Below are 144179 nucleotides of genomic sequence, written 5' to 3'. Positions count from 1 at the left end.
TCTTCCTACTGAGGAAACTGAGGTCTTTTGGAGTTCAGGGGTCACTCCTAAAGACTTTCTATGACTCTGTGGTGGCTTCAGCCATCCACTATGGAATTGTCTGCTGGTCAGGCAGCATCACCACCCGGGACAGGAAAAGACAGGAGCGCCTTGTCAAGAGGGCAAGTTCTGTCCTGGGCTGCTCGCTGGACTCTCTGGAGGACAACAGACGGACGCTAGCTAAACTAAAGGCTATGATGGACAGCCCCTCACACCCCCTCCTGCCCACCCTGACAGAACTGGGTAGCTCCTTCAGCCAGAGACTATTACACCCGCGCTGCAAGAAGGAAAGGTACCGCCGCTCGTTCCTACCGACTGCTGTCAGGCTTTGCAACTCTCAAAGATCACATGTGAAAAAACACACAAAAAACTGGACACTTGTAAATATGGGTTGATGCAATATATCAAAATGCATTTCTTATTCTTGCACTATGTACAGTTTTTTTATGGAACGGTTTTGCACATTTACATTTGCACAGTATACAGTTGACATTCTTATTTTGTTATGCTTAGAATATCTTGTTTTCTATCCTTTCACCCCCACCCCAACCCCATCCCTTCTCAATTGCTGCTGTGGACTGCAAATTTCCCCATAGTGGGACGAATAAAGGTTTTCTGATTCTGATTCTGATTAAAAGCAGCAATCAGTGCAAACAAACAAACAAACAAAAAAAAAAACACAGAAAGGGAAGTCAGGAAAAAAATGTGAAAGAATGACTTTGATTTGGTGACACCGCAACTCCAACAGAAGGAAAACAAGATGGCTAAAGTCACCAAGTTAGCAAAGATACACTTTGAAGTATGACAGAATCGAAACAATCGAAACAAAACAAAAGGGCCCGGGCAACAAACACAAAATGACTGATCGAAGGGATAGAAGCGGCCTGACATACCGAAATAGACTACAGCAGATTGGTCGCCTGGCAATCAATTACTGAGCTACCAGTCAATCAAGACAACGTCTTCAAAAAGCGCCTTGAGAGAGCAGTCAAACATGGCGTAAAGGCGCCATCTGCTGGCTCTCGATAGCTGCAAATACGTTTCCGCCCTAACCACGCCCCTTTCTTTAAAACATGTTTTTTTTACCCCCAACAATAAATACATTAATTAATTAAAAAAACGAAATAAATAAAGACATATATTTATTTATGTCTTTATTTATTTCGGTCCTCGTTCGACACCGGGGCCGATGCAGTGCTTAGTTGGCCATAACAAAAACGGGTTCCCGTAAGGTGTTCGGTCTTCAGGTAATCGTAGAGCGAGCATACGTCACTTCCTACGTCGAAGTTTATCCAAGAGCATCCATTCATAATAATAATAATAATAATAATAATAATAGCATCTGCGTCGCTCTCTGACCAAATAAAAGAAAACAACAAACAATTTGAATTTTCGATTTAAAACATGTGTCAATCAAGAAGACAAACACTGCAGACGTTTAGCATGGTTTAAAACAGTAGACCAAATAAAATGTTCAAATCACTGCTGAACACTAAAACGTTTAATTATAAGTTCCAGCAATTAATTAATTACGCAATTGATTAATTAACCGAACGTTGTCACGGACTTCCGCTGGTCGACATGAGTTGGGTTAAAAAACAAACACGTTAGTCAATGTAAGCAAAAATAAATGAGCGTCTTACCTTGAACGTGTTTCTTCGGGGTGGGGTGGGTGGGTTCCTTTAGTCCAGTTGACCCTTTTTATTAAAGAATGTTTATTGATGTTGAAAAAATACAAATACATTTGTAAAAAAAAGTTTGATAGCGTAAACTATGGCGCTGCTAGCTTCACGATAAACTGTGCTAATTTTCCTGTCACTTCAATTAGCGATATACTCGCTGCCACTCTTAACAATAATAAAATAATAATAACATAAATACATTTTATTTCTAAGCGCCTTTCAAAACTCTTAAGGACACTTTGGTCACAGGATAAATTCTGCGGGTGAGCCTCGGCAGTCAGACGTGACAGCTCCCGGAAGTAACACGCACACACACCACGAAGCGAAATATTAAATGGCCATCAGCACAATAACATTCAATGAAAGTAAAAAAAAACTATTCTTGACCGCTCACGGTGCTCACAAGAGCTTTAGGGACAATCTTGTCGCACATAAAGCGTGGATATGATTCGTATAAGAAAGTTTACGAAAACCAGGAACAATTATTTGCCAACTTTAGCCGTCAAATGTTTCAATTGGGAGTTCAAGTGGCTTCATGCAAACACACGCGTGACTTCCGTTTAAGTGCACTGGCTTTCCAAATAAAACGGATGTTCGTGCTTTTACATATACACTGTATTCTCGTCGTTCTTGGATGAATGCAATATGAAAGCGAGCCGATAGTTGGCACTAGTGTGTCACATGACTTGAGGCAGCTGGCGTCTTGTGTTTGACTTGGACAAGGACATTGGACAGCATGTGGACTTCAGACCACGGCGTGTCCACAGCGTGCCCACAATATTTGAACGTGGACGCCGTGCTGCGACAACATTGTCTTTCATTGGCTTTCCGGCGTGGTCACATGACCGTTGCCATTTCGGGGCGCTGCTCAAGTAGGTCAGGGGGCCCACCCCTGCTCCTTCGCGTGAGGTGCCAAGGTTCTCCCCATTGGCCAATCAGCCAATGAGTTTATCTTCAATGTTATCATGCACTAAAAAACTTTTACGGCCGTCTTCTCCGTTATCGGCGACCTTGTCTGTCAATCACGCGCTGATCTGAACTTGACATTGCACTTGATCCCCATGGGTGGATGCAGCATGTCTACCACTCTTCCTCCGTGGGGGAGACTTTGAACCTTGAACCTCACCTTTGAACCTTGTAGGCCCTGTCAAATGACATTTTTTTTACAACATGCAAAAAAAAATAAAAATTCCATGCCCCCCCAATCCAGATGATACATTTTCTGTGTGTGTGTGTGTTTGTGTGTGTTCACCCAGAATAAACTCTATCATGCACGGCCTGTGATGTAATATAATGTTTTATTTACATGTGATGTCTCTTTTGGAATTGGGCCCCCAAAGACAACAAAGCGTGAGGACAACTTGAGCAGCAAAAAGGCCTCAAAATATTTAATCCCATTGATTTTGTTATTTTATCTTCCCGTTGAGACTTTACGAGCTGTTCCTTTGCGCTTGATTTAGCCAGACGTGTGCAAAAAAAGTGTGTTTTTGTCATTGTCACTCAAATTCAGGGACCTACAGAATATTGAGTTTTAATAATAATACAGTTGATTTCTAAGCGTCTTTCAAAACTCTCACGGTCACTTTACAGCCACAGGATCCACTTTTCTGTGAGTGAGCAGCGGCAGCACACGCGCCAGCATTCACTGAACCCGAAATAACTCAAATAGATATAAAGTTAGCTAGCTAATAGTTAACTAATAGCTAGCTAGTTAGTCAAAGTCAAAGTCAGCTTTATTGTCAAATATGCTAATATGCATGACATACAGCACAGATGAAATTAATGTCCTCTCGGACCCAGCATGCAAGACACTAATAGTTGGCTAACGTGGCTAAAAAAGACATACAATGACAACAGACTATACATGTAATTTCTGAATGTAAAGTGAGGTAGTGTCGTATGTAAAGTGAGGTAGTGACGTATGTAAAGTGAGGTAGTGACGTATGTAAAGTGAGGTAGTGACATATATAAAGTGACGTAATGTAGTAATGCAAAAACAAACAAGAAGGGTTGAAGTGGTTGAAGTGAGGTCTTGCAGAAAAAAATGAGAAAGAACAAAAAATAGAGTTCAGGATGATAGTACAGCGTGTAGCATGTCCACAGAGTTCGGTGAGTGTGGCAGTGGGAATGGGCAGGGTGGGCAGGGCTGGGAGGGAGTTGAGTCTCCGGACTGCCTGTGGCAGAAACTGTCCTTGAGCCTGCTGGTCTTGGCTCGGAGACTCCGCAGTCTCCTACCCGATGGCAGCAGGCTGAAGAGGCTGTGGGAAGGGTGGGTGGGAGCGCCAGCGATCCTGATGGCTCTGCGGGTGAGGCTGGTGTTGTAAATGTCCTGAAGGGGGGGGGGGGGACACGATGATCTTCTCAGCTGTCCTCACGATGCGCTGCAGAGTCTTACGGCAGGACACGGTGCAGGCGCCGTACCACACAGTGATACAGCTGGTCAGGATGCTCTCGATGAGAGCTAATAGATCGTAAATATATATTTAGCTATGTCGTCTGTGTAAGCTCTCAGTCGTACAGGAGTGGTCCATCTATGAAAAGGTTTCTTCAGCCGTCATCTGTACTTCTTTGAAGGTGTCGGACGTTTCGCTTCTTATCCAAGAAACTTCGTCAGCAAACTAAAGTCTTACTGGTAGTTTAGGCCCTATATATATGATAGGTCCCTGCTCTCAGGTTGGGGGGAGCAGAGGACTACTCCCTGCAGCTGCTCCACTGATAGTTCCTATTGTTCTGACTAACGACTGGCCTGATTGCCCCACTTCGGCCGGTATCACCTCATCAGTATTACTAATCCGATATTGCCTAAGCAAGCTATTGTATGAACCTCACCCCACCAAACCGGTTTAATGAAAAATTTAGCTGTTTTATGAAAATCGCTTCTTTTACTCCTCTTTCAAACCATCTATGACATAGATGGTTTGAAAGAGGAGTAAAAAGAAAATAGATTCTGTGTTCTTTCAATAAGATTTTAACCTCATTGTCGTCAAATGAGTGTACTGCCGATTGAGGCCCACTAGTATTATCGCTGCGATGTTGATAAAGTCTTTTTTTGAGAATTTGTTTAATCTCCCCAATGTACTGCTCGTTACAATTTTCATTCTTACAATGTATTGAATAAACTACATTACTTTGTTTTTCATTTGGCAGCCTATCTTTTGGATGCACTAATCTTTGCCTTAAAGGACAACCGACGTCTCCGGACAAGTTATGTCCATAATTTGTAAAATGGCTTCAAATGACTTTTCCTGAGCGCATTTTACAAAGATTCCACCACATATAGCTATATTTTACGTTTTATTTTGCCAGCAGACAAGGGTAGGTGTACAGTGCTTCTCAACACATCGGATTACGAAGACAAAATAGGTTAATCAGTTCTGTAGCCACAAAGGGACATATGTCTTCTTGTGCTGGTCCCAAGCCCGGATAAATACAGAGGGTTGTGTCAGGAAGGGCATCCGACGTAAAAGCTTGGCCAAAACGAACATGCGTATCATACTTCTGAAGATGGAGGTTACTGATTCGCTGTGGCGACTCCTTGAAGGGAAAAGCCGAAAGGAAAAGAAGAAGAGTGATTCTTACACTTATGAGCAACTAAAAAGGGACCCTTCCAATAGATACAAGAAAGAAATGATAGACTGTCTCCAAAAGTTAGAGAAAGGAAAACATATAGACAAATAGATGTATTTTAGATTATACCTGGGAGAGGTACCTATCTATGGCCTGCCAAAAATACATAAAGAAGGGTTCCCCCTCAGACCCATTGTTTGTAGCATTGACTCCTCTACATACAATGTAGCCAAATATTTAAAAACAATCTTAGCTCCGTTGGTTGGTAACACAGAATATCACGTAGAGAACACCACAGGGTTTGTAGAGAGGATCAACGACCTCATATTGAGACCTAAGAAAACATTGGCATCTTACGATGTGACTTCTCTCTTTACATCTGTCCCAAACCCAGCAGCAGTCTCAGTGGTGAGGACGAGACTGCTGGCGGACGTTTTTCTGCATGAAAGAACCAAACTTAAACCGGACCACCTCTGCCAATTATTGGAAATCTGCCTTAGTACTACGTATTTTCAATTTAGGAAGAAATTTTACAAACAAATTCATGGTTGTGCTATGGGCTCACCAGTTTCACCCATCGTGGCTAATTATACATGGAAGAGATGGAGAAACAGGCCTTCACATTCTTCCCGGGGACAAAACCTAGACACTGGTTTAGATATGTGGACAATACTTTTGTCATAATTAAAAAACAAGAAATTCAATCCTTCACAGATTGAGTGTCTACCGAGTTGATACCGAGTTGAGGTGTCAACTCGGTAGACATCAACATTAAATTTACTCGCGAGGACATTAAAGAGAACCAACTAGCCTTTTTGGATTGTAAAGTAATTATAAAAGAGGACAGAGCGCTAAAAACAGAAGTCTTTAGGAAGGCTACGCACACTGACCAATACTTACTTTTCGATTCGAACCACCATTTACAACACAAACTAGGTGTTATCACAACCCTCCAGCATAGGGCTAAACTAATACCAACAAGCGTCGAAGGAAGAGAAAAGGAGTCAAAACATATCAGGAGAGCACTCACAAACTGTGGGTACCCTCAGTGGTCATTTAACAAATGTCAGAAAGAAAGAATAAGGAATGAAACCAAAAATTCTGAAGATACAAAAAGGAGAGGAGTAGCAGTACCTTACATTGAAGTCCTTTGGCAACACAAAATTCCTACTTATTTCAAACCGATAAACACTTTAAAGGACAACCGACGTCACTTTTTTGTTTTTTAACTGACATCAGAAAAACGTTTTATAGCATCTAAAATACCCAAAACACGCATGATATTTTTAATCAAATGCAAAACACCAATAAAAATGACTTAAAGTCTTGTTTAAAATTGCTTTCAATGTATAGTTCTATCTGCTATTTCATTATGTATCATTTTACTTATGGTTTTATTGTTATGTGCTTTGTTTTATTGTTTTTATTGTAAAGTGTCCTTGGGTGTTTTGAAAGGCGCTTGAAATAAAATGTATTATTATTATTATTATTATTATTAAAGTGTCCAAAATCTGCAAAAAATTGAGCTGCGAATTGGGCATTTTCAGAAAGTCCCACCCCCAGTTCGTGACGTCACTCCAAGACGTCTTGCATTGGTAGTGAATCAAAACAATGGCTTCAAAATCGGAGAATATGCTTTCTTGTTACACATCCAGTTATGAATATGATTCAAATAGTTCTGAAGAGGAAAGCATACATGTTTGCAATCGATTAAAGAATTTATTTGTGCCATTTTGAGGCCACATTGGGGGGAAATCTCTCACCCAAAAAAAGAGGCACAAAATGGCGACCTCCTGTGGCCACCTCCGTTTCCACAGGCTGATAAATTCCTTATATGGCGCTTGGACGCCGTCTTCTGGCCTTCTGGCGGCTTTTGGGTGCAACACGAGGTCCCCAGACCAAACAAGTACAGCAAAATACATTGATGTGATAGAAGGACCGCTACAATGCGTCTTTTTTACGGTCAGGGGCGGTCCTTTAGTGACGTCACGTACGGACTCGTCACCAACTCAAAAACAAGACTTCCTGAATATTCAGCGCGAATCTTAAAACGTAAAATATAGCTATATGCGGTGGAATCTTTGTAAAATACACTCAGTAAAAGTCATTTGAAGCCATTTTACAAATTATGGACACAACTTGTCCGGAGACGTCGGTTGTCCTTTAAGACAAAGATTAGTGCATCGAAAAGATAGGCTGCCAAATGAAAAGCAAAGTAATGTAGTTTATTCAATACATTGTAAGAATGAAAATTGTAATGAGCAGTACATTGGGGAGATTAAAAAAAATCTCAAAAAAAAGACTTTATCAACATCGCAGGGATAATACTAGTGGGCCTCAATCGGCAGTACGTATCCACCTAAAAGCTAGCAACCACTCATTTGACGACAATGAGGTTAAAATCTTAGCAAAAGAATATATGTTCTTCTTTTACTCCTCTTTTACTCCTCTTTCAAACCATGTCATAGATGGTAGATGGTTTAGCGATTTACATAAAACAACTAAATTCTTCATTAAACCGGTTTGGTGGGGTGAGGTTCAATTTGGATCGTTCATACAATAGCCTGCTTAGGCAATATCGGATTAGTCATACTGATGAGGTGATACCGGCCGAAGTGGGGCAATCAGGCCAGTCGTTAGTCAGAACAATAGGAACTATCAGTGGAGCAGCTGCAGAGAGTAGTCCACTGCTCCCCCCAACCTGAGAGCAGGGACCTATCATAGCAGAGTCCGGCACCGCCATGTCTGGACAGTAGGGATATATATAGGGCCTAAACTACCAGTAAGACTTTAGTTTGCTGACGAAGTTTCTTGGATAAGAAGCGAAACGTCCGACACCTTCAAAGAAGTACAGATGACAGCTGAAGAAACCTTTTCATCTATAGCTAGCTATGTAGATAGCAACTCGAGTCAGAGTTCACTCAAATAGATAGAAAGTTAACTAAAGTTAGTTAGCTAGCAAACTAATAGATAATTAACAGCTAGCTAGCCCGGAATAAATCAAATACAGTCAAGTCTCGTTATATCGATATTCAAGGGAGTCCGAAAAAATATCGATATAACCGGGACTATCGATATATTCGACCCTGTTTGCATGTAATTTTCTCCGTGCGTGCATAGAAATAGTATCGATATAACCGGGACTATCGATATATCCGATATCGATATAACGAGACTTTACTGTACATAGAAAGTTAACTAACGTTAGTTAGCTAGCTAACTAATACAAAATTAATAGATAGCTATCTAGATAACTAATAGATAGGACGGCATAAATATTCAATGCAGTGTAAGAAACCTTAGGCCCTCTTCTTTCATCAGGAAAAAAAGAGTTAAATTATATGGGCCTGGAGTTATCTGAGCTTGAAATTGGGGCAGATATACGAAATACAATGCAATACATACATATTGGTTTATATAGCGCTTTAATAACAGCTGAAGGTGGAACAAAGTGCTAACATGGAAAGAAGGGAAAAGAAAAAAACATTGCCAGAAACCATCACCAGCACTTTATCGGCACCCAAGCATGAAAAAAACAAAACCCGAACAAATTCGGGAATGGCCTGTACAATTCCCGAATAAATTAATGAATGGCAGTGAATGAGTTAAAATGTGGTATGTCGGCCGCACAGTGCAGAGCATTCTGGGCTACGGCGGTCCTGTGCAGTTTACGGTACAGGGTGTCCCCCGTTGATTGCTCCAAGACAGCCGGAGTCCTCAAAAGGGCTCGAGGTGACAAAGATACTAGCAAAGTCTTTTGATGTCAATCTTTAGTGCACCAATAAAAAAAAGTGAAAAAAAGTTGAGGCAAGTGAACCTGTGTTGTTTTTGGGAACATTTGGACCTGAAGTGAACTTTTCCACCCTTGCAAAGACTGCTGTCCTTATTTTGCTCCAGGCCGACGTTCCCGGCAAACTTAAACCTGCTGCTGCTGCTGTTGCCATGACATGAATTTTACAGCATGGCCGCCAATTATGGGCATTATTTTCTTGAGCTTTGGTGCATGCGCCAAAACTGCAGTGGCACATTGAGATTTGAGTGGACCAAAATGTGCAGCAACACATGTAGACAGACAATTTAGGTGTTCTTTATCCTGTGCATAGAATAATAAGAATAAGAAAGCCTTTAATATTCCCACAATGGGGAATTTCTGCAGTACATCTGCACCGAAAAGCTAGCAAATAGAGATATTTGAAAGAGGATAAAAAGAAGCGATTTTTGTAAAACAGCAAAACCCTTCACTAAATCGCCATGGTGGTTTAAGGTTTAATTTAGTTTAATTAAACGTAGGAAGTGACGTATAGTTATTTTGCTTCCAACAGACTTCTTAGGCCAACGCCACGTAGGTAAAGTCATGCTAATGACGTGAAACCAGAGCCAGGGATAGAACAAGAGAGGTAATCAGATTGGAAAGGTAATCACATTGGCTAATGAGGTGAAACCAGAGCCAGGGATAGAACAATAGAGGTAATCAGATTGGCTAATGACATGAAATCAGGGCCAGGGATAGACCAATAGAAGGCATCAGATTGGAAAGGTAATCAGACTGGCAAATGAGGTCAAACCAGAGCCAGGGATTGAGCAATAGAGGTAATCAGATTGGCTAATGAGATGAAACCAGAGCCAGGGATAGACCAATGGAGATAATCAGATTGGAGAGGTGATTTGATTGGCTAATGAGGTGAAACCAGAGCCAGGGATAGAACAATAGGGTAATCAGATTGGCTAATGAGGTGAAACCAGAGACAGGGATAGACCAATAGAGATAATCAGATTCACTAATGAGGCAAAAACAAAGCCAGGGATAGACCAATAGAGGTAATCAGATTTGAAAGGTGATCAGATTGGCAAATGAGGTGAAACCAGAGTGAGGGATAGAACAATAGAGGTAATCAGATTGGCTAATGAGGTGAAACCAGAGCCAGGGATAGACCAATAGAGGTAATCAGATTGGAGAGGTGATCAGATTCGCTAATGAGGTGAAACCAGAGCCAAGGATAGACCAATAGAGGTAATCAGATAGGCTAATGAGGTGAAACCAGAGCCAGGGATAGAACAATAGAGGTAATCAGATTGGAGAGTTGATCAGATTCGCTAATGAGGTGAAACCAGAGCCAGGGATAGACAATAGAGGAAATCAGTTTGGCTAATGATGTGAAACCACGGCCAGTGATGGACCAATAAAGGTAATCAGATTGGCTAATGAGGTGAAACCAGAGCCAGGGATAGGACAATAGCAGTAATCAGATTGGAAAGGCAAACTGACTGGATTGTGAGGTGAAACCAGAGCCAGGGATAGAACAATAGAGGTAATTAGATATGCGTCAAAGAGGTCCACTGCTCCCCCAATCTTAGAGTCGACACCTTCAAAGTACTGTTGTACAGATGATGGCTGATGAAACCTTTTCCTCAATGGACCACTCCTGTTCGACCGATAATTTACACATATGTATTGTATACACAGAAAATATTTCAGAATAAAATTGTAAAACTTCACAAAAATGTTTCTGAAAAGAACTGTACACAGTGCAAAAGTATAACATATACATACAGTTGAATTTGACGTGTATTGATTGACGCCAGCAATGTGTCAACAATGGCGGCTGCAGTTAAGTCACACAGTAGGACAATCAAGTTATGTCATCTAATCATCTCATTATTCCCCCAAGCCATTAACTCTTTGAACTCTTTGAACAGTAGCCCAAATGGAACTGTATAGTGCCACTTTGCATTTTTTTTGATGATCATACGAGTGCAACGTGTTCTACCGGAAACAAATTCCTTGTGTGTTCTACATACTTGGCAAAATGATGATTCTGATTCTGATTATACAGTTGTGGAAGATGGTCGTGGGGGAAAATACTAATATAATAGTGGGTTTACTAGTACTCCTTGGTCACTCGACTTGTTTAGCCATTCTACTTAGTTTACCGAATTGCAACATGGCCAGATTTGAACTGCTGTTTGACGTGAAAGTACACATATTGGCAACCAGAGGGCGCTCCTCCGCCGAGAGCCGTCCCGCAGAGCAAGTGGACGCGCCCCGGCGAAACTAACCCCGCCCTCCATTGGCCGGCAGGCCCGCCCACTCTACTGTCATTGGCCAACCAGCTCCCCTACCCTTCTCCTATTGGCAGGCCAGATCGCTCGCTTCCTCCTTATTGGCCGCTTGGATAAACGAGAATGGCTAGAAATCCAGCTGAGCCGGACCGGCTAGTCAGTCACGTACGTCTTGCCCCAGCGAGGTTGGAGGAGGCGGCGGCGGAGGAGCACGACGAGCGCCACCGACCAGAGACAGAAATGTTCTAGAAGAAACCGACTTTGGTTGGAGTGCTCGGATCCGAGCTTTTGTTTTTCTCATGAGTGCTGCCAGGTGAGAGAGCTTGATGTCGATCGCCCCCGCCGCCCCCCAAAAAAGCCAGTCCTCACGTCGTTTCCGTTTTGACAGGTTAACTTTTGTTTAAAAAGCCCAAAAATAAATCCATTTAAAACATCTAATGGGCAAATCAATGACACTTGACAAAAATCCTCAGCCTGAAAAAGTTAAACGAAGGCCACTTCAAGGTCTTCTTTCAACCTTTGACGTACGTCGTCAATCTTTTTTTTAACTTCTTCGGCTCACGTCAAATTGTCATGGCATTTTTTTGGCTTGAATTACAATGCCTTGATTGAAAATCAAGACAAATTGTTTGTCCTTTTTTGGTGTTCTTCCATTTTTAATGCTCGAACAAGACCCAAAGTAACAATAAAAATTCTAAACTCAAAATAGTCTCATGTTGATTTCACGCAAAAAACGAATTGAGGTAAAAATGGCTTTTTCTTCTTCGTCTGCTTACAAGTCAAGTAACTTCAAGGTTACATGAGTTGAATTTGGGGGGCGGTTCTAGGGGGGGGGGGGGGGGGGGGTCTCGCGTCCACTTTTTTTGCAGCTTGTGACTGACATTGTTAAGTGCCTGATCTGTCTTAACCTATTTGCGCCAGTAAAGATAAATTCATTTAATAAAATCAAAAAACAGTCTCAAATAGGATCAAAAACGTACTACCATAACTATCAATAATATAATTATATAGAATTAACAATAATAACTCATTCACTGCCATTCATACATTTATTCGGGAATTGAAAATATGACAGAGTGCCATTCCCGAATTTGTTCGGGTTTTGTTTTTTTTCTTTCATGCTTGGGTGCCGATAAAGCGCTGGTCAGACCTCTGGCCATGTTTTTCCCCTTTCGCAAGGGGGCAACATTTACCTAGCTTCAGTTGTAATTAAAGTGCTATATAAATCAATATTTGCTATCCATTAGCTAGCTTTCTATCTATTTGAGTTACTTAGGGGTTGAGTGAACGCTTGTGCATGTGGCTGCCGCTGCTCACCCACAGAAAACCTTTATCCTGTGACTGTAAAGTGACCTTGAGAGTTTTGAAAGGCGATTATATATGAAATTAAATAATAATAATAATAATAATAATAATAATAATAATAATAATAATAATAAATTATTATATGTATTATATTTTGTACATATGCCCCCTTTTCAAGGTCAGATAACTCCAGACCCATATAATTTAGGAATTAACACTTAAATTAACACGTTCTTCCAGCTTTAGCTGTTGTTAAAGCGCTACATAAACCAATATTGTATTGTATTTTGTACATCCGCCCTCGTTTCAAGCTCATATAACTCCAGACCCATATCATGTAGGAATTAACTCTTTTTTTCTGATGAAAGAAGTGTCTAAGGTTTCTTACGCAGCATTGAATGTTTACATCGTCCTAAAACTCAATATTGGATTGGATGTACCTTTTTGTAAATTTAAATTTCACAGCAACAAATTGATGGAAGGAAGAGGAAAGGAAGGAAAGAAAGAAGTAGAAAAACAAAATACAGGAGCTGCTGGAAAGGCAGCCATCCTGAAGTCAAAAGAACAAAAAAAAAGTCAATAAGTGTGTGCTATACAAATCAACATCATTTTTTTGTACATCCGCCCCCATTTCAAGCTCATAACTCCAGACCCATATAATTTAGGAATTAACTCTTTTTTTCTGATGAAAGAAGATAGTCTCAGGTTTCTAACGCTGCATTTGATGTTTATGTCGTCCTAAAACTGAATATTCTCCGGGTCCCTGAATTTGAGTGACAATGACAAAAACACACATTTTTTTGCACGTTGTCTGGCAATGAATTTGTCAAGAAACAAAATGAATGCATTTTAAATGAATGGGGAGCTTGTGCACCATCTTGTGCATTTTCTGGGCGCTACATTGGAGTCCAGACGGCTCAAATTGATACGGAAGGACTTCTTTAATCCATTGCAAACATTTATGCTTTCCTCTTCAGAACTATTTGAATCATATTCATAACTGGATGAGTAACAAGAAAGGATATTTTTCCGAATCTGAACTCTCTGAAGCCCTTGTTTTGATTCTGGAGCAAGGCAGTTTGTGAAGGAGTATTGTGGCGTGACGTCACGAACAAGGGGGCGGGACCTTCTGAAACGGAAACTTTCTGAGGTCATTTTGAAGTAGTTTTGGGACACTTTCATTTTTATTGGTGTTTTGCATTTGACTAAAAATATCAGCCTGCGTGTTTTGGGTATTTTAGATGCTATAAAAAGTTTTTCTGATGTCAGTTAGGAAACAAAAAAAATGTCGGTTGTCCTTTAAAAAGTGATGAGCCGGTCTAATTTCTTGTTCTGTGATGTAATAAGTGTTGGAATGAACGATTTGACTGACCGGTGTGTCCCTGTCCCGCCGCTGCGCAGCCTTCTGCCGTCCTTCAGTCCATCGGCGATGCCCGGGCCGGTCATGCCCATGGACGTGGCCATGCGCTTCTACATCAGCCACTCTCCTCCTCCTCTCAGGGGCTTCCTGAGCTCCTACGATGCTCCCCTGACCAGGAACAGGAGGCGGGCGGCGGCTGCCGCCGGGCTCCGGCCCTGCCTGAGCGGCCAGCAACGGGCATCGGAGAAGAAGAAGGTGGTGTTCGCCGACTCCAAAGGGATGTCGCTCACCGCCGTGCGCGTATTCTCCAAGAACGAGGAGGAGCGCCACGGCGACGAGCTGCAGTTCGAGATGAGCGACCTGGAGAACACCGCCATGGATTTGAAGATCAGCTCGGCGTGCGAGCTGGAGCTGGACTTTAAGCCGCCGGCGGCCGACTACCTGGACTTCCGGAACCGCCTGATCCGCAACTCGGTCTGCTTGGAGAACTGCTCGCTGCAGGAGCGCTCGCTGACGGGCACGGTGAAGGTGCGCAATGTGGGCTTTGAGAAGCGGGTGCGGGTGCGGGCCACCTTCGACTCGTGGGCCAGCTTTGCCGACGTGGACTGCAACTTTATGAACAACGTGTACGGCGCCAACGACACCGACACCTTCGCCTTCGCGCTGGACCTGCCCGCCGACATCCCACCGCACCACCGCGTGGAGTTCTGCGTCTGCTTCCAGGCGCGCGACCGTACCTTCTGGGACAACAACGACGGCAAGAACTACGCCGTCAAGCGGGCGGGCTGGAGCGCCGCCGCCTCCGCCGCCCCACCCACCGCGGAGGCGGCCGAGCAGCGCAAGGCGAGCGGCGTCAAGGTGCTGGAGGTGGACCTGGACCAGTTGGGAAGCCCCCGCATGTGCAGCGGATTCTTCCCGGGTTGGCAAAGCTGGAACCATGTGGACGCCTCCGTGCCCTACTGGTGACCCTTGACCCTTGACCTTGAGTGACGGACATTTCGTCCTTCATATTGAAGGGGAGCAAGCCAGTGCGCGGCAGAAGGGGGGACTTTTGCCTCTTGGACATGCCGAAGATGTCATGTTGATGATGTCATCAAAGGGCGACAGCAACATTATTATTTTTTTAAAGGGGGTGCTTTTGCCTCTTGGACATGCCGAAGATGTCATCAAAGGGTGACTGCATCTTTTTTTTCTAAAGGAGGGTTAGGATGGCTTTTGCCTCTTGGACATGTCAATGATGTCATCAAAGGGCGACTGCAACATGATTTTTTTTCAGGGGTGCTTTTGCCTCTTGGACATGCCAATGATGTCATCAAATGGTGACTGCATCTTATTTTTTTAGGGGGTGCTTTTGCCTCTTAAACATGCTGATGATGTAATCAAATGGGCGACTGCACCTTTAATTAATTTTTTTAAGGGGTGTGGGGGCTGCGTTTGCCTTTTGGACATGGTGAGATGTCATTAAAGGGCGACTGCATCTTTTTAGGGGTCGCTTTTGCCCCTTATATGACGATGATGTCATTAAAGGGCTACTGCATCTTTTTAGGGGTCGCTTTTGCCCCTTATATGATGATGATGTCATCAAGGGGTGACTGCATCTTTTTAAGGGAGGTCAGAAGGGTGCTTTTGCCTCTTGGCCATGCCGATGATGTCATCAAAGGGCGACTCATCCTTTTATGGGTTTTTGGTACTTGCGTTTTTCCGCATCTTATGTGATTTGCACAGTCCATCTACGTGTGCGTGTACGTGCGCGAGGCTGTCAATCAAAAATGTAATTTTCTTTTGGCAAAGGAAGTCGTGTTTGTTTTGAATAAAAGTTTATATTTGTGAATCACTGTCTCCAATTTATTGATTTGATTCAGGATTTAGCGATGGGGTTCCGCCCATCCTGTTTTTCAAGCCCCCCCCCCCCCCCCCCCCATTCAAAGAAATGCATCGTTGCTTCATTCTTTTCATAAGGCCACCCCCAATTCGCCCTCACGGCGATAGATGAAAAACAATCAGGTGGACTGGTCGTCAACCAACAGAGGGGCAGCCATCTTGTTAAGGCACGACAAGGCTGAGATATTAATTCATAATACTAATAATAATGTTTTTCATTTATAACCACCTTTCAAATCTCTCAAGGTCACTTTACAGTCACAGGATAAGTTTTTCTGTGGGTGAGCAGCGGCAGCCACACGCACCAACGTTCACTCAGCCCGGAAGTAACTCAAATAGATAGAAAGCTTGCTAGCTAGGCAATCGTTAGCCAACAGATACCTAGCTAGATAGCCACCCAGCTAGATAGTGAATAGATAGCGAGATACCTAGCCAGCCAGCCAGATACCTAGCTAGCCAGCCAGAGCTAATAGATAGCAAATAGCTAGCAAATGATAATAATAAAACTAATAACAATAAATTTCAGTTGTATGCGCCTTTCAAATCTTCACTTCATAGTCACAGGATACGTTTTTCTGTGGGTGAGTAGCGGCAGCCACACGCGCCAGCGTTCACTCAACCCGGAAGCAACTCAAATAGATAAAGCTTGCTAGCTAGGCAATCGTTAGCCAACAGATACCTAGCTAGATAGCCAGCCAGCTATATAGTGAATGGCTACCTAAATAGCTAGCTAGCTAGCCAGACAGAGTCAATACATAGCAAATAGCTATCAAATGATAATAATAATACTAATAACAATACTAAAAACAATACATTTCATTTATAAGCGCCTTTCAAAACTCTCAAGGTCACTTTACAGTCACGTGAAGTTTTTCGACTGCAATCTAATCTAATGGTGGTCCAGGGTGGTCCGACCTAAAATATTCGCCATCTGCTATTTTGTCAGAATCGGAAAATTCAATAGAAAAAAAAAATATACAATACTTTAACAACAGCATACAGTGAGACCTCAGCTTACGAACACCTTACCTTACGAACTTTTCGGTTTACGAACGTCAAATTTATGAAAATTAAACCTTGGAATGCGCACTACTTTTCACGATAAACACCCACCATGGCTGGCGGAGTGATCTTCGGATCTGGCGGAGTGATCTTCGGCGGAAGCACACGACCGAGCAGCACTCCAGCCGGCGCACCTTTCCACACCCCCTCTCTCTGAATTCACACGTCGATCGCCTCTGAGGAGCTTTTTGCAGATAATTTTATTAGTAGGAAATGAATGCAAGATGATCCCCTAATAATCACCGTCGAGGAGAAGAAGGAGATCATTGAGAAACACGAACGAGGTGTGCGTTTGTGGCGTCACATGTGCACACCGCGGCTGTCATGTGAATCTCATCCTGACACATCTCTCACGCTGTGTGTCACTTCCCTGAGAGTAACTTTCTACGACCATTCTACAAATAAAGGGCCCGGTACCGTTCACCATTGCTACCATCCTTCGCCTAAAAGCTTTACACAAAGACGTTATTTAGTCGATGGTTTCATGTGACTAATGACACCGAAATTGTCACGTGCGAGTTGACAGCTGGGGCGGGGCCGCCGCTCGCGTCCTCCGCCAGCCGAAGAAGACACTTCAATTTCATTTCATTTCAACGAGTCGCTGTCACCTCACCAGTGACATGATTCCGGTGCCTCGCTGTGTCTTGTGCTGGCAAGTCCAACAGTTTGCTTTGCCGAGGTGATTGTTAGCAGCGATGGCGTAAGTTTGGTGCTTTCCGGGATCGCGAATGTGCTGGACGGATCGCCCCGCCCGCCTTATTTTGTCGCGCTTTATTCCGCGTCCGTGGAATCATCGGACTCGCGCCTTTTGTTGTAATAAAATCTCTGACAGCACCTACGGGACTCGAAATGGATGCAGATGACATCGAGGAGCTTGTTGCGGACCATAAAGAGGTCCTCAACACAGAGGATTTGATATGCCTTCAAGAGGACAAGCACAAGCAGGCCATTCAGGAGGTGATGTGCAGGCTTTTATTGAACAGTTCCATCAAGAAAAGGCTATGAGAATCATCAACATGATGAATGATAATGTGATGCCTCAGTTTCGTAAGATCTTACAAGTCAGAAAGCAACAGGTGTCAATTAAGAGCCATCAACGACCATCACAAATGTAAATAAAGTGACTTTATTATACAGTGCAGTGTATTTCTTTCATTACAATACAATATCACATTTATTATACATAGAATAAGGTATGTTGTGTGTAGTTTTAAGGCTTATTTAGTTGAAAATTATATTTTATGGAGACCTGGGAACGGATTATTCTCATTTTAATGGTTTCATATGAATACACACTTTTCGCCTTACACACTCTGTCTGGGAACCAATTAAGTTCGTACGCCAAGGTCTCACTGTATATCTAATTTCTATTTCGGTAAGATGGGACGTCAGACATGATCCACCTTCCGTGCAACGAATCCGTGCGACCGCTCTGGGAAGGAAAGCCACTCTCCTCCATCTTGGACTCATCATCCAGAAGAATCTCCGGCAGGCAGGATCATGACTTCCTGCTGCCGCGTTCCTGACGGGCGACTCAACAGCTGCAAGCGTACACGCAAAATGTTTTAGATTGAGACATTAAAACGTTACTTTACACACACACACACAAATAAATAAGAAATACTTTGTGGACGACGTCGTAGTCACAAAATAGAAAAATGTGCACAAAATTATTGTCCCTGCGCATAACGTACAGTAAAAAAAACATCTATTTTCTTTCGCTAAGGTTTTAACCTCACTGTCGTCAAATTTATGGTTGCTAGCTTTTAGGTGCATATGTACCGCAGATTGAGGCCCACTAGTATTATCCCTGCCATGTTGATAAAGAAAATAGTTTGAAAGAGTAAAAGAAGCTATTTATATAAAACAGCAAAACTAAATCGCCATGGTGGGTCACCGCCACGTCTGGACAGTAGAAATATATAGGGCCTAAACTACCAGCAACATTTTTTAGTTTCGCTGACGAAGCCTCTTGGATAAGAAGCATCCGACACCTTCAAAGAAGTACAGATGAAGGCTGAAGAAACCTTCTCATCGATGGACCACTTGTGTACGACTGAGAGCTTACACAGATGAAATATCAGAGCACATTTACTATACATAAAACACAGTATATTTTGTGTAATTTTAAGGCTTATTTAGGAGACCCGGGAATGGATTATTGTCATTTTAATGGTTTCCTATGGGAAATTAATGCTTGGAATACACACTTTTTAAGTTACACATAACGACCGTAACTCCAATGTAACCCGCGGCAAAAAAAATGACTTTGACACCCTTATCTGCAATTTTCCATCTTGTAGTCATGACATGCGATAACAAAGAATTCAAACGCATTTCACTCCTTCACTGCCTGACGATGTCCAAAAAATATGTCTACTCCAGTGCCAGGGTTTTTGTCATGTCTGGTATTCCCTTGTTTGCCTTCTCAAGTACGTTTGTACTCACGATTTGATAGACACCCAGCATGACAATAATAATTCCTCGTCGTTAGCAAAACATGTGAAAAATCACGTGTGTGTGTGCATGTTTCAAAACATGAATAGGTCAAAAGAGTTTCTGCAAACAAACACGGACACACATGTCCGTGTGCGTGCTTGCGTAACGCGCGGGAATTTTGCGCTGAGTGGCGTTGCAGCTGACGGACGCATGGGCAGCACAGGCGCATGAACGGCGATAATAAGATTTTACAGGCACATCCAGGTAGCCCCCCCCCCCCCCCCCTGCGCTGACCTCTGAACTCCTGCCATGCCCGTCAAGTGATGGCATGACTCTATTTTGGTCATACTCAGACATGCCTTCAGGTCACACAGTCAAGTCCGAACAGGCCGACAATGGTTAGCGCAGCGCTAATGTTAGCATAGCGCAAATGGTAGCAGGTCATTTTGCGAGTATGTGCGTCAAACAAACGAACAAACTAACAAACCAACAAACAAACTAACAAAGAAACTAACTAACTTGACACGGACCTTGTTGTCTTTGTGTTGTCATATTATTATTATTATTATTATTATTATTCTCTCATCTCATCTCATCTTCCGTACCGCTTATTCCTCATTAGGGTCGCGGGAGTTGCTGGAGCCTATCTCAGCTGTCTTCGGGCACGAGGCGGGGGACACCCTGAATTGGTTGCCAGCCAATCGCAGGGCACACAAAGACATACAACAGTCACTCTCAGAGTCACACCTAGGGACAATTTGGAGTGGTCAATCTGCCTGCCATGCATGTTTTTTGGAGTGTGGGAGGAAACCGGAGGACCCGGAGAAAACCCACGCGGGTCCGGGGAGAACATGCAAACTCCACACAGGGAGGCCGGACCGGGACGCGAACCGGCGACCTCTGCACTGTGAAGCCGGTGTGCTAACCAGTGGACTACCTGGCCGCCATATTGGATTGGATTGGATTGGATTGGATATGCCTTTGTTAGTCTCACAGTGGAGAAATTTACATTTCACAGCAGCAAAGTGATGAAAGGAATGAAAGTAGAAAAACGAAATACATGAGCTGCTGGAAAGGCAGCCACTCTCGCGGCGCCGTCTTGAAGTCTAAAGAACAAAAAAAAAAACTAAATAACAAATAATATGACAGCATAGAGACAATATGACAAAACAAAGACATAGAGAGACATTCATTCTTCAGGACTTGCTGTACCCTCTATTATTATATTTATTATTATTATTATTATTATTATTATTATTATTATTATTATTATTATTATTATTATTATCTTCTTTTGACTTCAAGATGACGCTGTGAGAGTGGCTGCCTTTCCAGCAGCTCCTGTATTTTGTTTTTTTACTTCCTTTCCTTTCCTATTCCTCTTCCTTCCATCACTTTGCTGCTGTGAAATGGAAATGTATCCACTACGAGACTAATAAAGGCTAATCCAATCCAATAGAACGTGAAGTAACAAAACTAGCTTAGCGTATGCTAGCTAGGTGTGATGCTAACGACGTTCGTCCACCTGAGCTGGTTTCTTTCCCAAGATTTGCTTTCTTGGAGGAGGGGCGGAAAAAAAACTCAAGACTTAGACATTCAATTCAATCAAGCATGTCAAGTGCCATGCTCATCTATTGACCTAGCTAGCTAGCTAGCTGTATTTCTATTTAGCTAATCGGATAATCACTTCCTTTACAGGTGTCAAAATCAAGGCCCGGTGGCCAAATCTGGCTCGCCACATCATTTAATTTAGCCCGTGAAAGAAAATCAAGCATGTCAAGTGCCATGCTCATCTATCGAGCAAGCTAACGATTGAGCTAGCTAGCTCTATTTCTATTTAGCTATCTGGATAATCCCTTCGCTTCACAGGTGTCCAAGTCAAGGGCCCAAATCTGGCCCGCCACATCATTTTATTCGGCCCACGAAAGAAAATCAAGCATGTCAAGTGCCATGCTATATTTAGCTAGCCAACGATTAAGCTAGGTAGCTCTATTTACCTATCTGGATAATCCCTAGCATCACTAATGTTAAAGTCAAGGGTCAGGGGCCGAATCTGGCCTACCAAATCATTTTATTTGGCCCGCGAAAGCAAATCAAACTTGTGAAATTCCATGTTAATCTATAGAGTTAGCTAATGATTGAACTAGCTAGATCTATTTCTATTTAGCTATCTGGACAATCCCTTCTTTCACAGGTGTCAAAATCCAGAGCCTGGGGCCAAATCTGGCCCGCCACATTATTTTATTCGGTCCGCGAAAGCAAATCAAGCTTGTCAAGTGCCATGCTCATCTATTGAGCTAGATAATGATTTAAATTTCGCTCGCTGGCTAATCCCTTCCTTTGCAGGTGTCAAATTCAAGACCCGCAGGCCAAATCTGGCCCGCCACATCATTCTATTAGGTCCGCGAAAGCAAATCTAGCCTTTCAAGTGCCACGCTTATCTGTCGAGCTAGCTAATGATGTCAATTTAGCTATCTGGCTAATCCCTTCCTTTGCATTTGTCAAATTCAAGACCCACGGGCCAATTATGGCCCGCCACATCATTTTATTCGGCCCGCGAAAGAAAATCAAGCATGTCAAGTGCCATGCTCACATATCGAGCTATCTAATGATTGAACTAGCTAGATCTATTTCTATTTAGCTATCTGGATAACCACTTCTTTCACTGGTGTCAAAGTCAAGGCCCGAGGGCCAAATCTGGTCTGCCACATCATTTTATTCGGTCCGCGAAAGCAAATCAAGCATTTCAAGTGCCACGCTCATCTATCGAGCTAGCTAATGATTTCAATTTAGCTACCTGGCTAATCTCTTCCTTTGCAGGTGTCAAATTCAAGACCCGCGGGCCAAATCTGGCCTGCCACATCGCGAAAGAAAATCAAGCATGTCAAGTGCCATGCTCACCTATCGAACTATCTAATGATTTAGCTAGCTAGCTCTATTTCTATTTAGCGAGTTTGCTAATCCCTTCCTTCACATGTGTTGGCTTCGAAATCCACCCAAAATTACTACGCCGGGTTTCCCAAAGTAAAAGCAAATGTTTGCAAAAACTCTTATTCGAGTCACCACAAAAGATAAGCAGTCAGTCGTCAATATTTATTACCAAGAGGTTGAATTGCTAACAATCTGGAGCCAAACCAGCAAACGGTTTCTCCCCCAAAAAAACGGATGTGGTCCATTGGGTTTGGGGAAATCGCCGCAATTTTACTGCTAACTTCGCTCATCCAAAGTAACCCTGCACACTTGACTTCAAGACCAGATAAATGGCGATAAAAGGACCGATATAGAGCCAAAGGCGTGGAAGAGAAAACACGATAAGATAAAGACCTTTGTTTCTCTCTATGACGGCTCGGCGTCTTTATCAAGTGGGTCAACTCGGCTCTGATAAAAACTCCCACAGAGAAGACCGAAAGCCGATGGCTCTGAGATGCTAAGGTTGCCAATTTCCAGGAGCCTGTTCAGCTCTTTAAAGGACAACCGACGTCTCCGGACAAGTTGTGTCCATAATTTGTAAAATGGCTTCAAATGACTTCTACTGAGCGCATTTTAATAAGATTCCACCGCATATATATACAGTAAAGTCTCATTATATCGATATCGGATATATCGATAGTCCCGGTTATATCGATACTATTTCTATGCACGCACGGAGAAAATTACATGCAAACAGGGACGGATATATCGATAGTCCCGGTTATATCGATATTTTTTCGGACTCCCTTGAATATCGATATAACGAGACTTTACTGTATTATATATATATATATATATATATATATTATTTTACGTTTTAAGACTCGCTCTGAATATTCAGGAAGTCTTGTTTTTGAGTTGGTCACGAGTCCGTATGTGACGTCACTAAAGGAATGCCCCTAACCGAAAAAAAGACACATTGTAGCTGTCCTTCCATCACGTCAATGTATTTTGCTGTACGTTTGGTCTGAAAACCGTGTTGCACCCAAAAGCCGCCAGAAGAGGGCGTCCAAGCTCCATATAAGGAATTTATCAGCCTGTGGAAACGGAGGTGGCCACAGGAGGTCGCCATTTTGTGCCTCTTTTCTGGTGATGATTTCCCCCCCACCCGTTTGCCTCAAAATGGCATGGAATAAATTCTTTAATCGATTGCAAACATGTATGCTTTCCTCTTCAGAACTATTTGAATCATATTCATAACTGGATGTGTAACAAGAAAGCATATTATCCGAATCTGAAGCCATTGTTTTTATTCTCCAGCAATGCAAGACGTCTTGGCGTGACGTCACGAACTGGGGGCGGGACTTTCTGAAAATGCCCAATTCGCAGCTCATTTTTTTGCAGATTTTGGACACTTTAAGTCATTTTTATTGGTATTTTGCATTTGAATAAAAATATCATATTGCATGTTTTGGGTATTTTAGATGCTACAAAACGTTTTTCTGATGTCAGTTACGAAATAAAAAAGTAACGTCGGTTGTCCTTTAAGCTTTCAGAGGTCAGATTTAAACACTTAAATCGTCATTTGAGGTCCTTCCAGATCTATGGGGCCATTTTCCCTTGTCCGATGTTGCGCATAATTATTTTCAGTTCTTCCAGGTCCTTCTGTTCCAGGATCCATTTTCCTTCTACAGTGATACATTGGCTTACAAACAAATTGGTTCGCAGAGTGTATAAGGCGAAAAGTGTGTATACCAAAAATTAATTTCCCATAGGAAATCATTAAAATGAGAATAATTTGTTCCCAGCTCCCCATAAAACATAATTCTCTACTTTCTAAGCCTTAAAACTACATAAAATATACCTTATTTTACGTATAATAAATGTGCTATGGTATTACAATTACAGAAATAAACTGTACTGTATAATAAAATAGTAGCAAATTAATAAAGGTAGTTGATGGCTTGTTGGAATTGCGTGGCCGGTTTCCTCAGCATGAAACACTTGATGAGAAACGTAGCCTTCTTCTTTCACCATCTTGAGGAATGATTACTTATAGGTGATTTCTCTGCGATAATTGTACCTTGTTCCTCATCAATTGTCTTCTGTTTAGATGGGTTGATAGCGTTTTGCATTAAGTGTACAGATGGCTTGTGCGGGTTATTTGTGGAGCCTGATTGATGGGAATTTTAACCTTGCAGTTGAAAGTTGAAACTAGTGCAAATTTCACTGTTTTCTATCCATTTTGTCACTCTCTGTCGTCTGCCTGTCTCTTTAATGTTTAAACCACCTCCCCTCACTGCTGCGTTCTTGACCAATCCTGTGCCTTCACTGGGGGCGGGGAATAGAGGACAAAAATGAGTCGGCTGCCATTTTCTTGTTAGGAGAACAGGCTTGTTCGCGAACGACACAACACTCATTGTGGTGCTCCGTGTGTATCCCGAAAAATAGTTTGTATGCCAAGGTAAAATATCATAAATGTAACGTTAGTAAACCGAAAAGTTCGTAAGCCAAGGGGTTCGTAAATCAAGGTATCACTGTCGTCACATTGTCCGTTTTTTTGAAAGTCCTTCACGTCTCCTTTCTCCATTGAAGGTTACTTTCAAGCCATTCAAGGTGGGCTGCTTTATGGCCGCATGCAAGGTGAACATTCTACACGCGTGTGAGAAGGAACGTTCCCTGTGTGAGTGAGTGAGTGAGTGAGTGAGTGAGTGAGTGAGTGAGTGAGTGAGTGAGTGAGTGAGTGAGTGAGTGAGTCAGTGAGTGACAGCTGCTGTCACTGGAACTCAGTTGAACCTCACATTAGGCTGATCAGCTGTTGGCGTTCTTGATAGGAACGACATTTCACTGCTTTTGTGCAAGAATCAATTTTGCTACACTGTGTGTGTGTGTGTGTGTGTGTGTGTGTGTGTGTGTGTGCGTGTGTGTGTGTGTGGGTTTAGAATTGTATTTTGTTTAGTTTTTATTTTATTTTTATTTTAGTTAGTTTTAACTGAGTTTGCAGAAGAGGGTTATGACCACTGAAGAAGAAAAAATAAGGTTGGCAAAATTCTGACTTTAATCTCAGAATTCTGAGAATTAAAGTGAGAATTCTGACTTTAAAATCAGAAATGTGATTATAAAGTCAGAATTATCACTTGAAAGGCAGAAATGTGATGACAAAGTCAAAAACCTCAGAATTCTTACTACGTATAGTCAAAACTCTGACTTTATTCTCAGATTCTGACTTTAATCTCAGATTTATCACTTTAAAGGCCGAATTCTGAGAATAAAGTCAGAATTAAAGTCAGAATTCTGACTTTAAAGTCAGAAATGTGATAATAATGTAAGAATGCTCACTTTACAATCAGAATTCTGACTTTATTTTCAGATTTCTGATTTTAATCTCAGAATTCTCACTTTAAAGTCCGAATTCTGAGAATAATTCTGACTTTAAAGTCCGAATTCTGAGAATAAAGTAGAAATTCTGACTTTGTAGTGAGAATTCTGAGATGAAAGTGAGAATCATGCCAATTAATTATAGTATTATTTTTTTCTACGTAGGCCCTAATCCTCTTCCGTAGGTTTCAGTTCACTTTTGTTCGTTTTTATTACTTTGAGTAGACACTTCGTTTTATTTAGTCAACCAAAGTACGTGTCACAGACTTTGAATTCCCAACAGTGCAATACATAATAGCGTTTCTAAAATTAGACGCATGTTATTTGGCTAGTTGCCAATTTCTAAACTGGATTCGTGGTTTCAATTGTCTGTAGGATTTTTTTTAATACCAGTTGTACAGTGTATGAATGTTTGTGTATGGCATAAATATATAATTTTTGAAACAAACAAAAAAAGAACGCGATTTTTACCTGCGTTGCTGAGTTGACAAATTACATTCAGTTCATGTAACGGAGGGAGGTGTTCGCTGGTGTCATCCGTGTGACATCACGAACCGGGTATTTTCATTGAGTGCTGTACAAAAACGTCATTCTTATGTGACATGCGTTAAAGAACTACAACTCCCGAGCAGCCGTACGATCTTCTTTTCTGAGGGTCACAACCAAAATAAAACACAAAAAGATTCTAGATGTAATTATAGTTAGTTTAAAAAGTATATAATGTAGTCTTCGTTAGTTTTGGTTTCTGGGAATTTTCGTTTTGATTTTATTTCTGTAATTATTTGAAGTTATTTGAATATACAACCGTCACCTTGACATTGACCCTCACAACCTCCACCCACGTTCAACAGCAAAGTACGATGATGAACAGGAGTTTAGAGAGCACTGTATGATATTATTAAAATTATTAATGGATTATTACTTCTCGGATTGGTATAACCACTTTCATTTGAATTGTTATGACATCGATTACATAATTGTTACATTTTGGAACTATAGATTAGTATTATTTTTGTATCTTGTTTACAAACATTATTATTAGGATAATTATTTGGATCATTAGGAAGATTAGTATGAGCATGAGAATTATGATTATCAGATTTATTATAGTTAGGACAGTTTTTATATTAGAAATCAGGCACAGGCCCACCCTGGCACAACAACCATGCTGGGAGAAAGTCATGCCAGTGCAAATTTCCCATTGTGGGACGAATAAAGGTTTTCTGATTCTGATACCTCAGCTTACGAACTTAATTGGTTCCCAGACAGTGTGTGTCAGGCAAAAAGTGTGTCTTCCAAACATTAATTTCCCATTGGAAACGATTAAAAATGAGAATAATCCGTTTCCAGGATCCCATAAAACAGAATTTGACAAAATAAGCCTTAAAACTACACAAAATACACCTTATTTTATGTCTAATACATGTGCTATTGTATTGTAATCAAATAAATAAACTGTACTATACAATAAAGTCGTTTTATTGACCTTTGCGATGATCGGAGATGTCGTTGCTTCTTGATGATATCCGAGTGACGTTGACATGCTTTCTCGGCGATAATACCCTCACTCACTGTCCCCTGCTAGATGCTTTTCGTTATCCAAATCAACAGAAGTTTTTCAATCTCTTCTATTGCCTGAGACTGTTGCTGAGACAACACAGAAACACCCTTAGCCACACGTAGCAATGGTCGACTTAGCATACTGGTACTGGGGCGCTAAGTCACACAAACGCATACCTCGTTCGTGTTTCTCGATGATCTCCTTCTTCTGCTCGACCATAATTTTCCTCTTCGGTCTGTGGTGGTGTCTTTTTCAGTCCCATAATAGCAACAGTACTCCACTTGATAGCAAACCACGTCTGCACTCAAAGGGTGTGTGTAAAACTAGTCCGCCAGCCTTGGTTTGGTTCGTCCGCCGAAAACTTGTTCATATGCCAAGATTATATTCTCATGAATTTAATGTTTGCAAGGTGAAAAGTTGGTTAGCCAAAGCGTTCGTAAACCGAGGTATCACTGTACATATTTCCGAAGTCAGGTGATTGTCAGGAAAAGATCTTCAAGGTGCACCATATACAATCCTCTATGTGAAAATTTCAAAGTGACGTTATTGTCGGCATATAAATCACAGACACTTGCGCAAGTTGTCTGGTACTCAAATCATGGGCGGGGCACGGCAGGGCGGGGTGGTGTTGGCGGCACGAAGTCTTTAGCGTGCTTAAGCAAGCTATTCAGTCAGAATTGACAAGCACCCGCGAGGCCTCCTCATCTCGGGGCCAAACAGTAAGCAGGAGCAACTGACCTACTTTTACGATTCTGATGTATAAAATGTCAACATTGTGCCTTTTTTTTGGTCCAATCAAATACCATCTTGTCTCTGTTTCCAGGTCAAAATTAAAACAGTTTCAATGAATTTGGGAGCTCCCATGTTAAAACATAAATACAGTGATTACCTCAGCGTACAAACGCTTTAGCTCACGAACTTCTCACCTCACGAACATTAAATTCGAGAGAATATAATCTTGGCATACAAAGTAGTTTTTGGCGGATGAACCAAACCACACAGCGACACCTTGGCTGGTTGACTAGTTTTCCACACCCACTTTCTTTGAATGCAGGAGTGCTTTGTTATCGAGTGGAGTACTTTTGCCATTATGGGACCGAAAAAGACCCCACCTAGTGACCCCACCACCCTAGCTAGTGTTAAACCGAAGAGGACACAAAAGAAAATGACGGTCGAGCAGAAGAAAGAGATCATCAAAAAACACCAAACAGGTGTGTGTTTGTGTGACTTAATGTCCCATTAAGCTAAGTCGACCATTGCTACGTGTGGCTAAGGGTGTTTCTGTGTTGTCCAAGCAACGGTCTCAAGCAATAAAAGAGGTTGAACAACTCCTATTGTTTTGGATTAACAAAAAGGAGCTAGCAGGGGAAGTGTGAGTGAGGGTATTATTGTGGAGAAAGCACGGCAACTTCACTCGGATATCATAAAGAGGCAACTACATCAACGACCATCACAAAGGTCAATAAAATGACTATATTATACAGTAGTTTATTTATTTCATTACAAGACAATAACACATTTATTATACATAAAAAATGTATATTTTGTGTACTTTTAAAGCTTATTTAGTTGAAAATCACGTTTTATGGCTACCTGGGAATTGATTATTCTCATTTTTAATGGTTTCTTATGTGAAATGAATGTTTGGAAGTCACACTTTTCGCCTTACACACTTTTCTAGGAACCAATGAAGTTCGTGAGCAGAGGTATCACTGTACAAAAAAAACAATTTGGAAATGCTGATTTCATTAAAAAAAACACTACAGAGTTCAAACAGAGTTCAAGTTAAAGTTCAAACTGATCTTTTGAAAGTACAACCGACGTCACTTTTTTGTTTCTTAACTGACATCAGAAAAACGTTTTATAGCATCTAAAATACCCAAAACACGCACGTAAAAGAAGCGATATGATATTCTTAATCAAATGCAAAACACCAATAAAAATGACTTAAAGTGTCCAAAATCTGCAAAAAATTGAGCTGCGAATTGGGCATTTTCAGTAAGTCCCCCCCAGTTCGTGACGTCACGCCAAGACGTGTTGCATTGCTGGTGAATCAAAACAATGGCTTCAGATTCAGAGAATATGCTTTCTTGTTACACATCGAGTTATGAATATGATTCAAATAGTTCTGAAGAGGAAAGCATACATGTTTGCAATCGATTTTATCAAATTTATTCCATGCCATTTTGCAACATTGGGGAGAAACAATCACCAGAAAAGAGGCACAAAATGGCGACTTCCTGTGGCCACCTCCGTTTCCACAGGCTGATAAATTCCTTATATGGAGCTTGGACACCCTCTTCTGGCGGCTTTTTGGTGCAACACAAGGTTTTCAGACCAAACAATACAGCAAAATACATTGCCATGATGGAAGGACTGCTACAATGTGTCTTTTTTTTCGGTCAGGGGACGTTCCTTTAGTGACGTCACGTACGGACTCGTCACCAACTCAAAAACAAGACTTCCTGAATATTCAGCGCGAGTCTTAAAACGTAAAATATAGCTATATGCGGTGGAATCTTTTTAAAATACGCTCAGTAGAAGTCATTTGAAGGCATTTTACAAATTATGGACACAACTTGTCCGGAGACTAGTCGTAGTCCTAGATAGCTAAAAAAAACAAAAAAGCAGAACCCGAGTGATGATTCCCACTTTTAATTTCACAAAGGACAGAAATTGTTGTCGGGGGAATTGTTGCTCGATGGGAGACGGGTCTGGACAGCCCCCCCCCCGCACTCTTTGAATATGAATCCACGCTTTCGTAACACATACAGAATGTGCATTGTTGGCATTGCCCCATAGCATCACCAATAAAATGTCTCCCACCACTTGAGAAAGACTGCAAGATTCACAAGCCAGCGACAGGTCATATCTGACGAAACTTTGGATATTTCCCAAAATTCTGCATGTGTGCATTTTGCAACTATCCCAGGGAACGACTCACATCTATAGTTGGGTTACGTTATCACTTCTGAAACTGTTTTTTTTTTATGGGCAAACAAACTGTTGCATCAAAGTGAGGCCATGAATGAGGAAGTGGGAGGAGCTTAGATGAAGAAGGGGTGTGGCTAACACGGTTGTTTTGGAATCTGAGTAGGCCAAGTGTGTTTGCAAACAAGACGAGGACTTTGAATGGAGCCCCATGGGGTGGGTAGTGGGCACTATGTGTGTTGTGGGGGTGGGTTGGGAGGGGTCTCTCCAATGTGGGTTAAGTCAAAGAATGTCAACACAGCCTACCAATAAGCAATCCACGCCATGGGCCCCACACCCTGGGCCCCAAATCTGGACAGAAAACAGATCAATGAATGGAAAAAAAGGTCAGTTCAAGGTCATTGGCAAAGTAAACTGTCACGTTTGAAGGGGGTGCGCCAAATAAGCAATTGCTTCTTAGTTACTCAATGACCAAACTAGCTGTGCCCGACTTCCCTCTAGTCTACAATCTTACTGGAAATACTTAAAATACATGCAGATACATACATCTGTAAATTTCTACTGGAAGTACCGTATTTTACAGTGTATAAGGCGCACCTCCCAATGAATGGTGTATTTGGAAACTTTTTACCATATATAAGGCGCACCCCCCCAATGAATGGTGTATTCTGAAACTTGTTTCCATATATAATGCTTACCGGAGTATAAGGCGCACCCCCCAATGAATGGTGTATTTGGAAACTTTTTACCATATATAAGGCGCACTGGAGTATAAGGCGCACCCCCCAATGAATGGTGTATTCTGAAACTTGTTTCATATATAATGCTTACCGGAGTATAATGCACACCCCCCAATGAATGGTGTATTTTCCAACTTTTTCCATATATAAGGCAGGCAGCATGCAGATATATAGGTCTGCCAATTTCTCCTGGAAGTTGTATTTTACAGTGTATAAGGCACACCGGAGTATAAGCCGCAACCCCCAATGAATGGTGTATTTTGAAATGTTTTCCATATACAGTAAAGTCTCATTATATCAATAGTACTGCTTATTACGATACCATTTTCATTTCTCGTCTTTTATGCGATAATTACTTCCAGTTAGTACAATACCGAGTTATTACGATAATCTGGTTACTACGATGCCCTTGTCATTCCCCGCCAGCCAATTTGCTCTGCTTATATCGTTACAAAAGCAGCTAGAGCTGAATTGATATTTGCTTAAGGATTTCAATACAGTACCACCATTATCAAAATCTGTATTGGTAACACCGTTGGTCAGTGACCAGCTTTCGTGTCTTGCTCACATCTTTCATTACTGCTGCAATAGCATCTGAAACATACTGTAGTCTTTTTATACAGCATACAGTTGTTCGACACCAATTTCAACCATGGGGAAATGTAAGAATTGTGATATCGGAACGAAGTACAAGGCAATAGTGGCTGTGGAGGAGAATCCAACAAGAAGCAAATCCTCCATTGCGAAAGAGTTCTACGTGCCGCAGAATACTTTATCAACGTAAGTAATGTAAACGTTGGAGTTTTTGTTTTCCATACATTTATTTAATTGTGTTGTATTCAGATATTTCTTTACCGCTTGCAATAATCACTGTTTTTAATGCGTGTGTACATGCTGCCGTTCGTGGTTTCTCTCGTGTGGTGTATTCTGAAACTTTTTTTCATACATAAGGCGCACCGGAGTATAAGGGGCACCCGCCAATGAATAGTGTATTTTGAAACTTTTTCCAGGCACACCGGAGTATAAGGCGCATTCCCCAATTTTGAAATTTTTTTCCATATACAGTACAGGTAACATCCGACTTACGACCAGCTCAACTTACGACCACCCGTACTTACGACCACCACCTCCAGACCCTATTTTAAAAAAAGCGCTAGCAGGCCGGCAACGCGTACACCAATTTTGGCCAGCCAGCCAGCATCTCACTCTCAGAATCAGAATCATCTTTATTGCAAAGTATGTACAACACACAATGGATCGGTAGCGCCTGCCCGAGGGGAGTAGCTGGAAAAGGTGGTGGGCAAGGTGCGGAGGGTCCAGTAGGATTTTCCGAGCCCTAGTTTGGATTCTTGCAGTGTGCAAGTCCTCGAGAGTGGGTAGGGCGGTGCCAATGATTTTTTCCGCTGTCCTAACTGTCCGTTGAAGTCGGATTTTGTCCATTTTTGTGGCGGCCCCGAACCAAACGGTGATGGAAGAACACAGGATGGATTCGATGTTGCAGCACCTCCTGTGGCAGGCCATGCTTCTTTAGCAGCCTCAGGAAGTACATTCTCTGTTGGGCCTTTCTCAAGACAGAGTTGGTGTTGACCTCCCACTTCATGTCCTGGGAGACTGTGATTCCCAGGAACTTGAAGGTCTCAACGGTTGACACGAGGCAGCTGGATAGCGTGAGGGGTAGCTGTGGTGATGGATCGATGCATAGCAATCGACCGTGTGATGGCACTAGAGGTGGGAGTTTGTGTCATTTAGCCTCTGAGTCTCTATTCAACATTTTGAATGGATTTCTCGGTCGTAAGTCGGATGTTACCTGTACAAGGCGCCCCCCCGCCCCCAATGAATGGTGTATTTGGAAACCTTTTCCATATATAAGGCGCACCGGACTATAAGGCGTACCGTTAATGAATGAAAAGTGAAAAGTTTTCCAAAATATTAGCCACACCACAATATAGGGCGCTACAGTAGAGGCTGGGGTGACACACTACTTCTTCTCCAGAGGGAAATGGAGTCCCAATAGTAGTTGCGGCTTAATATGACTTCACATATAAGGAGCACCTGCGTATAAGGCGCAGGTTTTTTTGGGAAGAAAGTTAAGGCTTTTGGGTGCGTCTTATAGACCGTAAAATATGGTAAATTCATACAATTTATACAGTCAAACCTGTTTTTTTTTTTTTTACCATATTCCGTTCCAGAAACCTGTTTGAAAACCAAACATTTCCCATTACAATCAATGTAATCAATATCAGCTTTTTTTATGTGATTGAACAATACAAACACGGCTGCTCACAATGGAACGCTACACGAGAATAATGCGTCAATCACAATGAGACGCAACACCAGGAAGTGACGTATAAGGAAGCGGAAGGGAGTCCAGTGGTGCTTTCAAGTGCGTTCAGTTTGCTCCAGAACCCATTATCGGTTGTTAACCCAGGGATCAAAAACCGCAGAAAACTTGAACCAATACTTTTAATGTCAAACTTTCACATCAACGACGACAGCACACAGGAGGTGAACACAGGCTAGTCTCAACGCAACTATATTGTCTTTGCTAACGACAACAAATGCGCAGACGAGACATCTTCTAGTCACCAGGTCCTACCCGTCGTTTACTCGCCGTCAGGTCGTCAAGTTCTCGTAGTCAATTTCTGGCTGTTATTTATAATAATGGGCCTCAATCTGCAGTACATATGCACCTAAAAGCTAGCAACCACTCATTTGACGACAATGAGGTTAAAATCTTAGCGAAAGAAAATAGATGGTTTGAAAGAAGAGTTAAAGAAGCTATTTTCATAATACAGCAAAACCCTTCACTAAATCGCCATGGTGTGGTGAGGTTCAATTTGGATCGTTCCTACAACCGACTACTTAGGCAAAATAGACTTAGTTATGCTGATGAGGTGATACCAGATAAAATGGGGCAATCAGGCCAGTCGCAGACCGCATACTCAGGCAGGACAATAGAAGTAATAAGTCAGGACAGTAGAACTAATCAGTGTAGCCGCAGGGAGTAGCCCTCTGTTTCCCCCAACCTGCAAGCAGGGAGCAATCATAGCAGAGTCCGGCACCGCCATGTCTGGACAGTAGGGATATATATATAGGGCCAAAACTACTAGCAAATTTTCGTTCGCTGACTAAGCCTCTTGGATAAGAAGCGAAACACCTTCAAAGAAGTCCAGATAACGGCTGAAGAAACCTTCTCATCGATGGACCACTCCTGTACGACTGAGAGCTTACACAGAAATAATAATAACAATACATTTGATTTCTAAGCGCCTTTCAAAACTCTCAAGGTCACTTTACAGTTACAGGATTAGTTTTTCTGTGAGTGAGCAGCGGCAGTCACACGTGCCAGCGTTCACTCAACCCGGAAGTAACTCAGACAGAAACTAGCCAGATAGCCAATAGATAGCTAATAGACAGACAGCTAGTTAGGTAGCCGTATAACTAATAGATAGCCAGCTCCATAGCTAGCGAGCCAGCCAGATAGCTAATAGATAGTAAATAGATATCCAGCTAGGTAGTAATTATAATAACCATAATACCCATAATAATAACCATAATAACAATATACGAATAACATAATAATCTTACCTCAAATGCACACACGCACACACAAACACACAATGGTCAACGGGTTCTCGCCGCCATTTTCTGGCTCACTTGGGGATTCCTATCGCGCGAAAGAGACAAAGAAGCTTTGAGGCTCCGAGGTTTTGGGGCCCATGTTGCGACCCACATTATAAACCTTGGCTTATAGCCACCGGCACCACTTTGGGAACTGGCACAGATTACCATGGAAACCAGGGCAGCCACAGTATGAGGGGCAACTATGCCCTTCCCTGCTTTATTTTTATGCATCTTTACTGCTAAGCTAATGCTAAAGCTAACACGCGTCAATCGGGTCCTTGTGACCTTTTCGTTGTCAGGTTCTGGTCATCAGTCGGCCATTTTCGTATTCAGCTTGGAGATGCCAGGTCGTAGTCATTGTCTGCTCTTTTCACGTTGATAAAGCTAATACTAAAGCTAAAAGGCATCCGTGTTGCAGCTGTCATTTAAACAGCTGCCGATCAAAAGGCTGCGCTTGCTGTAGCGTCTAAACACACCACAATGTCAAAAATAATTAACTGGTGACATTCCACATAATGGCTGCGAACTTTCTCAGCGTGTAGCTTAGCTCGATGGACATTTTGTGACTCACCATTTCGCCTTGAGGAACATGGCGAAGCTTGCGATACGCTAGCGGCGCTAACTTGTTCAGGTACTTCAAAGTATGACCTCGATAAATAAAAGCAATCTTACAAATTGTTCCGTTTAAATAAAAGTAGCAAAACAAAGAGCACGAAGGGATGCTACAAGGGCTAGCTAGCGCCCAAACAGAGGAGGGAAGGGGAGGTAGAAGTCACTCAAGGCCGAAGCCTTCCGCGTTGGAGATGGCGATGGTGAGCTTGTGTTTGAGCTCCTTCTTGCTGCGATATGGCGGCAAGCAGATCTGATTGAAACACGTGTGCGACACGGGAAGCCTGAGGACACACAAACAGGAACACGCTTAGCAACGGCTCTTACAAAGTACACTACTTCTGCGAACAAAATGGCTGCCAATTGGGACGAGTTTGTCAGAGTTGACGACATAGCCATTTGGTAGCTATATTTAGCTGCGCGGCTAACACGTGTCCCCACAATAACGTGACTTCTTGCTAAGAGTCTCTTGGAAGGTTATAGCGCGGTCAGACACAGTGTTAAGTGTTAGCATTGTTAGCCGCAATTTACATAATTAACAGATATGTGAACACAAATGGTGTAGCAACACATTTCGAGAGATAATTGGGGTAAAATGATTTGAGATGTGTGTGTTTTGAGTTCTGAGCGTGAATTTAATTTGTATCTCAAGATCTACCCATTTTGGAAAGCTTTGGAAACATCTGGTGCCAGGTTAGCATGTTTTATGTGTTAGCATTGGTAGCGGCAATTTATACTATTAACAGATATGTGAACAGAAACTGTGGTGCAACACAATTGCAGAGATAATTTGAGATACTTGGGGTAAGATGATTTGAGATATGAGTGTTTTGAGTTCTGAGCGTGAATTTAATTTGTATCTCAAGGCACCACCATTTTTGAAAGCTTTGGAAACATCTGGCTGGAAGTTAGCATGTGTGTTAAGCCTTAGCATTGGTCGCCACAATTTATATAATTAACATATATGTGAACACAAACGGTGGAGATAATTGGAGATACTTGGGGTAAGATGATTTGAGATGTAAGTATTTTGAATTGTGAGCGTGAATTCAATTTGTATGTCAAGGCCCCACCATTTTGGAAAGCTTTGGAAACATCTGGCGGAAGGTTAGCGCATCCAAGCCAAAAACATTTGCCCAAGGTGACCTCGCCTCCTTCATGTTAGCACATGCCTTCACACACGTTAGCTTATTAAAAAAAAAAAAAATATATTTGTTTTTCTTCTCAACACTGTCATTGTAAAGTCAAGAATTTTTATTTTGCACGGTTGATTTTGCCTTGGGGGCAGGGGGGTTGTTTGCACACATGTGACAACGGCGACGAGGACGCGGCACCTCGCATGTTCACAAATGTCGTTTCGGCTCGTACCAGTCGGTGGGTGCGTCGATCTTGGAGATTTTGAAGTTGAGCTCGGCCATCCCTCCCACAGGGATTCGGTCGCTTCCGGTTGCAAAGTGCAGAAGTTTCTTTTGAAGATCCACAGGGAATGACAGCACCACCTCCCAGAAATTCCTGAACACACACACACATATGCACGCGCACACACACACACACACATTCCTGTTTCAATCGTTTTGTGAGGTCCGGATAGCTCCAGATAAGGGGTGAGGACCACCGTTGCTGATAAGTTTAGAGAACAACTAGTGTTACATTTGAAGACTAAATGTCACGACATTTCCCAATTCAACTTCTTTAAAAAAAGGAAGAAAAAGTGGACTTGAAACTGAAATAACAGCAGGAGTGAGGTTTCTGAATGGGTACATTCAAAGTCCTCACCCCTGTAGTGAATTTGGTTAAAATATCATTTTACTTTTTGTGGTATGAACCTTTTCCTCTCATTAACCACGCACACACACACACATAAACACACACAGTGAGTAAAAAGTGTGTGTATCCACATGAAATGAAAATACACACCAAAAAATAATTTTGGATGCATTTGTGAGGACCTCTCTGAAACTTTAACAGATACATATATAGCCCCTCTAGAAGCCTTTAGAATGAAAAACTTGTGAGGACTGGCCAAAATGTCCTCACTTGTCGAAAAATGTCCTCACTATGTATGGTATAAAATGTTATAAAATGTCCTGACAAGACTAGTCATACAAACACACACACAAAAACTCGATTTTTAATCCACTGAGGACGTGCAGATCTTCACAAAGCGGTGAAGACGCCATGGATAATATAATCTTGCATAATAATAACAATATTAATAATAATACATTTCATTTATAAGCGCCTTTCAAAACTCTCAAGGACACTTTACAGTCACACAATAATAATAAAAAATATAAATAAAATCAAAGCAAAGTATCAAATAGGTTCAAATGGAGTATAGAATTAACAATAACATAATTATATAAACATAAGCTCTCTATTTGCTAGCTGGCTAGCTACTGTATCTAGCTAGCTAGCTAGCTCTCTATTTGCTATCTAGCTGGCTAGCTATCTATCAAGCAAGCTTGCTCTCTATTTGCTATCTATCTAGCTAGCTATTAGCTATCTATTAGCCAGCGAGCTAGCTTTCTATCTACAGTAAAGTCTCGTTATATCGATATCGGATATATCGATAGTCCCGGTTATATCGATACTATTTCTATGCATGCACGGAGAAAATTACATGCAAACAGGGTCGGATATATCGATAGTCCCGGTTATATCGATATTTTTTCGGACTCCCTTGAATATCGATATAACGAGACTTTACTGTATTTAATAATAATATAATAATACATTTCATTTATAAGCGCCTTTCAAAACTCTCAAGGACACTTTACACAGGATATTTTTCTGCGGGTGAGCAGCGGCAGCCAAACACGCCGGCGTTCACTCAACCCGGAAGTAACGTAAAGTAAATAAAAATAAAAATATGACAGAGCGCCATTCCCGAATTTGTTTGGGTTTTGTTCTTCTATTGTTTGGGTGCCGATAAAACACTGGCCATGGCCTCTGCCAATGTTTTTCCCTTCCACGAGGGGGCAGTATTTCCTTTTTCCCATGTTAGAGCTTTGTTCCAGCTTCAGCTGTTGTTCGAGCGCTATATAAACCAATATGTATGTATTGCATTGTATTTTGGACAGCCACCCTCATTTCAAGCTCAGATAACTCCAGATCCATATCATTTAGGAATTAACCTTTTTTTCTGATGAAAGAAGAGATTGTACGGTTTCTTATGCTGCATTGAATGTTCATGTAGTCCCAAAACTCAATATTCAGTGGGTCCTGGCATTCAAGTGACAATGACAAAAAACCTGGCACTGCAGTAGACATATTTTTGCACATGTCTGGCAGTGAATGAGTTAATACAATTTGCATAAAAAGATCCATGAGGCGGCTTGTTTTCACTTTGAGATGACTCCGCTGTGCGAGTGTATGTCGATTTGTTTGGTTTCATGTACTTTGTGTTACTTGGCGAGTTAAAGGACAACCGACGTCTTGTGACAACGGTTGTGTCCATAATTTGTAAAATGGCTTCAAATGACTTCTGCAGAGCGTATTTTACAAAGATTCCACCGCATATAGCTATATTTTACGTTTTAAGACTCGCGCTGAATATTCCGGAAGTCTTGTTTTTGAGTTGGTGACGAGTCCTCACCCTACGTCACCGAAGGAACGCCCCTCAGCGACAAAGGACATACCTTGCATCACCTCAATGCATTTTGCAATACTTTGATTGGTCCGAAAACTTCGTGTTGATCCGGGTTGATGGCGAAATTAGAAGGAGAACACATAAGTGCACTGCGCTTGTGGGAGGGCATTTATGAACTCATTCCCTGCCATTCCTGAATTTATTCAGGAATTGAAAAGTGTGACGTGGAGCACCATTCCCAAATTTGCACTCATTTCCCATATAACCCATAGAATTTAGGAATTCACTCTTTTTTTTCTGATGAAAGAAGAGAGTCCACGGATTCTTATGCTGAATTCAATGTATATGTAGTCCTAAAATTCAATATTTTGTGGGTCCTGCAATTGGAGTGAAAATAACAAAAACCCTGGTACTGGAGTGGACAATTTTTTAAACATCGTCTGGCAGTAAAGGGGTTAAAATGTGTACGTCATGGATTCTTCTGCCATTTTGTTGTTCGCTCGACGGTGCAGGACCGCTTTTCAAAAATACAATTTCGCGTCAATTACCTGATGGTGGCGTCATTCTTGCTGTATCCTTCATAATGCGCGGCTTTCTGCAGGGCGGTCATATCCAGCTGAGGACTGCCGCACACCAACATCTCCACTTCTTCGGGACGAAGCAGCTGCCGTGAGAGCGGGGGAAGCGCATCAATTGTTATTGCGGTTCGGTTAGAAATTTTGGTTCGGACTTTAGCTAGCATCATGGAACTTGACATGCTTGATTTGCTTTCATGGCCCGAATAAAATAATGTGGCAGGGGAGATTTGGCCCCCGGGCCTTGACTTGGACACTTGTACGCCTTTGATGCGTATTTTTTTTGTGGGTCAGCGTGACGTCATCGAGTAAAAAGTTAGCGGAGTGGGAAATCAAAAGCAGGAAGTTGACATGCCGACATTGTACCAACTTCCTGTTGAAGAAGACTTACAAGGCGCCGCCAAACCACAAACGTGTGTGACGTGCATGAGAACGGCCTATGCGTAACCTGCAACCTATTGCGTGCGTATCGTGTGTGTAATGTCGCACGTGTGAATTCAGGAGGGAGGGGGGGGGGCGTATTGAGTCGGTGAGCTACAAGCTAGTATGGCACGGGTGTCAAAGTCAAGGCCCATGGGCCAAATCTGGCCCGTCACCTCATTTTATTCGGTCCGCTAAAGCAAATCAAGCTGGTGAAATTCATAGTCATCTATAGAGCTAGCTAGCTAGCTAGTGATTGAGCAAGCTCACGATCGAGCTAGCAAGCGATTGAGCTAGCTGGCGATCGAGCTAGAAAGCAATCGAGCTAGCTAGCGATCGAGCTAGCTAGCTAACTATCAAGCCAGCTAGTGATCAAGCTAGTGAGCGATTGAGCTAGCTAGTGATCAAGCTAGCGATCGAGAAAGCTAGTGATCGAGCTAGCTAGCGATCGAGCTAGCTAGTGATCGAGATAGCTGGCGATCGAGCTAGCAAGCGATCAAGCTAGCTAGCAATCGATCTAGCTAGCGATCGAGCTAGCTAGCAATCGAGCTAGCTAACTATCAAACTAGCTAGTGATTGAGCTAGCTCACTATCAAGCTAGCTAGTGATCAAGCTAGCGAGTGATCAAAATAGCTGGCGATCGAGCAAGCAGGCGACCGAGCAAGCAGGCGATCGAGCTAGCAGGCGATCGAGCTAGCAGGCGATCGAGCTTGCTAGCTTTCTTTCTCATCAGTTCGCTGGCTAATCCTTCACATCATATGTGTTAAAGTCAAGGCCCGGGGGCAAAATCTGGCCCGCCACATCATTTTATTCGGCCCGCTGAGGCAAATTTAACTTGTGAGATTCCATGATGCAAGCTAAAATCCGAACCAAAGTGTCAAATTGTTGAATATAAACCACAATAAATCACTATTTATGACTTCAAAATTTAAAAACTAGTTATTCATTAATTTGTTGTTAAACATTTTAAGTGCTTCCTCAAATTCATCGCGTTGTTTGCATATTGCAAATGTACGCATCACGCGTATAAAGTAAGAACGCATCACCCGACTGACCATGAGGGCATCGGAGGCGCAGACGCTGTGGAAGCCGTGGTAGAAGGCGGCAAACTGCTTGGAGATGGATTTATTCAGCAGGAAGTCTACGTACAGCTGAACGTACTCTGATGGAGGGGTGAGAGACAAACACAATAACAACAACACACATTAAAGGACAACCGACACCTCCGTACAAGTTGCGTCCATAATTTGTAAAATCAATTCAAATGACTTCTACTGAGCGCATTTTAGAAAGATTCCAGCGCATATAGCTATATTGTACGTTTTAAGACCCGCGCTGAATATTCATGAAGTCTTGTTTTTGAGTTGATGACGATGCCCTAAGTGACGACCCTGACCGAGAAAGTGACACACAATGCATTTTGGGTACTTTTTTTCATCTGAAAACACAGTGTTGATGGCAAAATTACAAGGTAAACTACATAAATAACGCGATGGGGAATCATCGTGTGTCACAGCCAATTGCGGTAACACGCATAAAGAAGGTGTAAGTTGACACAAATTCCCAGCGGACAAATCAGCCCATTTCCAATGGAGCTTGTGCGCCATCTTGTGCATTTTCTGGGCGCTACATTGGAGTCCAGACGGCTCAAATTGATACGCAAGGACTTCTTTAATCAATTGCAAACATTTATCCTTTCCTCTTCAGAACTATTTGAATCATATTCATAACTGGATGAGTATAGAAGAAAGCATCTTCTCCGAATCTGAACTCTCTGAAGCCATTGTTTTGATTCGCCGATGTGATTTTTGAGAAGCCGATGTTTTGACATTGACTTGAAGTCATTTTTATTGGTGTTTTGCATTTGACTAAAAATATCAGCCTGCGTGTTTTGGGTATTTTAGATGCTATAAAATGTTTTTCTGATGTCATTAAGGAAACAAAAAAAATTGTGACGGTTGTCTTTTACGCGCATATGAAAGACACAAATATTGTGTCAAATATTGATAGCAACAAACTGAGCATACCCTTCCGGTTATGTTTGGTGACAGCAATTTTATCTCCTCCTGGCTTCAGGTTGTACATTTTGACCACTCCGAGTTCCTCCTGTGACACCTGCGAACACAAAATTATCATTTTTGTAAACACGTTTATGAATAATAATGTTTTTTGTTAGATGTTAGCATATTCATGAGACAACTTATTAGCATGTTTGCTAACATGTTCAGTAGGGTGTTTGTGAGCATGGCTAAGAATCGTCAAAATGTACTTTATGTGTATATTCGTTGATGAACCTGTTCAATAGCCTGTACATAGCGTGTAGCATATTAATTCGCACGGTCATTAGCTTACTGGTTAGCATGGCTATCATCTCATGATCAAGTGCTGAGATGTTTGTTTATCGGCATTGTAAGAAGGGATAACAATCACATACTATCTAAATAAGCATGCTAAGCTATAAGCAAGTCTGTCACCATGTTTGCTAGAATGTTTATTAGCACTTGTAATATTTCGAGTGTAAATTGAAAGCCCTAGCACGTCTCGTTAGCAACTCGACTGGTTGTTTTGTTAGCATGTTTGTCAGAGTGCTTGCTATTAACTAATTCACTGACATTCCCGAATTTATTTGAGAATTGAAAAGTGTGACGCCGAACTTGTTTGGGTTTTGCTTTTTCTTGCGGGGGGTGCCGATAAAGCGCTGGTCAGACCTCTGTTTTTTCCCTTCCATACAGCATTTGCTTTTTGTCCATGTTAGCGATTTGTTACAGCTTCAGTTCTTATTAAAGCGCTATATAAACCAATATGTATTGTATTGTATTTTGTACAGCCACCCCCATTTCAAGGTCAGATAACTCCAGACCCATAACATATAGAAATAAATTCTTTTTTTCTGTTGTAAGAAGAGAGTCTAGGGTTTCTAACGCTGAATTGAATGTTTATGTTGTCCTAAAACTCAATATTCTGTGGGTCCTGCAATTGGAGTGAAAATGACAAAAACCTTGGCACAGGAGTGTAGACATTTTTGCACAAAAATGTATACACTCCTGTACATTTTTTTGGCAGTGAATGAGTTAAAATGGTTTGGATTCTTCTTTGTTAGTATGTCATGACTAGAAAATGGAAAATTGCAGATTATGTCCGAATACAATCCCATAAAACATGGGTGTCAAACTTTAGCAAGCATCATGTCACTTGACATGCTTGAATTGCTGCCATGGGCCGAATGAAATGACGTGGCAGACCAGATTTGGCCCCAGGCCTTGACTTTGACACCTGTGCCAAAAGCGATTAAAAAAAATGAACACAAACAGCCATTTCAAATCAGGCACCTCATTTTCTACAGGTATCTGCCATATTGGGCTACAATCATGCTATGAATAGGAACTCGATAGTGGTACAGTATGATAAGCAACATGTGTGTAGTGTACTATGGAGGACAAAGTGCAAGGGACTGATATATTTATATATATTTTTTTTTTTTACAGTTTATATGTACACCAGGGCAACACATGATCACAGACAAGGTTCGACGTACGTGCTACCTAGAGAAGACACACTTTAGAGCCGCTTTTAGGTTGATTTTGGATTTAATCCATTAGCGAGCTGGCTAGCTATTAGCTGTCTAGCTGACTGGGTCATAGCTATCTGGCTATCTATTAGCTAGCCATTGGTTAGTTGGCTAGCTACTAGCTATCTAGCTGGCTGGCTGTAAACTGTCTAGCTGTTGGCTATATATTTGCTATCCATTAGCTAGCTAGCTAGCTTTCTATCTATTAGAGTTACTTCGGGGTTGAGCGCATGTGGCTGCCGCTGCTCACCCACATAAAAACTTTATCCTGTGACTGTAAAGTTGACCTTGAGTTTTGAAAGGCGCTTATCTACTAGCTGGCTGACTGGCATTCTCTCTAATTAGCTTTCTATTGGCTATATGGCTACCTAGGTGGCTATTAATCTGGCTATCTATTATTTATTTATTATTATTATTTTATTTTGTTATGCTCAGAATATCTTGTTTTCTATCCTTTCACCCCCACCCCATCCCCTTTCAATTGCTGATGTGGACTGCAAATTTCCCCATTGTGGGACGAATAAAGGTTTTCTGATTCTGATTAGCTATCTACTAGCTGGCTAGCTAGCTTTCTCTCTATTTAGCTTTCTATTGGCTATCTGGCGAGCTATCTGTTGGCTATTAGCTATCTACTGGCTGGCTAGCTAGCTGACTATCTATTTACTTCCGGGTTGAGCAAACGCTGGCGCGTGAGGCTGCCGCTGCTCACCCACAGAAAAACTTCTTCTATGACTGTAAAGTGACCTTGAGAGTTTTGAAAGGTGCTTAGAAATAAAATGTATTATTGTTATTATAAATGAAATTTATTGTTATTATTAAAACTTGAACGTACAAATGGACATGAACTCCATTCCCTTACCTTGTCGGAAACTCGACGCTATCAAAAAGCTCTGACTATCATTTTGGAGCTTTTCTTGATAAAACAAAAGTCAGTCAATGTCACGTCAATCGAGCGAAACGGTCTGGAGTGACTTCCTACTAGCCGGTAGCCACATTCCACAGGTAGCTTGCCCGTGCACGCACCCTCCCCCCGCTATGGCTTTCTACGTAATATTTGGCTCCTCTTTGATGTGGCTTACTTTTAGAAGTCAGCTGCTGCTTTCACTTCAGGAGGAAGAAGAACACCAATGTGCGTGCGTGCCCTTTGAATTCGTGGATGACATTCCGTCCACGGACATGATATTTCATGTAGTCACTCAACAACGTACAGAGAATTGATGCAGAGGCTTTTTGTAAAGGCTCATTTGGAAGGTGATCGTCATGAACAAGACAGTCACGAGTTGTCGTTGGTGGTAGCAGACCGTCGTAAATAGTAACAGACGAAACGAGCTATTTTGGTGACACCGATTATCTGCTTCACTTAAAGGACAACCGACACTATTTTTTTATTTCCCAACTGACATCAGAAAAACGTTTTATAGCATCTAAAATAGCCAAAACACACAGGCTGATATTTTTAGTCAAATGCAAAACACCAATAAAATGAGTTCAAGTGTCCCAAAACTGCCACAAAATGAGCTCAGAATTGGGGAGATTCAGAAAGTCCCACCCCCTCGTTCGTGACGTCACGCCAGGATACTCCTTCACAAACTGCCTTGCTCCAGAATCAAAACAAGGGCTTCAGTGTGTTCAGATTTGGAAAAGATGCTTTTTTGTCACTCAATGTAAATTTTTCCACTGTGAGACTAATAAAGGTAAATTCAATTCAATTCAATCCAGTTATGAATATGATTCAAATAGTACTGAAGAGGAAAGCATAAATGTTTGCAATCGATTCAAGAAGTCCTTCCGTATCAATTCGAGCCGCCTGGACTCCAATGTCGCGCCCAGAAAATGCACAACATGGCGCCCAAGCTCCATGGGAAATGGGCTGATTTGTCCGCTGGCAATTTGTGTCAACTTACACCTTCTTTATGCGTGTTACCACAATTGGCTGCGACACAAAACAATTCATCATCGCGTTATTTATGTAGTTTTCCTTCTAATTTCGGCATCAACACAGTGTTTTCAGACGAAAAAAAGTACCCAAACTGCATTATGTGTCACTTTCTCGGTCAGGGGCATTCCCTCACTTAGGGCATCGTCATCAACTCAAAAACAAGACTTCATGAATATTCAGCACGAGTCTTAAAACGTAAAATATACCTATATGCGGTGGAATCTTTGTAAAATGCGCTCAGTAGAAGTCGTTTGAAGTGATTTTACAAATTATGGACGCAACTTGTCGGTTGGCCTTTAAAATAACGGGAAGTCATCCTGTCACCTGGAGATATTGCGCAATCTTGTGTGATCATTCGGGAAAGCAGACTGATTGTTTTTCCAAGACAAATAATGGCTTTTACTTTGGAATTATTGTTTTTTTTTTGATGGAGCCAAACGCAACAGATACGGATTCTTTTTCAGCATTTTTGGCTATGACGTTCATGAAGGCGGATACTGTGCAGAGCGGTTGCGACTTTTCCGCAGCACGAATATGCCAGCATTGTTTTTGATTTGGGAAGAATGTCGGTGCCATTTGACTGTCATCGCTGGACAGCTTTGGGGTCATTGTGCTTTTTTGCGCCTGTCATGGGCAGCATTTTCACAGCCCCGCTTTGTTCATCGGAAAGCTCGGTGCTGTTGGACATTCTGTGGCGTATGTGAAACTGCCGCGGATTGGAATTGAAACGGATTTACATTACGTGGGAGAGGAGATGTGAGACGATCTCTTTTTGTCAATGGGTGCTACAGCTTCGTGTTTGCTTTCAACATTTAGCTTGTAGCAAACGTGCACATTCCACCATGACGTCACTGATCCACTGGTGAAAATGACGCTTTGATCCTGTCCTCTTTCATCTAGAACTGCTTAATGCAACAAAGAGGGTGCAGATAGTGCTTAAAATTGAAGAAATGTTTGTGTTTTTGTGTCGTGTCACATTATTATTATTATTTTGCTTCAAAATGGTGCCGCGAGAGTGGCTGCCTTTACAGCAGCTCCTGTGTTTTGTTTTTCTAATTCTTCCTTTCCTTTCCTCTTACTTTCATCACTTTGTTGCTATGAAATGTACATTTCTGCACTGCAAAGCTAACAAAGCTAATAAAGGCTAATGTACAAGGCTATACAATCCAAAACCAGTAAGCGAACTATCAGCTGTTTACTCTTTTTTTTTTTGCACAGTAAATTTGGAATCTCCTCTTTTTGGGTGAAGAGACCAAAGTTAAAATTCATCCATGTTTTCAAAAATATATTTTTTTAAATTAAAGAACGACAGAGTCACCCATGATGAAAATAATCCCTTGTGGCAGCCAAAAATGCGAATTTTCCCTCAGTTGAACTGCACGACTTTGAAATTTGCGCATGACAACCTGGAAAGTGAGGCACACGTCGTCCTCCACGTTCCCGTCGAAATTCAGCAGCTCCTGCAAACCGTGAGCCAGCTCCTGTCCACACACACACACACGGACACACACACACACACACACACACACACTCACACACACACACACACACACACACACACACACACACACACACACACGCACACACACACACGAGGTGATATGATTTATTTGGATACTCAGTCAAGGTAACAGGCTGCTCTTTTTGCGCACCTGTTACACAACTACTGGCTCGCTTTTAGCACACAAGCCTGTCTTCGCTGTGTGTGTGTGTGTGTGTGTGTGTGTGCGTGCGTGTGTGTGTGTGTGTGTGTGTGTGTGTGTGTGTGTGTGTGTGTGTGTGTGTGTGTGTGTGTGTGTGTGTGTGTGTGTGTGTGTGTGTGTGTGTGCGTGTGTGCGTGTTTCTGTGACCTTTTGGAAGGGTTGTGCTCTGTTCTTTGCCTCTTGCTAACTTTAACAGAAAGACACATACACACACCGACAAAATAAGTGCGCAGTTAAACTCGACAAAGGAGTCAGTGTGTCGAGTCAATAGTTTAACTTTGGCTCCATAGGGTGGTCATAGCGGGAAGTGCAACGGAAACAGGCAATTTCATCGACCAAGAATGTCAAACTCATTTCGGCCGTGATGACAGTGAAACAAAATGTTTAATCGTCTCATCACACAATAAATTCATAGATTACTTATTTGGAAATCACTCAATTAAACTGTAAGATTCACGGTATATATTATTTGGGTATTTACAAGTTGAGATGTACTTAGTGTTTTCAAACAGTTATTGAGGGCAGCCAAATGCTAATAAACTCAAATCAGCTTGTTCTACTTGACTGCTGATGTTGTTAAATAAGCTAGTAAATTCAAATGTCTAACATTTTTTGAAAGTGGAGTTCCATTTTCAAATTCTATATTATAAATTCAATATTTTGGCAATTGTTAAGGAATTTCTTCGATGGAAAAAGAATTTAGCTGTAATGTTAGCATATGTAAGCGATTGTCATTTTTCTACTTGACTGCTAATGTTGTGAAATAAGCTTGTAAAGTAGCTTTCTATCTATTTGATAATCTTCTTCTTTTCCTTTCGGCTTTTCCCCTCAGGGGTCGCCACAGCGAATCAATGTCCTCCATCTATCCCGGTTTTGTGCATCCTCTTCTCTCACACCAGCTACCTTCATATCCTCTTTGACCATATCCATAAACCTCCTCTTTGGTCTTCCTCTCAGTTTCCTGCCTGGCAGTTCAAGGCTCAGCATCCTTCTCCCGATATAGTCGCTCTCTCTCCTCTGGACATGTCCAAACCATCTCAGTCTGGCCTCTCTGACTTTCTCTCCAAAGCCTCTAATATGAGTTGTCCCTCTAATGTACTCATTCCTGATCCTATCCAACCTGGTCACTCCCAAAGAAAACCTCAACATCTTCAGCTCTGCTACCTCCAGCTCTGCTTCCTGTCTTTTCTTCAGTGGCACTGTCTCCAGTCCAAACATCATGGCTGGTCTGACCACGGTTTTATATACTTTTCCTTTCATCCTAGCTGAAACCCTCCTATCACACATCACACCTGACATTTTTCTCCAGCCGCTCCAGCCTGCCTGGACACGCTTCTTAACCTCTTTTCCACACTCTCCATTGCTCTGGACAGTTGACCCCAAGTACTTAAAATCCTCCACCTTCTTTACCTCTTCCCCCTGTAGCATCACTCTTGCACTTGGATCCCTCTCATTCACACACATATATTCCGTCTTGCTGCGACTGATCTTCATTCCTCTCCTTTCCAGGGCATATCTCCACATCTCTAGTTTCTCCGCCACCTGTTCCCAGTCCTCGCTACAGAGCACAATGTCATCTGCAAACATCATGGTCCAAGCAGATTCTTGTCTAACATCGTCTGTCAGCCTGTCCATGACCATACCAAACAAGAAGGGGCTCAGAGCTGACCCCTGGTGGAGTCCCACCTCCACCTTGAATTCCTCAGTCATACCGACAGCGCACCTCACAACTGTCTTACAGTCATGATACATGTCTTGCACCGCTCTGACATACTTTTCCGTCACTCCAGACTTCCTCATGCAATGCCACAGCTCTTCTCTGGGCACCCTGTCATACGCTTTCTCCAGATCTACAAAGACACAATGCAATTCCTTCTGACCTTCTCTGTACTTCTCTATCAGCATTCTTAAAGCAAACACTGCATCTGTTGTACTCTTTTTTGGCATGAAGCCATGCTGCTCACAAATGTTCACTTCTGCTCTTATTCTAGCTTCAACTACTCTTTCCCAGAGTTTCATTGTATGGCTCATCAACTTTATTCCTCTGTAATTAGTACAACTCTGCACATCTCCTTTGTTCTTAAAAATGGGCACGAGTACACTTCGTCTCCATTCTTCAGGCATCTGTTCACCATCTAAGATCTTGTTGAATAAGCCAGTCAGGAACACCACCGCCACCTCTCCAAGACACTTCCATACCTCGATTGGTAAATCCGAGTGCCTTTCCGCCCTTCATCCTCTTCAGCGCCCTCCTCACTTCATCCTTGCTAATGCTTGCTACGTCTTGGTCCACAACAGTCACGTCTTCTACTCTTTGTTCCTTCTCATTTTCCTCATTCATCAATTCTTCAAAGTACTCTTTCCATCTTGCCATCACACTACTGGCACCTGTTAATACATTGCTATATATGTCCTTAATTACCTGAACCTGCTGCAGGTCCTTACCATCTTTGTCTCTCTGTCTCGCCAGCCTGTAAAGATCAGTCTCACCTTCCTTGCTGTCCAGCCGAGCATATAAGTCATCATAGGCCTCTTGTTTGGCCTTTGCCACCTTTACTTTAACCGTGCGCTGCATCTCCTTGTACTGCTGTCTACTCTCGTCCGTCCTCTCAGTGTCCCACTTCTTCTTTGCTAACCTCTTTCTCTGTATACACTCCTGCACCTCCCCATTCCACCACCAAGTCTACCGTTCTTCCACTCCATACACCAAGTACTTTCCGACCTGTGTCTCTGATTATGTTCGCTGTAGTTTGCCAGTCATCTGGAAGGACCTCTTGCCCACCCAGTGCTTGTCTTACCTCCTTCCTAAATGTCATGCAACACTCTTCCATTTTGTCCTCACTTCAGCCTTTGGTTTCTTCATCTTCCTCACTGCCAGCGTCATCCTATGCTGTCTGGCTACACTCTCACCAACCACTACTTTGCAGTCACTGATTTCCTTTATTTAGATGGCGCCGTTGACACAAAATGTAGTCTACCTGTGTACTTCTGCCTCCACTCTTATAGGTCACCCTATGTTCCTGTCTCTTCTGAAAGAAAGTATTCACAATAGCCATTTGCATTCTCTTAGCAAAGTCAACCACCATCTGTCCTTCAGCGTTCCTCATCTGGAGTCCAAACCTGCCCATCACCTCCTCATCATCTTTGTTTCCTGCGCCAACATGTCCGTTGAAGTCTCCACCAATTACAACCCTCTCACTTCTCGGCATTTTCTGTATGACTTCATCAAAGTCCAACCAAAATTTCTCCTCCGCCAGCTCACATCCTACTTGTGGGGCATACCCACAAACAACATTGAACATCACGCCTTCAATTTCTAGCTTCAGACTCATCATTCTATCTGATACTCTTTTTACTTCTAAGACATTCCTAACAAACTCCTCTTTTAAGATAACCCCAACTCCATTTCTCTTTCTGTCTTCACCATGATAGAACAACTTAAACCCTGACCCTAAGCTTCTAGCCTTGCTCCCTTTCCACCTGGTTTCCTGGACACACAGTATGTCTACCTTCCTTCTCTGCATCATGTCAACCAGCTCTCTACCTTTACCTGTCATTGTTCCTACATTCAAAGTTCCTACTCTTAGTTCTATACTCTTGGCGTTCCATTTCTCTCTTTTCCTCCAGGCACACCTCCCTCCTCTCCTTCTTCGACCAACAGTAGTCCATTTTCCACTGGCACCCTGAGGGTCAACAGTACCAGTGGCGGCCGTTGTTAACCCGGGCCTCGACCGATCCGGTATGGGATTCATAGGTTTGATTCGCATATTTGTTTTGGCAATTTTTTTTACGTCGGATGCCCTTCCTGACACAACCCTCTGTATTTATCCGGGCTTGGGACCGGCACAATAAGACACTGGCTTGTGCCCCCTTGTGGCTACATTTGATAATATAATAATACATTTCATTTCTAAGCGCCATTCAAAACTCTCAAGGTCACTTTACAGTCACAGGATACGTTTGCCTGTGGGTGAGCAGCGGCAGCCACATGCGCCAGCGTTCACTGAACCCGGAATAACTCAAAAAGATAGAAAGCTAGCTAGTTAGCAAGCTAATATAATGCTAGGTAGCTAATAGATAGCTAGCGAACTAGATAGCTAATATGCTTCCTTTTACTTTCGGGTTGAGTGAACGCTGGTGCGTGTGGCTGTCGCTGCTCACACACAAAAATTTATCCTGTGACTGTAAAGTGACCTTGAGAGTTTTGAAAGGTGCTTATAAATGAAATGTATTATTATTATTATTATTATTAACTCTTTTTTCAGATGAAAGAAGAGAGTCTCAGGTTTCTTGCGCTGAATTCAATGTTTATATAGTCGGAAAACTCAATATTCTGCGGGTCCGGGAATTCGAGGAACAATGACAAAAACCCTGGCATTGGATTCGACACATTTTCACACATCGCCTGGCAGTCAATGAGTTAATTATTGTGAAATATTTCCATCTTTTAATTTACATTTAATTTAATTCTTGCACTTTGTGAGCATTTTTGGTTAGCCTTGGCGTCATCTTTTTTAATTTGTCCATCTTCAAAGTCAAAGTCAAAGTCAGCTTTATTGTCAAATATGCTAATATGCATGACATACAGCACAGATGAAATTAATGTCCTCTCGGACCCAGCGTGCAAGGCACTTATAACGTGGCTAAAAAAGACATACAATTGACAACAGACAATACATGTAATTTCTGTATGTAAAGTGAGGTAGTGTCGTATGGAAAGTGAGGTAGTGACGTATGTAAATATCTTTGATATTTTTATATGAATAAAGTGCTTTTGGTCACATTTTTATCGGAGTCCATGTTTGGAAAGTCATTTTTTACCGGATCACTTTGGATGATGATGATGATGACCAATCAAGTTTCTACCGTCGAGGTTAATCGATGGCGTTCGTTCGCTCAGTCAAAAAGAATAACAATGCGGACATTTCACCACAAAGTGACTTTTTCTCCCTTTAAGAATGTCAACGGGCGTACCGGCATGATCTGCTGCAGGTCATCTAAGGTGGCGGTCGCCATGCCGACGGGGGCATTGGGGTCGCAGGGTGCGGTGGGCGGAGTTAACAGCTTCCTGTTAAAAAGACAATGGCAGCTAAATGTCAACACTCACGATGATTCATTTGCATTTCTTACAAAGGACTTAATAAGGACTTAATAGACTCAGAATCATCTATGACAGCCCAAGGGAGAAGAAAAATGTTTTCGGTCCGTTACAAATGATTTTGTATTAGCTATACATTAGCTAGCTAGCCGTTAGCTGGCTAGCTGTTAGCTGGCTAGCTGTTGGCTAGCTATTAGCTGTCTAGCTGGCGGCTATCTAGCTATTACCTATTTATTGGCTAACGATTAGCTAGGTAGCTGGCTTTCTATCTATTTGAGTTACAAAATCTATAATCTTTACATAATAAATAATCTTTATTGGCCAAGTATTTAGATCTAGCTATCTATCTGGCTAGATAGCCATCTATTGACAATCAATTAGATATCTAGCTGGCTATATTTTAGCTATCTAGCTGGCTAGCTAGCTGTATATTAGCTAGCTATTAGATATCTAGTTAGGTTTCTTTCTATTTGAGTTACTTCCGGTTTGAGTGAACGCTGGGGCGTGTGGCTATCGCTGCTCACCCACAGAAAAACTTTATCCTGTGACTGTAAAGTGACCTTGAGAGTTTTGAAAGGCGCTTAGAAATGAAATGTATTATTTTTGTGTGTATTTTGTGTATTTATGTGAAAAAAAATCTTTTATTCAGGGCATTCACATTTTTGCTCAAAGAAGGCACACGCTGACCTGTAGCAGTAAAGTGGAAAGTGGATATCCAGAGCGATACTGTTGTAAACTGCCAATCCCATTAGCTGAGTACACGTTAAGGACAACACACACACTCTGACAACCAACAAATTCGTCTCCATGTATGTAACAGTGCAAAAGGGGTCAATATTAAACAGTTCAAACATCCACCAACCCTCCTCCCTCCCCCCAGTGCCCTGTTTATACTTTGTCACGGCTTACTGTCGCCATGGCGACCAGACAGCACTTCCCAACATCGACAAGCCTTTGGCTCAAGAGGGACACATACACATTTCCCACAATGGCTTCATTCCTTCCGCACACATTCACACATTCCTGTTTCAATGGTTTTGTGAGGTCCGGATAACTCCAGATAAGGAGTGAGGACCACCGTTGCTGATAAGTTTAGAGAATAACTAGTGTTACATTGGAACGCTAAATGTCACTCCATTTCCCACAAAAAGTGGGCTTGAAACTGAAATAACAGCAGGACTGAGGTTTCTGAATGAGTATATTCGAAGTCCTCACCCCTGTTGTGAATTTGGTTAAAATATCGTTTTACTTTTTGTGGTATGAACTTTTTCCTCTCACACATAAACACACACAGTGAGCAAAACGTGTGTGTACCCAAGTGAAATGAAAATACACACCAAAAATCATTTTGGGTGAATTTGTGAGGACCTTTCTGAAACTTTAACAGATGCATATCTAGACCCTCTAGAAGCCTTTAGAATGAAAAACTTGTGAGGACCAGCCAACAGGTCCTCACTTGTCAAAAATGTCCTCACTACATATGGTATAAAATGTTAGTGGTCCTCATAAGAGTCATAAAAGTCATAAAAACACACACACACACACACACACACACACACACACACACACACACACACACACACACACACACACACACACACACACACACACACACACACACACACACACACACGCACACACACACACACACACACACACACACACACACACAGGAAAAGCCACCTATTAGGTTATGTAACCTTTGACGTCTACCAGATGGCGAACGCCGACAAATGCTTTTAAGGCACAGTTGTGCGCGTGTGTTTGTGTGAGCTAAGTGAGGGTGAAGTGAGGAAGATGACAAAATGAAGATGAAGGATACGGTTCCAATGAGTTGAAACTCGGAGTAGTTGTCACACTTCCAGCTGCTGAACCAATGACAGCGAGATTCCTTCACGTAGCTGAACATTCCTGAGAGGCACACAGTAATACATCGTCGTTATGATAAGAGTGAAGCGGGGTGGGGCGGGGGGGTGAGTAGTACGGAAAGAAAAAGTTAACTCATTCGCGGCCACTTGTCGCTAAGGAAATAGGTTGAATTAAGGGGAGGAGCTTCCATGGCTACGTTGCCAAAAGGTGTCGAAGCGGCCATTTGCTTTTAACTCATTCGCTGCCATTCCTGAAATGTATTCAGAAATTGAAAAGTGTGACGTGGAGCGCCATTTCCAAATTTGTTTGGGTTTTGGTTTTTCTTGCGGGGGTGCTGAAAAGCGCTGGTCAGAACTCTGGCAGTGTTCCACTAGGGGGCTGCATTTGCCTTTTGTCCATGTTAGTGCTCTGTTACAGCTTCGGCTATTGTTAAAGCGCTATATATGTATTGTATTTTGTATAGCTGCCCCCAATTCAAGATCAGAAAACTTCAGACCCATATAATTTAGGAATTAACTCTTTTTTTCCTGATGAAAGAAGAGAGTCTACGGTTTCTTACACTGAATTCAATGTTTATGACGTTCTAAAACTCAATATTCTGTAGGTCCTGCATTTTGAGTGAAAACGACAAAAACCCTGGCACTGGAGTATCCACATTTTTGCCCTTCGTCTGCCAGTTAAATGGGTTTGGATTCTTTGTTATCGCATGTCATGACTACAAGAAAATTGCAGATTATGTCCGAATACAACAATGTATTATATCGTATTTTGTACATCCGCCCCCATTTCAAGCTCAGATAACTCCAGACCCAGACATGGGAATTAACTATTTTTTTCTGATGAAATAAGAGAGTCTAAGGTTTCTAACGTTGCATTGAATGTTTCTGTAGTCCTAAAACTCAATATTCTGCGGGTCCTGCAATTTCAGTGACAATGACAAAAACCCTGGCACAGGAGTGGACACATTTTTGCACATGATCTGGCAGTGAATGAGTTAAAAACATGCAAAGACATCAAGAAGAGAAGAACATAAAGAGCGAGCCAAAAAGAAAAAAAAACATTAAATAAGGGAATGGCGCACGGACCGTAATCGTCATGGAAGATCCGTCGGACGAGCAGCAGGAACCACTCCTTGGTCAGGCCGCCCATATCCAGACCCGCCTCCCCGACAAAGGTCACACGCAGTTTCTTCTTCAGGTCGCAGCGCTTCCTGCTTAACTAAAGACACACATATAGCGTCAAGTCGGGTTGCCGGGCTGTTGGCGCCATTGATGCTACTTGGAATTGATTTAAAAAATAACATGGAAATGGAAGCACAGCTGTCATTCTATGGCGCGCCACTAGAGGTGCTCTTGCTCCGTGAGTGATTTCTGGGACTGTCCATTTTAAAGGACAACCGACAACCCCAGACAAGTTGCGTCTATAATTTGTAAAATCACTTCAAATGACTTCTACTGAGCGCAATTGACAAAGATTCCACCGCATATAGCTATATTTTACTTTTTAAGACTCGCGCTGAATATTCATGAAGTCTTGTTTTCGAGTTGATGTTGACGCAAAAGTGATGTCACATCAGGAACGCTCGTGAACGAGAAAGCAACACAGTGCATTTTGGGTACTTTTTTTTTCATCTGAAAACACCGTCTTGATCGTGATATTAGAAGGAAAACTACATAAATAACGCAATGGTGAATCGTTGTGTGTCGCAGCCAATTGCGGTAACACGCATAAAGAAGGTGTAAGTTGACACAAATTCCCAGCGGAAAAATCAGCCCATTTTGCGCGCCATCTTGTGTATTTTCTGGGCGCTACATTGGAGTCCAGATGGCTCGAATTGATACGGAAGGACTTCTTCAATCGATTGCAAACATTTATGCTTTCCTCTTCAGAACTATTTGAATCATATTCATAACTGGATGAGTAACAAGAATGCATCTTCTCCGAATCTGAACTCTCTGAAGCCATTGTTTTGATTCTGGAGCAAGGCAGTGTGTGACCAATAGTGATGTCACAAACAAGGGGGCAGGATTTTCTGAATCTCCCCAGTTTCGAGTTCATTAGTGGCAGTTTTGGGACACTTAAAGTCATTTTTATTGGTGTTTTGCATTTGACTAAAAATATCAGCCTGCATGTTTTGGGTATTTTAGATGCTATAAAACGTTTTTCTGATGTCAGTTAGGAAACAAAAAAAATTGTGTCAGTTGTCCTTTAAATTCAAGGTGAGAGAAAGCAAGTTGAAAAACAGAAGATATTCACAGAACACGCCAGGGTGAACCAAGCAACCACGTAAAAAATATAAATACAAATAAAATTGTCACGGTTTGCAAGGTGGTTATGGTGGTGGATCCCAAAATAAGCAGGCAGGAGGGAGCAGCAGGTTGTATTTGACAACTTGTACGAAAATAAAGTCAGCAGGAACAAAATCGAAAACATCAAAGTCATCTGAACAGAAAAGTGCAAAGTATCAAAGAAAACCAAGAGTAAAAGTCTGCCAAGATGAAACAAACCTGACAAGGTGCAGCAAACACATACACAGTACAATGACCCGACACGTAATGGTCGTATGGTCGACCATGGTCGACAATGGTCAACCAACACCTGTGCAACTGAGGGCGGGGCCGTCAGCGCTATCCATTGGTCGCCAACCAGAACGTGACAGTCTGCCACGGATTGGAACGACCAACACCTGTGCAGGTGCCGGCGGGGCCGACAGCGCCACCCGTTGGTCGCCACCCAAATCGTGACAAAAATAAACAACAAAATAAATAAATGAATAAATAAATAAAGATAAATGCTGCTGTGAAATGTAAATTTCTCCACTGCGAGACTAATAAAGGCAAATCCAATCCAATCCAATCCAATCCAAATAAATAAATAGTGCACTGACCTCATCCAGCGAGTCGGCGAGGAGTTGCGCCCGTCGCACTTTGATGTTGAGGAAGAGGAGGTTCATGTCCACGCGTTGCCGTCGCGACACTTTGTTCACCAGGCTTTGCTGTTGCACAACCGAGCGGCAAAAAGTGCTCAGCAGGATGAATGGTGAGGGGGGAAAAGGGTCAAGGAGGTGCGCTCACCCTGGCCTGGTTGATCATCTGCTGCTCCGAGTCCTTCTGGATGATGGCCTTTTTCACCGTTGTGGACAGGATGAAGGGAAACTGGCAGAAAGAGAACCTAAAGAAGACATTTTTATGTGTGAGAGGCCGATTCCCCCCCCCCCCCCCCCCCCCAAAAAAAAAAAAAAAAAAAAAAAAAAAAAAAAAAAACAAAAAAACAAAAAACAACATAATCTTTCACTTTGTGTTCGCCACTGCAGCCATTTTGGAAAAGTCGGTGACTTTACCAAGATGGCCGTTAGCTTTTGTGTTAAAGCCAATGCACATATTTGTTCATTGACATCTAACCTTCCCTTTAAGAAGAAGAAACTTTTATGTTTGAGAGGCCGAAGTCCCCGAAAAAAAAACACTGTCTTTTGTCTTTGTGTTCGCCGCTGCGGCCATCTTGCGACTTTACCAAGATGGCCGTTAAACATTTGTGTTAATGCCAATGCACATAGTTGTTTATCCACGTGTAACCTTCCCTTAAAGAAGAAACGTTTACGTTTCAGAGGCTGACGTCCCTAAAAAAATTGTGTCTTTTGACTTTGTGTTGGCAGCTGCGGCCATCTTGGTAAAGTCGGTGACTTTACCAAGATGGCCGTTAGCTTTCGGGTTAAAGCCAATGCACATATTTGTTCATCTTTAAGAAGAAAGTCTTACGTTTGAGAGGCCAACGTCCTCGCAGAAAAAAAATACATGTCTTTTGACTTTGTTTTCACCATTGCAGCCATCTTGGTAAAGTCAGCGACTTTACCAAGATGGCCGTTAAGCTTTTGTGTCATCGCTGGTGGGCATATTTGTTCATCTTTGTGTAACCATGACACTGTAAAGTGTCCTTGAGAGCTTTGAAAGGCGCTTGAAAATAAAATGTATTATTACTATTCTTGTTATTATTAACCTCCCCCTTTTATTTGGGCCGCTAGGCTAAGCTAGCCGATGTGAGGGTGTTTTTGTTTGCCGTAAAGAATGGAACTCGCAAAGGCGATTGCTTATGTGTACGTAGACTAACATCCAGGACGCCATTGGGCACCATCGACCGACCTGCTTGAGTTTCCGTAGCTCTGCCAGGTTCTGTACTCCTCCATGAAGTCGATGTGCTCCAGCGTGATGTTGTAAAAGTCGGTGAAAGGCATGATGGGAGGAGACGACACGCTGTTGGCTGCGTCTGAACGCCACAAGAAACAGATGAAAGCAACTTTGACGCAAGTCATCAATTATAACTTGAAAATTAGCCATTTTCTCAGAATTTCAGACTATCGAGCACACAGATTCTGCCATTTTCGTTATCCTCCATGAAAAAAGAAAGAATACACTTCCCAACAAATTTGGACTCATTTTCAACACGCAGATTTTTGTTTTTTTGTCTCTAAAATATTATAGGTTGAAAATGATAATGTATGGTGAATCTGCATTGCGACAGTTTTTATTAAAAAAATATACATACAATTAAAATCAGCCATCATCTGTACTTGTTTGAAGGTGTCGGATGTTTCGCTTCTTATCCAAGAGGCTTCGTCAGCGAGCTAATTTTTTTTGGTGGTAGTATTGGCCCTATATATATATATATATATATATATATATATATATATATATATATATATATATATATATATATATATATATATACGCACAGTAAAGTCTCGTTATATCGATATTCAAGGGAGTCCGAAAAAATATCGATATAACCGGGACTATCGATATATCCGATATCGATATAACGAGACTTTACTGTGTGTGTGTGTATATATATATATATATATATATATTCCTACACCCGACTTCTTAAGCAACATAGGCTTAGTTATGGTGATGAGGTGATACCAGGGCAAATGGTGCAATCAGGCCAGTCGTAAACCCCATACTCAGCCAGGACAATAAAAGTAATCAGTCAGGACAATAGAAGTAATCAGTGTAGCCGCAGAGAGTAGTCCTCTGCTCCCCCCAACCTGACCGCAGGGACCAATCATAGCAGTCTGGCACCGCCACGTCTAGACAGTAGGGATATATATATACAGTGAGACCTCAACTTACAAACACATTATCTTACAAACCTTTCGTCTAAAGAACCTCTAATTTATGAAAATTAAAGCTTATAATAAGCACTATTTTCATAATACACACCCACTACGGCTGGCAGAGTGATCTTCGGCGGAAGCACATGACCGAACAGCGCTCCAGCCGGCGCTACTTTGCACACCCCCTCTCATTGAATGCACACGTCGATCGCCTACTTGGAGCTTTTTGCTGATAATTTTACTATGATGGGTCCGAAAAAAAAAAACCACCACAGGCTCGTGTTCAGCCCAGGAAGACACAAAACAAAATCACCTTCGCTGAGAAGGAGATAATTGAAAAACACGAACAAGGTGTGCGTTGTGATTTAGTGGCCGAGCACGGCTATGCTAAGTCAACCATTGCTCCCATTCTCCGGAACACAGAAGCCATCAAAGGTGCGTCTGTTGCAAAAGGTGTTTCCGTGCTCTCAAAGCGACGGTCTCTGGCAATCGAAGAAGTTGAAAAAAAACTATTTTACAGCACAGTTTATTTCTTTAATTACAGTCCTCATGTAATGTGCCTCTCTTTGTGACTTTATGATAATGCAGTGTATTTCTTTCATTACAACACAATAGCACATTTATTATACATAGAATAAGGTATGTTGTGTGTAGTTTTAAGGCTTATTTAGTTAAAAACTATATTTCATGGAAACCCAGGAACGGATTATTCCCATTTTAATGGTTTCCTATCGGATTTTTTTTTTTGAGATACACACTTTTCGCCTTACACACTCTGTCTGGGAACTAATTAAGTTCGTAAGTTGAGGTCTCACTATCGGGCCAAAACTACCAGCTAAAAATTTTAGTTCACTGACGAAGCCTCTTAGATAAGAAGCAAAACGTCCGACACCTTCAAAAAAGTACAGATGACGACCGAAGAAACCTTCTCATCTATGGACCACTCCTGTACGACTGAGAGCTTACACAGACAAAAAATTAAAATAAAAAAAAAACATTGTTTTTGGTTTGCAGAGTTAAAATGTCCCCCGCTGTTAATTTCAATTACAGTGATACCTTACGAACTCCATTGGCTCCCAGACAGAATGTGTAAGGCGAAAAGTGTGTATCCCAAAAATTGATTACCCATAGGAAACTATTAAAATGAGAATAATCCGTTCCCAGGTCCCCATAAAACATAATTTCCTACTTTCTAATTTTCTAAGCCTTAAAACTACACAAAATACCTTATTCTATGTATAATAAATGTGCTATGGTATTATAATTAAATAAATAAACTGTACTTTATAATAAAGTCATTTTTTATTTACCTTTGTGATGATCGTTGATGGCTTGATGGAATGGAGTGGCCGGTTTCATCAGCATTAAACATTTGATGAGGAACGTAGCCTTCTTCTTTCACCATCTTGAGGAATGATCCTTTGTAGGTGCTTTCTCTGCAATAATTTTACCTAGTTCCTCAAAAATTGTGTTCTGTTTAGCTGGGTTGATAGCTTTTTGCATCCAGTGTACAGATGGCTTGTACGGGTTATTTGTGGAGCCTGATGGGATATTTTAACCTTGCAGTCTACACTCTGCCTTTGAACTACCAAAGTTGAAACGAGTCAAAATTTCACTGATTTCTATCAATTTTCTCACTCTCGTCATCTGCCTGTCTCTTTAATGTTTAACCCCCCCCCCCCCTCACTGCTGCGTTCTTGACCAATCACGTGGCTTTAACCGAAGACTGGGGGCGGGGAATTGAGGACAAAAAAAAAGTCGGCTGCCATTTTCTTTTTTTTGGAGAATGGCCTCACTCTCTCTCTCTCTCTCTCTCTCTCTCCCCCCTCTGTAACCCCCCCCCCTCCCCCCACACTGCTGCATTCTTGATCAATCACGTGGCTTTAACCGACAACTGGGGGCGGGGAATAGAGGACAAAATTGAGTTGGCTGCCATTTTCTTGTTAGGAGAACGGGCTCGTTCGCGAACGACACATCACTCATTGTGGTAGCTCCGTGTGTATCCCAAAAAATAGTTTGGATGCCAAGGTAAATTTTTTATAAATTTAACGCTCATAAACCGAAACGTTCGTAAGCCAAGGGGTTCGTAAACCAAGGTATCACTGTACCATAATTCCCGCATTATAAGGCCCACCAAAAAAAAAAGAATTAGACACGGACTCACTGAACAGAGCGAGCACTTTAGTGGCTGACGGGATCCACCAGGCGCACTTGGAGGCAGGCGGGAGCTCGTCGGGCTCGGCGGGAAAAAGCCGAGTGGAGATGAACTGCAAGAGGCGCTCCACCGGCTGCCGAAATCGCCGGCCAGACAACCTGTGACGCACACGCGCTAGCTTCAACGTCACGTCATCCGGATCGCCGTCGTCACACTGTCAGTATCGTCCATTTACTTTTTCAGCCAGTGAACCAGGAAGTGATGATCGGCTTCGGATAGGGAGGCCATCTGCCTCAAGAGGTGAGCGAAGATCACATAAGTGCTGGTGCTGGAATACTGTGGGTTCTGCAAACGGAAAGTCAAAAGAGAAGCAAAATTCACAGGTGTCAAAGACAAGGCCCGAGTACGCCCAGTAGAAGTCATTTGAAGCCATTTTACAAATTATGGACACAACTTGTCCGGAGACGTTGGTTGTCCTTTAAGAATTAAAAATTTTTTCTGATGAAAGAAGTCTGAGGTTTCTTACCCTGAATTGAATGTTTTGTAGTCCTAAAACTCAATATTCTGTAGGTCCTGCAATTTGAGTGAAAATGACAAAAACCCTGGCACAGGTGTGTAATAATAATAATAATAATAATAATAATCAATTTCATTTCGAAGCGCCTTTCAAAACTCAAGGTCACTTTACAGTCACAGGATACATTTTTCTGTGGGTGAGCAATGGCAGCCACACGCGCCAGCATTCACTCAACCCAGAAGTAACTCAAATAGGTAGAAAGCTAGCTAATATATAGCTAATAGCTAGCCAGATAGATAGCTAATAGCTAACTAGATACACATTTTTGCACATCGTCTGGCATTGAATGAGTTAAAAGGATTCCCAGAATGACCATCCAGGATTGGGTCATTGTTTGTTTCACCCCGCCAGGTTTGTTTCGTCTTGTTAGGTTTGCAATGTTGACCATTCGTGTTTTAGTCATGGTTTTGTTTGTTACTTTGGACCTTTTTTTTTTTTTTTTCCTGTTAACTCTATTTCATACAATTTGTCAAATACTACACCCCCTCCTCCCTCCTGCCTGCCTGCTTTTTTGGGGAGGTCCATCACCACCTTGAAAATCGATAAACATCAATACCCGCATTCACCCAGTCACAAATTGGGAAAACTCAAAAAAAAAATTCTGCGGGTCCTGGAAGTCAAGTGGCAATGACGAAAACCCTGCCACTGGAGTGGACACATTTTTTGCATATGTCTGGCAATGAATGAGTGAATTTGTTGAGCGTTTTATATGTAATATGTGGACAGTATTAAACATTCGTATGGCTTCCCCAAATTCACAACGGCTCTCGAGAAGAAACCACTACAACGTGGCCCGCAGCAAAAAAAAAAAACAAAACAACACTTCGACAACCTTGACCTTGGTAACATCGCACCAAAATAAGATAAACATTACCATGACATCATCGGCTCACCTGTACCAGGATGAAGTACGCCCGCAGGTCGTCTTTAGTCCGAGGCCTGAACATACACATTCAAAACAACAGCAAAGACCAAATTTTTAAACTTAAAATACTTTTTACGTGCAATGTGCATGCCAGGCCACTAGTTGGCGATGTTGCCTTTGTGCACTGATAATAATAATAATACATTTCATTTCTAAGCGCCTTTCAAAACTCTCAAGGCCACTTTACAGTCACAAAATCGTTTTTTCAGCGGGTGAGCAGTGGCAGCCACATGCGCTAGCGTTCACTCAACCCGGTAGTAACTCAAATGGATAGAACGCTAGCCAGCTAACAGATAGCTAATAGATAGCCAGATAGACAGTTGGCTAACTTGCTATACATCCATATAGCAAATGGATAAATAGCCAGCTACATAGCTAGCTAGCTAGACAGATAGCAAATAGATAGCAAATGGATAAATAGTCAGCTACATAGCTAGCCAGCGAGACAGATAGCAAATAGATAGCCAATGGATAGCCAGCTACATAGCTAGCTAGCTAGACAGATAGCAAATAGATAGCAAATGGATAAATGGCCACTGATAACCTTATCGAGGTCCTCTCACCCTTTCCACTGCCTCAGAAGACTGTTGATGATTCCCTTCAGCACCGACTTTTGGATATCCTCAGGCTGCACAGACACAAGGACGTATGGATCACTCGTAAATAAATTTAAAGGATAACCGACGTCCCCGGACAACTTGTGTCCATAATTTGTAAAATGGCTTCAAATGGCTTCTACTGAGCGTATTTTACAAAGATTCCACCGCATATAGCTATATTTTACGTTTTAAGACTCGCGCTGAATATTCAGGAAGTCTTGTTTTTGAGTTGGTGACGACTCCATACGTGATGTCACTAAAAGACCCCCCTTGTTGTAGCGGTCCTTACATCACGTCAATGTATTTTGCTGTACTTGTTTGGTCTGGGGACCTCATGTTGCACCCAAAAGCCACCAGAAAGCCAGAAGAGGGCGTCCAAGCGTCATATAAGGAATTTATCAGCCTGTGGCCACAGGATGTCGGCATTTTGTTCCTCTTATTTTGGGTGAGAGATTTTCCCCAATGTTGCCTCAAAATTGCACAAATAAATTCTTTAATCGATTGCAAACATGTATGCTTTCCTCTTCAGAACTATTTGAATCATATTCATAACTGGATGTGGAACAAGAAAGCATATTCTCCGAATCTGAAGCCATTGTTTTGATTCACTAGCAATACAAGACGTCTTGGCGTGACGTCACGAACTGGGGGCGGGACTTTCTGAAAATGCCCAATTCGCAGATCAATTTTTTGCAGATTTTGGACACTTTCAGTCATTTTTATTGATGTTTTGCATTTGACTAAAAATGTCATACTGCGTGTTTTGGGTATTTTAGATGCTATAAAACGTTTTTCTGGTGTCAGTTAAAAAACAAAAAAAGTGACGTTGGTTGTCCTTTAATATACATGATGACAAATGACAGGAAATGACGGGCGCGAGATGACTGACGGTTTGAAGTAGCGAGTCGTAGACGGCGTTGATGAACTTGGCGTTGACTCCCGAGTCTTCGATGGTGTCAAAGGAGGCGTTGGCTTCCCGCTAAAAAGGGGGAGGGGCTTGAAGGTGAGTAAACAGGAAGTAATTGTGTGTGTTTGTGGTGCGAGGGGGCGGAGTTACCTTGAAGGCTGCGTTCAGTTCAATGAAAGAGTCAAAGGTCGTCAGGTAGAAATCTCGAAGCTCACGCCAGTCGCCCGATAGGGTGGCATGCTCTGTTTCCTCGCTGATGACACACACACAAACACACACGTCAATTAAGCTCACAATAACGTTGGTGTGTGTGTGTGTGTGTGTGTGTGTGTGTGTGTGTGTGTGTGTGTGTGTATATATAACTAGTCTTGTGAGGACCACTAACATTTTATACCAGGGGTCGGGAACCTATGGCTTTTGATGATTGCATATGGCTCGCCGATAAATCTAAATACATATTCTCGCTTTTTTTCTGTTCATTTTCTATTGGGGCTGCAGTTGGCGGAAAGCACAAATTTGATTGGATGACACTGACCTAGGTTGGCGGAAAGCGCAATCTTTATTGGATGATACTGACCGTCAGTTGAAATAGGTAAATGGCCCTTTAAATTAGGCTAACGAGTAAAAACTAAGTACACTTCAGCTTCAATGCACCGGAGGATTCGCCGTTGTGGAGAGAAAAGGTTCTGATTCAAATTTGCAATGAAACAATACCATCGATGAAACAGTCGAATGTCAGTGACATTTTAACAAGCCCCATGTTAATGTTTAGCATCAACATACTTCTGTGAGAAGTATGTTGCATAGCAAGTGTGGAAGCTAATGAGCCGTGCGCAGGCTAGCTAGCAGTAACTTCGCCTATGGACCCTGGCAATTTGACTTTCATTTCAATCGTTTGGCTGGATTTTTACCAATCATGAGGAACGGAAAACCATTCATGTTAACGGTGAGTACTATCACAAAGTTATTTTAAATAATACATTCTGACTTTGTGTTGAAAAGTAGCCGCGCGTGAGTGTGTGTGCCCGCGTGAGCGTGTGTGCCCGCGCGCGCGAACGTGTTGTGGCTCTCACTGAAAAACATTTCTAAATATTTTACTTTTATGGCTCTCTTCGTCAAAAAGGTTCCCGATCCCTGTTTTATACCATACGTAGTGAGGACATTTTTGACAAGTGAGGACCTTCTGGCTGGTCCTCACAAGTTTTTCCATTCTAAAGGCTTCTACAGGGTCTATATTTAGAAAGGTGCTCACAAATTCACCCACAATTATTTTTTGGTGTGTAATTTCATTTCACTTGGATACACACACTTTTTACTCACTGTGTGTGTGTGTGTGGTTAATGAGAGGAAAGAGTGCAGACCACAAAAAGTAAAACAATATTTTAACCAAATTCACCTCACCCCTGCTGTTATTTCAGTTTCAAGCCCACTTTTTATTTCTGTGTTTTTAAAGAAGTTGAAATGGGAAATGGGGTGACATTTAGTCTTCAAATGTAACACTAGTTATCTAAACTTATCAGCAACGGTGGTCCTCACTCCTTATCTGGAGTTATCCAGAGCTCACAAAACCATTGAAACAGAATCAGAATCATCTTTATTGCCAAGTATGTAGAACACACAAGGAATTTGTTTCCGGTCGAACACGCTGCACTAGTAATCATCAAAAAATTGCAAAGAGGCTCTATACAGTTCAATTTGGGCTACTGTTCAAAGAGTTAATGGCTTGGGGGAAAGAAGCTGTTTAAATGTCTGCTGGATTTGGTGCGCATGGATGGGTAGCGCCTGCCTGAGGGGAGTAGCTGGAAAAGGTGGTGGGCAGGGTGCGGAGGGTCCAGTATGATTTTCCACACCCTAGTTTGGATTCTTGCAGTGTGCAAGTCCTCGAGAGTGGGTAGGGTGGTACCAATGATTTTTTCCGCCGTCCTAACTGTCCGTTGAAGTCGGATTTTGTCCATTTTTGTGGCGGCCCCGAACCAAACGGTGATGGAAGAACACAGGATGGATTCGATGACAGCCATGTAGAAATGTTGCAGCACCTCCTGTGGCAGGCAATGCTTCTTTAGCAGCCTCAGGAAGTAAATTCTCTGTTGGGCCTTTTTCAGGATAGAGTTGGTGCTGACCTCCCACTTCATGTCCTGGGAGACTGTGATTCCCAGGAACTTGAAGGTCTCAACGGTTGACACAAGGCAGTTGGATAGTGTGAGGGGTAGCTGTGGTGACGGATGTTTCCTGAAGTCCACGATCATCTCTACTGTCTTGAGTGTGTTCAACTCCATGTTGTGACGGCTGCACCAGAGCTCCAGCTGCTCCACTTGTCGGTACGCAGACTCGTCGCCGTCTTTGATGAGACCGATGACCGTGGTGTCGTCTGCGAACTTTATGAATTTGACAGCTGGGTGCGTTGAGGTGCAGTCGTTTGTGTAGAGAGAGAAGAGCAATGGAGAGAGGACGCATCCCTGCGGGGCTCCAGTGCTCGTGGTTCGTGTTGTGGATGATATATTTCCCAGTCTGACCTGTTGTGTCCGTCCTGTCAGGAAGCTGAGGGTCCACTGGCAGATGGTGGGGGACACACCAAGCTGGAGAAGTTTGGGGATGAGGAGTTCTGGGATGATGGTATTGAACGCAGAGCTGTAGTCCACAAACAGGATCCTTGCGTAGGTTCCTGTGTTGTCGAGGTGGTGGTGCAGTCCGATGTTGACTGCATCCTCCACAGACCTGTTTGCCCGGTAGGCAAACTGAAGAGGATCTAGCAGAGGTCCGGTGATGTTCTTCAGGTGGTTCAGCACGAGGCGTTCAAAGGACTTCATGACCACAGACGTCAGAGCAACAGGTCTGTAGTCGTTCAATCCCGAGAGTGCTGGTTTCTTTGGAACTGGGACGATAGTAGACTGTTTGAAGCAGGATGGGACTTCACACTGCTCCAAGGATCTGTGTGAAGACCGGAGCCAGCTGGTCAGCGCAGACTTTCAGGCAGGAGGGGGACACTCTGTCAGGTCCCGCAGCTTTCTTGATCCTCTGCTGCTTGAAGAGCCGTCTCACATCCAGGTCATGGATCTGTAGGGCAGAGGGCGGAGATATGGTAGTTTCTGGTAATGGTGGGCATATGAGGGAAATGGGGGTTCCCTTTTCAAATCGGCAAAAGAATGTATTGACCATCAGCCAGACCATTGTCGTACACTGCTTGGGGTGATGGTAAACGATAATTTGTTATTGCTTTTAGGCCATTCCACACCGATGCAGAGTCGTGAGCGGAGAACTGTTTTTAACAAACTCCGCATAACTTTTCTTTGCGATGTTAATTTCCTTTGTCAATCTGTTTCGGGCGAGTTTGTAAAGCGCTCGATCGCTACTTCTAAATACGGACTTTCTCTTTCCTAAGCTGCCTGAGTTTGGGAGTGAACCATGGCTTGTTGTTGTTGAATGAGCGGAATGACTTTGTTGGTACACACATGTCCTCACAGAAACTAATGTATGATGTTACAGTGTCTGTGTATTCATCCAATGTGCCCGTTGAAGTTTCAAAGACGCTCCAATCAGTGCAGTCTAAGCATTCTTGTAGCGCTAACTTTGCTTCATCTGTCCATTTTTTAACTGTCTTGACTACCGGTTTTACAAATTTGAGTTTCTGTCTGTATGTGGGAATTAGGTGGATTAAATAGTGGTCAGAAAGACCCAATGCTGCATGCGCAACAGACCAGTATGCGCCTTTGAGTGCTGTGTAACAGTGATCTAGAATGTTTCCTTCTCTGGTGAAACAGTCAATATGCTGCTTATATTTGGGAAGTTCACGGTTTAGACGTGTTTGATTAAAATCGCCCAAAATGATCAGGGGTGACTCTGGATATTTTAGTTCGAGTTGGTTTACATGGTCCGCTAGCGTTTGTATACACGCGTTAGCATTAGCTTGTGGCGCGATGTACACGGCGACGAGAATAAAGGAAGCGAACTCACGTGGCGAGTAGAATGGCTTGCAGTTGAGAGAGTGATTCCAAGCCAGGGCTGCAGTGTGCGTCGAGCATCGTGATATCGGTGCACCATTCTTCGTTGATGTAGAAGCATATTCCACCACCTTTGGATTTCCCAGATTGCTCCGTGTCACGGTCGGCTCTTAGGAGACGGAATCCGGGTAGGTGTAGCGCGGGATCCGGGTGGCGGTCACTGAGCCAGGTCTCAGTGAAGCACAGCGCAGCAGAGCGTGCAAATGTTTTATTGGTCTTTGTGAGAAGAAGAAGCTACGCTGCCGTAGCTTGACGAGCACGCCGGCTCTCTTCCCCCTCTTACGCCGGCGTCTCAAAGCTCCGTACAGAGCTGCTACGCCGCTCGCGAGCAGCCCTGAAAAACCTTGTAGATTTTGGTGTGTCGGTAAAAATAGTCCACGAGTGGATTCTCCAATGCTCAGTAACTCTTCCCTCGTGTAATTGAGTCGCAAAAAACAAATGAAAATGACAAAACCAGGAACAATACTAGGGAGCGTGTGACCGAGGCTGCCATTTGCGGCTCCATCTTGGATCATTCCAGGAGTGTGTGGGTGTATGTGTGTGTGTGTGCATGTGTGCGTGTGTGTGTGTGTGTGTGTGTGTGTGTGTGTGTGTGTGTGTGTGTGTGTGTGTGTGTGTGTGTGTGTGTGTGTGTGTGTGTGTGTGTGTGTGTGTGAGTCATCTCACAGAAAGTCTTTGGTGGTCTTAGTGCGCAGCGGGATGACCGGGTCACACGGGAATGGCGCTTTGACCTCTGGGGGCAGAGTATCGATGGACGCCCGCTGCTTCAGACGGGCGAAGGTGCCGATAGGTGGTAGCTCGCACACTGAAGCGCACCGACGCAAACACCCGCACACCCACAAAACAGCAGAAGACATCTTTGTTAAATATATTTGGGAGGTGAAATTATAAATTATATCAACTTGATCAATACAATATTGATTTATATCGCGATCAATATCAATTTATTTGATTGCTTCAACAGTGCACACGCACACACGCACTGTCCGTTTTATAATTAGGCCCTTTGTTTGTGTTGTTATGGTAACGCTCCAGGTGCATTACAGGCCGCTGGAGAGCAAAAGACAAACGGCGAACATTCTCCAGCGCATTTCTGGGGAGTGGGAAAGTTGGGGCGGGGGTTAAAAAAATAAAGCCACTTCTGATGTGGGACTTTGTTTATGATTTTTTAATAATAATAATAATACATTTTATTTCAAGCGCCTTTCAAAACACCCAAGGACACTTTACAATAAAAACAATAAAACAAAGCACATAACAATAAAACCATAAGTAAAATGATACATAATAATAATAATAATAATAATAATAATAATAATAATAATAATAATAATAATGATTAATGAATGATTAATGAATGATTAATGAATGATTAATGAATTTGTGAATGGATTTTGTTGGTCATTTAAATCCGACGCTTGACGGTTGGGTTGTTGTCGCGCGACGGGCCCCAGGAGGCGATCGAGCCGGTGCTGAAGTCAGCTGACAGTGACATCTATCGCCATGGCAACCCTTGAACAAATAGTCAGCTTCACACAGCACAGCTGTCGTCGCCTTCGTTTAGTTTGACTCCTTTTCAGACTCAGAGTCAGATTCAGACTTATTGGCTAAGTATGGATCAAAGTCAGATTCAGTCAGAGTTAGATTCAGATTCAGATTTATTGGCCAAATATGAATCAGAGTCTGAGTCAGATTCAGAATTAGAGTCAGATTCAGATTTCTTGGCCAAGTACAAATCAGAGTCAGATTTTGAATCAGATTTATTGGCCCAGTATGAATCAGAGTCAGATTCACATTCAGAACCAGATTCAAAGTCAGAGTCACAGTTAGATTCAGATTTATTGGCCAAGTATGAATCAGTCAGATTCACAGTCAGAATCAGATTCAAAGTCAGAGTCAGATTCAGATTTATTGGCCAAGTATGAATCAGAGTCTGAGTCAGAATCAGAGTCAGAGTTAATTCAGATTTATTGGCCAAGTATGAATCAGAATAAGATTCAGAATCAGAGTCAGATTCAGATTTATTGGCCAAGTATGTAGAACACACAAATAATTTCTCTGCAGTATTTTAACTGTTCTTTCTTTCTGTTATTAACGTATCATTTGTTATTGTCTGGATTATTGTTCCTCCATTTTGTGGTTATGTCAGAAATTTTGTTGTGCTCATTGTTATTCAATCGCTTCATTCGCCACTTGCGACCTCATCCCCTCGTCCTCCTCAGCGGCCATCTTTGATGTTTTCGCTTTCAGCGCTTTGATGCCTCGCCGAGTTGATGCGTCATCTGTTGCCGCGACGACGGTCTCCCCGGCGACAGATGATGATTACGCTAACTTTGCGATTTGCATGAAACAAACACTGACCGTGCTTGAAGCCTCGCGGCGCGGCGGCCATGTTGCCGTCCCTGAACCGAGCCCTTCTGTGGTTCAGAGTGTTGATGAGGCTCCCCAGAGATGGCAGCGGAGGCTTGGATTTGCGTGCCGGGACCTGCCGCAAAATGACATCATCAATATCATGATATATGACATCTTCCTCCTCCTCATCAGTGTTGTATGTTTGCATTAATGAGCTGCCACATTCTTGTCTTGACTTTTTTTGCTTCGTTAGTCAAAATTTGAATTAGCGGCAATCTTCATCCGCTCACGTGCTATCTCAGAAGAGCTAGCGCCGACAGCGGACGCGCTACACTCACTGTAAAACATCTGGAACCTTCTTCAGAGGGGTTCCATCCTCCCCAACGAGATGCACGTACGACGGCCGTATGACATTTCCAGACGGAGAAAAACGCTCACGTGGGTTTGTGCATGTGTCATGCGCGCATTCCCAAGTGTTGACACAAGTGCCGTGACATCATCGCATATGCCCGCCACCCCAGCTGGTGACATCATCCCACTGCCCCAAGTTATGCAAGTTGCGTCTCTTATGTAAGCGTCTTTTGGGGCCTTTCTTGAACACGCCATCGGCCGCGTGGCTAACTACAACAACAATAACTGACAAAAGCGCTAGATGTCAATCACATTTCAAAATAAGCAGGCCTGCTTGCTTCATCAATTGCGAAAAGGATTTGAAAATTGCGCGACGCGCACAATAGCCAAGAATTATAATAATAATAATAATAATAATAAATTTCATTTCTAAGCACCTTTCAAAACTCTCCAGGTCACTTTACAGTCACAGGATAAGTTTTTCTGTGGGTGAGCAGCGGCACCCACACGCGCTAGCATTCACTCAACCCGCAAGTATCTCAAATAGGTAGAAAGCTAGCTAATATATAGCTAATAGCTAGCCAGCTAGCCAGATAGATAGCTAATAGCTAAATAGATACACATTTTTGCACATTGTCTGGCATTGAATGAGTTAAAAGGATTCCCAGAAGTAATTCAGAGAGAAAGCTAGCTAGCAATTCGATAGCTAAGTAACTCGGCTAGAAAGCTAGATAGCTAATAGATAGCTAACAGATAGCTAGCGAGGTCTTCACTCAACCCGGAAGTAACTCATATAGAAAGCTAGCAAGCTAATAGACAGCGAATAGATAGCTAAGTAACTCGGATAGAAAGCTAGCTAGCTAATAGATAGCTAACAGATAGCTAGTCAGGCCTTCCCTCAACCCGGAAGTAACTCAGAAAGCTAGCCAGCAATTCGATAGCTAAGTAACTCGGATAGAAAGCTAGCTAGGCTAATAGACAGCTAGCAGATAGCTAGCTAGGCTTTCATTCAACATGTTGTGATGTAATGTCGGAAAAGATGCACATCTGCTAAGCTAAATGTTGAAAACAAACACAAAACTGCAGCATCCATTGACGAAAAAACATTAGCATAGACCGACATTTAAAGGACAACCGACGTCTCCGGACAAGTTGTGTCCATAATTTGTAAAATGGCTTCAAATGACTTCTACCGGGCGTATTTTAAAAAGATTCCATCGCATATAGCTATATTTTACGTTTTAACACTCGCTCTGAACATTCAGGAAGTCTTGTTTTTGAGTTGGTGACGAGTCCTCACATGACGTCAGAAAAGGACCGCCTCCTGACCGAAAAAAGACGCATTGTAGCGTCTTTCCATCACGTCAATGTATTTTGCTGTACTTTTTTTTTTTGAAAACCGTGTGTTACATCCAAAAGCCGCCAGCAGAGGGAGTCCAAGCTCCATGGAACGAATTTATCAGCCTGTGGAAATGGGCTGATTCATTCCTCACAGCTCGGTGGCCATTTTCTTGCCTCTTTTTGGGTGAGACATTCCCCCCCGCCCGTTTGCCTCAAAATGACACGGAATAAATTATTTAATCGATTGCAAACATGTATGTTTTCCTCTTCAGAACTATTTGAATCATATTCATAACTGGATGTGTAACAAGAAAGCATATTATCCGAATCTGAAGCCATTGTTTTGATTCTCCAGCAAGCTCAATTTTTTTGCAGATTTTGGACACTTTAAGTCATTTTTATTGGTGTTTTGCATTTGAATAAAAATATCATACTGCGTGTTTTGGGTATTTTAGATGCTATAAAACGTTTTTCTCATGTCAGTTAAAAAACAAAAAAGTGACGTCGGTTGCCCTTTAACTTTTAATTTATGAAACTTTTTTTATGAAAAACTTTTATTTATTCTTAACTTTTTTATGAAAAAAACAAAAAAACACACAAAACAGGATCCAGCAATAAGTCAACTTAACGACTCCGAGTTAAAATCACTTCCACACTCGTTCTTGCTAAAATATTAGCGTACCTTCTATTTTGGCCTCTCGAGGACTTGCACACTGCAAGAATCCAAACTAGGGCGCAGAAAATTCTACTGGACCCTCCGCACCCTGCCCACCACCTTTTCCAGCTACCGATCCATGCGCACCAAATCCAGCAGACATTTAAACAGCTTCTTCCCCCAAGCCATTAACTCTTTGAACTCTTTGAACTCTTTCAACAGTAGCCAAAATGGAACTGTATAGTGCCACTTAGCAGTTTTTTTGACGATGATACTAGTGCAGCGTGTTCTACCGGAAACAAATTCCTTGTGTGTTCTACATACTTGGCAATAAAGATGATTCTGATTCTGATTAACTTATTCACTGCAATTGGAATTCATTCAGGAATTGAAAATATGACATAGAGCGCCATTCCCGAATTTGTTCAGGTTTTGTTTTTTTCATGCCTGGGTGCCGATAAAGCGCTGGCCCTGGCCTCTCCAATATTTTTTTGGTACAGCATTTCCCCTCCATGTAAGCGCTTTGTTCCAGCTTCAGCTGGTGTTAAACCACTATATAAACTAATATGTATTTATTGCATTGTATTTTGGACAGTGGTTGATTTCAAGCTCAGATAACTCCTGACCCCTATCATTTCGGAATTAACTTTTTTTTCTGCTGAAAAGAAGAGAGTCTAAGATTTTTTTACGCTGCATTGAATGTTTATGTCATTCTAACACTCAATATTCTGTGGGTCCTATAATTCAAGTGACAATGACAAAAATCCTGGCACTGGAGTGGACACATTTTTGCACATGTCTGGCAGCGAATGAGTTAAATGGAAAAAATGAGATAATGAAATCATAACTGAACCACACCAACTGAATGGCTGTGGTGCAGCTGCTCTGTATGGCCACAGGAGGCAGTAGAAGACTGACAGACTTGTTGATATAACTCAGCTCCTCTCAGCTCATCAGTACAGCACTCATTTAATTATTCACCGATGATAAAGAATAGATTAAATGCATGTCACAATTTTCACTAACAAGTAAAAAAAAGGATATCAAGCTTGTCCTCCAAAATAAAAGCAGTTTTTTTTTGCTTTTTTGGGGTGTGTGTGTGTGTGTTTGAAAATAATCAAACTGCTTTCACAGAGGCGGATTTAAATGTGAGAGGTTTTCTGCTGAGGCACAAATGTGTACAAATATATGATAAACAAGATCTCGAAATGATTAATGTAGGTACGCTACAGTGACCTATAATCCACCGCGATTGTTTCTGTCCAGTGTACCGAGCGCACTATATACTCGCAGTCGTATATCATTGCATTTTCGTGAAGAATGTAATTGTTTTTCGTGGGATTTTCCAAGCTATGCAATTCATGATGACATATTACACGTTTCCCTCCATGCTGGTTCTTGAAATTTCCGAATACGACGAAAAATGGCGGAAAAATATGATTGAAGTTTACGCTCTTTTTGCCAACACTACAGTTCATAAAGGTGAGTAAGTTGTATTTTAATAACTCATAAAAGTGGTAGAATATGTTTTTCTCCATAACTGCCAGGTTTCAAGCAAAAATAAGCATTAGCATATATATTTCTAGAGCTCAAAACTTTCTTTCCTAGTATTCAGTGACAGCCATTCGCTTATATTTCCCTTTAGGCATCAATTATTGAAGAATCCAGATGATGTAATATAAATACAGTAAAGTCTCGTGATATCGATATCGGTTATATCGATAGTACTGCTTATTACGATACTATTTCTATGAACGCAAGGAGAAAATTTACATGCCACAGGATCGGATATATAGATAGTCCGGTTATATTGATATTTTTTCCGACTCCCGAGAATATCGATATAACGAGACTTTACTGTACATCTAAATGATCGCTAAATCATTCCAATTAATAACTTAAATAACTAAAATAGTGACCGTGTTCAGATGTTCGGTCACAGATTTTCATTGTTTTAACTGTGTAATTACAGGCAGAAAATCCCCTCATATTTCGAAAATAATGTAAAGGTTTTCTGAAAAATGAAAAAAACAATTATTTCCTTATAATTTGTCATAGAACAATAATCTAAATACATCATTTGAAAGCTATTTAAATGCACTTTAAGATGGAATTACAAAATGTGTGATTAATTATTATTGAAAAATCTCTCACATCCCGAATTAATGGCCTGCCAACGTTCGCGATGACAAACACGATTTTTTTTGTCCCGAGGGAACCAGTAGTTGAACGTTCTCGTTTGGCAGCAACACAAATCAAGACAATCCACCAGGGAGGTTGGAAACGACGATCTGAAGTCGCGGGTAATTTTTCAATAAAATATTACGCTTTGGTTTGCTTAGTTGATCGCTTTGAGAAGAACTGAGGTGCATATTAGCAGCAGCAGCAGCGGTTTTGGTGGTGAGCGCGTTTTCTTACGCTGGAAATGGGGGGCAGCCTGTCTCGCTCTCTACTCTTCAATCCGTCCATCCTTCGTCAATTGTCGCCCCGCTGTCGCTGGCGTCCAAAAGTCTCCTAAAGTGTTGGTAAAGTGGCCCGAGTGCTCATTGTTGTCTTCTCTCCGCCGATGTCGCCGACACCGCCGCGTCGTAGTTGTCGCGCGCGCGTCCACGCGTGCGCGCGCACAGACAATACGGAAGCTTCTTCATGTCCGGTCAGAAACAAAAAAAAAACGAAGTCAAAGTAAAGAAAACAGCGACAGGAAGACACATAAACGAGTCTTTTGTTGGTTACACGCCATTAGTAAGCAGAGTAACCAAAAGACGGCTGTGGATGGCTGCCGCCATGTCGAGGAAATGGGAGGAGCCTAAAGTTGGATTTGAGGGAGGACTCTAGTTGCGGTGGTGGCGCTTCACGTGACCAACCAAACTCCTTAACTCCTTCAAAAATCTATTCAGATTGAAATTAAAATTGTCCAAATAAAATAAATTATAATACATGCACATTCAACATGTATTTTTTAATCATCTATTTTTTTAAAAAAGATATTCATTGCAAATAATGTAATCTGGAAATAGGAGATGCCAGCGATCGGCCGCGAGCTTCCGGTCGGCAGAATGCCTACCAACACAACAGTTGTTAGCGAGGGCTATCATTGTTTTGTAAGCTTATGTGTTTCATTTACGGTTTACATTATCAAAGTCCTCCATTTTAGTACAACAGTGATATCGTGTGTGGTTGTATAAAACTTCAGCCATGTTACCTCCTGATAATTCAAAGAAAAGGTATTAGCAAGCACAGCATCGGGAAGATGACGGGCAGACGTCAGCAAGGATCCTTGTGCCTCAGTTTGACAATATTATGACAATATGCTGTCTTTTTCTTCTTTTCCTTTCGGCTTTTCCCCTCAGGGGTCGCCACATTGAGTCAATGTCCTCCATCTATCCCAGTTTTGTGCATCCTCTTCTCTCACACCAGCTACCTTCATGTCCTCTTTGACCACATCCATAAACCTCCTCTTCGGTCTTCCTCTCAGTTTCCTGCCAGGCAGTTCAAGGCTCAGCATCCTTCTCCCGATATAGTCACTCTCTCTCCTCTGGACATGTCCAAACCATCTCAGTCTGGCCTCTCTGACTTTCTCTCCAAAGCCTCTAATGTGAGTTGTCCCTCTAATGTACTCATTCCTGATCCTATCCAATCTGGTCACTCCTAAAGAAAACCTCAACATCTTCAGCTCTGCTACCTCCAGCTCTGCTTCCTGTCTTTTCTTCAGTGGCACTGTCTCCAGTCCAAACGTCATGGCTGGTCTCACCACTGTTTTATACACTTTCCCTTTCATCCTAAACCCTTCCATCACACATCACACCTGACATTTTTCTCCAGTCGCTCCAGCCTGCCTGGACACGCTTCTTCACCTCTTTTCCACACTCTCCATTGCTCTGGACACTTGACCCCAAGTACTCAAAATCCTCCACCTTCTTTATCTCTTCTCCCTGTAGCATCACTCTTGCACTTGGATCCCTCTCATTAACACACATATATTCCGTCTTGCTGCGACTGATCTTCATTCCTCTCCTTTCCAGGGCATATCTCCACATCTCTAATTTCTCCGCCACCTGTTCCCTGTTCTCGCTACAGATCACAATGTCATCTGCAAACATCATGGTCCAAGGAGATTCTTGTCTAACATCGTCTATCAGCCTGTCACCCACCATAGCAAACAAGAAGGGGCTCAGAGCTGACCCCTGGTGGAGTCCCACCTCCACCTTGAATTCCTCAGTCATACCGACAGCACACCTCACACCTCACCTCTTACAGTCATGATGCATGTCTTGCACCGCTCTGACATACTTTTCCGTCACTCCAGACTTCCTCATGCAATGCCACAGCTCTTCTCTGGGCACCCTGTCATACGCTTTCTCCAGATCTACAAAGACACAATGCAATTCCTTCTGACCTTCTCTGTACTTCTCTATCAGCATTCTTAAAGCAAACACTGCATCTGTCGTACTCTTTTTTTGGCATGAAGCCATACTGCTACTCAGAAATATTCACTTCTGCTCTTAGTCTAGCTTCAACTACTTGTTCCCAGAGTTTCATTGTAAGGCTCATCAACTTTATTCCTCTGTAGTTAGTACAACTCTGCACATCTCCTTTCTTCTTAAAAATGGGCACGAGTACACTTCGTCTCGATTCTTCAGGCATCTGTTCACCATCTAAGATCTTGTTGAATAACCCAGTGAGGAACACCACCGCCACCTCTCCAAGACACTTCCATATCTCGATTGGTAAATCATCAGGCCCGAGTACCTTTCCCCCCTTCATCCTCTTCAGCGCCCTCCTCACTTCATCCTTGCTATTGCTTGCTACGTCTTGGTCCACAACAGTCACGTCTTCTACTCTTTGTTGCTTCTCATTTTCCTCATTCATTAATTCTTCAAAGTACTCTTCGCATCTTGCCATCACACTACTGGCACCTGTTAATACATTGCCATCTCTATCCTTAATCACCCGAACCTGCTGCAGGTCCTTACCATCTTTGTCTCTCTGTCTCGCCAGCCTGTAAAGATCAGTCTCACCTTCCTTGCTGTCCAGCCGAGCATATAAGTCATCATAGGCCTCTTGTTTGGCCTTTGCCACCTTTACTTTAACCATGCGCTGCATCTCCTTGTACTGCTGTCTACTCTCGTCCGTCCTCTCACTGTCCCACTTCTTCTTTGCTAACCTCTTTCTCTGTATACACTCCTGCACCTCCCCATTCCACCACCAAGTCTCCTTATCTATCTTTCTTCCACTCGATACACCAAGTACTTTCCGACCTGTGTCTCTGATTATGTTCACTGTAGTTTGCCAGTCATCTGGAACGACCTCCTACCCACCCAGTGCTTGTTTTACCTCCTTCCTAAATGTCATGCAACACTCTTCCTTTTTCAACTTCCACCATTTTGTCATCGCTTCAGCCTTTGGTTTCTTCATCTTCCTCACTGCCAGCATCATCCTACACACCACCAACCTATGCTGTCTGGCTACACTCTCACCAACCACTACTTTGCAGTCACTGATTTCCTTTAGATGGCACCGTTGACACAAAATGTAGTCTACCTGTGTACTTCTGCCTCTACTCTTATAGGTCACCCTATGTTCCTGTCTCTTCTGAAAGAAAGTATTCACAATAGCCATTTCCATTCTCTTAGCAAAGTCAACCACTATCTGTCCTTCAGCGTTCCTCATCTGGAGTCCAAACCTGCCCATCACCTCCTCATCATCTTTGTGTCCTGCGCCAACATGTCCATTGAAGTCTCCACCAATTACAACCCTCTCACTTCTCTGGATGTTCTGTATGACTTCATCAAAGTCCAACCAAAAATTCTCCTTCTCCGCCAGCTCACATCCTACTTGTGGGGCATACCCACAAACAACATTGAACATCACACCTTCAATTTCTAGCTTCAGACCGATCATTCTATCTGATACTCTTTTTACTTCTAAGACATTCCTAACAAACTCCTCTTTTAAGATAACCCCAACTCCATTTCTCTTTCTGTCTTCACCATGATAGAACAACTTAAACCCTAAGCTTCTAGCCTTACTCCCTTTCCACCTGGTCTCCTGGACACACAGTATGTCTACCTTCCTTCTCTGCAACATGTCAACCAGCTCTCGACCTTTACCTGTCATTGTTCCTACATTCAAAGTTCCTACTCTTAGTTCTATACTCTTGGCGTACCATTTCTCTCTTTTCCTCCGGGCACACCTCTGTCCTCTCCTCTCCTTCTTCGACCAACAGTAGTCAATTTTCCTCTGGCACCCTGAATGAAGGTCAACAGTACCAATGGCGGCCGTTGTTAAGCCGGGCCTCGACCGATCCGGTATGGGATTCAGAGGTTTGATTCGCATATTTGTTTTGGTAATCTATTTTACGTCGGATGCCCTTCCTGACACAACCCTCTGTATTTATCCGGCTTGGGACCGGCACAATAAGACACTGGCTTGTGCCCCCTTGTAGCTACATTATTATGACAATATGCTGTGCTCTTTCAAATTTGCATCCCAAGTTGGTTTAATTACTTAACACAACTGACATAGTATGTTCTGTTACAAATGTTCTAATGATTAAATATGATTCAGAATGTCAACAGACACTACAACTGTCTCCAAAAAACAATACGGCGACTGTTCAACATTGTAATAAAACTGGATACACGTGTCATCTTTCTACGTATTCATAAGCTTTGAGGGACTAATATGCCTTCAAACTATCGTGAGTGAATTGTCCGGGAGTATCGACGAGGTAAAAATAAATATATCAGTGAAAGTAATGTGGATCGAATGATGTGAAATGTGAAACAATGATGGATCGTCAACCCATCCATTCTTCAAATTGAAAGGATCCAGCAATTTACAAGTACCGTCACAATATCTCAGCTTCTCAAAGTATCGCCCTCAGACTTCTAACGGTAGCTTTCGCACATAATCGGAGTATTGTTCAGATTTCATGCTACAGTAATTCGCTTTGTCCATACTCTCCATTGTTGTTTTTGCCTACCAGCGAGAAAAATCATGTGATTCGTGACGTCACCCCCGTAAACAACTGGCATCTCTTATTAGGGGGGAAATGTTGTACATCTAATTTATCACGTATTTCCGTATAGTATTTGATAATATTTTATCGGCATATTTTTGGAGAGCAATCAAAATATTCAAAATCAGAAAACCTTTATTCGTCCACAATGGGGAAATTTGCAGTCCACAGCAGCAATTTGAAAGGGGATGGGGAAATGTTTGTCTTGGATTGGATTGGATTGGATATGCCTTTATTAGTCTCACAGTGGAGAAATTGCAGCAAAGTGATGAAAGGAATGAAAGTAGAAAAACGAAATACATGAGCTTGTCTCGCGGCGCCGTCTTGAAGTCAAAAGAACAAAAAAAAAACTAAATAACAAATAATATGACAGCATAGAACACTATTTCTGGAATCTTTGTGATGACATGAAACAGTTCTAGATGAAAGAGGAGAGAATCAAAGCGTCTTTCCACCAGTGGATCAGGGACATCATGGTGGAATGTGCATGTCAACTACAAGCTTCTTGTCTTCTTGTTAATGCAGTAAACAATTTCTGAATACATTCATTGGAAAACTAAAAATCAATGAACGCTGTTTATTCATACAGTACGCTTAATTTTGATTGACATATGACACGATCACTAAAACAGTGAAAGAGAAATATTAGAAAGTCATTATTTGACATATTTGTTCATTTAAGTTATATTGACACAAAGAAATAATTGACACAAAGAAATAATTGGTTAATTTATTTATTTTGGGTAGGCTGGCACCTGTCTGCCATTTAAAAAAGTGTACACGACACTCCGATGTATAAAAAAAGTCCATCCAAAAGTAAATAATTATCCTAATAATATCATGATTTGTATATGTGAATTAAAAAAAATCACAATCAACGAATCAATTACCATTATTAATGGAAAATAATATTGAAGCTTTTGTCTTAATCCTGGACCCTTTTTAATTTGAAAGCCCTGATGGAAAGTGACGTCATGGTAGTAGCTAATGTCATTGACTCGTCATACTTCGTTACGTCTTCGGTATCGTTTCCTTGGAGTTACAGCACACACACATTAACATATGTGCACACATATAAAATACAAAAAATAAAATACACAAGTTGATGTCACATTTTTAAAAAATGAAAATTTTGACGTTTGTAAGACGAAATATTGTTTCCAATTAACGTCATTCTTATGCAACGCTGATGACGTGTAAATTTGAGGCGCGTGTATGGCGACAGTGGAGGGCGCCATTTCGCCATTATTAACTCCCATCTGAGCTTGTGTATGCAAAACCTTAGTTTTTCGGTGTCTGATGAAAAGTTGCTGCCTTATGTATGGAAATGACCCAGAACAGGTCCTTCCCAGTTCCAGTCTTTGTGACTTGTTTGGATGAGTTTACGTCAAGGGGTGATCAAATTAGGTAAACATCAGGAAGTCACCCGGTAGCTTCGCGATAAAGTGCAAGTTGCGCAACAGATGACTTTTCCGCCATCTGTGGACATAAGTGGCATTCAGGCGTTCGCTGGAGTGATGTGTCGTTCGCGAACGAGCCGGTTCTTACAGCTGGATCTCTGAAGTGAACGAATAGAGATCCCTAACAAGGAGCCGGAAACAGGAGCCGACTTTTTTTTCTTTTTGGAGCCATTTGAGCAGGTCACTGGAGATCAGTGTAGACAGGTACAGTGGACAAATATCACATTATGCTGTTATTATTCAATTATTATCAATTTTACTAGTTGGGATTATAGCATTATTAATATGAAACGCAAATAAGTGACAGCTGATCATCAGACCAGAGTAACTACAGGGAAAGTAAAAGTTAGCATCCACTAACTCTGTGCATAAATAAATAAAGCAATATAACTACAAATATTTGATATGGTGTATTTTTTTAGTAATTCGCTTTTCACATAATTTTACATGATTTTTGGTAGTTAATTAATTTAAGCAACAACAAAAAAACCTGGAAAAAAACTGAGGGGCCATTTGGGAGCCAAAAGAGCCTTATCTCTTTAGTGTGCCGAGCCAAAAGAACCGACTCTCTTAAAAGAGCCGGAATTCCCATCACTAGTTCGCTGCTATGGACACGTGTGGCACGTGACCTGCGTCAGAATCTGACAGATTTCACAATGTCAGAATATATATATAAAGACAAACTACGGACAGGTTGCCAGTCACTGACATTAATAATCCATTTCATTTCAAGTGCCTTTCAAAACTCTCAAGGTCACTTTATAGTCACAGGGTCAGCTTTTCTGTGGGTGAGCAGCGGCAGCCACACGCGCCAGCGTTCACTCAACCCGGAAGTAACTCAAATAGAGAGAAAGCTAGCTAGCTAATATACAGCTAATAGCTAGCTATCCATTTAGCTAGACAGCTAATAGATAGCGAGCTAGATAGCCAGCTAATTAGATAGTGAATACATAGCAAATACATAACAATAATAAATAATATATTTCATTTCTAAGAACCTTTCAAAACTATAAAATATAGCTAATAGCTAGCCAGATAGATAGCTAATAGCCAACTAGATAGCTAATATATAGCCAGCTAGATAGCCATATAGTGAATACAATACAATGGATCCTACTTTAGCGCTTTAACAACAGCTGCAGCTGTAACAAAACGCTTCACATAATTGTCAACGCAAAGGAAAATAATAAACACAACACGAAGATAAAAACATGGACAGTTGTGCATGATTTAGAAAAAAAAATAGGACTGAATTTTGGTAGGGTTTGGAACGGATTAGGCCATTTACATGGAAAACACGTCTTGACGTACAACTTTTCGAGTTGTACATATACATATATAGGTAACATTTTAACTCATTCACTACTGACCTGCTGCTGTTTGCAAAGAAGCCGGGAAGGACGGTGGACATTATGTATTTACGGTGGACATTATGTATTTACTTATGTGTTTATGATGAGATGAGGTTCCTACTCACATTGCCCCTCCCAATGACCCAATTCACAAATTATTAGTCTTGAACCGAACATGCTAAGACGTTTATAACGAGCCAGGAACACGCCAACTCCACGCAGTGAGGCAAAAACCTCAGAACACAGAAGCAGACACGGCAACCACGTGGCCGCCTGACACAAGCGCTTGATACCCAAAGTGACAAACAAATGTCCTCAAATGGACTTAACCCCAGTTAGCATGTCATCGCTAAATGAGCTATAGCGCAGGACACCGGTGATTGATGAGCAGCCGTTCGGAAAAAGAGACGCTTAGTTCACGTTACCCCGCCGGGTGTCAACGCCGTGAAGTCAAGGCGCCCAGGCCGCATTTATCTTGTGAAGTGACAAGTCGCCTGAGGGTTACGATTGCGGCTTTTATTTGGAAGTCGTTTTATTGAGTACAGATCACATGGCCTGATATTACTTTGGACTTTTTAATGTTTTTTATTGGTGACAATGACCATTCCTAACCTTTACTTATTATAGCAAGTGCTTACATATCACAGTAATTATTTATTTCAAATAGGTGTCAAAGTCAAGGCCAAAACTGGCCCACCACATCATTTCATTCGGCCCGCAAAAGCAAATCACGCATGTCAAGTGCCATGATCATTCATCAAGCTAGCCAGCTAGCTAGCTCTCTTTCTATTAAGCTAGATGGCCAATCCCTTATATCACAGGTGTCAAAGTCAAGGCCCGGGGGCGAAACCGGGCCCACCCCGTCATTTTATTTGGCCCGCGAAAGCAAATCAAGCATGTCAAGTGCCATGCTCATCTATTGAGCTAGCTAGTTAGCTCGCTCTTTATATTCAGCAAGATGGCGAATCTCTTACATCACAGGTGTCAAAGTCAAGGCCCGGGGGCCAAATCTGGCCCGCCACATCATTTAATTCAGCCCGCGAAAGCAAATCAAGCATGTCAAGTGCCTTGTTCATCTATCGAGCTAGCTAGCTAGCTCTCTTTCTATTCAGCAAGATGGCTAATCCTTTACATCACAAGTTTCAAAGTAAAGGCCCGGGGGCCAAATCTAACCCACCCTGTATTTTATTCGGCCCGTGAGGGCAAATCAAGCATTTCAAATGCCATGCTCATCTATTGAGCTAGCTAGCTTTCTTTCTATTCAGCAATATGGCTAATCCCTTACATCATAAGCAACATAGTCCAGGCACGGGAGCCAAATCTGGCCCGCCACGTCATTTTATTCGGCCTGCGAAAGCAAATCGAGCATGTCAAATGCCATGCTTATTCGTCGAGCTAGCTAGCTAGTTCTCTTTCTATTTAGCGAGCTGGCTAATCCCTTACATAAGAGGTTTCAAAGTTAAGGCCCGGGGGCCAAATCTGGCCCGCCACGTCATTTTATTCGGCCTGCGAAAGCAAATCGAGCATGTCAAATGCCATGCTTATTCGTCGAGCTAGCTAGCTAGTTCTCTTTCTATTTAGCGAGCTGGCTAATCCCTTACATAAGAGGTTTCAAAGTTAAGGCCCTGGGGCCAAATCTGGCCTGCCACGTCATTTTATTGGGCCCGCGAAAGTAAATCCAACTTGTGAAATTTTATGCTTGCTAAAATCCGAACCACATTTTCAAATTGTCCCATGAAATTGGACGATGCTTGCTGAAGTTTGAACCAAAATTTCAACTTGTCGTATGAAAACCACAATAGTCATTATTTTTGATTTCAGATTTGAAAATGACTTGTTGCATTTACTGTACTCACATGTTTCGTTGCTCAATGCCTCCCATGAGGTAAATATAATGTGAAAAATACTCGCTCAATTCTTGAGACATTTGACAGGTGGCCATAGTGCGGTCTGCATGATTTTGGCAGCACGCCAGGCACCTGCCACCATGATGTCACCAAGCTCAGCTCACCAAGCTGACGTTCTCGTCTCCAATAACCGTTGTCATCTCCTGGAATGTAAAGCACAGCACGCGCACAGCCACGGAATGACCTTTTGACCTGCAGACAAGTCATATGGCATGTTCACATGTCAGCGACGCCGAGCTACCGGTTTTACTGCTTGACATTCTCGACAGGTTCCTCGAATGCGCCCGATGGAATTCTTTCACACGCACAGTGTGACGCTTGAGAGGTCTACTCGAGGTCACAAGACCACAAGAATCCACAGGCAAAGAGATGATCAATAAGGTTCTCGTCATGCAAGATGGCCGCAGGTGGTTTGACTTTTCCCGATCACAAGTAAACGGCCATTCATATCGAAATAACCTCTGACCAACTATGCTCTGGTTTTCAAACGACTGCAATAACAGATGATTAAAGAAAGGAGCGTCAGCGCAGAATCCCGATCCTTGTGTGGAACGGCCGCGGCTTGGAATTGAAGCGGATTTACATCTTTTCAACAGTAGCCAAAATGGAACTGTATAGTGCCACTTACCAGTTTTTTTTTTTTTTTTGACGACGATACTAGTGCAGCGTGTTCTACCGGAAACAAATTCCTTGTGTGTTCTACATACTTGGCAATAAAGATGATTCTGATTCTGATTTTCAACAACGGATGCTACAGTTTCGTGTTTGCTTTCAACATTTAGCTTGTAGCAGACATGCACATTCCACCGTGATGGGTCTGATCCACCGGTGAAAATGCAGCTTCGATTGTCTCATCTAGGACTGCTTCATACAACAAAGCGGGTGCAGAAATTGCTTAAAACTAAATGATTGTGTTATTTGATATTTAGCTTTTTGTTGTTCTTGTTTTTGACTTCAAGATGGCGCCGCAAGTGTGGCTGCCTTTACAGCAGCTCCTCTATTTTGTTTTTCTACTTCTTCCTTTCCTTTCCTCTTCCTATCATCACTTTGCTACTGTGAAATGTAAATTTCTCTAATCAAGGCTAATCCTCCTTTTGATCTCCAAACAGGAAATGCTAATTTTCCTCACCAAATCTTCTTCGTACATTTACCAAGAGATTTTCAAAATCGTAAAACATAAAAGAAATCCACAGGCAACACAATTTCCTCTCAAGAAACAATCTGTACGTATTTATTCGATGACATCGTGATTGATGCCATGTCATGTGACCAATCAAGCCACTGTAAAAACATTTAATATGTAAAGTGAAGTTTGAGGCACATACAGTACATGTACGTACACACGTCTTCATATATTAGTCCTCTTGAATATTATTTCTATCAAGCATTAAAAATACTTCGACATGGTTACGCGCTACAAAAATAGCTTAATTACACCCTGCAAGTGTGTGTGTGTGTGTATGCGTGTGTGTATGCGTGTGTGTATGCGTGCGTGTGTGCGTCTGTGTGTGCATGCAGGCGCATGTCATCCAAAATCGATGCGCGGTCGGTACTCCAGGACCATGGGATACGTCTATGAGGCAAGAAGGCCAAAAAGATTACATTAAAAAATTTGCAATGTATAACAAGTCACAACATGACATCATTAAAAAAATGTATTGGATTTTAAAATGTATATTCTGTATCTACGAGCTAGCTAACGATCAACTCTATTTCTATAACCTAGCTAGCTAGCGAATCTCTCTATCTAGCTAGCTACTTAGCTAGCTATCGATTCTGTCCATCTACCAGCTAGCTAACGATGAACTCTATTTCTATCAGCTAGCTAGCGAGCGAATCTCTCTATCATCTACCTATCAAATCTATATCAGCTTGCTCGCTACTTAGATAGCTATCGATTCCGTATCTACCAGCTACCTAACGTTGAACTCTATTTCTATCAGCGAGCTAGCGAATCTCTCTATCATCTACCTATCAAATCTATCAGCTAGCTAGCTACTTAGATAGCTATCAATTCTGTATCTACCAGCTAGCTAATGATCAACTCTATTTCTATAAGATAGCTAGCTAGCGAATCTCTCTCTCTTTATTATCCATCTATCAAATCTATATGAGCTGGCTAGCTACTTAGATTGCTATCGATTCTGAATCTACCAGCTAGCAACAATAAAGTATATTTATTATTAGCTACATAGCGAATCTCTCTCTCTATCATCTACCTATCATATCTATATCAGATTGCTCGCTACTTAGATAGCTATCGATTCTGTATCTACCAGCTACCTAACGTTGAACTCTATTTCTATCAGCTAGCTAGCGAATCTCTATCATATATCTATCAAATCTATATCAGCTAGCTAAGCTACCTAGCTAGCGAATCTCTCTCTCTCTCTCTCTCATCTACCTTTCAAACCTATATCTGCTAGCTAGCTACTTAGCTAGCTATCAATTCTGTCTATTATATCTTATATAACAATATATATGACAACAACATACATCATAAAACACGACACCATAAACCATGAGAGCAAACTATGAAATAAAAAAAAGATGGCAGATTATGACATAAAAAAGACAAAACAAAACACAACATCACAAAATGAATTGTCATAAATGAAAGTCCTCATATATCATCAAAAAAAATGAAATCATAAAAGACAAAATGATAACTAAATAGCCAATGTCTGTAAACTAATACAGTAAAGTCTCGTTATATCGATATCGGATATATCGATAGTCCCGGTTATATCGATACTATTTCTATGCACGCACAGAGAAAATTACATGCAAACAGGGTCGGATATATCGATAGTCCCGGTTATATCGATATTTTTTCGGACTCCCTTGAATATCGATATAACGAGACTTTACTGTATCACATGATCAAATGTATGACCTAATAACATGACTTAAAACACGATGTAAAAAAAAAGGGGCCTCAAAAAATGAATATTCGAAAATATATGTTGCAGGCGGCGGTCTCCTTACGTTATCGGCCTGTAACCTCCACCTGGTCATGTAGATGAACTCCAAAGTATGATCTCGGCCCATGATCTCGCCGTTGCACAACACGTCCAGCTGGGACGTCAAACACAAACACATGTTAGCATGGTGAGCATCGCGGCCCATGCTAATGGTAACGCTAATGACCTCGTAGGAGCTGGGCAGTTTGAGTTTGAGGCTGAGAAACTTCTTGATGGTTCCCACCGTCACGCGACTGGAACAGCGAATGAATTTTTTCATCAGATCCTGATGGAGAAACACAAAAACAATTAAGTGGCGACCGGAGAGCGCGTCACCCTTGCAAGTATGAAGCCAGCCATTACTTATGCCTATTCTTTTTTTCTTTTTTCACTCTTTGGCTCAACTTTCTTTCATCCCATTTCACTTTTTTGTCTTTACTCTTATTTCTTTTTCCTATCTCCACTTCTTTTCATTTATCTAGCTATCCATCCATCAATCTATCTAGCCAACCATCCATCCATCTATCTATCCATCAATGCATCCATCCATCCATTTAGCTATCTAGCTATCTATCCATCCATCCGGTTGACTAGCTAGCTGACTAGCTAGCTATCTATTTGCAATCTATTTGCTATCCATTTGCTACTTATTAGCTATCTAGCTGGCTGGCTATCTATCTGGACAGCTAGCTATTAGCTAACTAGCTGGCTGGCTAGCTATCTATTTGGCTAGCTACCTAGGAAGCTAGCTATTTGCTATTTACCATAAGAGTTTTGACAGGCGCTTAGAAATGAAATGTATTATTTTTATTATTTGCAATCTATTTGCTATGTATTAGCTATCTTGCTGGCAATCTATGAGCTATCTTGTTGGCTATCTATTAGCTTAATGGTTATCTGGCTATCTAGCTAGCTATTTGGCTGACTATTTGCTGAATAGCTACATAGCAATCTAGATAGCTAAGTATTAGCTATCTATTAGCAAGCTAGCCCGCTTTCTATCTATTTTAGTTACTTCCGAGTTGAGTGAACGCTGGCGCATGTGTGGCTGCCGCTGCTCACCCAAAGAAAAACTTATCCTGTGACTGTAAAGTGACCATGAGAGTTTTGAAAGGCGCTTGGAAATCAAATGTATTATTATTATTATTATTACCGTGACGCTAGTCTCGCTGGCCTGGCCTGTGTTGCGTAAACAATCCAGACAGATGGCGATCTGAGGGTCACTCCTGTGATAGTCGTCATCGCCGGCAGCGGCGCCAATCATATCAGGAAGCCCCGCCCCCATTATGTCATCTACGGTCCAAGAAACAAACATCAACACTATTCTACTTCCTGTTTCTATGACATGACAAGTGGTTAGATCGTTAGCATGCGTTGTTGTGGTCACCTGGGAGCTTCTCATTGCGTTGGTTTTTCCTCCAGAATTGCAGCTCTCGTTCTTCCTCCTCTGGACAACAGAATGATGTCAGCGTCAACATTAACGTCACCATAAAGCCGACATTAAATGCGGCACTTACGCTCTCGAAGGCCAGGAACCAACTTGAAGATGATCTCCTCCAGAGTGTTGTCCAACCTGGAAGCAGATGACACTTAAGAAGGGCAACTGAGAGGAAAAGAAAAGGATGTTAAACAGTAAAAAGTAGTGAGAGGAGTACAAACAGGAAGTACACGTAGAAAACAGGAAGTGAGGTGAAAAGTCAGGAAATACGACAGGGTTAAAAACAAAGCTGCGTCCGATGGAAAAAGACGTCTGGTGAGACAGACAGGAAGTAAAAAACGGAAATACAGTGATACCTCAGTTTACGAACGCCTTAGCTAACAAAGTTTTCACCTTACGAACGTTAAATTCGCAGGAATATAATCTTGGCATACGAACTATTTTTCGGGAAACACACGGAGCGCCACAATGAGTGATGTGTCATTTGCAAACGAGCCAGTTCTTGGAGCTGGATCTCCGAAGTGAACAAAGCTGAAAATGGCAGCCGGCTTTTTTTCCTCTATTCCCCGCCCCCAGTCATCGGTTAAAGTCGCACGTGATTGGTCAAGATCTGTGGTAGACGGGGGAGGGGACACACGCAGCATTAAGTGGGGAGAGGGGTTACAGAAACAGAAACACACACACGAAAGGGAGACAACAGAGCTCGAAACAAAAAAAAACAAAGGTGAAAAAAAAAACAAAAGTGAAATGGTCAGAAAACATAGTGAAATTTGGACTCGTTTCAACTTTTTTGATAGGTGACTGCAAGGTTAAAATATCCCATCAATCAGGCTCCACAAATAACCCACACAAGCCATCAACAAGCATCACAAAGGTAAATAAAACGACTTTATTACATAGTACAGTTTATTTATTTAATTATAATACCATAACACATTTATTATACATAAAATAAGGTACGTCTGTGTCAGCTCTCAGTCGTACAGGAGTGGTCCATCGATGAGAAGGTTTCTTCAGCCGTCATCTGTACAAAAGTGAAGGTTTCGGACGTTTCGCCTCCTATCCAAGAGACTTCGTCAGCGAACTAAAGTCTGACTGGTCGTATCGGCCCCATTTATATATCCCTAATGTCCAGACCTAGTGGCGCCGGACACAGCTATGATAGGTCCCTACTCTCAGGTTGGGGGGGGCGCGGGACCCCCCCCCCCCTGTGGCCCCACTGATTGTTCCTACATTCCTGACTAACGATTGGCCTATTACCCCCACTCCCGCCGGTATCACCTCATCAGCATAACGACCCTCATCAGCATTGCGAAAGTTGCCTAACCTGTTTTGCCTGAGCAGGCTATTGTATGAACGATCCAAATTGAACCTCACACCACCAGACCGGTTTAATGAAGGATTTTGTTGTTTTATAAGAATCGCCTCTTTTACCCCCCTTTCAAACCATCTATGTTCTTTCGCTAAGATTTTAACCTCATTGTCGTCAAATGAGTGGTTAGTAGCTTTTAGGTGCAAATGTACTGCCGATTGAGGCCCACTAGTATTATCCCTGCGATGTTGATAAAGTCTTTTTTTGAGAATTTGTTGAGTCTCCCCAATGTACTGCTCTTTACAATTTTCATTCTTACAATGTATGGAATAAACTACATTACTTTGTTTTTCATTTGGTAGCCTATCTTTTGGATGCACTAATTTTTGCCTTAACGTGTTTATCGGTTTGAAATAAGTAGGAATTTTATGTTGCCAAAGGACTCTTTGTAATTTTTCAGAAACTCCTGCAATGTACGGTACTGCTACTCCTCTCCTTTTAGAATCTTGAGAATTATTGGTTTCGTTCGCTATTCTTTCTTTCTGACATTTGTTGAATGACCACTGAGGGTACCCACAGTTAGTGAGTGCTCTCCTGATATGTTTTGACTCCTTTTCTCTACCTTCAGTGCTAGTTGGTATTAGTTTAGCCCTATGCTGGAGGGTTCTGATAACTCCTAGTTTATGTTGTAAAGGGTGGTTAGAGTCAAAAAGTAAGTATTGGTCAGTGTGCGTAGCCTTCCTAAAGACTTCTGTTTTTAGCGCTCTGTCCTCTTTTATAATTACTTTACAATCCAAGAAGGCTAGTTGGTTCTCTTGAATGTCCTCACGAGTAAATTTAATGTTGAAGTCTACAGAGTTGAGATGATCTGTGAAGGATTGAATTTCTTGTTTCTTAATTATGACAAAAGTATCGTCCACATATCTAAACCAGTGTCTAGGTTTTGTCCCTGGGAAGGATGTGAGGGCCTGTTTCTCCATCTCTTCCATGTAAAGATTAGCCACTATGGGTGAGACTGGTGAGCCCATAGCACAACCATGGATTTGTTTATAAAATTTTTCCCGAAATTGAAAATACGTAGTATTAAGGCAGATTTCTAATAATCTCAATCGGCAGTACATTTGCACCTAAAAGCTACTAACCACTCATTTGACGACAATGAGGTTAAAATCTTAGCGAAAGAACATAGATGGTTTGAAAGGGGGGTAAAAGAGGCGATTCTTATAAAACAACAAAATCCTTCATTAAACCGGTCTGGTGGTGTGAGGTTCAATTTGGATCGTTCATACAATAGCCTGCTCAGGCAAAACAGGTTAGGCAACTTTCGCAATGCTGATGAGGGTCGTTATGCTGATGAGGTGATACCGGCGGGAGTGGGGGTAATAGGCCAATCGTTAGTCAGGAATGTAGGAACAATCAGTGGGGCCACAGGGGGGGGTCCCGCGCCCCCCCCAACCTGAGAGTAGGGACCTATCATAGCTGTGTCCGGCGCCACTAGGTCTGGACATTAGGGATATATAAATGGGGCCGATACGCCCAGTCAGACTTTAGTTCGCTGACGAAGTCTCTTGGATAGGAGGCGAAACGTCCGAAACCTTCACTTTTGTACAGATGACGGCTGAAGAAACCTTCTCATCGATAAAATAAGGTATATTTTGTGTAGTTTTAAGGCTTATTTAGTTGAAAATTATGTTTTACGGGGACATGGGAACAGATTATTCTCATTTTATTGGTTTCCTACGGGAAATGAATGTTTGGAATACACACTTTTCGCCTTACACACAATTTCTGGGAAGCAATTAAGTTTGTAAGCCAAGGTATCACTGTCAGATGAAAAAATAGGAAGTCGATGAGAAAAATCAGGATGTACGGCGAGGTCTGACCTTAGCATCTCCAGGGGGTTTGTCTCATGGACCTGGATGCCACATTTGGGACAGTCGTTGCTCTCCTCAAAATGCTGCACGATGCAACTCTTACAGACTGAGGACACACAAACGCAAAAGCTCAAATGTCATGCCAAGCTGGGCTCAAGGAACGCGTGTGGACTTACAGGTGTGCAGGCACTCGGTGACGGTGGTGGGCTTGATGAGGTAACCTCCGCAAAGGTAGCAGGTGATGAAATGGTTGAAGTCTCGCACTCGATGAGTCCTTCCGCTGGCGGCCATGTTGGAAAGGGGTTTTCTGGCACGGCTTCAGTGGTTGATGTTAGTGAAGTCAAAGGGAGACTGGGTGAAGTCCTGCTCCATGTTAGCGAGTCACCACTGCATTAAACGTTCTCGCGCAGCCTCTGGAAAATTCCGATAGAAACTCTGACAAAAGCGTCCGACGCCTGGTCTTGTTTTTATCCCCTGAGCGTTCGCAAGTCGCATGGTCACTCCATGAAGGGGCGACTGCTCCTTCTTCATCACACAATCCACTGCGATCGCACCAGACACACAAACACAAAAACACAATGAATGAACTGTACCCCTTAGTACTAGTTAAAGTACATAAAAATGTTTTGGAACATTCCTGGAGCAATACTTTAATAATAATAAAAATCATCATCACCATCATCATAATAATAATAATACATTTTATTTCTAAGCGCCTTTCAAAACTGTCAAGGACACTTTACAGCACGGGTGTCAAGTCAAGGCCCGCGCCACATCATTTTTTTCGGCCCGCGAAAGCAAATCAAACTTGTTAAATTCCATGATGATTGCTAAAATCTGAGCCAAAATTTCATATTTTTTGGATGTCAACCACAATAAAAGTCATTATTCTTGATTTCAGATTTGAAAACGAGTTATTCATTAATTTGCTGTGTGCTCTATATGTGATATTTGAAGGGATTTAAACATACGTTCCCCAAATTCATAACGGCCCTCGAGAGGAAACCATAACTACAATGTGGCCCGCGGCAAAAAATGACTTTGACACCCCTGCTTTACAGTCACAGGATATTTTTTCTGGGGGTGAGCAGCGGCAGCCACACGTGCCAGTGTTCACTCAACCCAGAAGTAACTCAAATAGATAGAAAGCTAGCTCGCTATTAGATAGCAAGTAACATAAAGTAAAAATAAAATAAAAATAAATAAATAAATAAATAACAACTCAACCCGGAAGTAACATAAAGTAAAAAAAACAGAATTATTTTATTTTTAAGTTAGTTTAGTTTATTAATCATTATACAGTACAGTTAATTTTTTTAATTACAATACAATAGCACATTTATTATACATAAAATAAGGTCTATTTTGTGTAGTTTTAAGTCTTATTTAGGAGCAAATTATGTTTTATGGGGATCTGGGAAGGGATTGTTCTCATTTTTAATGGTTTCCTATGGTAAATTAATGTTTGGAAGACAGACTTTTCACCTTACACACACTTTCTGAGAACCAATTAAGGTCCTAAATTGAGGTATCACTGTATAAACATGTGAAGAAAAGATCACAGAAAACGGAGATCAAAAATCATTTTTTTTGTGGCTTTATAAATGCAATAATTGAGCAGAATACATGACAGGGAATGCTGATTTTATTTGCGTAGCATTGTTAAAAGATCACGACAGACAACTACTCGATCTCTACTTCGATATCAACGGGTTTGCAATTTTTGGAATTATGTCTTGGTCGTCGCCAGGTTCCTGTTCTTGGAAAAGTGTACATTTTATTCTAAAATATTGCATCAAGCAGATGAAAGCTAAACATGCTTGTCTTGAATGTAACACATTAGTTCTTTCTCTCACGTTAGCCCCGCCCCTCAAATCTGAAACCGGAAGTCATCCACCTGCCAAGTGAGGAATTTCGAAGACGTCATTGATAAGCGCTCCAGCCTCACACGCGCGCGTCCCATCACGATGTCGGTGTGTGTGTGTGTGTGTGTGTGTGTGTGTGTGTGTGTGTGTGTGTGTGTGTGTGTGTGTGTGTTTGTGTATGTAAGCGCGCACCTGTGTCTCTCACCTTCCCCCTTACGTCATCATGTGCACGGAGGCGTGCGGGTGTGTCGAGATAACGTCGACAAATAAGGGCATCGCGCGCGCACGCCACGATCACGCGCTTGTATCCAAGCTCCGTCCGACCACGACGCGACCTTACCGAAAAAGTTGGCAGCTGTGACGTCACGAACGAAGCATCGAACGGACGGAGAAAGGGGGGAGGGAGCGTGAGACCGAAAATGACAAGAAAGGCTGTGTGGCGGTGGAGGACGTCAAGTTAAGTCCGGAAGCGAGGAGAAGTGAAGGAAAATAAATAAATAAATCACCTCTCCGAACGTCAAGCTGGCTTTCTCGCCGCTTCCTGCCTCAAACCGGATGCTCGCTTGCGTCGCTCCCGCCGTCGTCGTCGCGCTCTGGCTGGGACACAAAACACGGAATTTGGAGGCTCCACTCGACTCCAGTCGGTCCACTCGGCTCGTCAAATGTAGAGCCAAGAGTCGATGTGGGCGGGAAAAGCCACCAGGATGCGGAAGTTGATTTTTCCCCACACGTAAACGTTTGCGCACCCTAACATACGCGCACAATAAAAGAAAAATTATAAATAATTATGATAAAATATAAAAAATTATTATTTGTATTATTATTAATTCAGCTCTATATTTTCAAATGTTTTATTTTTAGGTTTGTTTGTTTATGTGTCTATTTAATCAGAGATTGTTAGAGACCGAAATAACGTCAGTGAAAAAAAACAAATCTAAATTTAAAAAAATGCAAACATTTTTAATGTTATTGTTTTAGTTCTCCTGGCGGCGCTGTCACAGCTCACGTGACTCAACAGTCAAACTGAGATGCAGCTTCTAATCAGGGTGCCAATGATTGGGGCAAAGACATCTTGTCTGTTTATTACTGGGCGGCAAAGTTCTGCGAGTGTTGGCTTACTATTTAAAGGACAACCGACACATTTTTTTGAAAGTGGATGGGGTATAACTAATAGATAGCCAGCTACATAGCTAGCAAGCCAGATAGCTAATAAATAGCAAATGGATTGCAAATCAATAGCCAGCTAGGTAGCTAGATAATAGATATCAAATGGATAGTAAATAGATGGATAGCTAGGTAGCTAGCTAATAGATAGCAAGTAGATTGCAAATAGATAGCCAGCGAGGTAGCTAGCTAGATAGTACATCTTGTGCAGGTGTGCCTCGGGTTTACTTCCGGGCCTACTTAACAGGAATATGAACTTTAATATAACTAAGAGTTGAATATTGAACATTGAGAAAAACCAAAAGGAAAAAAAGCAGATCGCTAACAGATAGCAAATGGATAACAAATAGATAGCCTGCTAGGTAGCAACCTAATAGATAGCAAATAGATGGCAAATAGATACCTAGCTAGTTAGCTAAATAGATAGCAAATGGATAGCAAATAGCTAACCAGCTAGCTAGCTAGCTAATAGATAGCAAAGAGATAGCAAATAAATATCCAGCTAGGTAGCTAGCTAATAGACAGCAAATAGACAGCTAGCTAGTTAGATAGCTCGATAGCAAATAGATAACAAATGGATAGCAAATAGCTAGCCAGCTAGGTAGCTAGCTAATAGATAGCAAAGACATAGAAAATGGATACCAAATGGATAGCAAATAGATAGCCAGCTAGGTAGCTAGCTAGATAGCACATCTTGTGCAGGTGTGCCTCGGGTTCACTTCCGGGCCTACTTAGCATGATTCTGAACTCTAATATAACTAAGAGTTGAATATTGAACATAGAGAAAAACAAAAGAAAAAATCTGGATCTTGCGTGGCCATCAGGTACACATTGTTGGGCGGCCTCTACTCGGGAGCCTACACCGACGTCATCCAGCTGCTACTCATCTTCTTCAGCCTGGTTGCTAACACGCCATCATCATCCCCCTTAAAGGACAACCAACACCATTTTTTGTGTTTCCTAACTGACATTAGAAAAACGTTTTATAGCATCGAAAATGCCCAAAAAACACAGGCTGATATTTGTAGTCAAATGCACAACACCAATAAAAATGAGTTAAAGGGTCCCAAAACTACTTCAAAATGACCTCGGAGATGCCGAGTTTCAGAAGGTCCCGCCCCCTTGTTCGTGACATCACGCCAGGACGTCTTACCATGCTCTAGAATCAAAACAATGGCTTCAGATTCGGAGAAGATGCTTTCTTGTTACTCATCCAGTTAAGAATATGATTCAAATAGTTCTGAAGAGGAAAGCATAAATGTTTGCACTCAATTATATAAGTCCTCCCGTATCAATTCCAGCCATCAGGACTCCAATACAGCGTCCCAGAATGTGAACAAGATGACGCCCAAGCTTCGTTGGAAATGGGGTGATTTGTCTGCTGGGAATTTGTGTCAACTAGTATCAAATAGTAGTCTTGATGCAACACACAACGATTCACCATTGCGTTATTTATGTCTTTTCCTTCTAATTTTGCCATCAACACGGATCAACACGAAGATTTCAGACCAAACATCCATCCATCCATTTTCCATACCGCTTCTTCCCATTAGGCTCGCGGGGGGTGCTGGAGCAAATCCCAGCTGTCTTCGGGCACGAGGCGGGGGACACCCTGAATTGGTTGCCAGCCAATCGCAGGGCACACAAGGACAAACAACAGTCACTCTCACATCTCGGGACAATTTGGAGTGGCCAATCTGCCTGCCATGCATGTTTTTGGAGTGTGGGAGGAAACCGGAGGACCCGGAGAAAACCCACGCGGGCTTGGGGAGAACATACAAACTCCACACAGGGAGGCTGGGGTGGGACGCGAACCGGCGACCTCTGCACTGTGAAGCCAGTGGTGTGCTAACCACTTGACTACCGCCGCTCAGACCAAACAAAGTACCCAAAATGCATTGTGTGTCGCTTTCTCGCACAGGGCCGTTCCAGACGTGACGTCACGTCAGGCATCGTCATCAACTCGAAAACAAGACTTCCTGAATATTCAGCGCGAGTTTTAAAACGTAAAATATAGCTATATGCAGTGGAATCTTTGTAAAATACGCTCAGTAGAAGTCATTTGAAGTGATTTTACAAATTATGGACACAACTTGTCCGGAGGCCTCGGTTGTCCTTTAAATGAAAACGAAACAAAAACGTTGCAAAGATGAATCCAGACATCGATGAGAAGGTTTCTTCAGCCGTCATCTGTACAATTTTGAAGGTTTCGGACGTTTCGCCTCCTATCCAAGAGACTTCGTCAGCGAACTAAAGTCTGACTGGTCGTATCGGCCCTATTTATATATCCCTAATGTCCAGGCATGGCGGCGCCGGACACAGTTATGATAGGTCACTACTCTCAGGTTGGAGGGGGAGCAGAGGACCCCTCCCTGTTGCCCCACTGATTGTTCCTACATTCCTAACTAACGACTGACCCCACTCCCACCGGTATCACCTCATCAGCATAACGAATGTTGCCTAACCTGTTTTGCTTAAGCAGGATATTGTATGAACGATCCAAATTGAACCTCACCCCACCAGACCGGTTTAATGAAGCATTTAGTTGTTTTATGAGAAGCTTCTTTTACCCCCCTTTCAAACCATCTATGTTCTTTTGCTAAGATTTTAACCTCATTGTCGTCAAATGAGTGGTTGCTAGCTTTTAGGTGCAAATGTACTGCCGATTGAGGCCCACTTGAGGCCCACTTGTATTATCCCTAAATTTTCCCAAAATCCTAAAAATTTCCCTAATCCCTCAGAATTGTACAGACAACGGCTGAAGAAACCTTCTCATCGATGGACCACTCCTGTACGACTGAGAGCTTACACAGACATGAATCCAGACAGTTTTGGGCACATTCTCATATAATACTACTACTACTACTCCTACAACTACTACTACTACTACTACTACTACTACTAATAATAATAATAATAATAATAATAATAATAATAATAATAATAATAATAATAATAATAAACCATTTCCATTCTAACGGGAACACACATATTGTGTAAATTTACACAAATTCCCAGCGGACAAATCAGTTCATTTCCAACGGAGCTTTTGGGCCATCTTGTGTATTTTCTGGGCGCTACATTGGAGTCCAGATGGCTCGAATTGATACGGAAGGACTGCTTTCGTCGATTGCAAACATTTATACTTTCCTCTTCAGAACTACGTATTTGAATCATATTCATAACTGGATGAGTAACAAGAAAACAGCTACAGACCAGTGGCGCTGACGTCTTGCCTGATGAAGACGCTGGAGAGACTCATCCTCACCCACCTGCGACCGCTGGCAAGCTCATCGCTGGACCTGCTATAGTTTCCCTACCAGCCCAGCATCGGTGTGGAGGATGCCATTATCTACCTCCTCCACTCGCCGTTGCTTCAGCTGGAGAATGATGGGAGCACGGTGAGGATCGCCTTCTTCGATTTCTCCAGTGCCTTCAACACCACCCAGCCAAACCTACTGGGGGACAAGCCGCGGCATGCCGGAGTCGACCATCATCTCACATTCTAGATTACAGATTACCTCACAAACAGGCCACTGTACCGTGAGGGTAAAGAACTGTGAGTCGGACAGGCTTCTCTGCAGCACCGGAGCGCCGCAGGGGCAGTCCTGGCTCCATTCCTGTTCACCCTCTACACCTCAGACTTCAACTACGACACCCCAAACTGCCACCTTCAGAAGTTCTCTGACGACTTAGCTATTGTCGGCCTCATTACAGAGGGAGACGATAGGGAGTACAGGGGACTGACAGAGGACTTTCTGGACTGGTGCCATCAGAATCACCTCCAGATCAACACTGGCAAAACCAAGGAGCTGGATGTGGATTTCTGCAGGAAACAATCCTCACCTACACCGTTGAACATCCAGGGTACGGATATTGAGAGGGTGACCTCCTATAAGTACCTGGGTGTTTCTCTCAACAATAAACTGGACTGGACTACAAACACGGATGCCCTGATCAAAAAGGGACAGAGTCGCCTCTTCCGTCTCAGGAAACTGAGGTCTTTTGGAGTTCAGGGGTTACTCCTAAAGACTGCGTTATCTATGACTCTGCTTCAGCCATCCACTATGGAATTGTCTGCGAGTCAGGCAGCATCACCACCCAGGACAGGAAAAGACTGGAGTGTCTTGTCAAGAGGGCCAGTTCTGTCCTGGGCTGCTCGCTGGACTCTCTGGAGCAGGTGGACAACAGACGGATGCTAGCTAAACAAAAAACTATGATGGACAGCCCCTCCCACCCCCTCCTGCTCACCCTGACAGCCAGAGACTATTACACCCACTCTGCAAGAAGGAGAGGTACCGCCGCTCGTTCCTACCTGTCACGCTTTGTGAGGTGGTGATGGCGGGTGCGGATCCCAAAAAGCAGGCAGGAGGGAGCAGGAGGTTGTTTGAAAAATTGTATTAAAATAAAGGTCAGCAGGAACAAAATGTAAAACATCAAAATCATCTGAACATAAAAAAATACAAAGTATCAAAAGAAAACCAAGTGTAAAAGCCCGCCAAGGTTAAACAAACACATGCACAATACAATGCATGCAATTGCAGACAAAGCATGCAACAAACATGCAGCAAACAATGAACCGACACCGGATGGTCGTGCCGGGTGTCCTTTTAAGTGTCAGTGATTAAAACGACCAGAACCTGCGAGGCTGCAGGCAGGGCTGACGTCGCTACCCGTTGGTCGCCAATCTGATCGGGATGACCAGCAGGTGCAGGCGGGGCTGACAGCGCCCCCCCCCCACGTTGGTCGCCAACCAGATCATGACACTACCGACTGCTGTCAGGCTTTGCAATTCTCAATGATTACATGTGAAAAAAACTGGACACTTGTAAAAATGGGTTAATGCAGTATATCAATATGCCTTTCTTGATACTTGCACTATGTACAGTTTTTTTATGAAACGGTTTTGCACATTTACATTTGCACAGTATACAGTTGACATTTTTTTTGTTATGCTTACAATATCTTGTTTTCTATCCTTTCACCCCCCACCCCCACCCTCACCCCATCCCCTTTCAAATTGCTGCTGTGGACTGCAAATTTCTCCATTGTGGGACGAATGAAGGTTTTGTGATTTCTGATTGGATTGGATTGGATTTGCCTTTATTAGTCTCGCAGTGTAGAAATTTACATTTCACAGCAGCAAAGTTATGAAAGAAATGAAAGTAGAAAAAGCAAAACACAGGAGCTGCTGGAAAGGCAGCCACTCTCGTGGCGCCATCTTGAAGTTAAAAGAACAAAAAAAAACTAAATAACAAATAACATGACAACACAAAAACACAGTCATTCATTCTTAAGCACTTTCTGTACCCTCTTTGTTACATAAAGCAGTTCCAGATGAAAGAGGAGAGGATCAAAGCGTCTCTTCACCAGTGGATCAGGGACATCATGGTGGAATGTGCACGTCGACTACAAGCTAAATGTTGAAAGCAAACACGCAGCTGTAGCATCCATTGACGAAAAGAGATTGTCTCACATCTCCTGTCCCACATAAAACAGCTTCAATTCCATCCCGCGACAGTTCCATATACGCATCGGCGCTCTGCGCTGACGCTCCATCCTTCTTATCGCGGGCTCCTCAAGCCATGTATCCATCCAGCCGCAGACTGTCCAACAGCACCGACCTTCCACTGAACAAAGCGGGGCTGTGAAGATACTGCCCATTACAGGCGCAAAAAAAGCACAATCGCCCCTTTGGTGTCCAGTGATTCCTCCCATTCAAAAACAGTACTGGCATATACATGCTGCCGAAAAGGCGCAACCGCTCAGCACAGTCTCCTCCTTGATGAATGTCGTGGTCAAAAATGCTGAAAAACAATCCGTATCCGATTTCATCTTCTCTGAATCTGAACTCTCTGAAGCCATTGTTTTGATTCTGGAGCAAGGCAGTTTGTTAAGGAGTATCCTGGTGTGATGTCACGAACAAGGGGCGGGACTTTCTGAATCTGCCCAGTTCCGAGTTCATTTTGTGGCAGTTTTTGGACACTTGAAGTCATTTTTATTGTTGTTTTGCATTTGACTAATAATATCAGCCTGCGTGTTTTGGGTATTTTAGATGCTATAAAACATTTTTCTGATGTCAGTTGGGAAACAAAAAATGGTGTTGGTTGTCCTTTAAATCGACTGATGTCTTAAAATTGATCCAAATACATACAGTGTTACCTCGGTTTACGAGCCCCGTGGCTTACGAACGTTTTGGTTCATGAACGTTAAATTTATGAACATTTTACCTTGGCATACGAACTTTTTTTCGGGATACACACAGAGCGCCACAATGAGTGATGTGTTGTTCGTGAACAAGCCCATCCTCCTAACAACAAAATGGCAGCCGACTCTTTTTGTCCTCTATTCGGTTAAAGCCACATGATTGGTCAAGAACGCAGCCGTGGGGGGGGGGGGGGGGGTTACAGCCAGAGAGAGACAGAAAGAGACTGAGGCTGTTAAACCTTAAAGAGACAGGCAGACGACAGAGAGAGAATGAGCAAATGGATAGAAAATAGTAAAGACGGCGCCGCGAGAGTAGCTGCCTTTCCAGCAGCTCATGTATTTTGTTTTTCTACTTTCATTCCTTTCATCACTTTGCTGCTGTGAAATGTAAATTTCTCCACTGTGAGACTAATAAAGGCATATCCAATCCAATCCAATCCAATCCAATCCAAAATTTGGACTCATTTCGACTTTGATAGTTCAAAGGCATCGTGTAGACTGCAAGGTTAAAATATCCCATCAATCATGCTCCACGAATAACCCGCACAAGCCACCTGTACACCTGATGCAAAAAGCTATCAACCCAGCTAAACAGAACACAATTGATGAGGAACTAGGTAAAATTATCAGAGAAAGCATCTACAAGGGATCATTCGTCAAGATGGTGAGAGAAGAAGGCTATGTTCCTCATCAAGTGTTTAATGCTGATGAAACCGGCCACTCCATTCCATCAAGCCATCAACGACATCACAAAAGTAAATAAAACGACTTTATTATACAGTACAGTTTATTTCTTTAATTATAATACCATAACACATTTATTATACATAAAATGAGTTATATTTTGTGTAGTTTTAAGGCTTAGAAAATTAAATACGTAGAAAATTATGTTTCATGGGGACCTGGGAACGGATTATCCTCATTTTAATGGTTTCCTATGGGAAATATATGTTTGGGATGCACACTTTTCGCCTTACACACTCTGTCTGGGAACCGATTAAGTTCGTAAGCCAAGGTATCACTGTATATTGACAAGCCTGACATTTAACAGGAGATTATATGAATTGGACTAATACAAAGTAATAAAATAAAACCCATGCCAGTGAGCATGCTAGGCTACTCAACACAGCGCATGTTGTCCATGTCCGTGAGTTGTGTTGAAATTTGCCGTGGATGTCAGCAGCTGTCGCGCTTGTCGTCATGATGTGGGAATGTGGTTGGAATGTGGGAGCCGTGATGTTTTTTTTCCTCCACCCTTCCGCCCTACATGTTGTAATCCTTCCCTTCTTGATAGGACTAACCTTGCCAAATTTGGACTAATATCTACTTATAACTAGCGTACTGTATGTGTGGTGTCATATACTGCGTTTAGAGTATTTGGTGGTACACTGTGACAAAGACTGTGCAGACGCGCTACCGCGGTTATGAGAAGTGAGAATGTCTCTTTCCATTGGTTGACCATGAAGACATCTGCAAATTGCAACGCCATTTGAGCTCTCTGCTCCTCCTCTGCAGGCAAAATATGAGTTTGTAGAATTTCATCTAGTGATATCACAACTCTATTTTGGAAAAATGTAACCTTATTCTTGTGCTATTATACTTTTTTTTTATTGTGATAAAAAGTATCATAGTTTCAGAAGAGCTTTTTATGTTGTTTGTACGACGGTGGTGGGGGACTTTTTTTGTCTTTGTGTGTAGATGGGTCGGTTTGTATTGCTATTTTTGTGAAGACCACTATGATTTTAGACCATACGTAGTGAGGACATCTTTGCCAATTGTGTGTGTGTGTGTGTGTGTGTGTGTGTGTGTGTGTGTGTGTGTGTGTGTGCGTGCGTGCGTGTGTGTGTGTGTGTGTGTGTGTGTGTGTGTGTGTGTGTGTGTGTGTGTGTGTGTGTGATGTGTGTGTTTTTTGTTTGTATGTGTATGTGTGTGAGTTTGTATGGCTGTTTTTGTGAGGACCACAATTATTTTATCCCATAAATAGTGAATACATTTTTGACAATTGTGTATGTGTTTTTGTGTGTATGTTTGTGGATTTGTGTTTGTGTGTCTGTGTTTTCTGTCTGTGTGTACGTGAGTGAGTTTGTATGGCTGTTTTTGTGAAAACCACGATGATTTTATACCATACATAGTGAGGACATTGACAATTGTGTGTGTATGTGTATGTGTGTGCGCGTGTGCGTGTGTGTGTGTGTGTGTGTGTGAGAGAGAGAGAGAAAGAGAGAGGATTTCATATGTGTGTTAGTGTGTACATGTGTGTGAATATGGGATTGTGTGAGTGTTTCTGTGTCTGTGTGTGTGTTTTCTGTTTATGTGTGTATGCATGTGAGTTTATATGGCTGTTTTTGTGAGAACTACTATGATTTTATACCATACGTAGTAAGGACATTTTGGACAATTGTGTCTGTGTGTGTTTGTGTGTCTGTTTTCTATTTGTGTGTGTCTGTTTGTGTGTATACGTGTGTGAGTTTGTATGGCTATTTTTGTGAGGACTACTGTGATTTAATAATATAAGTAGTGAGGACATTTTTGACAATTTTGTGTGTGTGCGTGTGCGTGTGTGTGTGCATGATCGTGTGTGTGCATGTTTTGTTGATAGCATAAATCTGCCAAGGTCTAAAAACAGTCAGCGGGAGTATATTTTGCTCCAACAGGAAGTGATGATGTACATGTTTATTTTGGGCGTGCATGTGAGGTGGCTTGGAAGAGGAGGATGAGCAAGTTGAATGACAGACAGGCTGCAACATTGACGGTGACCTCATTCTAGTTAGCGCCAATAATAATTCAAATCAGAATAAGAAGTGTGATTAGCTAGCTATCTATTTGCTATCTATTAGCTGTCTAACTAGCTAGCTAGCGATCTTTTAGTTATCTATTCGCTAGCTAGCTAACTTGATCTATTTGAGTTATTCCCGGTTGAACGGGGTCATTGTTGGTGGCTACCTAGCTAGCTATCTATTAGCTGTCTAGCTAGGTAGCTAGCTATCTATTAGTTATCTATTAACTAGCTAGCTAAGTTGATCTATTTGAGTTATTCCTGGTTGAACTGGGTCACCGTTGCTGGCTACCTAGCTTGGTATCTATTTGCTATCTATTAGCTGTCTAACTAGCTAACTAGCTCGCTATCTATTAGTTATATATTAGCTAGCTAGCTAACTTGATCCATTTGAGTTATTCCCGGTTGAACGGGATTATTTATCTATTAGCTAGCTAGCTAACTTGATTTATTTGAGTTATTCCCGGTTGAGTGAACGCTGGCGCATGTGGCTGCCGCTGCTACCCGCAGAAAAACTGATCCTGTGACTGTAAAGTGACCTTGAGAGTTTGAAAGGCGCTTAGAAATAAAATGTATTATCGGGTAAGAAAAGTGGATCATGGTCAAGCACAACAAAATAAGGACCTAGTTTAGGATTCAGGTCAGAAGATGACGAATGGCCATTAACTCAATTTTAGTTTGATGGGCGGAGTTATAATATGTGGTCATCCGATGCAAGAGGGAGGACATAGTCCCATTTGATTGGTCTATATTTAGAACAAAAAAAGATAAAACTCAACACTCAACATACACTGAAAGTGAATATGGCCTCCGAAAAAGTAAAGGACCTTTGAACACCCTACTCAGAATCAGAATCAGAATCAGAATCAGAATCATCTTTATTGGCCAAGTATGTAGATCTAGCTGGCTAGATAGGTATCTATTGTCTATCAATCAGCTATCTAGCTAGCTAGTCTGCTTCATCCTCACGCAGGAGTACGTGGGCGAGTCCTACTGGGCCGTTACCGGTACGCACACTTCCTTGTTGTCAATCAAACCCGATCTGCTATCTCAAAAGCTATCTATTAGCTAGCTAGATAGCTAGTTTTCTATCTATTTCAGTTATTTCCGGGTTGAGTAAACGCTGGCTCATGTTGCTTTTAGCTATCTAGGTAGCTAGCTATTTGCTATCTATTAGCTCTCTAGCTAGCTATTAGTTATCTATTAGCTAACTAGCTAACTTTCTATCTATTTGAGTTACTTCCGGGTTGAGTGAATGCTGGCTCATGTTGCTATCTATTAGCTATCTAGCTAGTTAGCTTTGTATTTGCTATCTTTTAGCTGTCTAGCTAGCTATTAGTTATCTATTAGCTAGCTAACTTTCTATCTATTTGAGTTACTTCTGGGTTGAGTGAAAGCTGGCTCGTGTTGCTATATATTAGCTATCTAGCTAGCTATCTATATATTTGCTATACATTAGCGGTCTAGCTAGCTATTAGTTATATATTAGCTAGCTAGCTAACTTTCTATCTATTTGAGTTAATGCTGGTTGAATGAACACTGGCGCATGTGGCTGCCGCTGCTCACACACAGAAAAACCTATCCCGTGACTGTAAAGTGACCTTGAGAGTTTTGAAAGGCGCTTATAAATTAAATGTACTATTATTATATTATATATTTTAGCTATCTAGCTGGCTAGCTACCTATATATTAGCTAGCTATTAGATATCTTGTTAGCTTTCTCTCTATTTGAGTTACTTCCGGATTGAGTGAACCCACACAAAAACTTATCTTGTGACTCTAAAGTGACCTTGAGAGTTTTGAAAGGCGCTGAAAAATGAAATATATTCTTATTATGACCTTGAGAGTTGGCTATTTGCTATCTAGCTGGCTACCTAGCTAGCTATCTATTTGCTACCTGTCTAGCTGGCTATATATTAGCTATCTAGTTAGCTATTAGCTATCTATCTGGCTAGCTATCAAGCTGACTGGCTATTAGCTATATATTAGCTAGCTTTCTATCTATTTGAGTTACTTACGGGTTGAGTGATCGTTGGCGCATGTGGCTGCCGCTTCTCACCTGCAGAAAAACCGTGACTGTAAAGTGACCTTGAGAGTTTTGAAAGGTGCTTAAAAATGAAATGTATTATTATTATTATTATTATTATTATTATTATTATTATTATAACATACAAGGCATCTGTCTCCGGTATAACATGCTGCACTAGTATCATCATAAAAAGATAGGTATGGAGGAAGCTGATAATGGCTCATCTAATTGAATCTAATTTCTGCTCGAAAAGGTGGTGACCAGGGTGCGGAGGGTCCAGTCGTATTTTCCGCACCATTGTTTTTATTCTTATAGCGTGCAAGTCCTCGAGAGTGAGCAGGGAGGTGCCAATTATTTTTTTTCCCCCGCCGTCCTAACTGTCCGTGAACTCATCTTGGACGTCGTTGGACACAAAGAAATGGCTCCGAGCATCCCACCTTCCAAGATGGAGTGCGGAATGAGATCATCGCCTGTTGAAGCGATGCCACAGAACGGCCTGCGCTGGTGGCGCTGGGGTGAAGGATTATCGCGACTAATATTAGTGTTAGGGCGGGATTGGAAAGGGGTGCGGGGGAGGAGGTTCAGGGGAAGAATCCCGCCGCCGACCCTTTCCAAGGTGGCCGAATACAAAAATGGAGTCATGGTAGACGAGCAGTCATCTCACGTGACACACGTTGCGCGCCGGCTTTCGGTTTCATGAGCTGTACAGCTGACCTCAGACTTAGATGCCTTCAATGGGGGGATGGGGGGGGGGGGCTTTGGGGTACAGTGGCATGCTTATTAGCATGTTGCTGACATTCACAACATGTCACCTGCACATATCAAGCTCATGAAAGTCAGTCACATCCCTTTTCACGGCTTCCGTCTCGCTATTTGTTACTTGAAAGTCACCTTGAGAGTTTTCAAAGGCGCTTAAAAATGAAATTTATTATCATTATTTATGAGCAGGCTAGCTAGCTATATAGCTGGCTCGCTAGCTATCGAGCTGGCTATTTATCTGGCTGGCTAGCTGGCTTTCTAGCTGGCTAGCTATATAAGCAAGCTACCTACCTTTTAGCTATCTATTGGCTAGCTAGCTCGCTAGCTATTTGCTATCTATTTGCTATTTGTGACTGTAAAGTGACCTTGAGAGTTTTGAAAGGCGCTTATAAATGACATTTATTATTATTTATATGGCTGGCTCGCTAGCTATCTGGCTGGCTGTCTAGATGGCTGGGTAGCCACATTTCTAGCTGGCTAGCAAGATATCTATCTGTATATCTAGTAGCTATGTAGCTGGCTAGTTTTCTATCTATTTGAGTAACTTCTGGGGTGAGTGAACACTGGCGCACGTGTGGCTGCCGCTGCTCACCCACAGCCAAAAACTTATCATGTGACTGTAAATGAAATTTACAGTATAAATGAAATTTATTATTATTATTATTATTATTATTATTATTATTATTATTATTATTACTATTATTATTATTATTATTATTATTATTATGCACATCGCGGAATCGTGGCCGGGCTAGTTCAGTTTTTCCACATGTACACACCTGTGAAGGCGCCGGAGACTTTCATCTTCTATTTGCATCCGAAGGTTGCAGCTGCTCGGCGCGCGGGTGTCAATGGTGGGTGAATGCTGTCCGCACTTTCCAAAACGGAAGAGAGGATTTGTCGTCGGTCACTTTCAACTCTGGGACGCATCGTTCTCGTGGCCGCCTCCACTTGCCGTCCAATCGCTGACTTGACCGTCACGCAATGTTCGGCTGAAGTCATGCTTAGGTCACGATTAAATTCAGAGCAGTGGATGACAAAGCCAACGTGTGAAGGACATATATACTATACTATACTATACTATACTATACTATACTATACTATACTATACTATACTATACTATACTATACTATACTATACTATCTCTGAAGATGGAGGTTACTGATTCGCTGTGGCGACCCCTTGAAGGGAAAAGCCGAAAGGAAAAGAAGATGAAGACTATACTATACTATACTATACTATACTATATTATACTATACTATACTATACTATACTATACTATACTATACTATACTATACTATATATACTACACTATACTACACTACACTACACTACACTACACTACACTACAATAAAATACAATACAATACAATATAATATCTTATTATTATTTTATTATCTGTTAGCTGACTGTTATTTAGCTATCTATCTAGCGATCTATTTGCTGTCTCTTAGCTATTTAGCTAACTAGCTGGTTATCGAGCTAGCTATTACCTATTTATCAGAATCAGAATCAGAATCATCTTTATTGCCAAGTATGTAGAACACACAAGGAATTTAGCTAGCTGGCTATTAGCTGGCTGTAATCTGGCTATCTGGCTGGCTATCTATTAACTAGCTATTGGCTAGCTAGCTTTCAATCGATTTGAATTATTCCGGGTTGAGTGAACGTTGGCGCGTGTGGCTGCCACTGCTCACCCCCAGGGAAACTTATCCCGTGACTGTAAAGTGACCTCGAGAGTTTTGAAAGCCGCTTAGAAATTAAATGTATGATGATGATGATGACATACGATGAGATGTCTTATGGCCTGGGAGGAGGATTTCCTTACAGAGTGAGACCTCAGGGCGCTATGGGCTGGGTGTGTCTGTTTGGTGGGGGGTGGGTGGGACGATGGACGACGAGCTGGGTGACAGCTATAAGAGAGAGACCCGAGGCCACGCCGACACATCACACCAACCACGTACCGTCGGGCACATCTTGAGGCTGCACAGCGTCCAGGAAATGGTCAGTGTGTTCACAAGTGTGTGTGTGTGTGTGTGTGTGTGTGTGTGTGTGTGTGTGTGTGTGTGTGTGTGTGTGTGTGTGTGTGTGTGTGTGTGTGTGTGTGTGTGTGTGTGTGTGTGTGTGTGTGTGTGTGTGTGTGTGTGTGTGTGATGTGTGCGTGTCTATGTGTGAGAGAGAGATAAAAAGAGATAGACATCGAGAGAAAGAGAGAGAAACATTAGTACATTGATACCTTGGTTTACGAACTTAATTGGTTCCCAGACAGAGTGTGTAAGGCAAAAGTGTGTATCCCAAAAATTAATTTCCTATAGGAAACCATTAAAATGAGAATAATCCGTTCCCAGGTCCCCATAAAACATAATTTTCTAAGCCTTAAAACTACACACGATATACCCGATTTTATGTATAATAAATGTGCTATGGTATTATAATTAATTAATTATAATTATAATTAAAAAGAAATAAACTGTACTGTATAATGAAGTCGTTTTATTGACCTTTGTGATGGTCGTTGATGGCTTGATGTTGAGGAACGTAGCCTTTTTCTTTCACAATCTTGAGGAATGATCCCTTGTATGTGCTTTCTCTGCGATAATTTTACCTTGTTCCTCATTAATTGTGTTCTGTTTAGCTGGGTTGATAGCTTTTTGCATCAGGTGTACAGGTGGCTTGTGCGGGTTATTCGTGGAGCCTGATTGATGGGATATTTTAACCTTGCAGTCTACACTCTGCCTTTGAACTAACAAAGTTGAAACGATCCCAAATTGCACTGTTTTCTATCCATTTTTTCACTCTCTCTCTGCTGTCTGCCTGTCTCTTTAATATTTAACCCCCCGCCCCTCACTGCTGTGTTCTTGACCAATCATTTGGCTTTAACCAAAGACTGGGGACGGGGAATAGAGGACAAAAAAGTCAGCCTCACTCGCTCTCTGTCTGTAACTAGATATTAGCTAGCTAGCTCTGGGTTCGTCAACCGAGGTATCACTGTAACTCTTTTCTTCCAAATTCCAGGTGAGTGGCAAAAGGTCACAGGTCAGCGAGGGCCGCGTCTGCGATGACGACTCCGAAAACAAAACGGGAGTCATTCGGCAGCAGCCGGTCGATGGATGCGACCGCCGCTCATCCTGCCAGCTGCTATCCAGCGACTCGTCGGAAGACGACAGCGGCGGCGAGCACGACGAGGTCAGCGTGGTGGCCCTCAACGTGAGTACTCCAAACGCACCGTTTGACGATGCACCGTTTTTGATGACCGGTCTGCTGTTCATCTTTCAATCTGTTGTGTTTTTCTTCTACGAGTGATGATATTGAGTCGTAAATAGCTGGCTATCTATTAACTAGCTATTAGTTAGCTATCTATCTATCTATCTATCTATCTATCTATCTATCTATCTATCTATCTATCTATTAGCTAGGTATCTAGCTAGGTATCTAGCTGGCTAGCTATTACCTAGCTAACTTTCTATCGATTTGAGTTATCCCGGGTTGAGTGAACGCTGGCGCGTGTGGCTGCCGCTGCTCACCCACAGAAAAACGTATCCAGTGACTGTAAAGTGACCTTGAGAGTTTTGAAAGGCGCTTAGAAATGAAATGTATGATGATGATGATGATGATGATGACGACAGAGGATTTTAATCGCTTTTGAGTGGCCATATTGTTTGATGTTGTTTTGGCGCCAGCTTCAGGCTCATTGCAGTACTTCATGTGACCGCCGCATATCGCCACATCTTATTTTTTTTTTCAAATAATCTGATAAAATCATCTAATGTTGCTCTTTGTATGCTACAATATTCTTTTAAAATCAATACATTTTATGCCATTGTTTGACTCTTACAAATTATGCAAATTCTAATGCGAGTGTGAATGTCATGCTGAATCAAATGTAATCATACTATCTGTTAATGGTATGTATTAATTTTTATATGCTAATGATTGATAACCCGACATTGGTGATGCAATGTCTAATCTTGATATGATATATGAACTCATGTCAATCCAATATTATGCTAATGCTAACACTGGGCTAGCATTGTGCTTACCTAGAAAAAAAAAAAACTAACAAAAAAGCGATGCTAATCTCGATTTGAAATATGAACTAATTTCAATCCAATATTATGCTACTGCTAATTTTGGGCTAGCATTGTGCTTACCCAGATAAAAACTAACAAAAAAGCAGCGAAAAATTCTGGCTGTAAAAAAATATTGTGCTAATGCTAACATTGGGCTAGCCTTGTGCTTACCCAGATAAAACCTAACAAAAAAGTGTCAAAAATTTCTGCCTGTGCACAAAAAAATATGATGCTAATGATAACATTGGGCTAGCATTGTGCTTACCCAGATAAAACCAAACAAAAAAAGCATCAAAAATTTCTGGCTGTGGAAAAAAAATATTATGCTCATGCTAACATTGGGCTAGCATTGTGCTTACCCAGATAAAACATAACAAAAAAAGCATAAACAATTCTGGCTGTGGAAAAAAATATTATGCTAGTGCTAACAATGGACAAGCATTGTGCTTATTCTGGCAGTGAAAAACCTATGCTAATGCTAACATTGGGCTAGCATTGTGCTTACCCAGATAAAACCTAACCAAAAAAATTCTGGCTGTGGAAAACATATTATACTAGTGCTGACAATGGCCTAGCATTGTGCTTACCCAGATAAAACCTAACAAAAAAAAGCGACAACTAATGATGGCTGTGGAAAAAAATGCTAATGCTAACATTGAGCTAGCATTGCGCTTAACCAGATAAAACCTCACAAAAAGTGTCAAAAAATTCTGGCTGGGGAAAAATAATATTGTGCTAAGGCTAACATTGGGGTAGCGTTATGCTTACCTAGATAAAACCTAACAAAATGCCAAAAAAGGGTGAAAAAAAGTCTGGCTGTGGAAAAAAATATTATGCTCATGCTAACATTGGGCTAGTATTGTGCTAACCCAGATAAAACCTCACAAAAAGTGTCAAAAAATTCTGGCTGGGGAAAATAATATTGTGCTAAGGCTAATATTGGGGTAGCGTTATGCTTACCTAGATAAAACCTCACAAAAAAAGCGATGCTAATCTTGATATGAACTAATTTCAATCCATTATGCTAATGCTAACATTGGGCTAGCATTGTGCTAACCAGATAAAACCTAACAAAAAAAGATATGCTAATCTTGATATGAAATATGAACTCATTTCAATCCAATATTATGCTAATGCTAACATTGGGCTAGCATTGTGTTAACCAGATAAAACCTACCAAATAAACCATGAAAAAATTCTGCCTGTTTAAAAAAAACGTGACACTGTGTTGCAGTTGGACAAGTGCGGACGTCTGCGTTTGGAGACGGTGGATGACCTCTTCAACATCCTGCAGCTGAGGAAGAAGAGGCGGCAGAGGAAGGCATCCATCTTTAAAAAGAAGTCAGCGCCATCCACTGAAACGCTGGTGAGGCAAAGTTGGCCCCCCTGGAAAGTGAAGAGAACAATGGCGATCCGCCGCCACCGCGGGCGTACGTGCATGATGCCATTTTGACATACAGTAAAGTCTCGTTATATCGATATCGGATATATCGATAGTCCCAGTTATATCGACACTATTTCTATGCACGCACGGAGAAAATTACATGCAAACAGGGTCGGATATATCGATAGTCCCGGTTATATCGATATTTTTTCAGACTCCCTTGAATATCGATATAACGAGACTTTACTGTATTTTCAGCCTGACACGGTAGAAGTGCCGCTTTTCTTCGCCGCCGCTGTGGAAAACAAAATGGCCGTCGTGGAGAAGTACCTGAACGAGGGAGGAAACCCAGATGCCGTCGACCATGTGAGTTTTGCCACTTTGAAATCCTAATTTAGCATTAGCATTTAACTCATTCACTGCCAATTGAAAATGTGTCCACTCCAGTGCCAGGGTTTTTGTCATTTTCACTCAAATTCAAGGACCCAAAGAATATTGAGTTTCAGGACTACATAAACCTTAGATTCTCTTTTTCACCAGAACAAAAATAGTTAATTCCGAAGTTATATTGGTCTGGAGTTATCTCAGCTTGAAATGAGGGCAGCTGTCCAAAATACAATACATATTGATTTATATAGCGCTTGAACAACAGCTGAAGCTGTAGCAAAGCGCTAACATGGACGAAAGGCAAATGCTGCCCCCTTGGTGGAAGAGAAAACATTGCCAGAGGTCTGACCAGCGCTTTATCAGCACCCCGTGAGAAAAAAAAAACAAAGAAATTTGGGGATTGCGCTCCACGTTACGCTTTTCAATTCCCGAATAAATTTGTCTGTGCTCAGTTCCAGAGGACCGGCCTGCACATGGCGTCGTTCAAAGGTCACGTGGAGGTCATGGCTGCACTGCTGGACGCCGGCGCCGCCATTGAAAGGAAAGACAAAGTGAGACTGTGATAACTAGACGATATCAAGGGAAGGAAATGCTGATGATTTACGGGGTTGTATGTGTGCGTTTGGGTGGTTGTTTGCATTTGTGTGTGACGTGCTACGCGTACGCTAGCTGGAGTCGACAGCGGTTCACTGGGCCTGCAGAGGCGGAAGCCTTCCCGCCCTTCAGCTCCTCCTTCAGCGCGGCGCCAAGATCTGTGCCAGAGACAAGGTGGACATTTGCAAAATTTGCTTCGCCGCACTTTCGAGCTAGCCGTAGCTAGCAAATGCTAAAAACATAGCCTCTGAAATATAATAATAATAATAAGAAGAATAAATTTCATTTATAAGTGCCTTTCCAAGCTCTCAAGATCACTTTTACAGTCACAGGATCAGTTTTTCTGTGTGTGAGCAGCGGCAGCCACACGCGCCAGCGTTCACTCAACCTGGAATAACTGAAACTACAGATAGCTAGCTAGGCCTTCACGGAACCCGGAAGGAACTCACATAGAAAGCTAGCTAACAGATAGCTAGCTAGGCTTTCACTCAACCCGGAAGTAACTCAGATAGAAAGCTAGATAGCTAACAGCTAGCTAGCTAGGCCTTCACTCAAACTGGAAGTAACTCAGATAGAAAGCTAGATAGCCGATAGACAGCTAATTCGACAAATAAGTAACTCGGATAGAAAGCTGGCTAATAGATAGCTACAGATAGCTAGCTCGGCCTTCACTCAATCCTGAAGTAACTCAGATGGAAAGCTAGCTAGCTAATAGACAGCTAATTCGATAACTAAGTAACCCGGCTGGGAAGCTAGCTAATAGATAGCGACCAGATAGCGCTTTCACAACAGCTGAAGCTGTAACAAAGCACTGAATATGGTCATATACAGGAAATAAAGCAGTCACAAAGATAGTAGAAAGCCCCTGGGAGTAAAACCAAGATCAAATCGGAATCATGTTTTACTAAAACACAGTTTGAGTTTCTATTCATTTTTAAAATGGTGCTTTACTGTTGTTGGTTTCTTGTTGTTGTCTTCCGTTGTCGTGGGAAACTTGTAGTGAAAGTGTCTTTTACTCCATATTTTGCGCAGTTACACAGTTGCCCCCTGCATGTGGCTGTCAGGACTGGACACATCCAGTGTGCCGAGTACCTCATCCACTGCGGCGCAGACCTCAACGCTAAAGACAGGGTGAGTAATAATAAAAATAATAATAATAATAATCCATTTCATTTCTAAGCTCCTTTCAAAACTCTCAAGGTCACTTTACAATCACAGGATATGTTTTTTCTGTGGGTGAGCAGTGGCAGCCACATGCCCCAGCGTTCACTCAACCCGGAAGTAACTCAAATAGATAGAAAGCTAGCTAATATAGCAAACAGATATCTAGCTAGGTAGCCAGCTAAATAGCAAATAGCTAGCTAGGTAGCTAGCAAATAGCTATCTACGTAGCTAGCTAGATAGCAAAAAGCTAGCCAGCTAGTTAGCTAGCCAGCTAGCTATATAGACAACTGGATAGCCAGAGTAGACGACCAGCTCGTCCCCAAAAGACACTAGTCTATGGTCCAAAGAAAAGAACCAAATCCCAATTTAGATTCCAAAATAATCTAGTCCAAAGAAGACAGAATCAGAATGTATATATTATTATTAATAACAACAACAACAATAATAATAATAATAATAATAATAATAATAATAATAATAAATAATAATAATAATCTTTCTAGCTAGCTAGCTATTAGCTATCTATTAGCTAACGAGCTAGCTTTCTATCTTCAGTGATACCTTGGCTTACAAACTTAATTGGTTCCCAGACAGAGTGTGTAAGGCGAAAAGTGTGTATCCATAAAATGAATTTCCCATAAGACTCAGATTTACTCAGATAAATCCTTTGATCCTCTCCTCTTTCATCTGGAACTGCTTCGTGTAACAAAGAGGGTACAGAAAGTACTTCAGAATGAATGACGATCTGTGTCTTTGTGTTGTCATGTTATTTGTTTTTTTTTTTTTTTTGTTCTTTTGACTTCAAGACGGCGCCACACGAGTGGCTGCCTTTCCAGCAGCTCCTGTACTTGTTTTTCTACTTTCATTCCTTTCATAACTGTGTTTGCTGCTGTGAAATGTAAATTTCTGCACTGCGAGACAAATGAAGACAAATCCAATCCAATCCAATAAAACCTAACAAAAAGCGTAAAAAAATCCTCGCTGTGGAAAAAAAATGCTAATGCTAATGCTAACATTAGGCAAGCATTGTGCTTACCCAGATAAAACATAACAAAAAAAGCATAAAAAAAATTCTGGCTGTGGAAAAAAACGTGCAACTCTGTTGCAGTTGGACAGTTTTTTGTCACTGTTGTTAAAACGCTACATAAATCAATATGTATTGTAGTATTGTGTTGTATAAGAAAAAGGTCATCCCATGTAAAAGTTCTTATCCCGAGTGAATGTACATTTTTGTTTTGTGTTAGGACGGCGACACTTGCATGCACGACGCTGTGAGGATCAACCGCTTCAAGATGATCAAGCTGCTCATGATATACGGCGCCAGTCTCAACGTCAAGAACTGCGTCAGTATAATTGCGCATCTCACGCACAGACGCACGTCCGACACGCACGTCACCTCTCACACGCGTCTTCCGCAACGCGACAGGATGGGAAGACGCCGATGGAGACTCTGTACTCTTGGCAGAACGGCGCCAAGAGCCTCCTGTTTAACTTCAGCGAGGAGAGGGCGGAGCTTAACGAGAAGATGATGTGACGTCGGCGATTAGTCGTCACGTGTTTTTTGATGTCTCCTCCCCCCGTGGATGCTCGGTGACGTTGATATTGTGAAACAGCCACACGATAGTGCAAATGTCGCTGGACGACATTGGCGTGTTTTTTTTCCTTCACGTCCATTTTGTTTTCTTTTTTTCCTTATCTATCTCTGATTGATGATAGATGACCAGTGATAGCGTGTTTTATTGATGTTTTAATCAACTTGTAACGACCCTGTTTCCCATGAAGTGGCTTTTCATACCTTTGCTAGCCATCTATTAGCTGTCTGGCTCGCTGGATAGCAATCTAGCTGACTAGCTTCCAAACCGTTGTTTATTTAAAGTACTTTCATCACAGCCACACTGCCATTGGCATTAGAAGAACACAAGTGAGCTAGCTCAATGCTAACATACAATTGGAAATGCCAGCGATGAGCTATTGGAAATTAGCACTGTTATTGCGGCAATTTTAAACCATCAAACAACTGTGACTTTCAGCCAAATATGATAAAACATGCAAATACAACCCGGCAGCGTTACTAGCGGGCATTGTCTTTTCTCCAAGAAAACAACAACTGCTAAACTTTTTCTTCAACATTAGTTTACTGAGTACATGTATCTCTTTTTCATCAATCAATCTTATGCCTATCTAGTTATCTATTTGCTATCTATTGTCTGTCTGACTGGCAATATATTAACTATCTAGCTAGCTAGCTAGTGTCTATCTATCTGGCTAGCTATCCCGCTGGCTAGTTATTAGCTGTATATTAGCTAGCTTTCTATCTATTTGAGTTACTTCCGGGTTGAGTGAACGCTGGCGTGTGTGGGTGCCGCTGCTCACCCACAGAAAAACTGATCCAGACTTTGGACACCCCTGCTGTAAAGTGACCCTGAGAGTTTTGAAAGGCGCTTATAAATGGAATGTATTAGTATTATTGTGACATAACAAGCGGACATCTTAGATAGCAGCGTTAGCATGTTTTCTTTCCTGTTTTTCTATTATTGAAAGTTTTGAAAGGCGCTTAGAAATAAAATGTATTATTATTATTCATCTGATGAAAATGATGCTTTAAGAGTACGTATGGAGAGAACGCGGCGTGGTATCCAGTGCAGACACGATAAATGACCAGTGAGGTCCTGAAGAAATGTTTTGGAAATGTTTTTGGACAGGCAATGTTTGGGGCGCCTATTTATTTATTTATTTTTGTCATTTGTCAAAGTAAATAAGTGTTTTGTTTATTGAAAAAAATAAAGAGGGTCTAAATTGATAAACGACCAGTGAGGTCCTGTAGAAATGTTTTGGAAATGTTATTATTGTCATGAGCCAGTTGACAGCGGGGCGGGGCCTCCGTTCCCGCCGCTCGCCAGCTGCTGTCAATTCCCTCCTCATTAACTGTGGACATTTAAACCCGACGCTGGCATCCACCCAGCGTCGGAAGATACTTCGCCTTATGCCAAGCTAGTACGTGGAACTTGTTACCAGTACATTATTTGCTTCGCCCGAGGAATGATTTTAGCCACGAACGCGTTTGTTGTTTGCACCGCGTCGTAGGTTGTTTTGCACCCCCGTGTGCCACTTTATTTTCTTGGTTAGTGTGGTTGGGTGGATTGCCGCCACTCACCCACTAACATTGTCAGTTGTCATTTTGAGTTTGTTTCACGAGTTTTTACCGGGTCCGCGTATTTTCGGACCCGCGCTTTATGTTAATAAATCCTTTGCCGGTACCCACGCCTCTGTCCTGCTCTACGATCCACCGCCTATACCACACGTTCCTGCTCGCCAGCTGCCACTGTCGCCGCCGGAACGTGACAGAATCTTCCGACCAACATGGATCCTGCGGACAGTAACCGAATCTTCTCCGTCCTCGCTCAGCAGGCGGAGCAGCTCGGCCAAGTGGTGCCCGCCATCGCGGAGATCCGCCGCGACATCACCCGGTTAGCCCAACGGGTAGATAGACTTGAGGCCAGCGGCGCCTTCGTCGCGGGGGCCGTCCCTCCCCAAACTTTGAGCCGCGAACCCAACATTCCACATCCCACCCGTTACGGAGGGGAGCCCGGGCGCTGCGCGCAATTCCTGCTGCAGTGCTCCATAGTTTTCGACCAGCAACCCTCCGTATACACCACGGACGCGGCCAAAGTGGCTTACGTCACCAGCCTGCTTGCCGGACCCGCAGCCGCTTGGGCGTTGGCCGTCTGGGAATCTCGGCCGGAGCTCCGAGCCTCCTTCCCGGACTTCGTCGCCGAGTTACGGCAGGTTTTCCATCTCCCGGTGAGTGGGCAGGCAGCGGAGTCCCAGCTGTGGATCTGCCAGCAGGGTAGCCGATCGGCGGCGGAGTATTCCGTCGCCTTCCGCGTCCTGGCTGCCGCCAGCGGGTACGACGACCGTGCGCTGCGAGGGATGTTTCGGCGCGGGCTCAGCGCGGCGTTGAAAGACGAGCTGGCTACCCGCGACGAGTGCTCCAGCCTTCGCGAGCTGATCTCCCTCACGCTGCAGCTGGACAACCGGATGCGAGACAGGGCCCGGGAGCGGGCTGCCCAGGCTAATCTTGAGCCGCCAGCAGGGACCCGAGGGGGTGCCCGGACCTTTCCGCGTGGGGGGCACGCGGCCGTGGAGCCGATGGAGATGGGGGTCGAAAGGGCCGTTGAGCGGGCGCCGGAGCGACGCAACACCGGCCCGGCATGCCAGCTCTGCGGCAAGTTGGGTCATCGAGCCCCGGACTGTCCCAGTTGGGGGCTTCCCGGAAAGACCCCCAGTGACTGTAAGTTGCCCCGTCCACACAAGCAACGGGTTCCCTTAAGGTCCGCGGGGGGGTTCACGTCGCGGAGACTGGAGCTGGATGCCGTTATACACGGTCCCACCAGGACAATGTCCGTTCGGGCCTTAGTGGACTCGGGGGCCGACGGCTGTTTTATAGACCCGCGCGTCGTGTCGGCGTTGGGGTGTCGGGTTGTTCAGCTGGGGGCGAGTCGGAGCATACTCGATCTCGACGGTCGGTTACTCGCCGAGGTTACGCAAGAAACCGTGCCGCTTCGACTCGTACTCTCGGGCAATCACGTGGAAAACCGGCGGTTTTTCGTGATGCGTTCACGCTCGGTTCCCATCGTGCTCGGGTTACCTTGGCTGGGGACCCACAATCCGGCCATTTCGTGGGACGGACCTACCATTCAGGGGTGGAGCCCCCTCTGCTACGCTCACTGCCTCCGGTCGGCCGCGGGTGGGCCGGCACCATCTCACAGCTACCCTAGGGAGGAGATTAGCCTAGAGGGGGTGCCGCCCTGTTACCACGACTTACGACAGGCGTTCAGCAAGGACCGCGCCCTGTCGTTACCACCGCACCGTCCCTATGATTGCGCCATTGACATTCAGCCCAACGCTCCGTTTCCCAGTTCTCGTCTGTACAACGTTTCCCAACCCGAACAACAGGCTCTCCGGGACTACATTGACTCTTCGCTCGCGGCCGGGCTCATTCGGCCATCACGGTCACCTCTGGGAGCGGGGTTCTTTTTTATCACTAAAAAGGATAAATCGTTGCGTCCGTGCGTGGACTATCGGGGACTCAACGAAATAACTATAAAGAACAAATACCCGCTCCCACTGATTGACTCCGCCTTCGCGTCCCTCCAGGCCGCGACCATCTTCACTAGACTGGACCTCCGGAGCGCTTATCATCTTGTTCGGGTCAAAGAGGGGGATGAATGGAAGACCGCATTTAAGACACCTCTGGGACACTTCGAGTACTTGGTGATGCCGTTTGGTCTCACCAATGCACCCGCTGTGTTCCAGAACCTTATTAATGATGTCTTGAGGGATTTTCTGAATATTTTCTGTTTTGTGTATTTGGACGACATTTTAATTTTTTCAGAGTCCCTTGAGGCACATCGCCAGCACGTCCGGCTAGTTCTGCAGCGGCTGCTGCAGAATCGACTATATGTCAAAGCCGAGAAGTGTGAATTCCACACCTCCTCCTTATCCTTCCTGGGCTTCATCGTGGAGCGGGGGCAGATCCGGGCTGACCCAGCCAAGACCGAAGCGGTAGTAGAATGGCCCACACCCACCTCTCGCAAGCAGTTACAACGCTTCCTGGGGTTCGCCAACTTCTACCGCCGCTTCATCCGGGACTACAGCCGGAAAGCCCTCCCCCTCACCCAACTCACCTCCACTAAGACCCCGTTCAGGTGGACGAGAGAAGCGGACGCCGCGTTCCGGCTGCTGAGAGAGGCTTTCTCTCACCCCCCAGTTCTCCGCCATCCAGACCCCAACGGCGCGTTCATTGTGGAGGTAGACGCCTCGGACTCAGGCGTTGGGGCAGTACTCTCCCAACGCTCCTCAGTCGACCAGCAGCTCCACCCCTGCGCCTTCTTCTCCCGCCGCCTCAGCTCCGCCGAAGCCAACTACGACGTGGGCAACAGGGAGCTGCTCGCCGTCGTATTGGCTCTTCAGGAGTGGAGGCACTGGCTCGAAGGGGCGAAGGAGCCGTTCACCGTGCTTACGGACCATAAGAACTTGGCGGTCATCCGGGCCGCCAAGAGGCTGAACGCACGCCAGGCACGGTGGGCGCTCTTCTTAACACGCTTCTCCTTCACCCTAACCTACTGTCCAGGAACAAAGAACACCAAGCCCGACGCCCTCTCGCGGATCCACGAGCCAGCAGACAAGGAAGACCTTGCGGAACCCATCCTGCCCGGCCGCCAGATCATGGGGGCGCTCCAGTGGGAGGTCGAACGGAGGGTCATGGAATCATTAAAAGGTACCCCGACTCCCGATAAGTGTCCCACAGGCAGACTGTTCGTTCCCCAGTCGCTGCGCTCGGAGGTGCTCCAGTGGGGGCACGCATCCAAGGTGGCGTGTCACCCAGGGGTGAGCCGCACCGAGCACCTCGTCTCCCAGCGATTCTGGTGGCCGCGGCTCCGCGACGACGTGGCGGACTTTGTTAAGGCCTGCCCGGAGTGCGCCTGTGGCAAGGTCTCCCATCAGCCTCCGGCAGGACTGCTCCGCCCCCTACCTGTTCCCCCGCGCCCTTGGTCCCACATATCAGTGGATTTTATCACCGGCCTCCCCCCATCCCGTGGTAAGACGGTCATTCTCACAATAGTGGACCGGTTTTCTAAGTCGGCACACTTCGTGCCGTTGACCAAGTTACCGTCCGCCATTGAGACGGCGACACTATTGGTCAAACACGTCGTCCGTCTCCACGGGATCCCCACTGACATCGTGTCGGACCGAGGGCCCCAGTTCGTATCCCGGGTCTGGAAGCGTTTCTGCAGGTCCATGGGGGCGTCGGCCAGCCTGTCCTCCGGTTACCATCCACAGTCCAACGGCCAGACCGAGCGGAAGAACCAGGACCTGGAGGCGGCCCTGCGCTGCGTATGCCTTCATCGTCCCTCGGCCTGGTCCATCCATCTCCCGTGGGTGGAATATGCCCACAACACCCTGGTCTCCTCAGCCACAGGTCGGTCACCGTTTATGTCGGCTTATGGCTACCAGCCGCCGCTCTTTCCCACACAGGAAGGGGAGGTGGAGGTCCCGTCGATACAACACCATCTTCGGCGGGCCCATCGGGTATGGAGGGAGACCAGGGCAGCCCTATCACGCACGGCAGTCCGGAACCAAAGGGTCGCGGATCGCCGTCGCCGTTCCGCGCCAGCCTACCAGGTGGGCCAGAAGGTCTGGTTGTCCACAAGGGACCTACGGCTGGCCGGGACAACCCCCAAATTGGGTCCGCGTTTCGCGGGCCCCTTCACTGTGGAGGCCATCATTAACCCGGTCGCGGTCCGACTTCGGCTGCCCGCCTCCATGAAGATCCACCCGGTTTTCCATGTATCTCTCATCAAACCGGTGGAGTCCAGCCCCTTGGCCCCTCCTCTTGCCCAACCCCCCCCCCCCGCGGATGGTGGATGGAGGACCGGCATACGCAGTGCGGGAGATCCTGGATTCACGCCGCAGGGGAAAGGGCATCCAGTACCTGGTCGACTGGGAGGGCTACGGACCGGAGGACCGTCAATGGGTTCCGCGAACCTGGATTCTGGACCCGTCGCTCCTGAGAGACTTCCACGAGGCTCACCCGTCGAAACCAGGCGGGCCGCCAGGAGGCGTCCGTTGAGGGGGGGGTACTGTCATGAGCCAGTTGACAGCGGGGCGGGGCCTCCGTTCCCGCCGCTCGCCAGCTGCTGTCAATTCCCTCCTCATTAACTGTGGACATTTAAACCCGACGCTGGCATCCACCCAGCGTCGGAAGATACTTCGCCTTATGCCAAGCTAGTACGTGGAACTTGTTACCAGTACATTATTTGCTTCGCCCGAGGAATGATTTTAGCCACGAACGCGTTTGTTGTTTGCACCGCGTCGTAGGTTGTTTTGCACCCCCGTGTGCCACTTTATTTTCTTGGTTAGTGTGGTTGGGTGGATTGCCGCCACTCACCCACTAACATTGTCAGTTGTCATTTTGAGTTTGTTTCACGAGTTTTTACCGGGTCCGCGTATTTTCGGACCCGCGCTTTATGTTAATAAATCCTTTGCCGGTACCCACGCCTCTGTCCTGCTCTACGATCCACCGCCTATACCACACGTTCCTGCTCGCCAGCTGCCACTGTCGCCGCCGGAACGTGACAATTATTATGACAGGCAATGTATGGGCCGCCTATTTATTTATTTATTTTCATCATTTGTCAAAGTAAATACGTGGTTTGTTTATTTAACAAAATAAAGACGATCTAAATTGTTTGCTTGCACTCGGTTGAACGCTTTAATTTGCGAACCGAAACCAAAATAATATTGAATGATTATCTTATTATTTAAATATCCAATTTCACATCTTTTACTGTCATGTCAAAAGAGAAAGCAAATTTTAAACGTGGCAAAAACTGCCTCCTGCTTAGTTCTTATACGCAATCATTGCTGATTTAATTTTATTTAAAAATGACACAAATTTCAAGTCGGCATTTTAACAGAGAAAGAAAAAATGGAAAGGAAAAAAATATATGACACAAAAGTTTGCCCAGCCCTGAACAGGTAACATTCGACTTACAACTGAGTTCCATTCCGACCAATCAGTCGTAAGTCAAAATGGTCGTAAATCGAAATCCATTCAAAATGTTGAATAGAAACTCAGCGGCTAAATGACTCGCAAACTCCCCCCTTCTGGTGCCATCACACGGTCGATTGTAGTGCGAGAGTGAGATGCTGGCTGGTTGGCCAAAATTGTCGTACACGTTGCCGGCCTGCTAGCGCATTGCGGTGCCAGGCGTAGAATTAAAATGTTAAAAATAGGGTCCGGAGGTCGTGGTCGTAAGTACGGGTGGTCGTAAATCGAGCTGGTTGTAAGTCAGACTTTACCTGTATATGGACAGCATCCGTTTCATGATGATAACATCACAGCCTGTTACTTAGAAAGTTTAGCATTTTTTTTTTACATTTGATCTCTGATTGACAGCTGCATGTAAGACGTCGTGAGAGTTGCAAAGACGCAACTGTGTGTATTCATGAATTTTAATAATAATAATAATAATAATAATAATTTGATTTCTAAGCGGCTTTCAAAAGTCTCAATGTCACTTTCCAGTCACAGGATAAGTTTTTCTGTGGGTTAGCAGCGGCAGCCACACGCGCTAGCCTTCACTCAACCCGTAACTCATATAGACAAAAAGCTAGCTAGCTACAAAGGTAATAGTTAGCTAATAATCATAATAAATTTCATTTATAAGCGCCTTTCAAACTCTCAAGGTCACTTTACAGTCAGGATAAGTAATATATAGATAATAGATAGTTATTGAGATAGCTAGCTAGCTACGCTGCTAATATCTAGCTATCTATCTAGCTATACAGGTAAGAGACAGTTAATAATAATAATACATTTCATTCATACAGGATAAGTAATAGATAGCTATCGAGAAAGCTAGCTAGCTATAGATGAAAGCTATAGGTAATAGATAGCTAATAATAATAATAATAATAATAATAATAATAATAATAATAATAATAATAATACATTTCATTTATAAGCACCTTTCAAACTCTCAAGGTCACCTTACAGTCACCGGATAAGTAATAGATAGCTATCGAGATAGCGAGCTAGCTATACAGCTAATACAGCTAATAAATAAATAAAATGGGCGAATGACGTAGGGAGCACCTGTGGATGCTCGCGCGTTTGAAAGACAGCGAGCAAGGGTGTGGCCAAGCTCCAAAGAGGCGAGTAACCCGAAAAGGCCTGTGAGAATGGAGCAGCAACGCGGCTAACAGCTAACAGCTAGCAGCTAGTTCGCTTGCACGTGCCAGGTCGCTTTTTGTCAATAAAGGTGATTGAAATGCAAGTATTTCCTGTTTATTGACTCATCAATTGGTTTGCATCAATGGGAGCGAGTTGTGTGTGAAAGTGAATTTAATTTGGAGCGTTTGTTGTCTTCTGCCTCAGCAGCCAGTGGTCATCATGGGCCCATCGGCCTCGGGGGTGGTCTTCGCGCCGGCGGGGTCACAGGTAACCGTGGGGGTGGGTTTCTGGAAAACTTGCCAAACATCCCAGGCAGCAGGAAGCAGGCGACGGCGAAAGAGGAAGGAAGCCAGGAAGGAGAAAAACAAAATGGAAGCCAGGGAGCAAAGCATGGCAAAGGTTTTGACGGGGAAATACTGCACGTAGACACCAGCACGGTGGTCCCAAATGCCCGCCGGGAAGTGAATCACGGGGGGCAAGGCCAGCAGGGGCTCGCCGCTCAACGTGCGCACGGCCAAACCCGTCACGCCGCCCAGCACGGCGCCGTACATGTTGGTGACGGGGAAGAAAATGGCGCAGAGCAGCTGGGGGAAAACCACGTTGTAGGAAATCTCGGCCCCTGCGAACCAGAAGAGGATCACGCTGGTCTTCAGGCGCGTCAGCGCCGTTCCCACCACGCCCACCGCCACCACCGTCGCCCGGATGGCCAACTGCAGCTCCCGTTCCGACGCCTGACAGACCATAAATTCACTTAGTATTAGTGACAGTTAACTCATTCATTGTACTCATTCAACTACCCACTCTCGAGGACTTGCACACTGCAAGAATCCAAACTAGGGCGCGGAAAATCCTACTGGACCCTCCGCACCCTGCCCACCACCAAGCCATTAACTCTTTGAACTCTTTGAACTCTTTCAACAGTAGCCAAAATGGAACTGTATAGTGCCACTTAGCAGTTTTTTTGTTTTTTCTTTGACGACGATACTAGTGCAGCGTGTTCTACCGGAAACAAATTCCTTGTGTGTTCTACATACTTGGCAATAAAGATGATTCTGATTCTGATTCTGATTCTGATTCTGATTCACAAATGTATTGGGGAATTGAAAATATGACGTAGAACGCCGTTAGCTATGTAGCTAGCTATCAAGCTGGCTATCTATTAGCTGGCTGGCTATTAGATATGTGACTGTAAAGTGACCTTGAGAGTTTTAAAAGGAGCTTATAAATGAAATATATTATTATTATTATTATTATTATTATTATTATTATTATTATTATTATTATTATTATTATTATTATTATTATTAATAATAATATTATTATTATTGTATCTATTAGCTCACTAGCGAGCTTTAAAGTTACTCGCCACTTTGGGGCTTGGCCACACCCTTGCTAGCTGTCTTTCGAACGCGCTAGCATCCACGGGTGCTCCCTACATCATTCGCCCATATTTTATTTATTTATTAGCTGTATAGCTAGTTAGCTATCTCGATAGCTATCTATTACTTATCCGGTGACTGGAAAGTGACCTTGAGAGTTTGAAGGGTGCTTATAAATGATGTGTATTATTATTATTATTCCTGAATATTTGTCTTGTTTGGGTGCCGATAAAGCATTGGCCATGGCCTCTGGCAATGTTTTGCCCTTTCCCCAAGGGGGCAGCATTTCCCCTTTTTCATTTTTTTGTTCCAGCTTCAGCTATTGTTAAAGCGCTAAAAAAATCTATTTGCTAGCTATTAGCTAGCGAATAGATAGCTATTCGCTAGCGAATAGATATCTATTCGTACGTGAAACGTGAAACAAAATGGCGGACCAAACAATGAACGATGAAAGATCGTGTAAATCAGTGGCGGTCCGTGCATTTCACACCCAGGCCTTCAGTGAAGTCCTACTTAGTCTAACAAATATCCCTCGTAATACCATAATTTATGACACTACGGCTGGAGATATCATTTACAAAAGCACACGCATGCAGTACTGGGCGTGGCATTACCTTAATCGTCTACAACACAGGCTATTTTCCGGAGCAATTACACATCAATAAATCTGCATCAGCAATTAGAACTTGTCACTATATGTGATACTGCAAACACTTACAAATAAAAGGACATTTAAAATCATTTGTCCACAAAGTTTTATGAAGTCCACCAAGAATATGCAATCTTTAACAAGATTTTACGCTAAATTACAAAATGTCAGTTTAATATAAGAAAAACAACAAGACGTTCACAAAACGAACTATTTGTTGCAAATAAAAGTAAACAAATCTTTTTCATTTGTTCTTGAGAATAGACCTACATGCGACAGCGAGTTGTCCTCTCCTTCAGCCATTGTGGGTTAAAAAAGCAAGTAGATATACTTGGTTTTTCTGCTAAAGTTTCCGGGTCTGATCTGTTGTAGCTTGGTTGATTTGCATTACTTGCTTGCTTACATGGTCTAATTTATTATGCTGTTTTATTATTTATTGCTTTATGCATGATTTTACTGTTTTGTGTGTTGTCTTTGTTGTAAAGTGTCCTTGAGTGTTCAGAAAGGCGCTTGTAAATTAAATGTATTATTATTATTATTATTATTATTATTATTTGCATAGCGCTGCCTCCGCTGAGGGCTGAGGTAAAGTCAGTATCCAATAACAGGACGCGTACATGTCATGTTCAACGCGAGGCCCTCTAGCTGGCCTTACTGTGCCAACTCGTGATCTGATTGGCTATTGCAACTATATATCAACTACATGTGCCCGTTCATGTACAGCGCACAGACGCCCTCACTGTTGATTCTGAAGGCATCGGTCAGATTTCATACAGCCTGGCGACACAAGCTAGCTGAATTCTGATTGGATTAAAAACTCTGACCTAAAACTACAACACTGAAAGGAGCATAACCAAATGGATATAACATCAAGAAAACAGTATGTAGAATAATTATATATATATTTAGAAAAAATACTTTTTTAATGAAATTTACTTTTATTATAATTATGATAATGATGTCTGATTATGTTAGGCCGGCAGAGAAGGCCTTGCTGGCTCTGACGGCCCACCACTGGTGTAAATGAAACAAACACCAGAAGCACCCCCCTAAAAATACAAATAAAATATTTTTTAAAAAGCGCTTTGTTACTGCTTCAACTCTTGATAAAGCGCTATCTATTTGTTATCTATTAGCTACATAGCTAACTTTCTATCTATTTGAATTATTCCGGGTTTAATGAACGCTGGCGCGTGTGGTTGCCGCTGCTCACCCACAGAAAAACTGACCCTGTGACTGTAAAGTGATCTTAAGAGTTTTGAAAGGAGCCTATAAATGAAATGTATTATTATTATTATTATTATTATTATTATTATTATTATTATTATTATTATTATTATTATTAACAGTAGCCAAAATGGAACTGTATAGTGCCACTTAGCAGTTTTTTTGACGACGATACTAGTGCAGCGTGTTCTACCGGAAACAAATTCCTTGTGTGTTCTACATACTTGGCAATAAAGATGATTCTGATTCTGATTCTGATTATATAAATCAATATGTATGTATTGTATTTTGCACAGCCACCCCCATTTAAAGCTCACATAACTACAGACTCATATAATTTAGGAATTAACTCATTATATCTAATGAAACAAGAGAGTGTAACGTTTCTAATGCTGTATTGAATATTTATGTAGTACTATAATTCAATATTCTGTGGGTCCTGGAATTCGAGTGACAATGACAAAAACCCTGGCACTGGAGTGGACACATTTTTGTGCATCATCTGGCAGTGAATGAGTTGAAAGGATTCCCAGAATGACCGTTCAGAATCGGGTCATATTTTGTTTAACCCTCTCAGGTTTGTTTCGTTTTATCATGTATTATTCATGGTTTTGTTTGTTACTTTGGACCTTTTTGTTCTATTGACTTGTGTTGTTTTTGATTTAGTTCCTGTTTCCACTTCAGTATTCTCCACTCCAAACCCCTTTCTCAGAGGCTTTTTACGACTTTGGCACCTGCGGCCTGAAGATGTTGTTGTAGAGGTTGGCGGTGAAGACGGATGCGGCGGACAGGAGGGCGGAGTCTGCCGACGACATGACGGCGGCGGCGATGCAGCCGATGCCCATGATGGAGACGTACGACGGCGTCAGGGTCTGAAGCACCAGGGGGAGAACCAACGCCCCCTCGTCACGCTCGTACGGGGATGGAGAACCGTATGATGTCCTGTTCCAGTCTAGATACACAAAATATATATGGGCTTGTCAAATGGCAAAGCCTTTTCAACTCCTGTCCATCACTGCCATTCCCAAATTTATTCGGGAATTGAATATATTGAAAATATGACGTAGAGCGCCACTAGACCCATATATCGCTGGTCAGACCTCTTGTAATGTTGTTTCCCTTCCACGTGAGGGCAGCATTTGCCTTTTGTACAGCTGCCCCCATTTTGAGCTCAGATAACTCCAGACCCATATAACTTTGGACTTAACTGTTTTTTTTCTCATTAAAGAAGAGAGACGAAGGTTTCTTACGCAGAATTAAATCTTTATGTAGTCCTAAAACTCAATATTCTGTGGGTCCTGCAATTGGAGTGAAAATGACAAAAACCCTGGCACTGTAGTGGACACGTTTGCCTTTTGTACAGCTACCCCCTTTTCAAATTCATATAACTCCAGACCCTAATAACTTATGAATGAAAAGTATTATGATTATTATTATTGTTTCCGATTTTTTTTCTTGTTTGGGTGCCGATAAAGCACTGGCCATGGCCTCTGGCAATGTTTTGTCCTTTCCACAAGGGGGCAGATTTTCCCCTTTTCCATGTTAGCGCTTTGTTCCAGCTTCAGCTGTTGTTAAAGCGCTAAAAATCAATATAATAATAATAATAATAATAATAATAATAATAATAATAATAATACATTTCATTTAGAAGCGCCTTTCAAAACTCTCAATGTCACTTTACAGTTACAGGATACATTTTTCTGTGCAGCGGCAGCCACACGCGCCAGCGTTCACTCAACCTGGAAGAAAATCGAATAGATAGCAAGCTAGCTATCTAGCAAATAGCTAGCTAATAGCTAGCTATTTGCTTGTGAATAAATAGCTATAAGCTAGCTATTTGCTCGTGAATAGATAGCTAATAGCTCGCAAATAGATAGCTATTAGCTAGCGAATAAATAGCTATTAGCTAGCGAATAGATAGCTTTTAGTACTTGAGACGTGAAACAAAACGGCGGACCAAACAATGAACACCCCTAAAGATCGTGTAAACCAGGGGTGGTCACACTTTTTCAGCATACGAGCTACTTACAAAAACTACCAAGTCAAAATGATGTACCCACGACAAAAATGCAAAACATAATTATTTTCAAATGTTTTAAGGATTCTTTGTATGTACAATGCATGTTGATGTACCTTGCATAACTGAATAAGCCAATATTGCACAACACACATAATAACTACATATACATAACATAATAAATAACTATTAACATTTTTTTGTAATTGCCTGAGTTTACTTTGATGACTTGCACTGAATTGAATCAGCCAGGGATGCATAGTCCGGACAGTAGCTGCTGACAGCCAGCCTCAAGCACATTTCCAAATGTTCATCATTCATGGTGGAACGGTATTTGGACTTTATGATCTTTATGTAGGAAAAGGCTGAGTCACATAAATAAGTGGAGCCGAATAATGCAGTCAAGGAGGTAGCACATTTCCTCAAGTTGGGGTACTTTTCCTGTGTGACTAAGTTACAGAACTGTCCAAGTCTCTGAACAAGGAGTCCACTGCTTCAACGAATGCTTCTTTTACCATCTCTCCGTCTTGGAGGGACTTATTGTTTTTAACGATGGCGTGACTCACCCGGAACGTGCTTCGGTGGCGACTTTCGCTTTTGAAGTGTGTTGAGTGAAAAATGACTGCTGTCCGGACAACTGGGATTTTAGTTCGTCCACCGTTCTCTTTCTCAGCTGGCTTTTCGGCGTGAAGTCAATGTCGTATTTTCCATGAACAGTCTGAAAATGGCGCTCCACATTTTCCCATTCCGTATGAAAGTAATATGTTTTGTAATATGTTTTTGTAATATGTCCCGCTTTCTCACTCATTTTGATTACCATATTAAAATCTGAGGTAATTCGCTGACTAGCTTGTAAATTGTACTACGTTTAGCGCCGTTGTTTACGCATGCACGGCGACCTAAAGGTAAAAATTCAGTTGTCATCTGAATGGTTGCCCTGTATGTCAATCAAGTGACGGGACGTTTGATAGGCTGACAAAGGTTTTTTTTACTGTCACACTGCGATCAACCAGTACTACCTCCGCGATCGACCAGTAGATCGCGATCGACGTAATGAGCACCCCTGGTGTAAACGAAACAAACACCAGAAGCACCCACAAAAAATAAAAATAAAAAATATTTTAAAAATGCATGTATTGCATTGTATTTGGACGGCTGCCCTCATTTCAAGCTCACATAAGTCCAGACCCATATAATTTAGGAATTAACTCTTTTTTTCTGCTAAAAGAAGATTGTCTAAGGTTTCTTCCGCTACATTTAATATTTATATAGTCCTAAAACTCAATATTCTGTTGGTCCTGCAATTCAGGTGACAATGACAAAAACCCTGGCACTAGAGTGGACTGATTTTTGCACATCGTCTGGCAGTGAATGAGTCAAAAGGATTCCCCGAACAACCTTTCAGGGCCGGGTCATTGTTTATGTCACCCTGTCAGGTTTGTTTCGTCTTGCTATTAATGAAATGGTTTTGTTTGTTACTTTGGACATTTTTGTTCTGATGACTTTGTTGTTGTTTTTTTATTTAGTTACTGTTAACTCTATTTCATACAATTTGTCAAATACTACATCCCTCTCCTACCTCTTGCCTGCGTGTTTTTTTTTTTTTTTTTTTTTTGGGGGGGGGGGGGTTCACCACCACCTTGCAAATTGATAAACATCAATACCCGCATTTACTCAGTCACAAAATCGGAAGTGGGAACCAATCCCACGCTGAATGTAATCCCACGCTGAATAAGGCAAATGGACTGCTGCATTACACAAACATATACTTTTCATACTATGCTTGAATGCCCCAATCCGTCTATGCATCATAAGGATTCAAGGCCCTCTCACCCGTTGATGCCCCCACGGCCCCCAGCAGGACCGGTGGGATGCCGAAGATGATGATGATGGCGGCCGAGATGAAGCAAATGCGCTTGGCGGTGGACGGGGACGATGCGGACAGCGTCCTTTGGTGGAAGGACTGATATCCTAGACTGCCCAAGGCCTGTGGAGGGTTTTTTTGGGAGGTGGGGGAGGGGGGGTGAGTGAGGCGTTAGACGCCACTCATTTGTGTGTATGTGTGTGTATGTGTGTGTGTGTCCAGGTGTGTGTTTGTCCACTCTCTCACCACAAAGAAGTAGTTGTCGATTAGAATCCATATGTTGCTGACGTTCCATTGGCCGATCCAGGGTGCGTGTAGCGTGTTGTTCATCATGGTAGAACCAATGGACGCCACGTGAGGGTTGGATACCGCGAATGGAATGCACGCCCACTATATGCACATCCACACATACATGAGCGGTCAGTCTACGTAGGCGTTAAAGGACAACTGACACAAATTGCATCCACAATTTGTAAAATCACTTCAAATGACTTGGACTGAGCGCATTTTAGAAAGATTCCAGCGCATATAGCTTTATTTTACGTTTTAAGACTCACGCTGAATACTCATGAAGTCTTGTTTTTGAGTTGATGACGATGCCCTAAGTGACGTCACGGAGCGAACGCCCCTGACCGAGAATGCGACACACAATGCATTTTGGCTACTTTTTTTGTCTGAACACACAGTGTTGATGGCGAAATTAGAAGGAAAACTACATAAATAACGCAATGGTGAATCGTTGTGTGTCGCAGCCAATTGCGGTAACACACATAGAGAAGGTGTAAGTTGACACGAATTCCCAGCAGACAAATTAGCCCACTTCCAACAGAGCTTGTGCACCATCTTGTGCATTTTCTGGGCGCTACTTTGGATTCCAGACGGCTCAAATTTAACGGAAGGACTTCTTTAATCGATTGCAAACATTTATACTTTCCTCTTCAGAACTATTTGAATCATATTCATAACTGGATAAGTAACAAGAAAGCATCTTTTTTGAATATGAACTGTCTAAGCCATTGTTTTGATTCTGGAGCACAGCTGTTTGTGAAGGAGTAACCTGGTGTGATGTCACGAACAAGGAGGCGGGACTTTCTGAATTGCCCCAGTTCCGAGCTCCTTTTGTGGCAGTTTTGGGACACTTTAAGTCATATTTATTGGAGTTTTTCATTTGATTAAAAATATCAGCCTGCGTGTTTTGGGTATTTTAGTTGCTATAAAACGTTTTTCTGATGTCAGTTAGGAAACAAAAAATGGTGTCGATTGTCCTTTAAGGGGGATGATGATGGCGTGTTAGCAACCAGACTGAAGAAGATGAGCAGCAGCTGGATGACGTCGGTGTAGGCCACCGAGTAGAGGCCGCCCAACAGGGTGTACGTGATGGCCACGCAAGCCGAGATCCAGATGCACACGCTAAACGACATGTCCAGGACCACGCTCATGGTCACGCCTGAAAGTCAGCATACGAGTAATGTAAATACTCCCTTCAAACTCTGACAGTTGCTTTTTTTTTCTTTTGTTTTTCTCAATGTTCAATATTCAACTCTTAGTTATATTAAAGTTCAGAATCATGATAAGTAGGCCCGGAAGTAAACCCTGCATAGCACACCTGCACAAGATGTGCTATGTAGCTAGCTACCTAGCTGGCTAGCTAATTGCTATCCATTTGGTATCTATTTGCTATCTAGCTAGCTAACTAGCTAGCTATCTATTTGCTATCGATTTGCTATCTATTAGATAGCTACCTAGCTGGCTATCTATTTGCTATCCATTTGCTATCTATTAGCTATCTGCTCTTTTTCATTTTTTTTTTTTTTCAATGTTCAATATTCAACGCTTTGTTATAGTTATTGTAAGTTTTGTAAGTTATATTTAAGTTCAGAATCATGTTAAGTAGGCCCGGAAGTAAACCCACGGCACACCTGCACAAGATGTGCTATCTAGCTAGCTACTTCGCTGGCTATCTATTTGCTATCAATTTACTATCTATTTGCTATATATTAGCTTGCTACCTAGCTGGCTAGCTATTTGCTATCCATTTGATATCTATTTGCTATCTAGCGAGCTAACTAGCTATCAATCTTTTTACTATCCATTTGCCATCTATTATCTAGCGACCTAGCTGGCGATAGATTTGCTATCCATTTGCTATATATTAGCTATCTGGCTAGATAGCTATGTATCTGGCTATCTATTAGCTGTACCCCAACCCCTTTCAAATTGCTGCTGTGGACTGCAAATTTCCCCATTATGGGACGAATAATGGTTTTCTGATTCTGATTCTCATATGTCTATCTAGCTTGTTAGCTAATTGTCTAGCTGTCTATCTATTGGCTATCTGTTAGCTAGCTAGCTAGCTTTCTATCTATTTGAGTTACTTCTGGGTTGAGGGAACACTGGCGCATGTGCCTGCCACTGCTAACCCGCAGAAAAACTGATCCTGTGACTGTATAGTGACCTTGAGAGTTTTGAAAGACGCTTATAAATGAAATTATTATTATTATTATTATTATTATTATTATTATTATTATTATTATTATTATTATTATTATTATTATTATACTGGGGACATGATGTGTGTGGCGATGTGGAATTTTGTGAGTGGGTATGGCGTCACCCAGGCTGGTGAGGGTGGAAGGCACCCAGAAGATGTCGAGCAAGAGCGAAGTGCAGCTTAAGACGGCCGCCAGCCCTTTGCCGTACTTGCGCTGGAAAGGATCCATCATGGTGACGCATCGGGTTGCGCGCAGTGGCCCGGCGAACACCAGCCCGCCTGTTGGAGACCCAACATCATCTTGGCAATCAGCGCTGGCCAAGTGTCGGATGTTAAGTACACACACACACACACATATCGTATCTCGCGTGGCCTTTTTTAAATTAATTAATTACTTTACAAATTAATCATGTAATTTATGTATGTATGTATTCATTTATCTATTTATGTACAGCCATACTACCCTGAGAACGCCCGATCTCGTCTGATCTCGGAAGCTAATCAAGGCCTGGTTAGTACTTGGATGGGAGACCGCCTGGGAATACCAGGTACTGTACATTGGCAGTGGGTAGGTCCTATAGACCTACACGGGTGTAAAGACGACCCCGCCATCCACGAGTCTCCGGAGCCTCTAAGGCGGTCTGGTGGCGAGATTCGCCACCTTTCCGGTAGCTCCTATGGGAGTAAACCCGAAATCAATCCGGTAATGGCGCACCGCAGGCGGTCTGGGGGCGAACTCCGCTACCTTTCCGGCAGCTCCTGCGATCATACTGACCCCAAATTGTATCAGCTCCGCTGTTCCTTTGGTCCAGTCAGCGTGGTGGAGAGGGGGAGCAAGCTGCATAGGCGACAACCTGCTCTCCATAATACACCGCCCAGGCACACCGTCCACCGGGGCAGTTATCCATGGTCAGCCATGACCGATGGAGGCCGACTGACTGATCTATTTATTTATTGTGTTTTTTCATTTACAGTAAAGTCTCGTTATATCGATATTCTCGGAAGTCGGAAAAAAAATTCGATATAACCGTACTTTCTGCCAATTTATGTATTTATTCGTTTATTTATTTATGTGTTTGTTTGTTTATTTATTTAGTTGTTTGTTTATCTGTCTGTCTATGTATTTATTTAGTTATTTCTTCATTTGTTTATTTAGCTATTTTTTGTATTTCTGTCTTTCTATGTATTTATAGACAGACACATATATTTATTTATTTCACTGTTATACTTTTATCTGTCTGTGTATGGATGTACAGTATTTAGGTGCCTCGACTGGGATCACCACCTTATCGTGGTGAGGCACTTTGCGTGTCTCCATGACCCCGAGAGCTATGTCGGCTGGACTGGCAGGGTCACCCAAGCCGAACAGGTCAGAGGGTAGAGGCCAGACAAAGAGTGATCCCAAATCCGCACCCGGGGGTAGGCGGGGTAGGGCCATGCGTGGGGTTGAATGCTGGACTGATCATCGACTGATCAAGTCCAGGCTCAAGCTGAGAATTCGACCTCCTCATAAGAAACAGCAACCCCAAAGGCGTCTTAACTCCAGGGCCCTGGAGTACCCAGAATGTGCAGCCAACTACCGCAACAAGTGGGCAGAGGGCCTTGCCAGCCTGGACAAGGACACCAGTAACGATGACCTTGATGTTGTAAGCAGGTGGAAAAAATTGAGGACAACAATTCATCAAGCTGCCGCTGTGACCATCGGCTTTACTCAGAAACATCACCAAGACTGGTTCGATAACAGCTCAGCTGCCATACAGGATGGTCTGGAAGCCAAGCGCAAAGCCCATACCACACTTCTCTCCAACCCTCACTCTCCACTTCTCCTCTCTCACTACAAGGCCATCCGTGGTGAAACACAGAAACAGCTGAGGATTATGGAAAACAAGTGGTGGCTCAGCAAGGCCCAAGAAATCCAGAGCCATGCAGACAACAACAACACACATGCCTTCTATGATGCTGAAAAATCCCTGCAGGGCCCACAAAGACAACACATTGTTCCAGTTAGATCTGTAGACGGTTCTGTACTACTGAAGGACAAACAGCTAATACTTGAGCGCTGGGCAGAGCACTTTGACTCCCTGCTCAACCACGTTAACCCTTCAGACCCATCTGTCCTTGACTCCCTCCCAGAGCTTCCATCAGTTCTCTCCCTTGATGAACCTCCTCAGTTCACAGAGGTCCTCTCTGCAATATGGAGCCTCAAAAACAACAAAAGCCCTGGCCCTGATGGCCTTCCAGCTGAGGTTTTCAAGAGCGGCGGTTACTTCTGACACGGCAACTTTACCACCTCATCTGCAACATCTGGCAAAACGGGACACTTCCTCAGGAATGGAAAGACAGCAACATTGTCACCATTTATAAAAGGAAGGGGGACAAGTCAGTCTGTGGCAACAGCCGTGGCATCTCCCTGCTTTCTGTTGCTGGCAAGATTCTTGCAAAAGTAATGCTGTTCCGTCTTACATCGCACATTACCGAAGACATCCTCCCAGAGACACATTGCAGTTTCAGAATGGATCGAAGCACTCTGGACATGATCTTTGCTGCGCGCCAAGTTCAAGAGAAATGCAGGGAACGAAACACGGACCTCTATATCCCCTTCATCGACCTTACCAAGGCATTTGACACAGTTAACCGTGACATTCTCTGGACCCTACTGCAGAAAATTGGCGTCCCCTCCAAATTTCTCGGCATCCTTAAACAGTTCCACAGCGGCATGCAAGCAACTGTGCTTGTTGGTGGCCAGAAATCTTCCCCTTTCCCTGTGGAAGTTGGGGTGAAGCAGGGCTGTGTACTTGCCCTTGGCTATATTCAACCTGTTCCTGATGGCAGCTACGCTCCTCTTCCATAAGTCCATCCAGGAAGGTGGCGGCGTACAAATCCAATTCCGCCTGGATGGTAGCCTGTTTAACATCAGACGCCTACAGGCCAAGACCAAGACCCTGATCAGCGGTATCCACGAGTTACAGTATGCAGATGATTGTGCTCTTCTGGCCCACAGCCCAGCTGCCATGCAACATGCCCTTGATACCATGTCCTCCATCTACCGATCACTCGGTCTCGTGATCAATGTAATCAAAATGGAGGTCATGGCAGAAAAGAGTTCTCCACCCCCAGTGCTCACCCTCAGTGGCACACCCCTCAAGGTTGTCCAAAAATTCAGTTACTTTGGCAGCATTCTAACACCCTCCTGTCTAATTGATGATGACGTCGAGGCCCGCATCAATCAAGCCTCCAAAGCTTTTGGCAGATTGCGTACTCCGAAAACAACCTTTGAAAACAACCACTTAAGAACTCCAACAAAAGTTGCAGTCTACCAAGCAGTGTGTGTGTCCACGCTGCTATATGGCGCAGAAGCCTGGACCATCTATCGACGTCATGTGAGACGCCTTGATGCATTCCACATCAGGTGCCTCCAACGGATGCTTGGCATCACCTGGCAGGATCGTGTCCCACACACTGACATCCTACAACGCACCGCCTCCACTAGTATCGAGGCTATACTAGCAAAGAGGCAACGCCGGTGGGTTGGACATGTCATCCGGATGCCTAGCTGCCGCTTGCCTCGACAGGTGCTTTATGGACAACTCTTGTCAGTGAATAGGAAGAATGGTGGTCCTAAGCTGCGATACAAAGACCAGCTTAAACAGACTCTAAAGAAATGCAACATAAGGCCCAGCGATCTGGAGTCTGCTTCAGCTAACAGGCCACGCTGGCGTTCCTTATGCCACGAAGGGGTGACACAACTTGAAGACAATTGCACCCAAAGGAGGATCGTGCGGCACCAGCAAAGACGCCTTTGTGCTGCTCCAGTACCGCTCCGGCAGCCCGGTCCGGGCCTCACATGTCCTGAATGTAGCAGGACTTGTGGCTCCAGAATCAGGCTTCATAGTCACCTACAGTGGCATCGCCGCCAGCGACAATAACCACTGTCCAATAGAATGGAAGCTATATATGTCATCTTCGATTGACTTCGATGGACTGCCAGACAGACAGTATTTAGATATTTATTCGTCTATTTTTTTATTTATTTATTTATTTATTTATTTATTTATTTATTTATTTATTTATTTATTTATTTATTTTTCTGTCTTTAGACTGTCTGTTCTGTCTTTATTTAGTTATTTCTTCATATATTTATTTATGTATTTATTTATTATTTAATTAATTTATTTATTCAAGTATTTATTCTTTTATCTGTCTGTGTATGTATGTAATGTATTTAGTTATTTCTTCGTCTATTTATTTATTTATTTATTTATTTATTTATTTGGTTTTCTCTCTATGTATTTATTTAGTTATTTCTTCATATATGCATTTATTTAACCATTTATTCTTTTATCTGTCTGTGTATGTAATTTATTTATTTATTTATTTATTTATTTATCTGTCTATGCATTTATTTAGTTATTTCTTTATGTATTTAGTTATTTATCTATTTATTCATTTATGTATTTATTTATTTGTCTGTCTGTCTATTTATTTATTTGTCAATTTATTTACTTATTTATATATTTGTTTATTTATGTATTTATGTATGTTATTTACATTGTGTTTATTAATTATTATTATTATTATTATTATTATTATTATTATTATTATTATTATTATTATTATTATTATTATTATTATTATCTTACCAATCAGAAAGGATGTGCTGTATCCCAACGTGATTGCAGTGGACCAGGCCGCACCCATGGAGGGTGTGTACACCATCTCAGCCAGACCCACGATAAAGCCACCTCCGACCCATGTGGCTTTGGCAAAGAAGAACAATCACACTGACTCCATCAGGGACCCCCCTCACTCCCCCACACACACCCAAAAACCACAAGATACTCACCTGTCATGGTGAAGACCCCCACCAGCAGGCTGATGCTTCGGTTGCCTAGTAATGACATCTCCAAGATACCGGTCACCTGCTTGCGGTTCTCCCTCCTGGACTTGAATGATGCCCAGATCCCAATGCCGAGGACCAATGCGTAGAAGAAGACCATGGAAATGACGCCCGGGATGTTGGCGGCCATCTCGGACTGAAAGACACCCCTTTAAAATAAAAAAAACATTGACGTGGACATTTCTTCTCATCATTAAAACTTTTTCTGCCACCAACTGTCACGTTATGCAAGGTGGTGATGGTGGGTGCGGATCCCAAAAAGCAGGCAGGAGGGAGGAGGAGGTTGTTTGACAAATTGTATTAAAATAAAGGTAGCAGGAACAACATGTAAAACATCAAAATGATCTCAACAGAAAAAAGTATCAAAAGAAAACCAAGTGTAAAAGTCCGCCAAGGTTAAACAAACACACGCACAGCATACAATGCATGCGATTGCAGACAAAGCATGCAACAAACATGCAGCAAACAATGAACCGACACCGGATGGTCGTGCCGGGTGTCCTTTTAAGTGTCAGTGATTAAAACGACCACCGCCTGCGAGGCTGCAGGGAGGGCTGACGTCGCTACCCGTTGGTTGCCAATCTGATTCGGACGACCAGCACCTGTGCAGGTGCAGGCGGGGCCGACAACGCCCCCCGTTGGTCGCCAACCAGATCATGACACCAACAAATATATTCTTAAAGGACAACCGACGCCTCAGGACAAGTTGTGTCCATAATTTGTAAAATCACTTCAAATGACTTCTACTGAACGTATTTTACAAGGATTCCACCGCATATAGCTATATTTTACGTTTTAAGACTCGCGCTGAATATTCAGGAAGTCTTGTTTTTAAGTTGGTGACGATTCCTGACGTCATGTCATGGAGGGAACACCCCTGACCGAGAAAGCGACACACAATGCATTTTGCGTACTTTGTTTGGTCTGAAAACTTCGTGTTGATCCGTGTTGATGGCGAAATTAGAAGGAAAACACATAAATCACGCAATGGTGAATCGTTGTATGGTGCATCAAGACTACAATTTGATTCTAGTTGACACAAATTCCCAGCAGACAAATCAGCCCATTTCCAACGGAGCTTTGCCACCATCTTATGCATTTTCTGGGACACTACATTTCATCCAGATGCCTCAAAATGACACGGAATTACTTAGTAAAGTCTCGTTATATCGATATTCAAGGGAGTCCGAAAAAATATCGATATAACCGGGACTATCGATATATCCGACCCTGTTTGCATGTAATTTTCTCAGTGCGTGCATAGAAATAGTATCGATATAACCGGGACTATCGATATATCCAATATCGATATAACGAGACTTTACTGTATTTAATCAATTGCAAATATTTTTGCTTTTCTCTTCAGAACTATTTGAATCGTATTCATAACTGGATGAGTAACAAGAAAGCATCTTGTCCGAATCTGAAGCCCTTGTTTTGATTCTCGAGCAAGGCAAGACGTCTTGGCCTGACGTCACGAACAAGTGGGCGGGACCTTCTGAAACTGAAACTTTCTCAGATCATTTTGAAGTAGTTTGGGAGACTTTAAATCATTTTTATTGGTGTTTTTCATTTGACTAAAAATATCAGCCTGCGTTTTGGGTATTTTAGATGCTATAAAATGTTTTGTGACGTCAGTTAGGAAACAAAAACCTGGTGTCGGTTGTCCTTGAAGTCCTTTTTTTCCTATGAGGGGTGTGGAAGAGGGTGTCGGGATAGGTAAATTCCACTCGTTTGATTGTTCTGATGGTGCCTTTCAAGTTATCTCCACTAGAGGTCAGAAACGTCAATCACAGCGAACCAATCAGAGTAAAAGAAGAAAATCTTTGTTGTGATTGGCTCTTTTCAAACTGGGGGCGCCATTTCATTTCCTCGATTAGTGTTGTCATGTATGGATGTGTTCGAACGCTCTTGTGTGACGTTTGATTCATCTTGCGGACTTTTCTTCCACATTTCTCTTCGGATATATTGTTTTGCCTTCTAATGTGTCAAAACGATGTACCAGGTGAGTGTGAAAACCTGTGAGAGGCTGTCGTTTTTTTGCCTCATAAAATGGCTGAAATATTAAGTTAGCTTTTTCGCCGTTTCTAGTTTGCTAATGACGTTACGTTCGTGAGTTTCACCAAGTTGTCAAGCTTGTGGCAAAAAAAAAGAATTGTTGCCGCCGAGCAAGATATAAAATGTTTATTTTATTAAACCTACGTTTTGTTTGTTCAGAAAACCATCATGTAAGTTTTGCTCGATGTTAACGATTAAAGGGTAGGTATTTTTATAAGAACAAGTCATGTCGAAATGTAGGGATGGGACAAAAAAATTCAGTAATAATTCATCACACATTTTGTAATACAATATTAAAGTGCATTTAAATAGCTTTCAAATTATGTACAGATTATCGTTCTATGACAAATAATAAGGAAATAATGGAATTTTTAATTTTCGAAATATGAGGAGATTTTCTGCCTGTAATTACACAGTCAAAGGACAACCGACACCATTTTTTGTTTCCTAACTGACATCAGAAAAACGTTTTAGAGCGTCTAAAATACCCAAAACACTCAGGCTGATATTTTTAGTCAAATGCAAAACACCAATAAAAATGAGTTAGTGTCCCAAAAATACTTCAAAATGACCTCGGAAATGGCGAGTTTCAGAAGGTTCCACCCACATTCAAATCACTTTCATCACTTTGCTGCTGTGAAATGTAAATGGCATGGAATAAATTCTTTAATCAATTGCAAACATGTATGCTTTCCTCTTCAGAACTATTTGAATCATATTTATAACTGGATGTGTAACAAGAAAGCATATTCTCCGAATCTGAAGCCATTGTTTAGATTCTCGAGCAATGCAAGACGTCTTGGCGTGGCGTCACGAACTAGGGGGCGGGACTTCTGAAACTGGCCACTTCCGGTTTCAAATTTAAAGTTTAAACTGAAGGCTATCAGCTACGCCGAGGAACATGGGAATCGAGCCGCCGTGACATAATACGCGGACATAAGGCAAGATGGCCGGAGTTGGAGGAAAGATTCGAGCAATGGATCGGCGAGCGAGCGGAAGGAGCGTTTCGACTGTCACCATCCCACTCAGAGCAGTCACGCTAGCGAAAGAAATGAAAATTGAACATTTGCAAGGAGGTCCGTCTTGGTGTTGGCGTTTTATGAAACTGTGCCATTTTTCCATCCGGACCAGGACTACGGTAGCGCAGCAACGACCGGCGAATTATTCTGAAAAGCTCCCGAAAAGGCTTCGTTTCCTGTTTTGGTTGGCTGCCATGCTAACGGAGAGAAACTCCAGATTGTGATTTTTTTAAAAGAAAGACTTTGCCTAAAGAGACATTTCCACAAGGCGTCATTATTAAGGCAAACGAAAAGGGCTGGATGTTATGCCACATTTTGCTAATGGATTGTCGATGCTTGAGCTAACGTGTCTGCTGGCACGGTGGTTCGAGCTTTCGGAAAACTCGGTACCGGTAACGTACTCTTTTTTTTACCATGTCGACGCCTATTGAGTGATGATTCCAAAATGCTATTACTTTAATTAATAAATAAAGCACGACCAAACTCAGTTTTGCTCCCGATCAATGTTCCCTCTAATTTTTCATGTGTCTGAGCAGACACACAAGCACCCTGAGCACATTGAGGACCACTGTGAGCAACATCAGATGTGTACGAGTGATGTGTCGTTCGCAAACGAGCCGGTTCTTAGAGCCGGATCTCTGAAGTGAACGAAGAGAGCTGGTTTCTAACATGGAGCCAACTTTTTTTGTCCTCTATTCCCCGCCCCCAGTCTTTGGTTAAAGCCACACGTGATTGGTCGATATCCGTGGTAGAGGAGGGAGGGGAGAATTACAGACACTCACAGCTGGGAGAAGGAGGAGGGCGAGGGGGGTTAGGGTAGACAGGTGGACAAATGTTATCACATTATGTTATTATTATTCAATTATGACATTTTTTACTAGTTGGTATGATAGCATTATTAATATGAAAAGCAAATTAGTGACAGCTGATCATCAAACCAGAGTAACCACAGGGAAAGTGAAAGTTCGTGGATGCTCTCTGTGCACAAATAAATCAACCCATATAAATAACATTATTTGATATAGTGTATTCTTTACATGAGTATTTTTTTTCACGTAATTTTACATTATTTTTGGTAGTTAATTAATTAAAGGAAAAAAACAAACAAACTGAGGAGCCGCATCTTTTTAGTGAGCCGAGCCAAAAGAACCGGCTCTCTGAAGAGTCGGAATTCCCATCACTAATGTGTCCGCTGTGACCACACACCAGTTTCACGCCAGCATCACGGCGTGTATGGGCAGGGCACATGCGCCGTTCTGCTCCGACTGGCTGCGTAGCGTACATGAACTGTACGGCATTATTGGATTGACACCTGTCACTCATTGATTGCACGCGCGCAGCTTAGAGGAAACATTGCTCCCGATCTGTTTTTTTAAATACGCACACTTGTATGCCTGTGTGCTGTTGTGAGGCGGACGTACGTATGGCAGTTGAGTAGAGGATATGTATCGGTATATAAAACCAGTGCGCTCAATGTGTAAGTTAAATACAGAAATGGCACACATAAATGAGACTTCGCCTTATCACACGGTGCGCCCTTTGGTCGTGGAAATACGGTAGTCTAATTTGTCCTGGTGTCTGTTGTAGTTTTATTGTATCGGTTTTTGCCATAAGGTGCCATATAATGAAACAACATATTCAATTTTGTTTTCTTTCTTTGTCCTTGGGATTTTCTATTTCCAAAGTTGTTTTTGTGGTGAACCAAAAGTTGCCAAAAAGTTTTTTTAAGCGTTTGTTCTTCTTGTGGCAGCATGATGGAGTCTTGTCAAATGGAAAACCTCAACAGTTTATCAGCAGAAAGCAGCAGCAACAGCAGTAGCGGCCCACTTAGCGACTCCCAGCTAACTCAGGTACTAACTCAGGCATGGACCCGAAATGTAAATTTCTCCACTGCAAGACTAATAAAGGTAAATCGAATCCAAACACATTTTCCAATAATAATAATAATAATAATAATAATAATAATAATATATCTCATCTCATTTTCCGTACCGCTTATTCCTCATTAGGGTCGCGGGGGTTGCTGGAGCCTATCTCAGCTGTCTTCGGGCACGAGGCGGGGGACACCCTGAATTGGTTGCCAGACAATCGCAGGGCACACAAAGACATACAACAGTCACTCTCACACTCACACCTAAGGACAATTTGGAGTGGTCAATCTGCCTGCCATGCATGTTTTTGGAGTGTGGGAGGAAACCGGAGTACCCGGAGAAAACCCACGCGGGTCC

The 144179-nt window shown here is 42.7% G+C and overlaps 6 protein-coding genes, 1 long non-coding RNA gene and 1 pseudogene across 8 annotated transcripts in view; 5 read left to right on the top strand and 3 right to left on the bottom strand.

Annotated features, from left to right (window-relative positions):
- Positions 1-11495: 11495 nt before the first annotated feature.
- Positions 11496-15844, top strand: ppp1r3cb (protein phosphatase 1, regulatory subunit 3Cb). The gene is made up of 2 exons (XM_089012562.1): positions 11496-11661; positions 14055-15844. Exons 1-2 carry the CDS (start codon positions 11648-11650, stop codon positions 14977-14979), a joined length of 939 nt encoding a protein of 312 aa, XP_088868688.1. The 5' UTR covers positions 11496-11647; the 3' UTR covers positions 14980-15844.
- A 14039-nt stretch (positions 15845-29883) lies between these two features.
- On the bottom strand, positions 29884-75673 carry hectd2 (HECT domain containing 2). Its single transcript, XM_089011413.1, has 22 exons — positions 75301-75673; positions 70545-70668; positions 68850-68988; positions 64336-64438; positions 64168-64257; positions 63243-63307; positions 62648-62693; positions 61413-61522; positions 61187-61335; positions 58049-58172; positions 56987-57083; positions 56800-56907; positions 54998-55130; positions 53866-53954; positions 52731-52795; positions 51920-52013; positions 46649-46723; positions 41763-41850; positions 40791-40897; positions 39289-39404; positions 36517-36660; positions 29884-35432 (listed from the first exon to the last, which is right to left on the bottom strand). The coding sequence occupies exons 1-22, from the start codon at positions 75349-75351 to the stop codon at positions 35312-35314; spliced, it is 2238 nt and encodes a 745-aa protein (XP_088867539.1). The 5' UTR covers positions 75352-75673; the 3' UTR covers positions 29884-35311.
- On the top strand, positions 74742-85635 carry LOC148889044 (uncharacterized). 2 transcript variants are annotated; one of them, XR_016116820.1, is made up of 3 exons: positions 74742-75185; positions 84892-85029; positions 85126-85635. It is a non-coding gene; the product is annotated as an uncharacterized LOC148889044 (long non-coding RNA). The 2 variants fall into 2 exon arrangements; XR_016116819.1 differs by lacking the exon at positions 74742-75185 and adding an exon at positions 80657-81567.
- A 175-nt stretch (positions 85636-85810) lies between these two features.
- pcgf5b (polycomb group ring finger 5b) lies at positions 85811-94767 on the bottom strand. The gene is made up of 9 exons (XM_089011414.1): positions 94581-94767; positions 92386-92751; positions 92219-92315; positions 89103-89158; positions 88973-89032; positions 88739-88878; positions 87773-87871; positions 87611-87700; positions 85811-86195 (listed from the first exon to the last, which is right to left on the bottom strand). The coding sequence occupies exons 2-9, from the start codon at positions 92498-92500 to the stop codon at positions 86148-86150; spliced, it is 705 nt and encodes a 234-aa protein (XP_088867540.1). The 5' UTR covers positions 92501-92751; positions 94581-94767; the 3' UTR covers positions 85811-86147.
- A 14135-nt stretch (positions 94768-108902) lies between these two features.
- Positions 108903-116676, top strand: LOC148889042 (uncharacterized). The gene is made up of 9 exons (XM_089012598.1): positions 108903-109016; positions 110028-110219; positions 112317-112448; positions 112725-112832; positions 113306-113404; positions 113523-113621; positions 114480-114578; positions 115856-115954; positions 116038-116676. The coding sequence occupies exons 1-9, from the start codon at positions 108903-108905 to the stop codon at positions 116143-116145; spliced, it is 1050 nt and encodes a 349-aa protein (XP_088868724.1). The 3' UTR covers positions 116146-116676.
- A 7000-nt stretch (positions 116677-123676) lies between these two features.
- Positions 123677-144179, bottom strand: part of LOC148889040 (high affinity choline transporter 1-like) — a 54027-nt gene continuing 33524 nt past the window's right edge. The window contains exons 2-9 of the mRNA XM_089011367.1: positions 138821-139023; positions 138618-138734; positions 134101-134256; positions 132785-132933; positions 131733-131876; positions 131456-131609; positions 128340-128557; positions 123677-125081 (exon numbers count right to left, since the gene is read on the bottom strand). Of these exons, the coding sequence (XP_088867493.1) occupies positions 124551-125081; positions 128340-128557; positions 131456-131609; positions 131733-131876; positions 132785-132933; positions 134101-134256; positions 138618-138734; positions 138821-139004 (1653 nt within the window). The 5' untranslated portion in view covers positions 139005-139023 and the 3' untranslated portion in view covers positions 123677-124550. The remainder of the gene's footprint in view (positions 125082-128339; positions 128558-131455; positions 131610-131732; positions 131877-132784; positions 132934-134100; positions 134257-138617; positions 138735-138820; positions 139024-144179) is intronic.
- LOC148889041 (5S ribosomal RNA) lies at positions 134424-134537 on the top strand (annotated as a pseudogene).
- Positions 140756-144179, top strand: part of LOC148889039 (kinesin-like protein KIF20B) — a 63298-nt gene continuing 59874 nt past the window's right edge. Inside the window, exons 1-2 of the mRNA XM_089011365.1 lie at positions 140756-140879; positions 143702-143801. Of these exons, the coding sequence (XP_088867491.1) occupies positions 143703-143801 (99 nt within the window). The 5' untranslated portion in view covers positions 140756-140879; position 143702. The remainder of the gene's footprint in view (positions 140880-143701; positions 143802-144179) is intronic.

Source organism: Hippocampus bargibanti, linkage group LG13, assembly GCF_051943395.1.
Source record: "Hippocampus bargibanti isolate YZ-2025 linkage group LG13, ASM5194339v1, whole genome shotgun sequence".
Taxonomy (NCBI): Eukaryota; Metazoa; Chordata; class Actinopteri; order Syngnathiformes; family Syngnathidae; genus Hippocampus; species Hippocampus bargibanti.
Note: the sequence above shows the minus strand (reverse complement) of the source record. Positions and strands in the feature narration are given on the sequence as shown.

What these genes read in the sequence shown, in the direction of transcription:
- hectd2 (XM_089011413.1), bottom strand. Translation starts at nt 75,351, where the DNA reads ATGGACGGATTGAAGAGTAGAGAGCGAGACAGGCTGCCCCCCATTTCC. An exon ending in CTTCTGAGGCAGTGGAAAGG is followed by an intron (nt 62,694 to 63,242) that starts GTGAGAGGACCT and finishes GTGTATGTTCAG; the next exon opens with GCCTCGGACTAAAGACGACC. An exon ending in CTGGTTCACTGGCTGAAAAA is followed by an intron (nt 61,336 to 61,412) that starts GTAAATGGACGA and finishes TGTGCGTCACAG; the next exon opens with GTTGTCTGGCCGGCGATTTC.
- pcgf5b (XM_089011414.1), bottom strand. Translation starts at nt 92,500, where the DNA reads ATGGCCGCCAGCGGAAGGACTCATCGAGTGCGAGACTTCAACCATTTC. An exon ending in ACGCAATGAGAAGCTCCCAG is followed by an intron (nt 88,879 to 88,972) that starts GTGACCACAACA and finishes CTTGGACCGTAG; the next exon opens with ATGACATAATGGGGGCGGGG. An exon ending in GGAGGTTACAGGCCGATAAC is followed by an intron (nt 86,196 to 87,610) that starts GTAAGGAGACCG and finishes CTTGCCTCATAG; the next exon opens with ACGTATCCCATGGTCCTGGA.
- LOC148889042 (XM_089012598.1), top strand. Translation starts at nt 108,903, where the DNA reads ATGGACGACGAGCTGGGTGACAGCTATAAGAGAGAGACCCGAGGCCAC. An exon ending in TCAGCGTGGTGGCCCTCAAC is followed by an intron (nt 110,220 to 112,316) that starts GTGAGTACTCCA and finishes ACTGTGTTGCAG; the next exon opens with TTGGACAAGTGCGGACGTCT. An exon ending in ACCTCAACGCTAAAGACAGG is followed by an intron (nt 114,579 to 115,855) that starts GTGAGTAATAAT and finishes GTTTTGTGTTAG; the next exon opens with GACGGCGACACTTGCATGCA.